The 144,179-nt window shown below is 41.9% G+C and overlaps 5 protein-coding genes across 11 annotated transcripts in view; 3 read left to right on the top strand and 2 right to left on the bottom strand.

Annotated features, from left to right (window-relative positions):
* Positions 1 to 35,534: 35,534 nt before the first annotated feature.
* Positions 35,535 to 49,590, top strand: LOC115782462 (malate dehydrogenase, cytoplasmic-like). Of its 2 annotated transcripts, none has more exons than XM_030732643.1 (9): positions 35,535 to 35,820; positions 41,441 to 41,539; positions 42,796 to 42,892; positions 46,919 to 47,094; positions 47,993 to 48,115; positions 48,264 to 48,440; positions 48,522 to 48,635; positions 48,806 to 48,895; positions 49,147 to 49,590. In XM_030732643.1, the coding sequence occupies exons 1-9, from the start codon at positions 35,767 to 35,769 to the stop codon at positions 49,267 to 49,269; spliced, it is 1,053 nt and encodes a 350-aa protein (XP_030588503.1). In that variant the 5' UTR covers positions 35,535 to 35,766; the 3' UTR covers positions 49,270 to 49,590. The 2 variants fall into 2 exon arrangements, with proteins under 2 accessions (XP_030588503.1, XP_030588507.1); XM_030732647.1 differs by lacking the exon at positions 35,535 to 35,820 and adding an exon at positions 40,392 to 40,544.
* Positions 49,591 to 51,560: 1,970 nt separating this feature from the next.
* Positions 51,561 to 66,219, top strand: LOC115782927 (UTP--glucose-1-phosphate uridylyltransferase-like). 4 transcript variants are annotated; one of them, XM_030733489.1, is made up of 10 exons: positions 51,561 to 51,713; positions 54,810 to 54,925; positions 56,350 to 56,457; positions 60,353 to 60,538; positions 60,621 to 60,754; positions 62,427 to 62,724; positions 62,812 to 63,009; positions 64,612 to 64,854; positions 65,212 to 65,316; positions 65,840 to 66,219. In XM_030733489.1, exons 2-10 carry the CDS (start codon positions 54,827 to 54,829, stop codon positions 65,945 to 65,947), a joined length of 1,479 nt encoding a protein of 492 aa, XP_030589349.1. In that variant the 5' UTR covers positions 51,561 to 51,713; positions 54,810 to 54,826; the 3' UTR covers positions 65,948 to 66,219. The 4 variants fall into 4 exon arrangements, with proteins under 4 accessions (XP_030589349.1, XP_030589340.1, XP_030589323.1 ...); XM_030733480.1 differs by having other exon boundaries at positions 51,565 to 51,756; XM_030733463.1 differs by lacking the exon at positions 51,561 to 51,713 and adding an exon at positions 52,538 to 52,583.
* Positions 66,220 to 68,051: 1,832 nt separating this feature from the next.
* vps54 (VPS54 subunit of GARP complex) lies at positions 68,052 to 91,561 on the bottom strand. 3 transcript variants are annotated; one of them, XM_030739386.1, is made up of 23 exons: positions 91,423 to 91,561; positions 88,641 to 88,815; positions 87,867 to 88,108; positions 83,558 to 83,642; positions 83,225 to 83,259; positions 82,186 to 82,317; positions 79,477 to 79,862; positions 79,174 to 79,300; positions 78,500 to 78,607; positions 78,314 to 78,369; positions 78,058 to 78,154; positions 77,545 to 77,873; positions 74,910 to 75,039; positions 74,633 to 74,814; positions 74,279 to 74,391; positions 73,538 to 73,601; positions 73,249 to 73,354; positions 73,060 to 73,147; positions 72,797 to 72,918; positions 72,412 to 72,492; positions 70,365 to 70,472; positions 70,187 to 70,281; positions 68,052 to 69,709 (listed from the first exon to the last, which is right to left on the bottom strand). In XM_030739386.1, exons 2-23 carry the CDS (start codon positions 88,783 to 88,785, stop codon positions 69,604 to 69,606), a joined length of 2,937 nt encoding a protein of 978 aa, XP_030595246.1. In that variant the 5' UTR covers positions 88,786 to 88,815; positions 91,423 to 91,561; the 3' UTR covers positions 68,052 to 69,603. The 3 variants fall into 3 exon arrangements, with proteins under 3 accessions (XP_030595246.1, XP_030595255.1, XP_030595237.1); XM_030739395.1 differs by lacking the exon at positions 91,423 to 91,561 and adding an exon at positions 90,871 to 91,146; XM_030739377.1 differs by lacking the exon at positions 91,423 to 91,561 and adding an exon at positions 90,875 to 91,146.
* A 524-nt stretch (positions 91,562 to 92,085) lies between these two features.
* LOC115781729 (E3 ubiquitin-protein ligase pellino homolog 1-like) lies at positions 92,086 to 114,585 on the bottom strand. Its single transcript, XM_030731564.1, has 7 exons — positions 114,383 to 114,585; positions 104,569 to 104,725; positions 99,566 to 99,695; positions 97,997 to 98,098; positions 94,200 to 94,397; positions 93,922 to 94,110; positions 92,086 to 93,788 (listed from the first exon to the last, which is right to left on the bottom strand). Exons 2-7 carry the CDS (start codon positions 104,652 to 104,654, stop codon positions 93,210 to 93,212), a joined length of 1,284 nt encoding a protein of 427 aa, XP_030587424.1. The 5' UTR covers positions 104,655 to 104,725; positions 114,383 to 114,585; the 3' UTR covers positions 92,086 to 93,209.
* Positions 114,586 to 138,067: 23,482 nt separating this feature from the next.
* Positions 138,068 to 144,179, top strand: part of LOC115785638 (equilibrative nucleoside transporter 2-like) — an 8,841-nt gene continuing 2,729 nt past the window's right edge. The window contains exons 1-10 of the mRNA XM_030737411.1: positions 138,068 to 138,213; positions 141,420 to 141,472; positions 141,551 to 141,632; positions 141,836 to 141,984; positions 142,205 to 142,344; positions 142,558 to 142,692; positions 143,091 to 143,188; positions 143,445 to 143,514; positions 143,618 to 143,709; positions 143,903 to 144,011. Coding sequence (XP_030593271.1) covers positions 141,441 to 141,472; positions 141,551 to 141,632; positions 141,836 to 141,984; positions 142,205 to 142,344; positions 142,558 to 142,692; positions 143,091 to 143,188; positions 143,445 to 143,514; positions 143,618 to 143,709; positions 143,903 to 144,011 — 907 coding nt within the window. The 5' untranslated portion in view covers positions 138,068 to 138,213; positions 141,420 to 141,440. The remainder of the gene's footprint in view (positions 138,214 to 141,419; positions 141,473 to 141,550; positions 141,633 to 141,835; positions 141,985 to 142,204; positions 142,345 to 142,557; positions 142,693 to 143,090; positions 143,189 to 143,444; positions 143,515 to 143,617; positions 143,710 to 143,902; positions 144,012 to 144,179) is intronic.

Genomic DNA, 144,179 nt, shown 5'->3' with positions numbered 1-144,179 from the left:
ATCTAGAAGGTCCGGGTTTGATTCCACTTTGGCCCTGACCTCTCTCTCTCTCTGTGTGGAGTTGCATGCTCTCCCTGTGTCTGCATGGGTTTCCTCCCACAGTCCAAAGACATGCAGTTACTGGGGTTCGGTTAATTAGTCACTTTAAATTGGCCAAAGGTGTGAATGGTTGTCTGTCTCTCTGTGTTAGACCTGTACAGGGTGTACCCTGCTTCTCACCCTATGTCATCTGGGATAGGCTCCAGCCCCCCCGCAAACAGGATAAGTGGAAGAGAATGGATGGATGGAAGGAGTCTTGTAGCAACAAGGATGTTACTTAAAAGAAAAAAGAATCTCAGTTGTACTGATGCATTTCTCCCACAGCAAGTTAAGGCAGCAGGACACTCCTCTCTCTCTCTCTCTCTTTTTTTTTTTTCCATTTTGCCCCTTCTCTGTCTCACTGAGCTCAGGGAGACCCTTCTTCTTTCCAGTGTTTCTGTCTTTATCTCGTCCTCTGTCTGGAGCAGCATCATGGTGTTCCCAATATTGCCGTGCTGTCTCTGCTCCACCTGGACTCATTGCTTTAAAAAGACAACACAACACTCACCAATGATTGACCCTTTTTAGCAGTATGAGCCTAATTTGAGAAAAAAAAAGTTCAAAGAACTCTTAAATTATCACCATCTCATCAAAATATGTAAAAGAAATTAAAGAAAATCCCAACTATACAATACAAAGTCCACCCTGTCATGTGGGGTTTGGTGACAGGGTGGACAATGACAGGGTGGACATTTTTGGATGAATTTAGTATCTAAGAAGCACACGGTGGACCATCAGCTACCAAAGTTATTGGTTATTGAAGGAGACCACATGCTGTTTTCAAAATATATTTAAACTTTCTGAAAACTTTTCTATTAATCAGCTTTTCCTCTGACAGGGAGGACATGTTAAGGTTGACCACACCTAACTACCAACATAATTACATGAAAATAAGGAAATATAAGTGTAGCTGCTCACTGTAGCTGCCGCAGTTGTTTCAACCTCCTTGAAGAAAGACAGATTCAGGGTGTTGATGTTACTGATGTCATTAGTTGGTCTCTTAAAGGGGCAATTACTCAATGATGACAGGGTGGACAGTAGTTTTAGGGACGTGCACAAAATGTTAAATAAAATAATAAGAATAGAGACAAAAAAAAATCAAAATGGTTTGTTTTACACAAGAATTTGGTAAGAGTAATAGGAACATTTAAAAAGTATTTTCATTTTGTGCCATTTAATACCTTATTACACTGCTTGAAAGGAGCAGACCAGCGTGTGGGACATAGCAAAAACAGACCAAAGAAAATGGTATAAAATTAGTGAAATTCATTTTAAGAAACTTGTTCTTGTACTGATGTGTGTGTCAGTGTATCCACAGTTATAATAATACCTAAAATTTTCATTATTTTGAAACATGTTAACAATAATTTATTGATTCTGATGAGGACACCAAAAGGTACTTTATACTGATATTGACCCACTCCCTTCATTTTCACTCCTCTTCTGTAGCTCTAGATAGATGCTGAAGTACCACGACCACAACTTATGGACATCTGCACTCAGTCCGGCCACTGTTAGCCCCGAGTACAGAGCTATAAATGATACAGGAATTATCTGGTTTTGCCTCTTTCATGTCTTTGTATATGATGAAGCCTGGGGATGGATACACCAATATGATTGTCCCCTGCCAGCACACATAGGTGGGCCCCATATGGGATAAGGAAGGGAAAACATTATCTATTAAACACGGACAAATTCAATTTTAATATTCTTCAACCTCTTATATTATACACCATACAGACTGAGTAAACTATCACTGACAAATGCCAAAGGTGTAAGATGTCTGTTGGGATGTTCTCCATTTGCTTTGGAGTTTTGCATTCACAATAAATATATCTAAAACAAAAAGGTGGATTCTTAGCAAAGAAAGAAGCAGTAAACTCTGGAGCAGCTCTCGGTCACTGTCTTAGTTAAGGCACTGCAGGGAGCTGAGGAACACATTTGGCTGTGTACGGTTTCAAATGCAGTGATAGACGAATAAAGATCAGGAGTTATCTTCAGAACAAAGTTCACCTCATCCTTTACCTGTTTTCAACTATACATAACTATAACTATAACTGACCCAAAGCTGAATAACTGGCAGGAAGACAGCTGAGCTGATGTTCAGTGACCACGTGTCACACATGGTGTTTCATAGGTTCACAGGCTGAACAGATGCAATAAATGTCATTAAATATGTGCATATGATTCAGTTACCGGGGTCCCCACAAACACATCAGACCTGACAGGTGTGTGTATGACCGCACCTCATTAAATCACTAAAAGCAGGAAGTGCTTGGCAGACTGTGCATGTTTTATAGTCATGTTTTATTGTTCTCAACAAATCCAACATGTACAGTGATGTGAAAAAGTATTTGCCCCCTTCCTGATTTCTTTTCTTTTAATCATATGTATCACAGTCACATGTTTCATTAGCAAAATGAGCCAAGAGCAAAAACCACTGGTTCCTAACTTTACAACAGGCATTAGTGCTGCGATAACACACATTTATTTAATGAGGCGGCCTGTTTCATATTCAGGTGCTGGTTTTCATCACGTGCTGTGTTTCACTGACTAAGTCCTTCAGACTGACTCGGTCACTGAAGTCGATGGTCATCCATTAGAGTTTACCTGTCAGTACCTGCAGAAACAGTACCTGCAGGAACAGTACCTGCACAAACAGTACCTGCACAAACAGTACCTGCACAAACAGTACCTGCAGGAACAGTACCTGCAGAAACAGTACCTGCAGGAACAGTACCTGCACAAACAGTACCTGCAGAAACAGTACCTGCAGAAACAGTACTTGCAGGAACAGTACCTGCACGGCAGTGTCCATTGGTCAGTAAGAGCTGTTGTTGCTAGGCAACATGAGCATCTGACAATACTGTTCTATGTAGGCGGGGCTTGTTGCAAGTTTTAAAACAAAATGTTCAGTAGAACTCTGATGTCATCACATCGCTTAGTTTCAGCATTTTTAAACAAGACAGACAACACAACACTGCAGACAGCAGACAACACAGCAGACAACAGACAACACAGCAGACAACAGAAAACACAGCAGACAACAGACAACAGACAACACAGCAGACAACAGACAACACAGCAGCCAACAGACAACACAGCAGACAGCAGCCAACACCGCAGCCAGCAGCCAACAGACAACACAGCAGACAACAGACAACACAGCAGACACCAGACAACACAGCAGCCAACAGACAACACAGCAGACAACAGACAACACAGCAGAAAAGACATCTCAGCATCTCAAATAAAACAGAAATTATCACAGTGAAAGCACAACAACAAAATACTGGAAGAACACAGCTTCGACTGTGAACACCTGAAAGGTAGCTTCATTTCCTCTTTTACAAATTTCTTCCTTTGATTAAAACTTTTCTCAGTTGATTTGGCCCAATTCTCACAGCACAAAAGTGATTTTCACCACTCTTAATGCAGTTCTCCAAACAGTTAAAGCATTTTTCATAACTACAACAACATGGCGTCAACTACTATATAGTCCATAAAGCCATGCTACATACATTCAGCAGCCACTTTATTAGGTACACTTGTTTGTTCGCTCGACCTCAAAAAAAGTTTGAGCTCATTTGATTGAAACACTAACACAATGCTGGACAGTATTCAGGGAAATGAGAGCTGGAGAGTTGTGAGTGACAAAAGTGTGAGAATTGCTCCAAATCGATTGAGAAGAAACTGTAACAGCACTTTAAAAAAAAAAGAGATTTTCATGGGAGGCTAATAATTCTGTCCTGATCTGTTGCTTCATTTCTTGGTGGAAAAGCCACAATGAACAGGTCAAACTCCAGAGCAGGACTGGTGAGCACCTCGCCCTTCACAACCGTCTCAGAGCTCATCGCGCTGCGCGAGGCCTTTAAGTCCCTGCAGGTGGAAAACTACAAGCTCAAAGAAGATGTGCAACGAGTTCAACATCAACTTAAAGAGGAAGAAAAAGGGAAAATGGAGGCAAAGATGGAAGTAGAGAACATAAAGAAGGAGCTGAGAGCAGTAAAGAAAGAATTAGAAGAAGAAAGAAAAGGAAAAGAGCATGTGGAGAAGGATGCAGAAGATCTCAAAAAGAAACTACAGGAAGTGGAAGAAGCTCTAGAGGAGGAAGTCAAAGGAAGACTGGAGGCTAAAAATGAAAATGGGAAAATAAAGAAGGACTTGTTAATATTATTGAAGGCACTGGAAGAGGAGGTAAGGGAGGTGCAAAAAACAAAACATGACTGTGAAAATGCAAAGGAGGAAGTGGACACTGTTAATAAAGAACTGTTAGAGGTGAAGAACACATTAGAAAAAGAGAGAAGAGAAGAGAGTGGGCAGAGTACGAAACCAAAAGTGTGAAGCAGAAGCTACAGGAAGTGGAAGAAGCCCTAGAAGAGGAAGTCAAAGGAAGACTGGAGGCTGAAAATGAAAATGGGAAATAAAGGAGGACTTGTTACAATTATTCAAAGCATTTGAAGAGGAGGAAAGGGAGCAGGCAGAGGACGATACCAAAACTGAGAAGCAGAAACTGCGGGAAGTGCAGCGTGTGCTCCAAGAAGAAATGAAAGAAAAGCTGATGGCCAAAAAAGACTCAGAAGACCTAAAAAATGAATTATTGGCCACAAAACAGAAACTAGAGGAGGAAAAAATAGAAGTTTTTATAAATACAAACATGCCCGAGACTGAAATGACAGCAAAAGACTGTAAAACAGCTCTCAAACAGCTGAAACTAGAACACAAAGCAGCCAAGAAGAATTTGAAAGTGAAAGCAAAAGAGGCCAAAAAGAAACTGAAAGGAAAAGTGAAAGAGGCCGAGCAGCAGCTGCTGAACACAATGAAAGAGCTGAAGAAGCAGAAGAATCCACCTAAGACATGAAGTCCACTTCCTCTTTCTCCTCCTTCCCTCTGTCCCTCACCCCCCCCTCCTCATCCCTTCCCTTCTGTCTCCTCCTTCCTCTGTCTCCTCATCCCCCCTCCTCATCCTTCCCTCTGTCTCCTCTCCCTCTGTCTCCTCACCCCCCCTCCTCATCCTTCCCCTCTGTCTCCTCATCCCCCCCTCTCCTCATCCTTCCCTCTGTCTCCTATCCCCCCCCCTCCTCATCCTGCCCTCTGTCTCCTCACCCCCCCCCCCTCTCCTCATCCTTCCCTCTGTCTCCTCATCCCACCCTCTCCTCATCCTTCCCTCTGTCTCCTCATCCCCCCCCTCCTCATCCTTCCCTCTGTCTCCTCACCCCCCCCCTCTCCTCATCCTTCCCTCTGTCTCCTCCTTCCCTCTGTCTCCTCACCCCCCCCTCTCCTCATTCCTTCCCTCTGTCTCCTCATCCCCCCCCCTCATCCTTCCTCTGTCTCCTCCTTCCCTCTGTCTACTCATCCCCCCCCCTCTCCTCATCCTTCCCTCTGTCCTCCTCCTTCCCTCTGTCTCCTCACCCCCCCCCTCATCCTTCCCTCTGTCTCCTCCTTCCCTCTGTCTCCTCATCCCCCCCCCTCCTCATCCTTCCCTCTGTCTCCTCACCCCCCTCTCTCCTCATCCTTCCCTCTGTCTCCTCCTTCCCTCTGTCTCCTCAATCCCCCCCTCCTCATCCTTCCCTCTGTCTCCTCCTTCCCTTTGTCTCCTCCTTCCCTCTGTCTCCTCACCCCCCCCCTCCTCATCCTTCCCTCTGTCTCATCCTTCCCTCTGTCTCCTCCTTCCCTCTGTCTCCTCACCCCCCCTCCTCATCCTTCCTCTATCTGCCTCCTCCCCTCTGTCTCCTCATCCCCCCCCCTCCTCATCCTTCCCTCTGTCTCCTCATCCCCCCTTCCTCCCACCACGCCTTTCTCTTTAACACCCCTAACCTTCCATTTTTCCTCCCTCCCTTTCCCTCTATCTTTCCCATCTCCTTTTTGACTTGTTTCAAGTTATATTTCCTCCCATTTTTTAGTTATTAAGTTTCCTTTTTTAGTGATTGAGTTTCCTAAATGTTAGTTGTTAAGTTTCCTATTTTTAGTGATTCAGTTTCCTAATGTTAGTTAAGTTTCTTATTTTTTAGTTGTTAAGTTTCTTATTTTTTAGTTGTTAAGTTTCCTTTTTTAGTTGTTAATGTGATTGAACTGTGTTGTGTTTTGATGTCTTCATATAATAATGAATACAAAGTAAACAAAAGAGGTTTCTGTCAGTATGTTCAACAGGACGAGAGGAAGCACTAACTCATGTTTTTGTGTGTATGTCCTCATGGCTCCATTAATGGGGTACAACTCATTTTGTTCACAGTTGTGTATCACAGAAGTTACTATGAAGTGTCCCCACAAAAACTTTTGAATTGCATTTTTTCACACAAACATCATTTAATTCTTCTGCTTCATTTTCAAACACATTCATCATAAACCACCTCAGATAGTAAAGAGACTCGGGACCGGATCCATCCTGATGTATCACAGACTCTGTAATGGATCTGCAAACTGGGTCCGGATCAGAGTCCATTCGCACAGCGGGATGAATCCAGAATGGATCAGATTTATGGATCAGGATCGCTCCTTGTACTTTGCTGCACAGCTGGTTATAAGCTAACGTTATGGCAGCTAACGTTAGGCTCGAGTGTCCTAAAAAGCCGCTTTCTCTCCGATACAGTTTGATTAAATCATCACTTTGTGTTACACGACAGGTCAGTTGGAAAAACAACAGATTTGTGTTCACTCAAAGTTTTTGTTTTATAAAGAAATCTTTATTTCACATCATTTCATTCAGGAGTAAGAATAAAACTCCCCACTCCACAGAGTAGGTCCGGGGACAATTTCACTGCAGCCAATCAAAGCATACGAGGTGAATAAACCCCTTCAATGATCTTTAACTCTAATTAGCATCACACTAAATCTCCAAAAACAATTCTCCACGGCAAGAGCAGCTAGAGGCTCACAGGTGTGCTGCAGGGAGACAAATTTACACTATTAAAGGTTTTATTAAAAAGACATTTAAAAACAGTTTTTACTGATACACACTAAAATACCTGTACCATCGATCTGCCCCTCTATTGACTGCCAGCTTCCTCTACTACTGCCTCTACACAGATCTGAAATTAGGTCATCTATAAATACACAATTTCACAAAAACTTCTGTAAGAAATAAAACTTGAACCTTCAGATATTCATGCCCAGGATTATGCCGCTCACATGGAGTGAGGTGTGCACCCGCCTCACTCCAATGGCCTGAGCCCACTCGTAAAACTGTTTCTACGTGCAGTTGATTGTATATTTACCCCTGGAAGCACTAATTAAAGGCACAACCCCCCCTTTTTCCTTCAGTACCAACTGCCACATTCATATGAGTTTATTCTCCAAGTGTCGCAGGTCAGTGATGGTGGATCTTCTTCACCACTAACAGCAGCAGAAACACCAGGGCTCACTGACAGAGAGGTCAGGATGTCCTCAGCAGCTCACCTCAGTATCACTGACACTGCTCAGCAGAGCTTCACTCACTTGTATTGAACTCGTTTCCAAAGTTTTCCAGCTTCCTCCAGAGTAACACCTGGAAGCTTCTCACCGGCTCACTGACAGCTGAGTTACTGACAGCAGCACTGACTACACACACATTTAAAGGAGCTTGTTGCAGCCCATCAGTGTGATGTTCACTGAACAATGACTTCATAAAGGAAATGGTCATAAACTGTGGCAAAAGCTTCATCTTAAACATTTGAACTTCAGCAACAGTTGAAGACATTCAGACATCAGTTTTAGGCAATTAAGCTCAAAATCATTATTTACACGAACCAAACTAAGGAAACCAGTCAGACTGTCTTAAATTCAAGTTTGGAGTTATGAAACATCCTCATAACTCCAAACACAAAAAGAGTGCAAATGTGCGGGAACCACTGAGAACTGTGTTTGACTCACCGAGTAAGCTTCTGTTTGCATCTCATAAAAGAAAGAGGTAACTATTACAACACTCCAGAATAACATGGAGCTGGGATAGGCTCCATCCTATCAGCGGATGGATGGATGGATGGATGGATGGATGGATGGATGGATGGATGGATGGATGGATGGATGGATGGATGGATGGATGGATGGATGGATGGAAAAGTAATGCATCCTAAAAGAAAATAATATTCAACTTCAGCCCTCAGCATTAACAATGGTTAGGCTCAGGTGACAGTGGAGTATTATGAGTGGGGCCCCTTCAAGGCTTGTCCAGCCCTGCTCTAGCTGCAGCATTTTGGATCAGCTGAAGGCTTTTCAGGGAGCTTTTAGGACAGCCTGATAATAACGAATTACAATAGTCCAGCATAGAAGTAATAAATGCATGAATTAGTTTTTCAGCATCACTCTGAGAAAGGATGTTTCTCATTTTGAAAATATTGCGCAAATGCAAAAAAGCGGTCCTACATATTTGTTTAATATGTGCATTGAAGGACAAAAATGACTCCAAGATTTCTCACAGTGTCACTGGAGGCCAAAGTAATGCCATCCAGATCAATCAATCAATCAGTTTTATTAAGTCTAAAATGACCCCTTTCAGGGTATGAGAGTACAGTTAACAAATGTTTTAACCTTTAACCTCTCTTCTTCCTCTCTCCTCCTCCTTCTTCCATCTTTCTCCATCTCTGAGTGAACTTCTCTCTCTTTTCTCTCCCTGGAAACACAGCAGCTGTTCTTTAAGCTAGCAGACACACTGTGTGACAAACTGCACACAAACAGTTTTTGTGTTTGCTGATATTTGAAATTACCTGCAACACGTTACTTGGGTCAATATCACCAGAAAGTGCATTTGGGACTTCGTAAATCGCCCCCAAAAAAGTTTCAATTTCCCAACTAATTTCATATCCATTGTATCAAGTTGACCTTTGGCTGTTGTAAATAAATGTTGGTCAGGCTCCCACACTTTGTATGAATTTACTGCAAGCAGGTAAACAATGAGCTCATTATAAAATATGTCCACCCTGTCATGGACAAAGTCAAATGAAAATAAATACATTTTCATAACAATGTGATTACAGTGGCTTGCAAAAGTATTCACACCCCTTGAACTTTTCCATATTTTGTCACATTACAACCACAATCATAAATATTTTTCACTGGAATTTAATGTGAAAGACCAACACAAAGCGGTATACAATTGTGAACCACCTTTTGCTGCAATTACAGCTGCAAGTCTTTTAGGGTATGTCTCCACCAGCTTTGCACATCTAGTGACTGACATTTTTGCCCAGTCACAATTAAGATCTATAATAGGATCTAAGGTGGCAAAAGGAAGTGTAGGACAAATTGCTTCTCTGGGAGTCCCTTCCTAAGTTCTTCATTGTATTGTACACAAACTCTCTGCATTTTTGTCTTAAGTTGTGTGACTTTTTGCTTGAGTCCAGTTGCCATTTGACTAACATAATCTTGCAGAGGGCAGCACGGTGGCGTGGCGGTTAGCACTGCTGCCTCACCGTTAGAATGACATCTAGAAGGTCCGGGTTTGATTCCACTTTGGCCCTGACCTCTCTCTCTCTCTGTGTGGAGTTTGCATGCTCTCCCTGTGTCTGCATGGGTTTCCTCCCACAGTCCAAAGACATGCAGTTACTGGGGTTGGGTTAATTAGTCACTTAAATTGGCCAAAGTGTGAATGGTTGTCTGTCTCTCTGTGTTAGACCTGTACAGGGTGTACCCTGCTTCTCACCCTATGTCATCTGGGATAGGCTCCAGCCCCCCCGCAAACAGGATAAGTGGAAGAGAATGGATGGATGGAAGGAATCTTGTAGCAACAAGGATGTTACTTAAAAGAAAAAAGAATCTCAGTTGTACTGATTCATTTCTCCCACAGCAAGTTAAGGCAGCAGGACACTCCTCTCTCTCTCTCTTTTTTTTTTTTTCCATTTTGCCCCCTTCTCTGTCTCACTGAGCTCAGGGAGACCCTTCTTCTTTCCAGTGTTTCTGTCTTTATCTCGTCCTCTGTCTGGAGCAGCATCATGGTGTTCCCAATATTGCCGTGCTGTCTCTGCTCCACCTGGACTCATTGCTTTAAAAGACAACACAACACTCACCAATGATTGACCCTTTTTAGCAGTATGAGCCTAATTTGAGAAAAAAAAGTTCAAAGAACTCTTAAATTATCACCATCTCATCAAAATATGTAAAAGAAATTAAAGAAAATCCCAACTATACAATACAAAGTCCACCCTGTCATGTGGGGTTTGGTGACAGGGTGGACAATGACAGGGTGGACATTTTGGATGAATTTAGTATCTAAGAAGCACACGGTGGACCATCAGCTACCAAAGTTATTGGTTATTGAAGGAGACCACATGCTGTTTTCAAATATATTTAAACTTTCTGAAAACTTTTCTATTAATCAGCTTTTCCTCTGACAGGGAGGACATGTTAAGGTTGACCACACCTAACTACCAACATAATTACATGGAAAATAAGGAAATATAAGTGTAGCTGCTCACTGTAGCTGCCGCAGTTGTTTCAACCTCCTTGAGGAAAGACAGATTCAGGGTGTTGATGTTACTGATTTCATTAGTTGGTCTCTTAAAGGGGCAATTACTCAATGATGACAGGGTGGACAGTAGTTTTAGGGACGTGCACAAAATGTTAAATAAAATGATAAGAATAGAGACAAAAAAAAATCAAAATGGTTTGTTTTACCCAAGAATTTGGTAAGAGTAATAAGAACATTTAAAAAGTATTTTCATTTTGTGCCATTTAATACCTTATTACACTGCTTGAAAGGAGCAGACCAGCGTGTGGGACATAGCAAAAACAGACCAAAGAAAATGGTATAAAATTAGTGAAATTCATTTTAAGAAACTTGTTCTTGGACTGATGTGTGTGTCAGTGTATCCACAGTTATAATAATACCTAAAATTTTCATTATTTTGAAACATGTTAACAATAATTTATTGATTCTGATGAGGACACCAAAAGGTACTTTATACTGATATTGACCCACTCCCTTCATTTTCACTCCTCTTCTGTAGCTCTAGATAGATGCTGAAGTACCACGACCACAACTTATGGACATCTGCACTCAGTCCGGCCACTGTTAGCCCCGAGTACAGAGCTATACATGATACAGGAATTATCTGGTTTTGCCTCTTTCATGTCTTTTTATATGATAAAGCCTGGGGATGGATACACCAATATGATTGTCCCCTGCCAGCACACATAGGTGGGCCCCATATGGGATAAGGAAGGGAAAACATTATCTATTAAACACGGACAAATTCAATTAATATTCTTCAACCTCTTATATTATACACCATACAGACTGAGTAAACTATCACTGACAAATGCCAAAGGTGTAAGATGTCTGTTGGGGATGTTCTCCATTTGCTTTGGAGTTTTGCATTCACAATAAATATATCTAAAACAAAAAGGTGGATTCTTAGCAAAGAAAGAAGCAGTAAACTCTGGAGCAGCTCTCGATCACTGTCTTAGTTAAGGCACTGCAGGGAGCTGAGGAACACATTTGGCTGTGTACGGTTCAAATGCAGTGATAGACGAATAAAGATCAGGAGTTATCTTCAGAACAAAGTTCACCTCATCCTTTACCTGTTTTCAACTATAACATAACTATAACTATAACTGACCCAAAGCTGAATAACTGGCAGGAAGACAGCTGAGCTGATGTTCAATGACACGTGTCACACATGGTGTTTCATAGGTTCACGGGCTGAACAGATGCAATAAGTGTCATTAAATATGTGCATATGATTCAGTTACCGGGGTCCCCACAAACACATCAGACCTTACAGGTGTGTGTATGACCGCACCTCATTAAATCACTAAAAGCAGGAAGTGCTTGGCAGACTGTGCATGTTTTATAGTCATGTTTTATTGTTCTCAACAAATCCAACATGTACAGTGATGTGAAAAAGTATTTGCCCCCTTCCTGATTTCTTTTCTTTTAATCATATGTATCACAGTCACATGTTTCATTAGCAAAATAAGCCAAGAGCAAAAACCACTGGTTCCTAACTTTACAACAGGCATTAGTGCTGTGATAACACACATTTATTTAATGAGGCGGCCTGTTTCATATTCAGGTGCTGGTTTTAATCACGTGCTGTGTTTCACTGACTAAGTCCTTCAGACTGACTTGGTCACTGAAGTCGATGGTCATCCATTAAGAGTTTACCTGTCAGTACCTGCAGAAACAGTACCTGCAGAAACAGTACCTGCAGGAACAGTACCTGCACAAACAGTACCTGCAGGAACAGTACCTGCAGAAACAGTACTTGCAGGAACAGTACCTGCAGGAACAGTACCTGCAGAAACAGTACCTGCAGGAACAGTACCTGCAGAAACAGTACTTGCAGGAACAGTACCTGCAGGAACAGTACCTGCAGAAACAGTACTTGCAGGAACAGTACCTGCAGAAACAGTACTTGCAGGAACAGTACCTGCACAAACAGTACCTGCAGAACAGTACCTGCACAAACACAATACCTGCAGAAACAGTACTTGCAGGAACAGTACCTGCACGGCAGTGTCCATTGGTCAGTAAGAGCTGTTGTTGCTAGGCAACATGAGCATCTGACAATACTGTTCTATGTAGGCGGGGCTTGTTGCAAGTTTTAAAACAAAATGTTCAGTAGAACTCTGATGTCATCACATCGCTTAGTTTCAGCATTTTTAAACAAGACAGACAACACAACACAGCAGACAGCAGACAACACAGCAGCACAGCAGACAACACAGCAGCCAGCAGACAACACAGCAGACAACAGACAACACAGCAGACAACAGATAACACAGCAGCCAGCAGCCAACAGACAACAAGCAGAAAAGACATCTCAGCATCTCAAATAAAACAGAAATTATCACAGTGAAAGCACAACAACAAAATACTGGAAGAACACAGCTTCGACTGTGAACACCTGAAAGGTAGCTTCATTTCCTCTTTTACAAATTTCTTCCTTTGATTAAAACTTTTCTCAGTTGATTTGGCCCAATTCTCACAGCACAAAAGTGATTTTCACCACTCTTAATGCAGTTCTCCAAACAGTTAAAGCATTTTTCATAACTACAACAACATGGCGTCAACTACTATATAGTCCATAAAGCCATGCTACATACATTCAGCAGCCACTTTATTAGGTACACTTGTTTGTTCGCTCGACCTCAAAAAAAGTTTGAGCTCATTTGATTGAAACACTAACACAATGCTGGACAGTATTCAGGGAAATGAGAGCTGGAGAGTTGTGAGTGACAAAAGTGTGAGAATTGCTCCAAATCGATTGAGAAGGAACTGTAACAGCACTTTAAAAAAAAAGAGATTTTCATGGGAGGCTAATAATTCTGTCCTGATCTGTTGCTTCATTTCTTGGTGGAAAAGCCACAATGAACAGGTCAAACTCCAGAGCAGGACTGGTGAGCACCTCGCCCTTCACAACCGTCTCAGAGCTCATCGCGCTGCGCGAGGCCTTTAAGTCCCTGCAGGTGGAAAACTACAAGCTCAAAGAAGATGTGCAACGAGTTCAACATCAACTTAAAGAGGAAGAAAAAGGGAAAATGGAGGCAAAGATGGAAGTAGAGAACATAAAGAAGGAGCTGAGAGCAGTAAAGAAAGAATTAGAAGAAGAAAGAAAAGGAAAAGAGCATGTGGAGAAGGATGCAGAAGATCTCAAAAAGAAACTACAGGAAGTGGAAGAAGCTCTAGAGGAGGAAGTCAAAGGAAGACTGGAGGCTAAAAATGAAAATGGGAAAATAAAGAAGGACTTGTTAATATTATTGAAGGCACTGGAAGAGGAGGTAAGGGAGGTGCAAAAACAAACATGACTGTGAAAATGCAAAGGAGGAAGTGGACATTGTTAATAAAGAACTGTTAGAGGTGAAGAACACATTAGAAAAAGAGAGAAGAGAAAGAGAGTGGGCAGAGTACGAAACCAAAAGTGTGAAGCAGAAGCTACAGGAAGTGGAAGAAGCCCTAGAAGAGGAAGTCAAAGGAAGACTGGAGGCTGAAAATGAAAATGGGAAAATAAAGGAGGACTTGTTACAATTATTCAAAGCATTTGAAGAGGAGGAAAGGGAGCGGGCAGAGGACGACACCAAAACTGAGAAGCAGAAACTGCGGGAAGTGCAGCGTGTGCTCCAAGAAGAAATGAAAGAAAAGCTGATGGCCAAAAAAGACTCAGAAGATCTAAAAAATGAATTATTGGCCACAAAACAAAAACTAGAGGAGGAAAAAATAGAAGTTTTTATAAATACAAACATGCCGGAGACTGAAATGACAGCAAAAGACTGTAAAACAGCTCTCAAACAGCTGAAACTAGAACACAAAGCAGCCAAGAAGAATTTGAAAGTGAAAGCAAAAGAGGCCAAAAAGAAACTGAAAGGAAAAGTGAAAGAGGCCGAGCAGCAGCTGCTGAACACAATGAAAGAGCTGAAGAAGCAGAAGAAATCCACTAAGACATGAAGTCCACTTCCTCCTTCTCCTCCTTCCCTCTGTCTCCTCACCCCCCCCCTCCTCATCCTTCCCTCTGTCTCCTCCTTGCCTCTGTCTCCTCATCCCCCCCTCCTCATCCTTCCCTCTATCTCCGCACCCCCCTCTCCTCATCCTTCCCTCTGTCTCCTCATCCCCCCTCTCCTCATCCTTCCCTCTGTCTCCTCATCCCCCCCTCTCCTCATCCTTCCCTCTGTCTCCTCATCCCCCCCTCTCCTCATCCTTCCCTCTGTCTCCTCTTCCCTCTGTCTCCTCATCCTCCCCCCCTCCTCATCCTTTCCTCTGTCTCCTCCTTCCCTCTGTCTCCTCATTCCCCCCCTCTCCTCATCCTTCCCTCTGTCTCCTCCTTCCCTCTGTCTCCTCTATCCCTCTGTCTCCTCACCCCCCTCTCCTCATCCTTCCCTCTGTCTCCTCCTCCTCTGTCTCCTCCTCCCTCTGTCTCTCCTTCCCTCTGTCTCCTCATCCTTCCCTCTGTCTCCTCCTCCCCTCTGTCTCCTCATCCCCCCCCTCTCCTCATCCTTCCCTCTGTCTCCTCCCCCCCCCTCCCACCACGCCTTTCTCTTTAACACCCCTAACCTTCCATTTTTCCTCCCTCCCTTTCCCTCTATCTTTCCCATCTCCTTTTTGACTTGTTTCAAGTTATATTTCCTCCCATTTTTTAGTTATTAAGTTTCCTTTTTTAGTGATTGAGTTTCCTAAATGTTAGTTGTTAAGTTTCCTTTTTTTTAGTGATTCAGTTTCCTAAATGTTAGTTAAGTTTCTTATTTTTTAGTTATTAAGTTTCCTTTTTTAGTGATTGAGTTTCCTAAATGTTAGTTGTTAAGTTTCCTTTTTTTTAGTGGTTGAGTTTCCTAAATGTTAGTTAAGTTTCTTATTTTTTAGTTATTAAGTTTCCTTTTTTAGTGATTGAGTTTCCTAAATGTTAGTTGTTAAGTTTCCTTTTTTTTAGTGATTCAGTTTCCTAAATGTTAGTTAAGTTTCTTATTTTTTAGTTGTTAAGTTTCCTTTTTTAGTTGTTAAATGTGATTGAACTGTGTTGTGTTTTGATGTCTTCATATAATAAATGAATACAAAGTAAACAAAAGAGGTTTCTGTCAGTATGTACAACAGGACGAGAGGAAGCACTAACTCATGTGTTTGTGTGTATGTCCTCATGGCTCCATTAATGGTGTACAACTCATTTTGTTCACAGTTGTGTATCACAGAAGTTACTATGAAGTGTCCCCACAAAAACTTTTGAAATTGCATTTTTTCACATAAACATCATTTAATTCTTCTGCTTCATTTTCAAACACATTCATCATAAACCACCTCAGATAGTAAAGAGACTCGGGACCGGATCCATCCTGATGTATCACAGACTCTGTAATGGATCTGCAAACTGGGTTCGGATCGGAGTCCATTCGCACAGCGGGATGAATCCAGAATGGATCAGATTTATGGATCAGGATCGCTCCTTGTACTTTGCTGCACAGCTGGTTATAAGCTAACGTTATGGCAGCTAACGTTAGGCTCGAGTGTCCTAAAAACCCGCTTTCTCTCCGATACAGTTTGATTAAATCATCACTTTGTGTTACACGACAGGTCAGTTGGAAAAACAACAGATTTGTGTTCACTGAAAGTTTTTGTTTTATAAAGAAATCTTTATTTCACATCATTTCATTCAGGAGTAAGAATAAAACTCCCCACTCCACAGAGTAGGTCCGGGGACAATTTCACTGCAGCCAATCAAAGCATACGAGGTGAATAAACCCCTTCAATGATCTTTAACTCTAATTAGCATCACACTAAATCTCCAAAAACAATTCTCCACGGCAAGAGCAGCTAGAGGCTCACAGGTGTGCTGCAGGGAGACAAATTTACACTATTAAAGGTTTTATTAAAAAGACATTTAAAAACAGTTTTACTGATACACACTAAAATACCTGGTACCTCGATCTGCCCCTCTATTGACTGCCAGCTTCCTCTACTACTGCCTCTACACAGATCTGAAATTAGGTCATCTATAAATACACAATTTCACAAAAACTTCTGTAAGAAATAAAACTTGAAACCTTCAGATATTCATGCCCAGGATTATGCCGCTCACATGGAGTGAGGTGTGCACCCGCCTCACTCCAATGGCCTGATCCCACTCGTAAAACTGTTTCTACGTGCAGTTGATTGTATATTTACCCCTGGAAGCACTAATTAAAGGCACAACCCCCCCTTTTTCCTTCAGTACCAACTGCCACATTCATATGAGTTTATTCTCCAAGTGTCGCAGGTCAGTGATGGTGGATCTTCTTCACCGCTAACAGCAGCAGAAACACCAGGGCTCACTGACAGAGAGGTCAGGATGTCCTCAGCAGCTCACCTCAGTATCACTGACACTGCTCAGCAGAGCTTCACTCACTTGTATTGAACTCCTTTTCCAAAGTTTTCCAGCCTCCTCCAGAGTAACACCTGGAAGCTTCTCACCGGCTCACTGACAGCTGAGTTACTGACAGCAGCACTGACTACACACAACATTTAAAGGAGCTTGTTGCAGCCCATCAGTGTGATGTTCACTGAACAATGACTTCATAAAGGAAATGGTCATAAACTGTGGCAAAAGCTTCATCTTAAACATTTGAACTTCAGCAACAGTTGAAGACATTCAGACATCAGTTTTAGGCAATTAAGCTCAAAATCATTATTTACACGAACCAAACTAAGAAAACCAGTCAGACTGTCTTAAATTCAAGTTTGGAGTTATGAAACATCCTCATAACTCCAAACACAAAAAGAGTGCAAATGTGCGGGAACCACTGAGAACTGTGTTTGACTCACCGAGTAAGCTTCTGTTTGTGTGACACCTACAAGTGTAAGCGTCACAATTGTAATTTGCTTAGAAGTTATTTGTGGAAAGGCCAATGCTAATGGTAGTATTATGTTGAATTTGAGGAGATGTAATTGTGTAGTTTCGCCACTAGGGGGAAATAGCGCGGGTGGTATTCGGTGCTGTGGGGCTTCCGGGCTTCAGACGAGGAAGAGCCTGCAGACCGAACGCAACTGATGTCTCCCGTCTCTATTTCTTTCTGTGTGAAACAGGTTAGTAATCTGAGTTATTTCACCTCAGTACATGTTTACAGAGAGGCGATTGTGTTTAGATGCTCGTGATGTTGTGTAATGTTGTAAGTTGTGTGTTCGAACATAGAAAAGAAATATAAACTGTTTTCCGTCGACCGACGGGAGAGCAGCCATCTTATCGGTGGGTAATGGTACGAAATGGTGAGGCTTTACAATGTGTGTTTCATTTCGTTATGGATGTTGCTCCGAGATATACCTCTTAAATGCAAAGTATTGTTGTTGACTGTGTTTTTATATGATGATGTATTCTGTTTCTTTTGAGATTTTGATATAGATGTGTTTTAGTTGGAAAATATGGGTTTTCATATGTTTAGTTAGAAAGAAGTGTCAGCAAAAAAAAGGTAATAATAAGCAGGTAAATAGTGATGATATTATTACATGATAGGTTTTTGCAGCAGGATAGCTGTAGCATTTCGCTGTAGTAGCAGCGCACAAAAGAGACCCTGAATTATGGGGCAGTTATTTTGTATATTATATACAGTGGAGCAAAAGATGTGAGTTTGTTTCAATATTGTAGTTTGTGTTTAGAGATATGTTAGATGATATTGTGAATGAGAAGGATGATTTAACGTTTTGTAAATAAAGAGACGAGGAAGAGCCTGCAGACCGAACGCAACTGATGTCTCCCGTCTCTATTTCTTTCTGTGTGAAACAGACCCCACCAGAGGTCTGTAACATAATTTTGGTGGCCCGTACGGGGATCGGCATGCTACAAAGATGGATGCTGATCCTTTAATCAACAAACCCGCAGCAGACATCGCAGGCGTGCTGGAGTGGTGGATGTGCAACTGAGGCAGCTGTGGGACCAGAGAAAGGAGGGGACCCCTGCTGGAGGAGTGACGTGTTACCGGTTGAGCTGACTACGCTGTGGAGAGTGCTGCCAAGGGACAAGATGGAGGACAAGGAGCGAAAAGAGTTGACATGGAAGATCAAAAAGAGTCTTCATGAGCTGACAGCAGAGGAACTCTTTCAGATTGCAGAGGACATCACACGGCTGTCGGACTTGGACCCTGTGAGCTACAGACTTGGTGATGAGGAAAGTTGTTTTGATTATATTTGTGCATACCTTCATTGTAAAACACTCTTGGGTTTAGAAGATGCAGGAGTTTCACACCTACTGTCTTTAAGTGATGCTATTGTTCAGCTTATAGCGAATCGTACTTGTGAAGGAGGTGCCCCTGTGGTGTCAGAGGAAGAGGGTGTTGTCTTTAGCCCGGCACTCGTGCATCCTCAAGCTACAATGTTCCATGAGTCTGTTGACCCACAAATAAATGAATATGATGAGTTGAAAGCTAGCTATGAAGCACTTGGTAAAAAACTAGCAGAGTTAAACCCAACACCAGCAGTACAGTACACACCTGTTCTGCCTGCTCCACAGATACCGCCACTTAGAAGTGCAAATGCAGCTAGCAGCCATGCAGTGAGAGATGTTAGACACCAGAGACCTGAGCAGGTGGTTTCTTTGAGGGATCTGCCATTTCTGCAACGCAGAGAGTTTAAGGTGCATGGGGGCCAGGTGGGAGACACTACATCTGACATCACCTACCACGGACTATGTAAACAAATGGAAGAGGGATTGAAAGCGAACCATACAGAGGGTGAGATCATCCAGGGCGTGCTTCGTATCATTAAACCTGGACAGTTTAAGGATATGTTAGTCAGTAAAGATGACTTGAGCCTTGGGGAACTTAAAAGTTTATTATGTTCACACCTCAGTGAGAAAAGTGGGAGTGAGTTATTTCAGGAACTACTGAGTACCAAACAACATGACCACGAGACTCCCCAGCAGTTCCTTTATAGGATGATTGGGTTGAAGCAGAAAGTCATGTTTGCTTCCAAACAGGATAACATGGATGTTGTGTATGAGACACGGACAATTCAAAACGTGTTCCTACGCACCATTCATCAAGGTCTCCTTCCGAAATATGGTGACCTGCGCAACGAACTTAAGCCGCTGCTCTCAGATTATAGTGTGTCAGATGAGACACTGATAAGACAGGTAAATAAGGTGTCGAGTGAGGAGAGTGAGAGGCAGCGGAGACTGGGGCATGTTGCTCGGCAAAAGGTAACACATGCCCACACTGCTCAGCTGGAACCGGCTGATGATGCGGGTAAAATGAAGAGTAGGAATAAAGTAGTTGATGAATTGAGTGCAAAGATAGACGCGCTGACTAAAGTGGTGGAGTCTCTCACGTCGAGGCAGACTTGTGAACCAACGTGTCAGTGTGCGCACTCAAAACCAAAACCCAGGCAAAGCACAAAGCAGTATGGCTGTCCCAATTGTATTCAAAAGGGGGCAAGCACATGTAATCATTGTTTTGTCTGTGGGGAGGCGGGTCACAGAGCAATTGGTTGTCTCCAGCAAGGCCAGCCAAAACACTCTGGTTTGTCCCCTGCTGGTGCACCGTCCTCCAGCAGCCGTGGGCAGCCCAACCCCGAACCACCCCACCAGAGCCCGAAGGAGTTTGCTCATGTGAGAAGCAGTCAAGCAACCCCCCAACTCAAAACTAAAGAGACTGAGGGGAGTGAGAGAGTGGCACAGTTGGTGGGCAAGAAGTGTAAAATTAAGTGCTACATCCACAGCTACGCAGTGGACTGTGTGCTAGACACTGGTGCACAAGTGAGTCTTCTAGATAGCCAGTGGGTGAAGACTTACCTCCCTGACCACAAGCTACGACCACTGACTGAGCTCATCGGTGACAAGGCCTTCAGTGTGTTGGGTGTTAATGGCCAGCCATTGCCCTATGATGGATGGCTGGGGGTGATGGTGAGTCTACCAGAGAATAGCAACCCGGACCTGACTATTCAAGTGCCCTTCTTGGTGAGCAGCGTGCCATTGGATTGTCCCCTGATTGGGTTCAATGTGATTGAGCAGCTGGTCCTGGGGCCGGACGTGAGTGCGAACCTCATGCCGACCTTAGTGAGCCTCCTGCGGAGCGCAATGAACCTCCAGAATGACAAAGCCACAGCACTGGTCAATTTCATCCAGACCAAGCTTACCAGAGATAGTAGAAGCAGTCAAAGTGTACTCACAGTAGGACTGCATGATGTAGTTATCCCAGCTGGCCAGGTCAAGTACGTTAAATGTAAGGTCCCTTCTGCACTTGACATTTCCAATCCCCTCCTGCTCTTTGAACCAACTGAGAGCAACCCACAGTTGCAACAGCTGGATGTAGGCAACAGTCTCCTAACAGTTTATGAAGCAAAAGTCCCGTATATTAGGGTCCCCATTGGGAATCACACCAAGCATGATGTGACGCTCACCAGTCGGGTCGCTCTTGGGACTGTTGAATCGATTGCCGGGATTGTACAAACCGACTTACCAACCACCAGTTTGCCAAAGGCACCCTTGGGGGTTGGTCACCTTGAATCCACAAGTGTTCCGAAGGGCAATGGGAGTAAAGTTGCAGAGGAATGGGATCCGCCTGTTGACATTAGCCATCTAACAGGGGATGAACAGAGAGTAGTGAAGCAAATGCTGAGGGAGGAGTCTGGGGCATTTGCACGGGATGAGAATGACATGGGGTGCATTCCTAGCTTGGAAATGACAATAACCCTGAGGGAAACAACCCCAATTCAGAAATCGTATACGTCCATCCCGAAACCCCTTTACAAGGAGGTTAAGGAGTATATTGAGGACCTCCTGGCAAAGGGATGGATCGTTAAGTCCAGATCTCCTTATTCTGCACCCATCGTGTGTGTGCGGAAAAGGGATGGATCCCTTCGACTTTGTATAGATTACCGCCTCTTGAACCAGCGCACGGTGCCCGACCGGCACCCCTTACCGCGAATTCAGGATCTCATTGACACTTTGGGGGGTTATAGTTGGTTCTCTGTGCTAGATCAGGGGAAGGCGTACCACCAGGGCTTCATAGCCGAGGGATCACGCCACCTGACTGCCTTCATCACCCCCTGGGGTCTCTATGAGTGGGTGCGGATCCCCTTTGGGCTGACCAACGCACCCGCGGCATTTCAGCGGAGTATGGAAGAAATGCTGGCTCCCTTACGGGATGAGTGCTGTATTCCATACCTGGATGACATCCTGTGTTATGCGAAGACTTTTGAGGACCACGTGGAAGGACTGAGAAAAGTCCTAAGAGCCTTGCAGGCACATGGAGTTAAACTCCGACCTGCAAAATGCGACCTGTTCAAGAGAGAAGTAAGGTATGTGGGACGTTTGGTCTCAGCTGAGGGGGTGCGAATTGATCCAAAAGACCTCGAGGCCGTGTATGCCTTGAAAGATAGGACACCAGCGACAGTTGGGGATGTAAGAAGGGTTACTGGCTTCTTGAGCTATTATCGTTCTTACATCCAAGATTTTTCAAGGATAGCGAAACCTCTCTATGAGCTCTTGCAAGCCCAGAAAAGAACAGAGGGACAAAAGGGAAAGGGTGCACAATTACCCTCAAAGACTCCAGTTGAGTGGACCGTGAAACATCAGGAGGCTCTGTGTAAGCTGATTGACAGGTTGACAGCTCCTCCTGTCCTCGCTTATCCGGATTTTGAGCTCCCTTTCGTGCTTCACACGGATGCCTCCAATGACGGACTTGGAGCCGTCCTTTATCAGAGACAGGGTGGGAAGCTCAGAGTGATAGGGTATGGTTCAAGAACGCTAACACCCGCGGAAAGAAACTATCGACTCCACTCAGGCAAACTCGAGTTTCTCGCTCTCAAGTGGGCCGTTTGCGAGAAATTCAGGGATTATCTCTATTACGCCCCGCACTTCACCATCTACACAGACAATAATCCCTTAACATATGTCATGAGCACTGCCAAATTGAACGCGGTTAGTTTCCGGTGGGTGGGGGAACTGTCTGACTTTAGATTTGACATCAAATATCGACCTGGAAGAGTCAATGTCGATGCAGATACACTGTCGAGAAACCCTCTTGATATCGAAAGATATATTGGGGAGTGTACGAACGGGCTCCCGAGGGAAGCGGTTGCTGCTACCTGGGAAGGCTGTGGAGCAGGCGAGCGGGGGGATGTAGCCTGGATCGCTGCTCTGACGCTAGCACAGCACAGCCAGGGCGAACCAGGCATCCAAGAGGTGGGTCCGCCCATCGAGTTAGCTGAACTAATCCAAGCTCAAAGATCAGATCCCATAATCGGTGTCATTTTGGGAATGAAAGAGTCAAGTCAAGTACTCACCCCTGAAATGAAGGAGAAGGTGAGAGGTCCCGTTAGAAAAATGATGCATGAGTGGACAAGACTGAGTATAGAGAATGGCATCCTGTACCGCAGAGCGAAAGAGAAGCATCAGCTAGTCTTGCCAACAAGTTTCAGATCGGTTGTCCTCAAACATCTACATGATGATGTGGGGCATGTCGGAGTTGAGAGAGTTCTCAGTTTGGTGAGACCTCGGTTCTATTGGCCATATATGAAGCGAGACATCGAAGCTTATGTCACCCGGCAGTGCCCATGCATCAAGCAAAAGAAGCCGGTGGCACGCATCCGAGCTCCCATGGCCAGCATCGTCACAAGCTCACCCATGGAATTGGTCTCGATTGACTACCTGCATTTAGAACCGAGTAGGGGTGGATACCAGTACATCTTAGTTGTGGTAGACCACTTCACTAGGTATGCTCAGGCTTATCCGACTCGCAACAAGAGTGGCAAAACTGCCGCTGAAAGGATCTTTAATGACTATATTTTGAGGTTTGGCTATCCCTTGAAGCTACATCATGACCAAGGGCGGGAGTTCGAAAATGAACTGTTCCGAGCTCTGCAGCAGCTGGGCAAGGTAGGACACTCCCGCACGACCCCGTACCACCCCCAGGGCAACCCAGCTGAACGTTTCAATCGCACCATCTTGCAGATGCTGCGGACCCTGGGGGACGAACAGAAGGAAAGGTGGAAGGATTACCTTCCACAGATGGTACATGCATATAATTGCACACGCCATGAGGCGACTGGCTACTCACCTTTCTTCCTGCTGTTTGGTCGGCATCCGCGGCTGCCAGTAGATCTCCTATTCCAACTGGAGACTGGAGAAGAGCCACAGACAGCAAGGAACTACGTGAAACAATGGAAGGAACGGATGACTGAAGCTTACCGGATCGCATCTGGAAACAGTCAAAAGTCAAGTGCTCGTGGGAAGAAGTACTATGACCGACATGTGAGGGGAATTGTGCTACAACCCGGAGATCGGGTACTGGTACGGAACTTGACTGAACGAGGTGGTCCGGGGAAGTTGCGGTCCTATTGGGAAAACACCATCTATGTGGTGAAGCAGCAGATTGGAGAAAGCCCAGTCTATAGGGTGGCTTCAGAGATGGATGGAAAGAAGGAGCGTGTGTTGCATCGCAACGTATTACATCTTGTCAATGAGCTCTCCAGGGACTTACCAGCCACAAACCAAGGAAGTAAGCCCCCAGGGGTCAAAAGAAAAGAATCTAAACCAACTCGACAAGAGACAAAGGCGCAACGAGACGACGAGTCAAGTTCGGATGAGGATGGGGGTTCCATTTATTATGGACTAGGATACGATCTGAGAGGTGGACATGGAGACAGTGCTGTGGATACCTTTGACTCTACTAATGTACCCTCAAGATGTGTAGTCCCGGCTGAGTCGGATCCAGATGTCAGCGAAGGGATGCCGCTGGACGCAGAGGGGACGCCACTGGAGGAACGCATGGTAATAGAAGAACAGGGGGGATCAATCGACACGGAAGCGGCCCTCACAGAAGACAGAGGGGGGGTTGAACTGTTGCCTGAAAAGCAAATGCAGTCTGCATATAACCTGACCCCTCCAGCTGAGGTACCAGGGTTGAGAAGGTCAACGAGAGAAAGGCGACCAGCTGCACGGTTCACCTATGAAACACTTGGCCAGCCTTCTCTCCAGTTGCATTCGTCAGTTAGTTTCGCAGATGTACATGAATCGCCAAACACATCAGCTTCTAGTATGCCACTGTATCACTCAGTACCTTATTTCCTTTGGACACCACAGTCCATTCCATCATCTCATGGTATACAGAGATATATCCTCCCAGTATACTATAAAGAGTTCATTTACTGATGTTAGCAAGAGGGGAGGCACAAAGTGATCTGAATATTTTGAGTAAATGTTATATGTTAAAGTTTAAGAGGTCAAATGTCAGGAGCCATTTTCATTTTGTTGGGGAGTGTGTGACACCTACAAGTGTAAGCGTCACAATTGTAATTTGCTTAGAAGTTATTTGTGGAAAGGCCAATGCTAATGGTAGTATTATGTTGAATTTGAGGAGATGTAATTGTGTAGTTTCGCCACTAGGGGGAAATAGCGCGGGTGGTATTCGGTGCTGTGGGGCTTCCGGGCTTCAGACGAGGAAGAGCCTGCAGACCGAACGCAACTGATGTCTCCCGTCTCTATTTCTTTCTGTGTGAAACAGGTTAGTAATCTGAGTTATTTCACCTCAGTACATGTTTACAGAGAGGCGATTGTGTTTAGATGCTCGTGATGTTGTGTAATGTTGTAAGTTGTGTGTTCGAACATAGAAAAGAAATATAAACTGTTTTCCGTCGACCGACGGGAGAGCAGCCATCTTATCGGTGGGTAATGGTACGAAATGGTGAGGCTTTACAATGTGTGTTTCATTTCGTTATGGATGTTGCTCCGAGATATACCTCTTAAATGCAAAGTATTGTTGTTGACTGTGTTTTTATATGATGATGTATTCTGTTTCTTTTGAGATTTTGATATAGATGTGTTTTAGTTGGAAAATATGGGTTTTCATATGTTTAGTTAGAAAGAAGTGTCAGCAAAAAAAAAGGTAATAATAAGCAGGTAAATAGTGATGATATTATTACATGATAGGTTTTTGCAGCAGGATAGCTGTAGCATTTCGCTGTAGTAGCAGCGCACAAAAGAGACCCTGAATTATGGGGCAGTTATTTTGTATATTATATACAGTGGAGCAAAAGATGTGAGTTTGTTTCAATATTGTAGTTTGTGTTTAGAGATATGTTAGATGATATTGTGAATGAGAAGGATGATTTAACGTTTTGTAAATAAAGAGACGAGGAAGAGCCTGCAGACCGAACGCAACTGATGTCTCCCGTCTCTATTTCTTTCTGTGTGAAACAGACCCCACCAGAGGTCTGTAACATTTGCATCTCATAAAAGAAAGAGGTAACTATTACAACACTCCAGAATAACATAGAGCTGGGATAGGCTCCATCCTATCAGCAGATGGATGGATGGATGGATGGATGGATGGATGGATGGATGGATGGATGGATGGATGGATGGATGGATGGAAAAGTAATGCATCCTAAAAGAAAATAATATTCAACTTCAGCCCTCAGCATTAACAATGGTTAGGCTCAGGTGACAGTGGAGTATTATGAGTGGGGCCCCTTCAAGGCTTGTCCAGCCCTGCTCTAGCTGCAGCATTTTGGATCAGCTGAAGGCTTTTCAGGGAGCTTTTAGGACAGCCTGATAATAACGAATTACAATAGTCCAGCATAGAAGTAATAAATGCATGAATTAGTTTTTCAGCATCACTCTTTGGGACTTCGTAAATTGCCCCCAAAAAAGTTTCAATTTCCCAACTAATTTCATATCCATTGTATCAAGTTGACCTTTGGCTGTTGTAAATAAATGTTGGTCAAGCTCCCCCACTTTGTATGAATTTACTGCAAGCAGGTAAACAATGAGCTCATTGTAAAATATGTCCACCCTGTCATGGACAAAGTCAAATGAAAATAAATACATTTTCATAACAATGTGATTACAGTGGCTTGCAAAAGTATTCACACCCCTTGAACTTTTCCATATTTTGTCACATTACAACCACAATCATAAATATTTTTCACTGGAATTTAATGTGAAAGACCAACACAAAGCGGTATACAATTGTGAACCACCTTTTGCTGCAATTACAGCTGCAAGTCTTTTAGGGTATGTCTCCACCAGCTTTGCACATCTAGTGACTGACATTTTTGTCCAGTCACAATTAAGATCTATAATAGGATCTAAGGTGGCAAAAGGAAGTGTATGACAAATTGCTTCTCTGGGAGTCCCTTCCTAAGTTCTTCATTGTATTGTACACAAACTCTCTGCATTTTTGTCTTAAGTTGTGTGACTTTTTGCTTGAGTCCAGTTGCCATTTGACTAACATAATCTTGCAGAGGGCAGCACGGTGGCGTGGCGGTTAGCACTGCTGCCTCACCGTTAGAATGACATCTAGAAGGTCCGGGTTTGATTCCACTTTGGCCCTGACCTCTCTCTCTCTCTGTGTGGAGTTTGCATGCTCTCCCTGTGTCTGCATGGGTTTCCTCCCACAGTCCAAAGACATGCAGTTACTGGGGTTCGGTTAATTAGTCACTTTAAATTGGCCAAAGGTGTGAATGGTTGTCTGTCTCTCTGTGTTAGACCTGTACAGGGTGTACCCTGCTTCTCACCCTATGTCATCTGGGATAGGCTCCAGCCCCCCCGCAAACAGGATAAGTGGAAGAGAATGGATGGATGGAAGGAATCTTGTAGCAACAAGGATGTTACTTAAAAGAAAAAAGAATCTCAGTTGTACTGATGCATTTCTCCCACAGCAAGTTAAGGCAGCAGGACACTCCTCTCTCTCTCTCTCTCTTTTTTTTTTTTCCATTTTGCCCCCTTCTCTGTCTCACTGAGCTCAGGGAGACCCTTCTTCTTTCCAGTGTTTCTGTCTTTATCTCGTCCTCTGTCTGGAGCAGCATCATGGTGTTCCCAATATTGCCGTGCTGTCTCTGCTCCACCTGGACTCATTGCTTTAAAAAGACAACACAACACTCACCAATGATTGACCCTTTTTAGCAGTATGAGCCTAATTTGAGAAAAAAAAGTTCAAAGAACTCTTAAATTATCACCATCTCATCAAAATATGTAAAAGAAATTAAAGAAAATCCCAACTATACAATACAAAGTCCACCCTGTCATGTGGGGTTTGGCGACAGGGTGGACAATGACAGGGTGGACATTTTTGGATGAATTTAGTATCTAAGAAGCACACGGTGGACCATCAGCTACCAAAGTTATTGGTTATTGAAGGAGACCAGATGCTGTTTTCAAAATATATTTAAACTTTCTGAAAACTTTTTCTATTAATCAGCTTTTCCTCTGACAGGGAGGACATGTTAAGGTTGACCACACCTAACTACAACATAATTACATGAAAATAAGGAAATATAAGTGTAGCTGCTCACTGTAGCTGCCACAGTTGTTTCAACCTCCTTGAAGAAAGACAGATTCAGGGTGTTGATGTTACTGATTTCATTAGTTGGTCTCTTAAAGGGGCAATTACTCAATGATGACAGGGTGGACAGTAGTTTTAGGGACGTGCACAAAATGTTAAATAAAATAATAAGAATAGAGACAAAAAAAATCAAAATGGTTTGTTTTACCCAAGAATTTGGTAAGAGTAATAAGAACATTTAAAAAGTATTTTCATTTTGTGCCATTTAATACCTTATTACACTGCTTGAAAGGAGCAGACCAGCGTGTGGGACATAGCAAAAACAGACCAAAGAAAATGGTATAAAATTAGTGAAATTCATTTTAAGAAACTTGTTCTTGTACTGATGTGTGTGTCAGTGTATCCACAGTTATAATAATACCTAAAATGTTCATTATTTTGAAACATGTTAACAATAATTTATTGATTCTGATGAGGACACCAAAAGGTACTTTATACTGATATTGACCCACTCCCTTCATTTTCACTCCTCTTCTGTAGCTCTAGATAGATGCTGAAGTACCACGACCACAACTTATGGACATCTGCACTCAGTCCGGCCACTGTTAGCCCCGAGTACAGAGCTATAAATGATACAGGAATTATCTGGTTTTGCCTCTTTCATGTCTTTTTATATGATGAAGCCTGGGGATGGATACACCAATATGATTGTCCCCTGCCAGCACACATAGGTGGGCCCCATATGGGATAAGGAAGGGAAAACATTATCTATTAAACACGGACAAATTCAATTAAATATTCTTCAACCTCTTATATTATACACCATACAGACTGAGTAAACTATCACTGACAAATGCCAAAGGTGTAAGATGTCTGTTGGGGATGTTCTCCATTTGCTTTGGAGTTTTGCATTCACAATAAATATATCTAAAACAAAAAGGTGGATTCTTAGCAAAGAAAGAAGCAGTAAACTCTGGAGCAGCTCTCGATCACTGTCTTAGTTAAGGCACTGCAGGGAGCTGAGGAACACATTTGGCTGTGTACGGTTCAAATGCAGTGATAGACGGATAAAGATCAGGAGTTATCTTCAGAACAAAGTTCACCTCATCCTTTACCTGTTTTCAACTATAACATAACTATAACTATAACTGACCCAAAGCTGAATAACTGGCAGGAAGACAGCTGAGCTGATGTTCAGTGACACGTGTCACACATGGTGTTTCATAGGTTCACAGGCTGAACAGATGCAATAAATGTCATTAAATATGTGCATATGATTCAGTTACCGGGGTCCCCACAAACACATCAGACCTGACAGGTGTGTGTGTGACAGGGTTTCATTGTGTTCAGAAACGGTTTTCTGGAAGCGACGTTCCACAGTGGGTAACAGAGCTCAGCAGGAGATTTTAGAGTTTAAACAGCCACAATCACCTAAGATGTCACAACATAGCACCATGCAGCCATCATCAACAACAGGCCCCTGTTTCTAAATAAGGAAGAGGATGAGAAGAGGTTAAACCTTTGATGAAATAAGCTATATTTTCAATAAACATCTGTTTTATTTATCCTCTGGGCCCTAGGGTATAATTGGCCTTTACTTTAGCAGGCTTTTTGGTGAGCATTTGTAATTATTGTAGGGTCTTTACCTCGCAATATAAAGAGGCAACTGTTTGTTGTGATTTGGTGCTATATAAATAAAACTGAATTGAATTTTTCATGACTACACAACACACTAACTACACACTATCTACACACTCCAAACATGTTAAATCTCTCACATTTCAAATCTTGATATTGTTATCACTGCCTCACTACATTCACCTGTTGTTCTGCAATCATTTTTCCACCAACGGGAAACGGGATGTCATGTTTTTGTTGTGTAGGACAATGAATTGCGTGAGAAAAGAAAAGTCACACAGAAGCAAAGACAGGCTGTTCTGTTACTCCTGATATTGTATCCATCAGTCTATTATGAGATACACAGTTCAGGGAATTTAAGGCTGTCAGCTACAATGTTAACCTCTACTTTGTATAATAAAAGCTCAGTGTAAATGCTGTATTTGGAGCATTTGCATTGCAGATCCTCTGTATATAATTTGTTTCCTCATTAGCGAGAAATTGAAATTTCCTAATCCTTTGAAGCTCAGACATGATCCTGTATTTTTTTGTAGTAAATTCCCCAATAGTGTGGTTTTTGGTTTGGTTCAGATTTTTTGCTCGTAAGCACTTACTGTCCAGTTTTTACTGTTTCTTCTATTCTTTGAAATGTGAGGAGGTGGGACTTAATGAAGACTCACAAAAGCCCAGAAACAGTGGCCATAGGTGGCTCTGCACCTGTTGACAGATACCAGTATTATTTGTATTACAGTAAATGTTCTAATTTCTTTAGGTTTCTCTGTTTTAAAAGCAATTTTAGTGACATACCTGCAGTGATACTATTAGCTAGCAGTCAGTGAACTAACATTTAACAAGCTAACACAGCCACTTAACTAAGTTAGCTGACTGAGTTCACTGTGGCAGCTGAGATGTAGATGTTAGATAAGTCAAGTTAACCTTTATTCAGTAATGTGCACATGTAGAGAAATGGCTGAACCTTTTGGGGGGAATATATTGCTCCACATGTCTGCTCAATTAAAGAGAACGATGGAAGCAGTTTAGAATTATTGTTCAGGCAAATATGTTTAAGCAGCCTTTTGAAAGTAGGAATTCTTGTTTTGGCTCTCCTGACACTAGCCTGGAAAGACTTTGATCCCTGGTTAGAAGAGAATCACCATGAGGATCTCATTTACTTTGAAGGAAACTCTGCAAGCAGTCCGCAACCTGTGTGATAAAGTATCACAGCCCAGATTTGTGAAAACTCCCAGGCAAGATGCCAGCTCATTTTGAGTTCCTCAACTACCTCAATTCAATTCAATTCAATTCAATTCAATTCAATTCAATTCAATTCAATTCAATTTTATTTATATAGCGCCAAATCACAACAAAAAAATCTCTGATATTACCCAGAAACCAAATATGCTACCCAGCACTGCACAGTTTTCATTACAGCAAAGGTGCTGGCAGGTCAGACCTTTAAGTATTCCTTACATTTGTGTGGAGGAACACATCACTGTATGGAGAAGAGCCATAACTATAAACACAGTTCAATTCATTTTGAACTAAGTGGTTTTGTTGTGTTGTACTTTTGCTCTTTCTCCAGCATAGGTGTAGCCTTCTCCTTGGTGTTGTCGTAGGCAACGCTGTCTCAGGATCTGGCCGATTTGGTAGATGGAGCACAGTTGGCTGAAGTGCTTCGTAGCAACATCTGTGCTGCAGATGTTCAATAAGCATCAACAGCTGTACAGTGTCTTACACTTACACACTTAGTAGAAACAAGAATGACAATATTATGGTCATAGTCCATCACAGGGTTAGAGTGCACATTCAGTACTGACATGTTTCAGTGTGTGTGCATGTGTGTACATGAGTATATCTGAAAGAGTGTCAGAGTGGGAGATAGTGGAAAGGGGTTGATTATAACCAGGGGCATGATGCTCACAGCTGTTTGAAGCATAGGTAGCACTTAGGACTCTAGAGCCTTCTTTGAAGTCAAAGATGTCCTGGTAGCCTCAGCCTAAATTTATGGGTAAAATACTAACATTGACATTATTATTGACATTTTTTTATTGACATTATTGATTGTATTGTGTGTATGTTTTTAAACAATGTGTGGGTCTTAACCGAAACAAATTCCTATCGACTTGTTGAGATGGCAATAATTTATTGAATCTTGAATTGAATCTTATCTGTGTGACAGAAAATTCACCACTGATCCATCCACATTCAGAAATTAAATAAAGTTTTCAGTACAGTGTGGCACTGACTTATGTAATCCTTGCAACCTACTCTTTGAAGATGAGCTTGGAAACATTAGGAACAGTTCCATCTATGATCCTGACTGATTGATCTGTTCTGCCAAAGTCCTCAGGTCTGAAATGCTCACTGTAGATCAGGGCTCTTCAACTCCAGGCCTCGAGAGCCCCTGTCCTGCAGGTTTTAGATGTGCCCCTGATCCAATACATCGGAATCAAATGGCTGAATTACCTCCTCAGTATGCAGTCAAGTTCTCCAGAGTCCTGCTAATGACTTCTATATTTGACTCAGGTGTGTTGAAGCAGAGACACATCTAAAACCTGCAGGACAGGGGCTCTCAAGGCCTGGAGTTGAAGAGCCCTGCTGTAGAGCGTAGACGACGAGCCCTTCTGAGAGCTACCTCCCACTGCTTCCCCACCTTCATCTCTGTGACACCTAAGTTGCATCAAAAAAGCTATCTAAGCACCAAACAACAATCAGAGTAGTTAGTTTGGGGCGGTGTAGTTAATTGAGATTGACTTCTTCATTGTTTCTTTTTCATTCTGCTTTCAAAATGTTACAATAGAAAACAACTCCACGCAGCACAAGAGTGATGAGTGTGCTTATGTTTGCCACATCCAACACGACAGTGACGTACGATTCAGCGCTCAATGTGGCATCTCCATATTAGCGGGAAATTTTGGCTTCACTTTGGTACAATGGGAGGAATTTTAGCCATGTCGTCCATCTTTTATATAGTCACTGGTGATAACATTCACTCTCACTGGTAGCTGCTTTGTTCTGTACTTGCATTTTGCTTGAATATTTCCAGTTTTTTAAACCTTATATTTACTTGTGTCATGGTTTAAGCATAAAGTCAGTACATTGCTAAAGACTGCTAATTATTGTCATATCGCACTGTGCGGCAGGAGCAGGCAGACCCCAAAATGCAGGCAGACCCCAAAATGCAGGCAGACTCACAGGCTGAATTTAACTGAAAAGGTGTTTATTGAGCATAAAGAAAAGGTCAGGGCTATACTGGGACGGACGGGTGCCAGAAGTAAATGCGTGAAAATAAACACAGGGATACACACAGCAGCTGGAGTCATAGACAACAACACAACAAAGAACAGAAGAAAACTGAGGGCTTAAATACACATTAGGTAACCAGGGCAAGAAGAAACACCAGGGCACAGCAGGTGAAGCAAATGAAACTAATAATGGAGGAAGCAAAACTAAACACAAAACACAGGGAACACAAGACTGTCAAAATAAAACAGGAAGTGACTAAAAAGGGACACGCAGACTTGACACGGGGAACTGGCACACAGACACTGGACAGAGACGCAGACCTGACACAGGGAAACACAAGGGACTAGAAATAAACAGGACTACAAAAGAGAACTAATAAACATAAGAAATAACTGAAACACAATCAAGATCCTTTTTCCAAACGTTCACTTCTGAACTTTTTATGCTTCAACTCCAGTCTGGTGAGCTTGCAGTGGATCACTGGCTATGTTTGGTGACACAGTGATTCCTGTGGAAAGACTGATGATGTCTGACTGATGTGGACCTAGAGGGTTTACCTCTTTTCTCCAAAAGTTCTCCAAAGGCATTGACATCTGTCCTGTCCTTCTCTAGCCTTGGCTTCTGTAGATCATGAAGTCTCACACTTTCTGTGGGCTTATAGTGTGCCATGCCTTAGATACTGACTTCTGTTTTCTGAAGTGAGATAGTATCTGGTCACTGCTCCAATTTTCAAACCTTTGGTTCCTCCAGCTGTCTGAGTATCTTTGTTTACAGTCTGTTCAATTTGTCTGGTCTACTGGAATTATTCCAAAGGGACTGTTCCTTCCCAGCTGGACAGAAAACCCATCCTCTGCAAAGAACATCAGGATGATCAATATTGAGGCAAGACATTTGAGCATAGTAGTATGGTAGGTATCTGGCATAGTTCAGTTTATCATAGGCAAAGCATGGCTCTGAATGCTGCAAGATACATGTGCTACAGGGTGGCTGTAATTCAGGAGGTAGAGCAGTTCACCTACTGATCGAAAGGTTGGTGGTTTGAGTCCTGGCTGCACTGGGCTGTGTGCCAAAGTAATCCTTGGGCAAGATACTGAACCCCAAGTTGCTCTCTGGCATTGTGTGAATGTTAGACTTAGCTTAGTTACACATGAATGGATGGTGTGAATGGGTAAATGTAAACGTGTTGTATTAGCTCAGAGTAGAAAAGCGCTATATAAGAACTAGTCCATTTACCACTGTCCCTCTCTTGATGCTTGAATAAGACTGAGCAAAATCACAACTGTGTCCATGTAAGACATCCAGAAGGCTGAGAGGGGACCATTGTCTTCACTGAGGTAGTTGAGGAACTCAAAATGAGCTGGCATCTTGCCTGGGAGTTTCCACAAATCTGGGCTGTGATACTTTATCACACAGGTTGCGGACTGCTTGCAGAGTTTCCTTCAAAGTAAATGAGATCCTCACGGTGAGTCGCTTCTAACCAGGGATCAAAGTCTTTCCAGGCTAGTGTCAGGAGAGCCTCATAGAGCAGTTTGTGGAGCCTTATTGCTCAGTTATACCTGTGACCATCAAAAACCCCTGTTTATTGTTTATTGTTGCCAAATTGAAACCACTGTTTCCGTCCGTGGTCTCCTCTGGATCTGAGGTCGGTCTATGGGCGCACGCACGCACGCACGCACGCACACACACACACACACACACACACACACACACACACACAAAGCTTTGCTTAAACTCAAGCATCTTCCGGTGTTGTGCCAAATAGTGATCGTCTGCCAAAAAGTGATTGCCAGAAAATGATTGCCCATATTTAAACTGTTGTAAATGACTTGCTGACCTATAATCTGTGAAAAATATGTCAAACATTTCTCTGGTGAATGATATCAAGTCATTTTGAGTGAGAAACAACAATTCTGTCGCAAGGTAGAAGCTGCAATCAGTTTTTGGCAGCGACTTTTATATATTCTTTGTTTATCAGGGTAAAAACTGTGATTGGTCAGATTTTAAAGAGAAATGTGGCCAAGAAGGCAGCAGAAATCGGAACAAATATAACATTACACTCTATATTTTAAATGACCAAAGAGGACTGGATTTATTATAATGTATGTGCAATAATGCAGAGTTATAAACATATTTGAGGCAATTTCTTCATTTTATATTTAAGCCCTTCATAAATCCTATTGACTACACTCTATTCACCAATATAAGCAAAGACATTACACATAAAAGCACATAGAAACATCTAATATCACTTTATGGCAACCGATCACTTTTTGGCACAACACCGGAACGGACTGTGTCTGTGCAGAGACGAGGATTAGAGCAGGAATCAAACAGCAACTGAATCATGAAACTGGAGCCTGAGTAGTGCACCTTGCAGCTTCTGCACTCTTAGATAGTCTGCCCCTGATGAGCTTGAATCTGCGGCAGGTGCAATGATTTGGTGAAACACGCCCACAAACACGCAGATACAGAGCAGGGAGGGAAGCGAGAAAAACAAAGAAAACCTCAAAACAGTTTAAAGAGGGATTTGAACAGTCTCCTTTTGCCGTGAGTTTTTCTGTCTTTGAATCGAGCCCTCTCTGAGTGTCTTTGCACATCTCTGCATCGGTACCTGCAATCCTGGTCCTTGCTTTCCTTAAAAGAAAGTTAGTGTTGATTCCGCAGCAGTCCTCATGTGACCTGAAAAACATAAATTTTGGGTTGGTATCACGGTAGCAGCCATGATATCCCATTCCCCTGCAGTGACGTCACCTACTTTTACTTAAATATTCTCAAAAGGAAACCACTGCTGCGTTACAGTATTACAATTAATTTACACCTGTGGTCACAGAGGAAAAGGTTTAGCGGTTCGGTCAGAGGCTATTTGCGTCCTCAAAATCTTATTAAGGGACTAGACTGACTGCAGCAATCGTGGGTCTTTGTGTGTCTGTGTGTTTGTATAGGTAGCGGAGGTGTGACCGGGGTGTACGAGAAACAAGAGACGTGAAAGCCACTGCACCGCGGGTACAGTCGCTTTTGGTGCCGCGGTCGTGTCCTCGCCTGTCTTACTCTCCTTTGTAGGTGTCTGTCTGTCTCTCATTTTCTCTCTTTCTGCCGTTATCGTGTTGAGTTGAGGCGCCATTTCTGCTTCAGAGGACGTCTTTTGCTAGTTGAAGACAACTAAACACCAGCGGGATCATGTTAACACTGCTGACTTCCATGTATCTGGTGATGCGGGCCATCTCATCGCGGGTGAGTGGAAAGCAGCACACTCGTATGTTAGTTTGACCACCTTGGGGACGGAGCTGACAGCGCGTCCTTGAATGCATCATTGTAGCCAAATTTGGGAGCTAAACTTGACCGTTACAAACGGCCAGTATTCACTTTACCTTTCAAACTAATTAATAATGATACATGTCTGAGTTAGGCAGGTGTATTTCATCATATTATTCTAACTGCTGCAGTGAACTGACGGTTAACTTGGCGAGTAAAACAGCCCAGTGTTGTTTCCTCTGCGTTTTGCGTTTGACTTCAGGTATGAAAATGACCGTCGGACCCCCTACGCCACATTCATGTGCCTAACGACGCTGTCATTAATTCAGCAAGCGCCGTCTCCTTTCTACTTAGCAGCTTTGGCAAAGATCCCACGGTAAAGCTAAACTAGCAAACACAACAGCTGCCCCGGTTCTTCAAAATAAAATCAGTGAATTTAAAAAGTTTATCCCAGTGCTGTTTATTTGTTTTTAATTCTAGCATGAACATACAACCTAGGCCTTGTTCAAAAATTCTAAATATATTATGATTTTATTAAAATAAAAACTAGGATAAAATATTATTTAAGTAAAAGTAAACAATTATTAAATAGGTATAACTTTTAGAGCATTATTATTACTGATATTTTGTAGATTCAAAAATATCAATTAAGATTTAATGCCTTAATGCTCAAAACATTTGCTCTGCACAAAAAAACCTAAATTGAACAAACTTAAATAAAAGTAATGAAAGACATCCATCTATTTTCTAAACTGCTTATACAGTAACGGGTCATGGGATGGACATCCCAGCTGGCATCGGCTGAGAGCCTAGGTACAGCCTAGGGCAAAAGCAAATTCTAACATCTATTTATACAACTGCTATACTAAACACACCACCAAATAAATATATAAGAAACTCAAAAACCATGCTTAAAACTATTTAAAGATATGTCCGGTGTTAAAGTGAAATATAAATGTTTTGTTTGATCCTGAAGTCATCATGCCCACACGTTATAATAAAGCGGCACAGTTTGTGCTTTTATTTTGAAGGCTGTATGGCAGGGCGGTTGCTGCCGCTGCTTTGCTGCAGCAGGCCACGCTGCAGATTATCAGCACCGCGGTCAGTTCCTGCCTAGCTACCAGCAGCACTGAACTATTTTAGCTCCGGGAAGTTTAACTGAGCCCGCACAGATCCAACATGGCTGCTACTGCCCTTGATAGGCTGAGCTGAGCGATGGGCAGTCTGATTTGGACTGAAAACCTCCCCTTGCTGGAACTGAGGCCCGTTCTTTCTCACAGAATAGACCCTGCATTCCTTCATTTCTCTCCCTTCAGCTATCAGTTGCTTAACAAAGCCAAAACTATGTGAACAACTGAGTATTATTGTGTGATGACTTAACATGGTATAATGTGGCACCTTGACTCTCCTGTTAAGCCTTTCTGCATGGTGGTGTAAATAATGAAGTATTTCATCAGTTTAAGTGGAAGGGTTATGATCCAAATTCTTCTTTTTTCAGATAGGATCATTGCAGTCCCTGATTATGATTGACACTCATTTAAAGCCAAAAACATCCTCTTTAAACACACCTTATGTTTCATTACAGCATTACATCAGTATAACTGTGGTAAAATGATTTAAAAATGTCACATTTTGCTGTAAATTTTGATTTGCTTTGTGGGTTAAACTTGGGTAGGTGATGGGAGAGGATGGATAGAATAGAGAGGGAAGATTAAAAAGAAACCATTCTGTAATAGTTAATAGTTACAGTGGAAAGAGGAATGACTTACAACAAAAAGGGGAATTGTAACTTGAAGTCCTTTTATTTCCTCCCATGTGAAATGCATTCTAACCACTCAGCTATCAGGTGGCTTCAACCTCCTGACTCTTGTTTGCAACCTTGGTGATGCCAGACCATTGACCTGCACTGCTCTATAAACATCAGCAGATTAGACAGCTCAGCTCAGTGCAAATTTGCCCCCTGCTAGGCTGACGGGCAACTTAACAAGCTAGCAGCTGAACACATTAACTTCCTGTAGTGCAAGAAGTGAACTCAACCACAAGTGACTGTTCACATTTGACCCTGATTTGGAAACAATCAGAAGAATCCAGACATCGCTGTGAAAGGATCTCACTTTTTCTACCTTATGGACCGCGCAGCAGGGACGTTGTTTTTGGATAAATATGTTGCTGGTTAGGGTTTAAAATGAAGCCTTTAGTGCTTTAAATGCTATAAGTGGGTTACCAGTCGACTGAAACAAAAATCTCTGGTAAAGACTTTTGGCAAATAAAACAGTCTACACATTCCAGATGTTTTTATGAGCATTCCTGGGAGATGGGTGGAAGACGTTGCATTGGTTCCATGTGTTCCTCAGGAGGATTTTCTTGTTGGATTAGTTATTCTTGAGGGGGTTCAAGGTTCTTGGGAAAGGATTAAACAAATGGTTACCTAAATTTGTGTCATTAAGTCCTTTTCGAATGCTGAAATAATGCAGAGCATTCATGTCAAATACAGTCTGTAGGAAAAGGGGTGCAATTCTGCTGCTAGCCATGAAGGTCAGCTTTCAGAAAATGCCTCTGACTTACAATCAGAATGAGAAAAACTGTATTTGTCCCATATTTAATAAATTCTTTTTGTTACACCAGTTGATATTATTATTATTAATAATAATAACAATAATAATAATAATGAGTAAAATATTAATTTAAGTGATTATACCCATCCATTTTCTCAACTGCTTGTCTATTTCTGAGCCTGAGAAAATTAGAAAATACAGACTTCCCAATCACCCTGCAACAGCCCCATTTGTTTATGTTTGTTTACCTGAATTTTTTTTTTTGCAATAGAATAAAATTTAATTTAATTTAAAAATCCAAGTCTTTACAGTTAACAAATTACAATTTGTTGGGGGGGGGGGGTTCTGCTCACTTCATTAGATCCCCCAAGTTCCGTTGATGAACCTTAAGAAGTCTAAACTGCAACGTGTTACAAATTCTTACACTTCAGAGTTCAAAAAAGGGAAAAGCCGTTTCCCTTTAATCTATGAACTCTTAAATTGCATGTCTTCATGTCTGAAGTGCATGCTGAAATTACAGAAAGGATCCACAAGATGTTTGAGGCATATCCAGAGCTACTTGAATGGATGTCAAGGATCCTAAAGCAATGTTTCATGAAAAAGGTTCACTAACTGCAGATTCCAGAGATTCCAGATTCTGTACATTCAGAATTCATCCTTCCACTTCTATCAGCATGACACGAATGTCCCTCATTAAATACTAGTGGTCCATTCCATTGGCTGCCATACATGCCGTCCCATAACATTACCAACAATGTTTGACAAATGATGTGAAATGCATCAGCTCATGAGCTATTCATGTCCTCCTACATAATTTTGTCTTCCCATCATTCAAGTTTATCTCAGTTTCATATAAGATAAAATTGGGACACCTTGAATCAGTCTTAGGTCTGCTTTGTTTCATTTCAGTTCAGTTCAATTTAATATTATTTATAAAGCACCAAATCACAACAAACAGTTGCCTCAAGGCACTTTATATCGTAAGGCAATGACCCTACAATAACTACAGAGAAAACCCAAGAGTCAAAATAACCCCCTATGAGCAAGCACTTAGCAACAGTGAGAAGCAAAAACTCCCCTTTAACAGGAAGAAACCTCCAGCAGAACCAGGCTCAGGGAGGGGCAGTCATCTGCTTCGACTGGTTGGGGATGAGGCGAGAGAGACAGGACCAAAGACGCACTGTGGAAGAGAGCCAGAGATTAATAATGATGCACTTTCTTTTCATTCAAAGAAACACTCAGTGCATCATGGGAAACACCCCCCTCCCAGCAGCCTAGGCCTATAGCAGCATAACTAAGGGAAGGTTCAGGGTCACCTGATCCAGCCCTAACTTTAAGCTTTATCAAAAAGGAAAGTTTTAAGCCTAATCTTAAAAATAGAGAGGGTGTCTGTCTCCTGAATCCAAGCTGGGAGCTGGTTCCACAGAAGAGGGGCCTGAAAGCTGAAGGCTCTGCCTCCCATTCTACTCTTAAGTATCCTAGGAACCACAAGTAAGCCAGCAGTCTGAGAGCAAAGTGCTCTGTTGGGGTGATATGATACTATGAGGTCTTTAAGATAAGATGGGGCCTGATTATTCAAGACCTTATATGTGAGAAGAAGGATTTTCAATTCTATTCTAGATTTAACAGGGAGTCAGTGAAGAGAAGCCATTATGGGCTTCCCCCTGTTTCCAATGCTATGTTTTTGTGTTAGAATTTTAGCTCTTCATTTTACTTATTCTTAAAAGCTCTATAGAGAGAGCCTTCTTTTGAGTATAAGTACTGCCGCACTTTCGTTTCGTTTTGCAAAACAAATAGTGTAGTTCCGCTGCCGACCACAAGATGTCGACAACATATAGCTCTGTTTAAAAAAAAAAAAAAAAAAAGATGCTTTTCAGAAAATCATCCACTATATTCGGCACAGTGGGGCGCGGTTTCACCAGAGTGATGCATTATGGGAGAATGGGTTCTTTTCTGAACGGTCAGTTGTGTCTAAACCTCTGTATCAATATTGCAAAAGGACTACAAGTCCCGCGGTGCGTGCGAAGAGTCGGTTCACCGCCTGACTTTACAACGCAAGGATAGAGGTGACCCTTCCGCGCAGTCTGACTCTGAGTGGGGGGAATAAGCATCGCAGAACAGGCGCATCTTCATTCGCTAGCAAAAATGGTAAGCTGGAACATTTCCTCCTCGCTGTCTGATATTCAGTACGCAACGTAGACGTCGAATATCAGAGCACCGTTTCTCTCTTTTTTTTTTAAAAAGGGTGTGCTAAATAATCCACTAATGTTTGACATTGATTAGAGGGCGGCAGCGTCATTATTTCATCTCAACTTATGCTGATGGTGTTCTCAGTTTTTGTTCGAGGTTACTGTGAAGATTGCGTGCTTCTAGACCCAAGGGCAAACCTGGCATACGCAGTCTGTGGCGTAGGTACACCACAGAGGAAGGCGACGTGTTATTGAAAATAAGGAAAATGTAATGTAGCATCAGACAGGGCGGATTGGTGCAACTCTGTATTGTTAGTGCGCTGTACATTCATACCTCCATTTTAATAGGAGCGCGAAGCGGTGGCGTGGCATCGACGCGGAACTGATCGGCCTGCAGTTCGTACTCTGTGATTTAAAATGCACAGCAACCCTAATGGTATCCCCTTTGCGTTGACTGAGTACAGAGTACAGAGTTGTGTTACACAAGCATCAAAGATGAAGGATGTTTATTTGCTCCTTGATGAATTTCATTCACGCACAGTTAGGCGGGGACATCATGCGCTCACAGAAGAGTCCAAAACTAAAATGAATATGTAAGAGTAGGTCTTCAGGATCGTTCTGCTTACTGATTTCCGTAAAGGACTGTGGTGTTAAATTCCCTTCATGCAGAAGAATGAGGTTAAGCCACTGTTGAGCCATGGGAATCACTATCCTTAATGTAAGGATTTCATCTATTGTATATGTGCTTTCCAACGAGAAAGGAAAGTCAGAGGCAACAATGACAGTTACTGCTGCTTCATTTCCTCCCTCAGTTGTTTAACTAGGTCAGTGATACTCCTGTTTGTGTCCACACAGGCTGAACCAATCCGCGTTGTGGTGACCGGCGCTGCTGGCCAGATTGCCTACTCCCTGCTGTACAGCATCGCCAAGGGAGATGTGTTCGGGAAGGACCAGGTAAGACTCATCCCGAGCTTTGATTACATAACGCTTAGCAGCAGCAGCAGAGTCCCCTTCTCCCGGTTCCTGATCTCTGCACAGATGCTTTGTGTGGGAATGTTACGTAATGGAATCACCATGAATAATGAACAGGCCTTAATTCTGTGAGGCATATTGGAGTTCTGTGATGGAGTGGGGGAAGAGGGAATTGTAACTGCTAAATTAAAGGAAAGAAAATGTAAGGTTTTTAGATCCAAATCTGACCAAAGTTTCCACATAAGAGGTCAGCATGAACAAACGATCCCTGTGGGCAAAAGCTTCGATCGAAAAGAACAGTGTGGGAATGCTTCCACAGGATCCCTGCTGGAGGTTTGGAAGAACACGTTTCAGGAATAACAGGTTCTACTTTGATGGTGTAAAGCTTCAGAAACCCGATTCCATGGCGGTGTTGCACTTTAAAACGTGACCTTTATGAGTCACTCACTGTTGGAGGTGACACCAAGAACTTCACTGTCCGTGTCTGAGGCGTGGAAAGAGGAGCTGATCTGTGCCAAGTCCTTTCAGTTTCAGTCTGTATTAACTGTTACATGCAGCATCACAGTTCTTGTACATGCTCAAACATGCTGCACTGAGTGTTTTGTGCACATTTGCCCAACGCCTATAAATTCAGCTCTGCAAAAGTTCAGAAAAGCAATTTTATTATCAGCCTCTGTGGCATTAAGTTTGCTAAGATACAACATCAGCTCAGGGATTCTGGATGAATTACTGATCTGACCTAGTGAAGATCGTATTTTTCCTGGTGAAATGCCAGAGTTAGCCCATATTGATCCCCAGTATGGAACTATTTTGTGAATGCCCTGCTGATGTCAATCATAGGTGTCCCTAAATTGCCTGTTTGGCCGGATCAGTTTCAATAAATAAAACTGGCTTTGTTTAGGCTTGCATTAGCTGCCTAGCATTGTCACTAGCAAAATCCTGTTTTAAGCCACATCAGTGTTTTTCTGTTGTCCTTATGTGGAGGCTGCGCTGTGGTGTGCTGGTGTTGCTCACTGACGATGGGAGCAGAAGGCATAAGCATAAATTTCCTGTTTCCCTCAGAAATCAGTCAGCAGGCTGTTGGAGGAAACTGACAGAGAGGAACGTTTAATTAAAAAAAAAAAAGAAAAAGTCATTTTTGCAGTCAAGTGTTTAAAAGTTTGAAAGATAAACATAAACTTGCATGATGCACATTGAAGGCCGTGCCTGTAATTGTCTCCATTTTGCCTCCTCATCAGCCAATCGTCCTGATCCTCCTGGACATCCCCCCCATGCTGCCGGTGCTGGACGGAGTCGTCATGGAGCTGCAGGACTGCGCCCTCCCCCTGCTGAAGGGTGAGCCCACAGTGTGTGTCTGTAAATCAGATCCAAACTAACCTTCATTACAGAAATGACTGCCTGTTAGTTTTCTGTGTCGTGTGTCACAGTTTTGACTTTTGCCACAGTTCTGTTGTGGAAAGGACGTTTTACATTCAGTTGCTCTTTATTCTTCCACGTGGTTAGATCGTGTAAATTTCACTCCTTTTAACCCTCCAGAGTCTGAGGTAGAGCTGAGCTCTGTGTAGAATTGGTTATCAGAGGGTTCTGGAGGGGATTTATGGGGGAAACACAAACCAAAACAACAATAAACGAGGACAGTGGCAGGAAGCGTGGCATCACTGATCCTACATAATCATGTTTTTTGGCCCCATCACTGCTCAACCCTACCTTAGGAACATCTAGTTTGGTGCATCTTATTTTTCAGGCTGATTGATCCAAATCCAGATCTAGATGTTTGTAGCTCATTTTCAGCTCAGTGGACAGACGGTGGGAAAATCTGTGATAGTAAAAACTACAACTGCCAGCTGTAATTGACTGAAACACTTTGCTTCCATCTGGAATGCAGTAGTGTGTGTGTGTGTGTGTGTGTGTATATAATTTGTGCTTCTCTGTACAGCAGCCTCCTCTGTGTACTGCTCTGCTCTTTGGAGGAGTGTCTAGAATAAGGCTTCTGGTTGGCTGTTGGTTCAGACACCACAGCAGCTAATCAGAGCAGTGGTGGGACAACAATGAATAGATTAGAGATGAACCCCGACTGAAGTCCAGTCTGAATGCAGCCAGCTTACATCTAACATCAGAAGTCTTATCTGCAGGATTAGCCAAAGCTGCAGAAATTTTTCTAGAAGATGGACTTAGTCACTCAGTAGTCTGAGATAAAGAAAAGAAAAACTATGATTGTTATGATATAGTAGGCATGCGGCTTATCTGTACGCCATGTATCTTTGAGAGGCCAGTGTCCTGTAACATGCGTCAAAGTAGTGGAAATCCAAATCACCATTTCTAGTCAGGACTTTAAAAAAATGAAAGAAAACAGTTAAAAACAGCCTGTAAAGATCTGTGAGTTAGGCCTTTAGTCTTGAGTTGAAGTGACAGGCTTTGTCAAGTCAAGTCAAGTCAAGTTTATTTATAAAGCACATTTAAAACAACGACGTTGACCAAAGTGCTGTACAAGATCTGTAACCCCAAGGACTATACTAAATAAAAATAAAAATATATAAATAAATAAATAAAATAATAAAATAAAAATAAATAAATAAAAAAAAACATTAAGAACAATAAATAACATAAGAAAATTAAAAATTAAAACGTTTAAAACAAGTACCATAAAATACCATAAAACAATCATCTAAAAGGAGGTAGCACTGCAGCCAAATGCCAAGGAAAAGAAATGTGTTTTTAATAGAGATTTAAATGTGTGTATCGTCTGAGCTGTGCGGATATGGAGAGGTAGATCGTTCCATAGCTTGGGTGCTGCTGCTGCAAAAGCTCGATCACCTCTCTGTTTTAGTCTGGTTTTAGGCCTCTGTAAGAGCAGCTGGTTCGATGACCTCAGAGCTCTTACAGGGGTGTGACAGTGAAGCAGCTCAGACAGATACAAAGGTGCCAGTCCGTTTAAGGCTTTAAAAGTAAGCAATAAAATCTTAAAATCGATTCTAAAACGGACAGGGAGCCAGTGAAGGGATGACAGGACTGGGGTAATGTGTTCATGCTTTTTTAAACCGGTTAAAAGACGAGCTGCCGCATTCTGGACTACCTGCAGGCGGCGCACAGATGATTGATCTATGCCAAAGTACAGAGAATTACAGTAGTCCAGGCGGGAAGTAATAAAAGCATGAATAACTTTTTCCAGGTCCTGCTGCGGGAGATAAGGTTTTACCTTGGCAATGACTCTGAGTTGGTAAAAACTGATTTTGGTAACAGCACTTACTTGCTTCTCCATTTTAAAACTACTGTCTAAAATGACACCCAGATTTTTCACAGCATCACGACAGTGAGGAGCCAAATGACTCGGAGTGCCAGAGGAGTAGCTTGAGGGGTCAAATTTACCAAAGCATATGACCTCGGTTTTGCTTTCATTAAGATTTAGGAAATTGTTTCTCATCCAGGACTTGATGTCACTTAGACAGTTCAGCAGGGGTTCCCATGGATCTCTGCTGTTCAGTTTGATGGGCATATACACCTGGATGTCGTCAGCAAAACAGTGGAAACAAATATTATGTTTCCTAAAAATCGACCCTAGAGGCAACATATACAATGAGAAAAGAATTGGGCCCAGAATGGACCCCTGAGGCACTCCACAAGAAAGCTTTGCTGTGGTAGAAAAACAGTTTCCTAGATGGACAGAGAAACTTCTATCAGTAAGATAAGATCTGAACCAAGTCAGAACCGTGCCTTTAATGCCAATTTCATGTTCTAGGTGGGACAGAAGGATCTCGTGGTCCACAGTGTCAAAGGCAGCTGACAGATCTAGAAGTACTAAAACTGCAGGACTACCAGAGTCCACAGTTAAAAGCAGATCGTTAAAAACTCTTAAAAGAGCCGTCTCTGTGCTGTGACGCATTCTAAAACCTGACTGAAACTTTTCCCACATTCCATGTTCACTTAAAAATGCTTGAAGTTGCTTAAAAACAACTTTTTCAAGAACCTTGGATAAAAATGGTAATTTAGAAATTGGTCTGTAATTTGAAAGAACATCAGGGTCAAGGTTCTTCTTCTTGATTAGAGGCTGTACAACTGCATGTTTAAAGGCAGCTGGAACACAACCAGATGCAAGCGCACTGTTAATCAGAGCGAGGATAGTTGGTCCCACTGAATCAAAAGCCTCTTTAAAAAGGCGAGACGGAACACAGTCTGTGGGAGAGCTTACAGGTCTCATATTTTGAATCACCTCCTTTAGTGTGGAGAGTGTGACAGGCTCAAACTGCTCAAAGACAGCTCTGCTGGGAGGAGGTGCAGATGAGTCTGTTTCAGCCTGAGGTGATGAAGGCCTGAGGGCAGAAATTTTTTCCACAAAAAATTTCTTAAAGTTTTCGCACAGTGCAGGACAGACCTTCGCTTGGTTCACATTACAGCGAGGATCAGCGAGTGAATTAAAAACACTAAAAAGAAAATGAGGCCTGTGACTGTTACTTGAAACAATGTTAGAGAAATAAGCAGACTTTGCATATTTTACTGCTTTCTGGTATTTCAATAAACAGTTACGCAGGATCTCTAAGGAGATCCTGCGTAACTGTTTAACAATGATTAAATGGTATGACATTTAATCATTGTCATAACTAATGATTAAATGCAGAGCGGGGTATAAATACACAGTGAAAGACGTGAATGAAAGAAACATCATGGGAGCCCCCCAGCAGCCTAGGCCTATCACAGCATAACTAAGGGAGGGTTCAGGGTCACCTGATCCAGCCCTAACTGTAAGCTTTATCAAAAAGGACAGTTTTAAGCCTAATCTTAAAAATACTATTTACTATGAGGTCTTTAAGATAAGATGGGGCCTGATTATGTAAGACCTTATATATGAGGAGAAGAATTTTAAATTCAATTCTGGATTTAACAGGGAGCCAATGAAGAGAAGCCGATATGGGAGAAATCTGCTCTCTCTTTCTAGTCCCTGTCAGTACTGTCAGTCCCTGTCAGTCCCTGTCAGTAGCTGTCAGTAGCTGTCAGTCCCTGTCAGTAGCTGCAGCATTTTGAATCAGCTGAAGGCTTTTCAGGGAGCTATTGGTCATGTTGCCAAAATGAAGTGAACATCTCCCCAAAATTCAGAGTCAAGGTGATAAGGGTGAAATTATGTTAAATGATGGGGAATAAGTCTGAAATATGTAAACACCATGATTAGGCTGATAAAGTTATGCATACAGAGAGTACAGCGCGGCTGATCAGTGCCAGTGTATTACCTGCAGGTGTCAGATAAACATGTCTTTTCCAGTTTCACTTTGATCAGAATTATAGAATTGGCCTATTGGTTTATTGGTTGTTGGGGTGTGCACATGAAAACAAAAAGTTGTCCCTGTTAGCTAATGTGCCCCCCCCCAACAGAGGTCATCCCCACTGACAAGGTGGAAGTGGCTTTCAAGGACATCGATGCCGCCATCTTGGTGGGCTCAATGCCCAGGAAGGAGGGCATGGAGAGGAAGGACCTCCTCAAGGCCAATGTGGCCATCTTCAAGACGCAAGGAGCTGCCCTGGACAAGTACGCCAAGAAGACCGTCAAGGTGACTCCTTAGCTTTCAGTGTATTCATTCATTATATGTATTCATTCATATTTACTTTCATTTCAGTCACGTGTTTGCTGAAGAGGGTTGTTTATGGGCTTTTGGGAATATTGCTTCCAGATATTTGGTGAAAAATCTGTGACTAAAATAAGCCAGCTGCTGATGATGAACACAGGAAGTGAAAGTGCTTATCCCGAAGAAATGTTTCCTATGTCAGAGCCACATGTTTGTCGTACAGCAGCTTCATGTTGCTGCAAAAGCTCAAATGTAGAAATGAATGCTAGGCCTCAAAGTTTCAGGATTAAAGGTTCGAAGTGTTCTTTGTTTAACTTGTAGTATGTACTCTAATCTTATAACATTCAGTGAGGTTGGGGGCTAGGTGACCCAAGTGCTCTGTGTGAGGCCCAGTACAAGTGTGATGTAAGAGGTTGAGGCCATTCTGAGGTCAAAGGTCAAGGCTTCACATGCAGATAATCTCTGGAGAACAGAAAGCAGCCTTCTGTCAGACAGTGCGGCGCCTTACATGGTTCTCTGCAACTAGAAAAACATTTGTCATGTTTCCTGTTCAAAAGGACAGAAGAACAGCTGCATTCACACCTTTGTGTCCGCAGAGCTAAACAGAAATACTTTTAACAGCAGCAGACTCGAGTCAGTACCAACGCACATCCAGAGCACTCGTGTCTGTCTTTACTGTACATGGTAGTATTCATTCTTACTCCATCAGAGTTTAACAACGTTTTAACAAATGCGTAATGTGCGTTTTCAGGACCAAGCAGAGTTGCCTTTGAGCCTCTTCAGACTGACCCTGTGGGTGTGAGAAGGGCTCTGTGTTGTCATTTGTTCATTTGCTGTGGAAATCGTGCTGTGGATCTGATGGAGATGTTTTTCATCCTGTCAGGTTTTGGTGGTTGGAAACCCAGCAAACACCAACTGCCTGATCGCTTCCAAGTCCGCTCCGTCCATCCCCAAAGAGAACTTCTCCTGCCTGACCCGACTGGACCACAACAGAGCCTGCTCCCAGGTACGCCTGAGAACCCTCCTTTGCATAACATAGGACGACCTCCTCACATCTCCAACAGCAGTTTAATAACTTTTTCTTTTGTTTTTTACTTGTACTGATAAAATTGATTTTAAAGAATTACTGTTTACTGCTGTTTTCTCTCCTACAGGTGGCCATACGTTGCGGCGTGTCCTCTGACCAAGTGAAGAACGTCATCATCTGGGGCAACCACTCCTCCACCCAGTACCCTGATGTGCACCACACCAAGGTCAACCTCCACGGGACTGAGACGGACGGTTACCAAGCTGTGAAGGACGACGCCTGGCTCAGAGGAGACTTCATCTCTGTGAGTCGTGAACTCCTCGCCCAACAGTACCAAACAGACAGAAACTCAGTTCTAACGTGAACCCTTCTCTTCATTCTGCAGACGGTGCAGCAGCGCGGCGCCGCTGTCATCAAGGCCAGGAAGCTGTCCAGCGCCATGTCTGCCGCCAAGGCCATCTGTGACCACATGAGGGACATCTGGTTTGGCACCAAGGAGGTCAGTGTGAACACAGAGAGTATTCCTCCTCAGGCCTGGGAGTATTGTGAAAAGTGTCATATTTAAGTATATTTTTAACATAAGTATTATTTCTAAACCTCCTCAATATGACACAGCACTGCCTGCTGTGTCATTGATGCACTCTGATTTACGCTGTTCCCTGTCCTCAGGGTGAATTTATCTCCATGGGTGTGTATGCTGCTGGAAACTCCTACAGCATTCCAGAGGACCTCATCTACTCTTTCCCGGTCCAGATCAAGGTGTGTAAATGCTGTCCTTTAAAATGAGTCCACAGTGAGTGAGGAGGCACTGCGTCTTAGAAATCTATTCAGGTTCTTGTGTTGGACAGTTGTATGTGATAAATACTGAGATCAGTCTCAGCTTTATTCTCATTCAGACTTTCAGAAATAATGTGAACAGAATATAATTTCTGAGGTCTCGCTGCATGAGGTAGGTCAAAGATTGAATTAAACTAAATAAAACCCCCGACTCTTCCCTCTCTGATCCACAGAACAAAACCTGGAAAATTGTCGATGGCCTCTCCATCAACGACTTCTCCCGAGCCAAGATGGATGCCACAGCAGCAGAGCTGGTGGAGGAGCGAGACACCGCCCTGGATTTCCTGTCCCAGTGACTGCCACCTCCTGGTGTCCAACAGCAGCACTTAGTTCCCCCGAAAGCCCGCCGCTCTCGGCTGTGAGACTCCACCATAATAACCATCCAAGCCGGTGCCTGTGTGTCACCTCTGTGTGTGTTTGTGTCAGTGAGTGAGTGAGTGTGTGTCACTAGGCCACTTAAGGTTTTCAGAAAACCTGTTTAATGGCCACAACCTGGCCTCCTACATCTGCAAGACACGGAGAACGTCTCTGGTGGTGGGTGACACACAGTAGCTGTCCAGAAACTGTAACGGAACATGTCGTCACCAATAAAACAAGAAGTCGACAGACCAAATTCAGACCTGTCCTGTGCTTTTTTTAATGCAGTGCATAAAATAGTCCCACACACAGGTTTAAAGGCTGAGGCTACACCGTTTATAACTATGGCAACAATGTGCTGTCAATGCAGTCTGAAAGGAAAACTAATGCAGCAAAGCAGTCGGAGCTTTTTTTTAAGTCTTATTTTAAAGTATTATGGGTATCTTATGTTTTACCGATCAATACTGCAAAGCAACTTAAACGGAGTAATTCAGAATATAAAGTATTGTGAAAATATGTGCAATAAGCCACAAATTAAACTCAGTAAAAGGCTGTGGCAATTGGCATATTAAGAAATACACCATATTCCCAAAAGTATTCACTCACCCATCCAAATCATTGAGTTCAGCTATATAAACCTGTGGCATGAAGACTGCTTCTGCAAACATCTGTGAAAGAATGGGTCGCTCTCAGAGCTCAGTGAATTCCAGCGTGGTACCGTGATAGGATGCCACCTGTGCAACAAGTCCAGTTGTGAAATTTCCTCATTACTAAATATTCCACAGTCAGCTGAGGGTCATAGTGCACAGAGGTCACCAACTTTCTGCAGAGTCAGTCACTACAGACCTCCAACCTCCATGTGGCCTTCAGATTAGCTCAAGAACAGCACATAGAGAGCTTCATGGAACGGGTTTCCATGGCCGAGCAGCTGCATCCAAGCCTTACATCACCAAGCACTGCCAAGTTTGGGGGCGGGGGTTATGGTGTGGGGGTGTTTTTCAGGAGTTGGGCTCGGCCCCTTAGTTCCAGTGAAAGGAACTCTTAATGTTTCTGCATACCAAGAAATTTTGGACAATTTCATGCTCCCAACTTTTTGGGAGCAGTTTGGGGATGACCCCTTCCTGCTCCAACATGACTGCACACCAGTGCACAAAGCAGCTCCATAAAGACATGGATGAGTGAGTTTGGTGTGGAAGAACTTGACTGGCCTGCACAGAGTCCTGACCTCAACCTGATAGAACACCTTTGGGATGAATTAGAGTGGAGACTGTGAGCCAGGACTTCTCATCCAACATCAGTGTCTGACCTCACAAATGTGCTTCTGGAAGAATGGTCAAAAATTCCCATAAACACTCCTAAAGCTTGTGGAAAGCCTTCCCAGAAGAGTTGAAGCTGTTACACTGAACATATACGTGACACTGTTCTAACAGTGTGTCATGATAAGGTCAAGACTGCACAGTGTGGTGTTTTCTGCCACTCTGAAAACCTCAGAAGGCTGAACAAAACTCAGCCTGTACAGAGAGGATTTTGAAAACAGGTGAGTGATTTTATTAGGGTTTGTTTGTACCTTTACTGCATGATTTCTATCCTGTCCTCCTCTTGCAGTAAATGACTTTAACCACACGAGGGCGCATCAATCTGAACATAAATAGTTACCTGAGGACCTTTGGTGTGCGCTCCATGTTCAGTTATCCATTTATATGTATTTAACTAATCCCATTTAATACTCAGGGTCTGCCTATTCGTAATGAAAATAACAGGTAACTATAGCGTATCCTCTGTATTACCAATGTTTTGTACAGAAGATTGTTGTATTCTGAAGTTTAGATAAGTTTGTTTTTGTTTTTTGAAACAAATGGATCCAAAATTTATACAATACTAATAAAACCAGTGTGTGTGGAATGACGAGATAAATGTAGTGAAAGCTGCACACGGGGTAAATTGGCAAATGCTTTTCCTTTTCCTTTTAAAAACTTGTCTTATTTCATTTTATTTTTTAAATTAAACTCTAGTCTGCTCTTCTGCTTCTCTGTAGAGTCGTAGTTACGGGACGTGAATCTGTTTTAGAAAATGGATTCAGAGCTGATGCTCCGAGACTGTTCGAGGTGGGCAGGGCAGGCTGTCGGCTTCCTCTGATTGACAGGCTTCTTTAGCCAATCACCACTTGACTGTAAATATTGACCCGTTACGTCACTTAACTTCCTGTCTGTAATGGACTCGCTGTGCGGGGAGAAGGCTGAGGCTGTTGTCAGCTAAACGCCCAAAGCAGGAGGATGATATTACATCGACTTTACACCTTTTAACACGATTTTTTTTTAAATTAAAATTCCCCGGGTCTGAGCCCTTCTTTGTCCCGGTCTGAGATTGTCCGTGTTGCCCTCGGGTGTGTTTTTAAGGCTTTTCCGTTACTTTGACAGTGTGGTCACGTGAGTAAGAGCTTCTAAGACCTGTGGCTGTTTGTGCACGAAAAGTTGGTCACAGCAAGTGTTTGGAGCTTTGCAGAAATGTGGATGAAAATTCAAAAGCACTTAAACATGTAACCGCTGGCATGAAACTGCTTGTGTGCGTCTGTGTGCTACACAAAATCACCGGTCACTTCACACACCCACTAGCCCACTAGCTGTTTCAAGTGAATTTTAAACGGAAAAAAAACTTGAACTCAGACTGTTCCCGTTTTATTTGTGGTGCACTGAAGGCCCCTTCAGAGGTTCCCTTACCGTATTTAAAAAGAATTGGACAGGCTTAACTTTTGCACACGAGTGGAATCTTCACATTTGACCTTTACACACCAGTGGAAATATGGGGGCAAAGGTCACCATTAAAGCCCCTTTTTAGGGGCTATTTTTAAGCTCCAAACCACTGATAACCTATAGAGGCAGTTACATGGATTACAGCCTCTGACCTCATGTAAAATGTCTGCATATATTTTAATTGGTTAATTAATTCCTCTGTTTATTCATCCATCCATATATTTTATATTACATTATTATTTATGAACAGGGAAGCTAATTTAGAAGTGCCTTAAACATGCAGTACTATGCAAAAGTCTTGAGCCACCATTTATTTCTTCACATTTTGCCAGGAAGATGGGAGCTGGTGCAGCGATTTACTGAAATGTGCAAACTTGGAACCAGAAACAGAGTTTGTACATTTCTGATGACCTTGTTTGAGCTCATTGTCTTGCTAAAAACATGAAACTGTTTCCAGTCAGATGTCTTCCAGATGGTTCTGCATCGTGGATCACAATCTAATGGTACTTTTCTGCACTCATACTTCCATAAATTTTGCCTCGGCCATGTTTCACAGATGGCTATAAACATTCTCCTGGCCTCCATATTCAGGACAGTTTGAACTCCAACAGACCTGTTAACACAGATTTAGCGTTTCCTTTCTTTAAGAATGGCTTCCTGACAGCCACTCTTCCTCTGAGACCATTTCTGATGAGTCTTCAGCGAACAGTAGATGATCAGCTGATGTATCGCTCAGGTCTTTGCTGTATTTTTTTTGTGCCTGTTTCTAAAGAATTGACTTTCATATCCTGTTTGTTTGTTTTTTATTTTTGGTCTGCCGCTTCTTCTTTTGTCCTCAACTTCTTCAGTTTCAGGACACACTGCACACCATATAAAAAGTTTGTGGCTAATGGCGCTTTACTACCATGTTGGTTTTATGCCTGTCAGTCTTATCTTTTGCTTTTTTCATAGATTCAACTAAAGAAAAGGGGACAAATAATGCCAGTGACAGAGTACCTAAAGACACAGTTTAAAATTGGCTCTTTGCTACATTGTATAGACTGTCTGAATTTTGAATATGCAACTGAAAACAAAATAAGCACTGGTTCACAACACTGTCATTTAACACTTGAGTCAGTCATACGGTGTTAGTGGCTTAACAAGCAAAAAAAAAATCCCTCTGAAAATGGTCTGAAAAAGTAACCCATGTCCAAAGAAGAGCTTCAGAAAGCCTGAAGTACTTTAAATCAGGAAAGTTTGGCTCTTTGGAAGCAAATGTTAAAGAAATGAAGTGCTGCTCAAACCCTTTACACAGTGCTGTAGAGTAAAATGTATATAGTTTATAGTTTTGGACCTGCTGTGTAACTGATGTACTGTGTGAGCATTCCTGACCCTCGGTCTGTCATCCTGATCCACTTCCAGGCTTTAAGGACCTTATTAACTAATGGATAATGTCACACTGGCTACGTCTGTTTGTTTTATATGCAGTTAACAGTAAAAACACACATTTCACATCTTTTATTATAATGAGAGTCCTGAAGGGCATCACATTCTCACATTTAATAAGCTGGAACCATTCAGATCTGTATTTTGTTTGTATTTCAGAGGTCCAGAAATTTAGCCAAGCTAAAGCGTACAGGAGTGTGTGAGATGCAGGTTGTGGTGTTTAGTGGGCAGGATAGTGACAGCACCACCTTACACATATTTCCATACACTCACACACTGCTGTACACCCCCTGGCAGCATGTGATTGGTGGGCGTGGTCAGGGGCAGGCCTTGAATTGAGCTTGGGGTCAGAGCAGCAGCCCTGCGAGCGTCCTCTGAGCTGAGGATCAGGAGGATGCATGTTGGTTTCTGACTCTGGGCTTTTCTTTGGGACCATTTTTCACTGTTTTAACTCACGCATGGACTCACTGTGAGCTGACACAGCTGCCACCAAACACTGCCGGCTGTTTCCTTCCTGTTGATCTTGTCTCCACTGTTTCTCGTTGTTTAAGCAGACTCTGGTAAAATGTCTCTGACTGTAGCTGGTAAGTTTACACTTTGAAGGTTGTGACAGGATGGGGCTTTTTCAGCGTCTGTTCTCTTTGCTGTTAGTGTCCATAGATGTTCTGGTTTGTGCTTAAATTCCTTGCCACCCAGATTAGATTAAGCTCCTCATACATGGCATCTGAAGGCTCCCCCGCATCCTCAGATGTCCCGGAAAGAGAGTCAGACTTCAGCTCTGCCACAAACTTTCACTTGGTTGTGAGCAGCTGATAAGAAGGGACCTTGTACTGCCTTCATAAGGAGCCTCTGATTGTTTTGCAGTGCACTGACTTTTTCATGTCGCAGACTTTGATTTAAGATCATCAGTAAATATACCGTCGTCCACCCAAAGTGTATGTGCTTGTGTCAAAACTTAGCATGACTTAAAATGTGATGTACTGAGAATAAAATGCAGGAGTTTAATTCAAGAATTGGTTTTCCTGTGACCTTCAAAGGTTTCATTTTTAAAAATCCGCATTTTTTATTATAGTAGACGGCAGAGAAATTAGCTAAAGGAATATTAAAAGTCTGAAAGTCGCATAGGTGTTCTACACGAGTGTTTAATTTGCACAGAAGAAAGCAGTAAAGAATAAAGGAGAGGTTTGGCTTGGATTGCACGGAGCTGTTCTTGAAACCATCAACAGTGACTTTAAGCTTTGGGCAGCACATTTATGGCTGCTCAGAAAACTGAAACTAAATGAAGTGAATGTGTGTGCTTACAGATCTGACTCGGAGAGCGATGACAGAGTTCGAGGAGAAGCTCCGTCAGCAGCATGAGGATTCGATGCACCGCGAGCTGGAGGCGCTGCTCGTCACAACCAATAAAGTCGAAGCAGAGGTGGGAACAACCGGCGCTCTGCTGCACCCTGCAAACATCCCCAGAGATGCTCTGAAAGTCTGAAAAGTTCTCTCAATTATCATAGGACAGGAATTTATGGAATTCACAGAAAAAAATTAAGCTAAGAGGAAAAATGCTATTTCTGTCATATAAAGGATGACAGGCCCATGACCTTTACTGTGTGTGAACCAGTCATGTTTGCTGGCTGTTCGAGAACAGCTCCTGAACTCCAGCAGGGAGAGCGTGGCTGGTTTCTCTGTTTGCTCCAAGCTTGTCGTTAACGCCTCTGAAATAATCTGCTTCTTCTAAAGGCCAGTGACAGACCGCTCACACCACAGCTGATGCTCGTACTGCAGCTTTTTGTTGAACTCATAATTTTCTGATTCATTGCTGTAGTTCTGGGGACACAGTGAGTAACAGGTGTCATGGTCTCATTGCTCTGTTACATATGCAGAGCAAATATTTGTACATTATTGTGTACAGAGAGTCCGTCAGGCCATCTGCACGTAGACTTTGTTGGGAGAACTTTGGCCTGATGGCAGAACTGGAGGTGAACAACCCAGAGGTTCTGTAAGCATCATACACTGGCTTCGGCAAAGAGGGGATGAAGACAGCATATAAACCAGTTTTGATGACTGAGTGCTGATTTATGAAGCAAGCTCATGACTAAAGGGAGAACAGGGAAAACACTTTTCCACACATGAACTCTGGACAGTTTCAGGGTGATGGGAAAGTTCACGGCCGCGTCTGTGGTGGTTTCTCATTTATCATTCCTGTGCTGGTTTAAAGTTTTTAGTCATTAGTGAAGTATCTGTATTCATCCAGGTTATGAAGGCTTCATCTGCTACAGTTACACGAGAGGTTGAAATTCTACAGAGGCGTTCCCTTGGACATCTTCTGCACTGCTTTATCACAGTGTGACGTGAGCTGTACAGTAGTGCAGTTTTGTGGGCCACGTGAAATGGCATTAAGATCACAGTTATGGATGATCCACTGCTCCCAAATAAATCCAGCTGTGAGATGATTTTAAATATTAAAGAACATTGCGTGTCTTCATTAAGAGCAGTGTTGGGATAGATCTCGGCTCTGTGGTTTTTAATGAGATTTGTTCATGTTTTCATTGGTGCATAAGGTCAGAAAATACCGACCCACCCAAACTTTTTGAAATAAATTAAAAAAAAACAAAACACAGTACCAGTCAAAAAATTCGGTCCCTCCTCTGGCAGTGAAGCAGAACAGAATATCATTTTAGGCATGCAAAAAAACCCCGCACACGTTTTCCTTCCCAAAAATATTACCATAAAATAAAACGTATTCTCAGCTGTATTATTTAATTCAGGCATTACAGTTTGAAAAACATCTCTCTAAATATATCCAAAATATTGATGTTTAACATCACTGAGTTTTGGCTCTTTCTGTTTCAGATCTCCAGAAAAGATTTTGAGGGTTTCAAGAAGCTCTTCCACAGATTCCTGCAGGTCAAAGGTCCTTCAGTTGACTGGCCCAAGATCAGCCGGCCGCCGGAGGAGTCGGTGAGCGCCATGTGCTGCGTTTCTGCTCACACTGTTCTTAATAGAGCTCCAGGTTTCATGTTGCAACTTCAACCACCATTAAGACAGAAAAAAGACAGTAATTAGAATTCTTCAAATATTCTAAAGATTTAGTTAAATCAGAAAAGTACATCATCATTCTTCAGAGCTGCAGTTGTGTTGAAATCCAGTGTGTGCGTTTGCTGTACAGCGGTGCACTTTCAGACTTCCTCTGAAAGGCAGACTCACTCAGTTCACAGTCCATTTTTAGGCTAACGGTGGACGGAGACGCCGACTCATCTGTGAGGTTTCTCAAGGTTTGTCTTGCTCTGTGTGTGGCCTTGATGCAGAGATGTGAGTCTGCTGCCACAGTGGCCCGTCCCGCCTGCTCCTGCAGACCTTCATTAGAACCTGCAGCCAGCAGGGAGACGGGTTTCATGGGTGGAAAACACCAGCTGTGCTTTAATTCCAAACACCACCTAGTTTTTCTTCTTTTTTTTTTTTATTCATGTGGTTATTTTATTTTCAGCTGAATTATGTTCAAAGAAATCAGTAGACAGATCACTCGTCTTTATAAATTATGTTTTTAAAGATGCTGACACAGGTCCAGAGGTCTTTAGGCTGCTTGTATTCATGTCATCGATGGTACTGCAGGTCTCTGCAGGCTTGTGTGTCACTGTGCTGTAATATCTGAGCGACTCAGAGCAAACTGTGTCTGAACTTTCATGAAGTGTGTCTGCATCATAACATCAGGCTAGAAGAAGCAGGTAGCCTTAGATGCAGTATCACCCCTTCAGTCACCTGTGTACACTTTACAGTCTACAGTTATGTATCACCAATATTCATTTTCTGACATCTCTTACCTAAAAAGATTATGTTGGCTGAAGATTAATTTCTTTTTTTTCCACCAAATTTCCTGTGCTGTGACTGAAGGAGATAATGAAGGTGGTCTCTGTAAATGTAAAACACTGCATTTATTGTAATCTGGAGTGGTTACGATCTGCCTTTCATTTACTCACAAGCAAACTTACTAAGAGTTGTCCTGATACTGCGGCTGTGGCTCAGGTGGTCGAGCGGCTCACCTACCAATCAGAGTCGGTGGATCGATTCCCTCCATGTGTCAAAGTATCCTCGGGCAAGATACTGAACCCTGAGTTGCCCCTGGTGTGTGTGTGTGTGTGTGTGTGTGTAAATGTTAGATAAAAGCAGTGTATGAATGTGAAAGTCTGTCTCAGCTGTTCGTGTGTTTGGCTCTTAGTGAAATTTCAAATTCCAAACTGATCCTGAAGACCAGAATTTGGGGCATTCCCAAAGGGAACTTCCACATCTAGACAGGAGAACTAAGCAGTCATGTGATTAATAACTGACTTTCATTACCTCCAGAGCCTCAGCAGTCACACAGTATCATTTTAATACACACATTTCTGATACAGGTTCAAGGTTTCCAATAGAGTCTTTATGCTAAGCTTAGCGTGCACTCAGCCTGACTCTCTGCTACAACAGGCTGGAGCAGCACCATACTTCAAAAACAAGCTAATGCAACCAGATCTGAGGACAGAGAACGCTCAGGCCAAAGCCAACTATTTATCAGCATAGTGACATTTCATGGATACACGCTCAGTCCCTCTCTACAGCGTTCCCAAAAATACCAGCCAAGTGAAGGTTAGGACTAAGAATAGCCTGACTGCTGCAGCATTTCAAAGTCCTGTTTGACTGGGGAGACACCGACTCTGGACACTGCTGAGCACCAGAACTTCTTCCACCCACACTTCACCTCTGACCTTAGACAGCCTGTCCCTCAAAACACCACTGATGTCACGAGGGCAATTCAAAGAAAATGAAACTCTATATTCTACGAGTGTACTTGGCTGCTCCTTTTTTATATGCAACTTTATTTAACAGAAGATAGCGTGCAGTGTTTCCGCAGACGACCCCCTATCAGCAAGCACTTGGAAACAGCGGGACGGAAAAACTCCATTTTTTACTTAAACAGGAAGAAACATCCGGCAGAACCAGGCTCAGGGAGGGGCAGCCATCTGCCCTGACCGGGTGAGGGGAGGGAAACAGGACAAAAGACACGCTGTGGAAGAGAGACAGAGATTAATAATAACTAATGATTAAATGCAGAGTGAAAAGAGGTGAATGAAAAGAATCACTCAGTGCATCATGGGAACCCCCCAGCAGCCTAGACCTATAGCAGCATAACTAAGGGGTGGTTCAGCGTCACCTGATCCAGCCTAACTATAAGCTTCATCATAAAGGAAAGTTTTAAGCCTAATCTTAAAAATAGAGAGGGTGTCTGTCTCCTGAATCCAAGCTGGGAGCTGGTTCCACAGAAGAGGGGCCTGAAAGCTGAAGGCTCTGCCTCCCATAGTATCCTAGGAACTCTGAAAGGCTTTGTGTTGGAAAACTATCCAGTCTGTGCAAAACTGGGCCTCCAAGGTCATGCTATGGATTCTCTTCAATAAATCATGTTAAAAGGCTGCAGAGGTGTGACGCTCAGAACTTCATACCTCATGTGAGAAAACATAAAGTGTGACTTTCTTTATATCTAACAGGGGCTCCACATTCACTGTTGCTCTGTTGTTGGTTGGTTGTTATAGAAGCACAGTCAAAAATACTGCGTAGTGTGACCATAAATACACGTGTCCTCTGTGTGTGTCACGCTGCTTTCATGTGCTGCTGGAGAGGCTGGAAAAGTCAGAGGGCTGTATGTTCCAAAAGTAACTCTGCTCATTCAGGTTACAGGAGGTTGTCTCTGTGGGAGGAAAGCTATTGTGACATGGAAACACCAACATCCAAGGAAAAACTTCAAAATAGAATACCTACCCATAACTGTACACTACGGCTTCACTCCTGTCTGAATCTGAACACAGGTTAAAGGGGAAGAAATCGAGGAAATTTAAATAAAATAAAGGGGCACCTCTTAGGGTTTAAATGTAACATATATTTGTATCACAGAGGCAGCTCTGTGTAAAAATACATGATGATATTCTCTCTCATATATATACTGTTACAAACATGGTTCAAATAATGAGGTGGAGACCGTCAGAGAGGTCGAGTCCAAAAGGGAAAATATGAAAATGAGCAGAATAGATTCTCGATAAAATTAAGCAAGAAGGAATATTCAGAGAGTAAACTACAATCAAATAAAGGGAGAGTATGTTTTGCTGCATACATGTAATATTTGAATATGTGCATGTAAAAAGGAAGATATGAAACATTAATAAATAATAAAAAGTGTGTGGGTTGTATTGCCGCTGTGCTACTGAGAGAAACATTAACTCAATGAACAGCAGCTTTGGAGTGAACAAACTTTATTAATATTCAGGTCGCTTTGAAAGGAAACGAGGTTTCCTGAATACAGCGCAGACTCTTACACAGTGTGACTGTTGGCTGAAGTGCAGCCCTGACAGGCCTCACTGTGTACAGTGTAAACGTACTCAGCTCTTAGCTGTGTTAAGTCTGCCTCTCTGTGCAGTCAGGCTGGAACCTGCTTTTATTATTGAAAACGTCCCGATGGCTGACCTTGTCTACCTGCAGCATTAATGTTCATCTCAGTCCTTTTCTGCCTTTAAATATGCACATTTATTCACATAACTTAACAATGGCTACTTACATTTTTGTGGCTTCTTTGAAGTTATTTTTTGTTAAGTTTTTTTTTTTAGTTAATATGCAGTTTTAAATTGTTTTTCAGAAAAAAAGGATTGTGCTCTTCTTAACTCCCATCCTACTAAAATCATGAAGCTCATTTGTGGGTTTGTTTTCATGTTGTGGTCGTTGCTACTTTATCTGCACAAATTAGACAGATATGACCAAACTGAAAGGTTCTAATGAGGGTTTGGTCACCAGAGTAAACATGGCCTCATTGTCCCATCAATTTGGTGTCTTTGCTCAGATCCAGCCATACGACAGGATCAAGGCGAAGGGGCTCCCGGACAACATCACCGTCAGTCTCAACAAGCTCGCTGTGGTCAAACTGAACGGTGGTCTGGGAACCAGCATGGGCTGTAAGGGCCCCAAGAGCCTGATCAGTGTCCGCAACGAGAACACCTTCCTGGACTTGACCGTGCAGCAGATCGAGGTACAAACGCAGAAAAACAAACCTCTGAGGACCGGGATGAGCGCCGGATCCTGTTTTCACCTCTGTCTGTTTGTATTCTCAGCATCTGAACAAAACCTTCAATGCTGACGTGCCGCTTGTACTCATGAACTCCTTCAACACTGACGAGGATACAAAGAAGATCCTGCAGAAGTACAAACACCACCGAGTGAACATCCACACCTTCAACCAGAGCAGGTGCAACACACACACACACACACACACACACAGAATCACACTGTCATGTGTTAATTAGACCTTCAGACTGTGTTCTGTATAGTATAAAATAATTCGAACAGCGCTTAGGCAGCAGTCTCAGTGATTTGGACCTCGGCTGTGGTCACACATGTCAAAGATTGTTTGTGTCCACAGCAGGAAAACTGTGTTCGGTGAAAGAAGCTGTTCATTATTTTTTTGTTAATGGACACTTCTGGAATTTTTGGACCTGGAAGTGAAATAGGCCATCCTTAAGGAATCCATTAAAGAGAAAAAACATACACTTGTGAGCTTAGGAATACCAAAGGTCCAGAAGTCCAAGGCAGACAGTAGTGGTGGATGATCACAGGATCTTTTCAGTGGATCCATTCAGAACATCCAGCCAGGCTGCCTTGAAGAGAAGACTTCATGAGAGAAAACACAGAGGATTCATTACAAGGTACAATCCAGTCATCTGACTCGAGCAGAACGGCCAGATTAGGCTTAAACTAAAACCTAAAACTTCTTTCTTTGGAGTCGGAGATTAAACTGAGACCACCAGAAAGATGGTAAGAAACACGTATGCTGTGATGCATCAGCACTTAGGTTACTAATGTTTATGATGTGAAAGAAGCCTCCAGATGAATTCTGAATTATACCATACGGTCTAAAGACTTGTTTTTACATTTTCTAAGACCGCCCAGCCTTCATTTGTGTTTGCGCACAAAGAGACTTCTAAATTTGTTTCTAAATACAGATTCAAGTATGAGAAGAAACACTGAGACTTCCAACAAGGCAGCTCAGTGTGGGCCGTATTTACTTTTAAGGGAACAGTTTGTATTCTGTACACATTCATTTAGTTTTCTTTGTTCTTTGTACGTTAAGACGTTTGTAGTGCAGTGAAATTGGATCAGAGCAGCATGACACACGTTTACTTTGACATGTAAGAGCAGGTAATGATAACAGCCTTGATTTGTAAATAACTTGAGCTCATTATATTTCACAAATTTCCCCTCTGTGGGACAATAAAGGCTGTTTCTTCTTCTTCTTCTTCTTATATAATATTAATCTGCAGCATCTTTCTAACTAACTCGGCAGCTCATTCTTTCTGTTGACACTTTGTTCAAAGAACACATTTTGGGATCAGTGTTGAAAGAAAGGCAGATGTGAAATGTAGAACTGAGGTCAGAGGTCAAATGTGATATTTGGATGCAAGCTATAACGTGACACTTAGAATCCTCACATACCAGCATCATTTCCTAAATGTTGCCAATGTAAAGCATCGTAAAGGCATCAGAATTATAAGCAGAGTTTTAAAGATAAAAGACATTTGATGAAAGTTTGACCTTTAAGAGGTCAGAGGTCCAAAGTAGCCTGATATTTAGAATCCACATATATCATTCCCTGAATGCCTAGCTCTCTCTCACTCTCTCTCTCTCTCTCTCTCTCTCTCTCTCTCTATATATATATATATATATATACTTTGACCTTCAGATTAATCTATTGACTTGAAGGAGAGGTCAGAGGTCAAATGTGACGTGATATTTTAAATCTTGATATGGTACCGTGTGAATTAGTTTTGCCCATCATCCGATTTTCTTTCACTTTTACTTGGAAGACATAGCCGTTCAGTTCTTTATGAATCTAAATGGGGGACCTTTTATTTTCCTCACAGGTATCCGAGGATCAACAAGGAGTCCCTCTTGCCGATTGCTAAGAGCATGGGGACCAGCGGCGAAAATTCTGAGGCCTGGTACCCACCAGGTCACGGAGACATCTATGCCAGCTTCCACAACTCGGGGCTGCTGGACAAACTGATCGCTGAAGGGAAAGAGTACATCTTTGTGTCCAACATTGACAACCTGGGAGCCACCGTTGACCTGTTCATCCTCAACCACCTGATGAGCCAGCCGGCCGACAAACGCTGCGAGTTCATCATGGAAGTCACTGACAAGACCAGAGCAGACGTCAAGGTGAGTGCAGTTTCCCCCTCGCAGTGATCTGGTGCAGGTTAAAGGAAGCGTGGCTCAGCTTGTGCAGCCGGTCTCCCCTCTGTCCAGGGTGGCACTCTGATCCGGTACGAGGACCATCTCAGGCTGCTGGAGATCGCACAGGTCCCTAAGGCCCACGTTGATGAGTTTAAGTCTGTTACCAAGTTCAAGATCTTCAACACCAACAATCTGTGGATCTCTCTGCCAGCCATCAAGAGGCTGCAAGAGAAGAACTCCATGGACCTGGAGATCATCGTCAACCCAAAGGTAACAAACACTTTCTGCTGAAACACACCGTGTTTTTTTTTTAACTCGTGAAGCCTTTGAGCCGCCATGGTCCAAAAAGCCAAGAGTGACGCTTTTCAAGAGCTTTGGAGCTGCCACTGCAAAATCATCACCAACCTCAATCATGGAGCAAAGGAATCCAGCACAGGACTTTCGCACAGCTGGAAATCAAAGGGCCTGAGATCGGTCACACTGTAATTCCTCTTTTCATGGATAACTTTGAATTGAATTGTAACAATTTTAAGACACGTGATGATATTTCACAAAATTCAAAATACACAACAATTAAAAAAAACACCTGCCTTTTGACAAAGCAACAACTTAAAGTAACTTGATGAATACAGCTGCAGGCAGCAGTGAGGGGGCCAATCAGCAAAACGCGACACTTGTTAGGAAACAAGTTGTGAGAATAGCAAGGAAGAGCTGTTAAGACCTGCTAGCAGGTCGCATTGTTAAACACTCTTTTGTTATATGTCTGTGTAGATTCTCAGTCATCCAGGTCATAGTAGTCTCTGGAGCTTGGTGAAACCAAACAGCCTCTTCACAAATGAATGGCACAACATAGAAGAGCCACCTCGACAGGACAAGATTCAGCAGTACATCTGCATCTGAAGGTCAAAGGTCACTCTTTTGAGGATGCCAATGTTCACATTTTGGACAGGGAAAACAGATGGTTTGAAAGAGGAGTGAAAGAAGCCATCTATGTCCACTGTGAACAACCATCATTGAACAGAGGAGGTGGATTACGTCACCAACTTTCCCCCGCTTACAGTGCTGTCCTGAGCTCCCTTCCCAGACGTCTCAACCCCCATTCACCTGGGCACATGTGTTCACGCACATGATCAATAGAGGGTCATAACCACCTCCAGGGGACTACGCCCACAGGGGTTTAAATACCTGGGTCTCTCCACCATTTGGTTGAGAACTGAAGAAGCCTTTCGGATGAGAGGTGAAACGTCTTCAAGAAACAAAAAGAAGTCCAGTCGCCTTTTTCAAGCTCCAGAGACTACTCTTTTGTTAATTACAGCTCCCCCCCAAAGGTGTGAGGACACCAAATTACTTGTGCGTCCTCGGGGAGGGGTCCAAAAAGTTAGGTCTTGAAGCTTGTTTCCTTTTTGGCGAATTTGCCATCAAATTTGATTATGGCGGCTCAGTTAGTTCAGTCAGCATCAAAAGTTATCAGGCTTGGGACCACTGATGGTATTAGCAGGCACACAGATTTCACTGTAAACCCAAACACTTGAGCTGTTATTGGCACATTTTTACTAATTAGTAACCACTAAAGGTCAAGTGTCACCAAAATGATTGTGCTTCCTTCTGAAGCGGTCCCAAGTCTACGTAGTCCCAAGTTTGGTTTTGGCATTGAACTCGGCTACATCCGAGGATTACAACAGTACCTCGCTTTCCAAAATTGGGCCACAAGTTGCGGTCGCAAATGCAAATCCAGCTTTGCCCCAGTGGTGGCACTACAGTGCTCAAGGTAGTGGCACATAACTTGGTGTTTTTGTTCATTTTGAAAGGAGTATTTGATAGGCCCATTTGATAATGGGCCTGTTAGGACTTTAAAGCTTCTCCTCTCTGCAGACCCTGGATGGTGGGCTGAATGTCATCCAGCTGGAAACAGCTGTGGGTGCCGCCATCAAAAGCTTTAACAATGCCATGGGTGTGAACGTGCCCCGTAGCCGGTTCCTGCCCGTGAAGACGACCTCTGACTTGTTGCTGGTGATGTCCAACCTGTACAGCCTGGATGCCGGTTCTCTCACCATGAGCAAGAAGAGAGAGTTCCCCACCACGCCACATGTCAAATTGGGCAGCTCCTTCACAAAGGTCAGCCGCCACCTGAACGTCGCTGACACACGCACGCACGCAACATTATAGAGTGTGAAGATGCATGTCATTCCACTCAGTCCAAACCTGCCAGCTTCTGTGCTTTATCATTGGCTGAAATAAGGAACTGACAGGTTTAATCACTTTATATTTCCAATGTAAAATAACTACAAGTTAACTAAAGAGAAAAATAAATCCTCCAGAAAGGGGAAGATAATGATTTCAACAAAACATCCTAATCTGCCAGACCTGCTGTTAAGAAAGTAGGAGCGTGCTGCATGGAGTGTGTTTTTCATTGCAATAAAAGCAAAGCTGCAGTTTATGATGTCTGTGTTTTTTTTGTTTTTTGCTCCACAGGTTCAGGAGTTTCTGGCAAGGTTTGAAAGCATCCCTGACATGTTGGAGCTCGATCACCTCACCGTGTCTGGAGATGTCACCTTCGGAAAGAACGTGTCTCTAAAGGTAGGCAAGTATTAGAGACGCAAACATCTTTACATTCATTATGATTCTTCTGTTTTCTGTTTGAATGATTCTGCAGCTTCTGCAAACATCAGCCAGTCCGGTTTTATTAGAACAGGCCAACGATGAAGCGCTCTCACTGTAGGCCGCAGTTCCAGACGCTTCACAATTCTTCTACTTTTGTCATCTTCTCTGGGATACACCTGCATGCACTGTGTGCACCCAGCTTTCCCACTGAGGGTATGAGAAAGCTGTCAAACTAATGCAGAGCGAGCACAGACTGAGAGTGTATTCATTCCCAGTTCATCAGAAAATCGGCTCTTTTAGGGACTGACGCTGCAGTTTCTGGAAAGAGATGATCCTGTTGAGGAATTTCCTCAGCACTGTGGGATCCATACATACCATTCACATGCACTGAATATAGGACTGAAATAACCTTTATGAACATGTTTAATTAACACTTAGAACATGAGATTTCTGTAAAGATGTCAGTTTATCTTCACTCTTTAATCCTTTTCTTCACCAGGGCACCGTCATCATCATAGCCAATCATGGAGACCGGATCGATATTCCTGCTGGAGCCATGCTGGAGAACAAGATTGTTTCAGGAAATCTGCGGATCCTCGACCACTGAGGCCTTCTGGGAAAAAGATGCACACAATCATACAAAACCATTTGCACCTTGAAGAGACTTAAGAGATCTGTTCTTCAGCTCACTGATGAACAGCAGGGTTGTTAAAGACAGTTATTTCAGTGCAGTCAACCTGAAAGGGTCAAAGGTCAACCTTGTCCTGCTTCCTCCTGTACCGTGCATAAGAAATTTGCTGTTACTGCCGACATTTACTGTAAAGTTGGGCTCACTGGGGTCATCTTTTTCTCATGTCAATAAAACCAAAGTGCAGTGCAGCTCAGAGCCTCCTGTGATTTGTAGGAAAGCTTTGACGGTTTATTCCAGGCTGAAAGAGCAGATTAAGAAAAAGAGCCCAGAAGAACCTGCAGCAGCATGTTTGTGGGTCAGCGAGGTGATGTTTCACTTAGTTGTGATCTGTTTATTTTTGTATACAAGATGATAAAATAAATAAAATTCTGTGAATGGACCTAGAAAATTTGAAATCATCATCAGATTTGGCTGGCCTCATGTTCTTGTATAACTCTGCACTGTTTTCAGTGCAGTTGATATTTTTAATCACTGCAAGTGCAATGTCCCTGTAATCCTGTGCCTGTGCAGTGGATGCTGCACAGGCAGTGAAAAATGCTGCTCCTGGTCTTGCCCCTCACCTGACACTCAGCCTTTGGAGTAAAAAGCTGTTTGGTTGTAGCTGGAGACTCGTCGCTACCAACTATCCTCAACACAAAATTCGTGTCAGTTTGAAACAGAAATCCTCTGAGCACCCTGATGAAACCACAGAGCATACAACGTTAAGTGGTCAGAAGAGGAATTAACTCAGTTCCCTTCAATTTTATTTATATAGCGCCAAATCACAACAAAGTCACCCTAAATGCACTTTATATTGTAATGTGAAGACCCTACAATAATAAAGAGAAAACCAACAATCAAAACGACCCCTATGAGCAGCACTTGGCGGACAGTGGGAAAGGAAAAAACTCCCTTTAACAGGAAGAAACCTCCAGCAGAACCAGGCTCAGGGAGGGAAGAAATCTGCCTCGACCGGTTGGACTGAGGGAGAGAGAGAGAGGGGAGAAGACTAAAAATAGAAGCCAAGTTTAAATCAAGTTAGGTTTTTTTTATTTTTATTTGTTAAGGAGCCTTAGGGCAGGTGCTGTAAAATTGGGGCTATATAAATATTGAATTGAATTTGAAAATCATAATACATTTTGTTACTCTTAAATCGTGGCTGTCAGATTTTGAGACAGCTCTGTTGATGAACACAACTCAGAGGCAGATGAGCCTGTTTTTGTGGTAAAAGTGGGAGGACCAGTACATCAAAGTATAAAACATATTTTCCAGTTCCCACTAGGGTGGCACTCTAATGATTCCAACTAGTGGCTATGAACGTGTTCAGGGTGGGACTCTTATCAAACCACTGAGGTTTGGTGCAAATTGGACAATGTGGCTTTTATTTACATCAATTTTTAATGCTTCATGGTGATATATCGAAATTCACCACGCTGCCACGATCACGCCCTTCAACAAAAACTCACCCATTTCACAATTTAGGTTCACCCAGGCCTGCAGTTTACACCGAATAATATGAGGGTGATCCCATGAAATCCCTAGGACTTGTTTCAAAAAGTATAAAGGGCTTGTGGAAATAGCAAAAATTGCCCTAATTAATTAAAAATGGCAGACTTTCTGTTGGGTGCAAGGCATCGCTCCATGAGGATTTTTTTTGGTCCAAACTTCATACATTTTGGAAGGGTTATGTATGCCACTATCAAAATACATATGTACAACCAGACTTGATCCATGCAAAATTTGAGTTTCTGAGCATGTTACAACACAACAGAACCCCTCCAAAGGCCAAAGAAATGCAAGTTTCTTAAACACCTAATGCGTTTTGTGAGGCAACGCGCAGGAAGTGGAGCATCAAAAACTATCCAGCTATATTAATTGTGGATCAATACCTTCATCAGGAGGCCTTTATCAGGGCTTTCTCATACCAGTAAGGGTTTAACAGCTGCTTTTTTGCTGGAAAGAGCAGCAGTGAAGCTCAGCTATGACATCAGCGCTGCCACAGAGCTCTGAAGCTGACAACAGATGAAACAGACTGAGAACATGTCGCTCCATCATCCTGTTTTATTCACAGCAGGTTTGAAGGAAACAAAATCATTTGGACTCATACACACATGCTCATCCAAACCCAAAAAACACACTCGCGCTCTCAAACACACACACACACACACACACACACAGGGATGGTAGGCACGCTGTAGTGGAGAGCTCAGATGTGTCGTCTCTGATAGTCGATCCAAAGTAGGCACTTCTGAAGCCGACAGTGATGATTGTTAATGCTTCCGTTCTCTGGTGAGTCTGACACCGACAGCTGCAGTCACTTCACGTTAATCCAACTGTGCTTGTCACCATTATGTACATCACATATGTCTGTGGGAGTTAAGAATGACTGTGGCTGCACGTGCTAATCATTTCAGGATGACAAATTACTGCATCTCATTGCTTTCATAACAAAGACGATTAGAAACAATTGGAAACAGACAGCTGACAAAGGCTGTCAAAACCAACCAGGAGAGGGAGAGTAGTATTTGGGAGTGAAAAGGTTTGCAACAGCCTGTAGTGTTCTCACATGTTCTTACATGCTTTGCTTTGTGGGGCTGGACCTGAACTTCAGTTAGGAAGAGAAAATCTGGGGAGGGGGCTTCGTGAATATGCAAACCTATAAAGCATCATTCAGAATTCCTTCTTATCCTGTAAAATTATGAGATTTTCGTGTTCCATCCTGTCATTTCAGCCTTAAAGGCTCATGCATGATTAAGAGATAGAAAAAGTTACCCGCGATATTCATGCTTCATATTCTGCAAACTCCTCTGCACAATTTACAACAAACATTTAAGAACCTCATCTGTTGATCATCACAGTGACTGGGATCTGACTCAGTTGAAGAGAAATGCATGACTAAGCTGTTTTAAGGGGGAAGTTCAATCTTTTTACTTTGGAGACAACAGGATGTGAACCTTTTCATTCTGCATTCTGAGGTTGCATCCCTCTCTCCGCTCATGCTCAACTGAAACATTACTATTATTTTTTGGAGTATAAAAATTTAAGTGAATAAAACCCAAGCAGCTGATCACAGAGTTTTGGGAAAGTGTTGACATGGAGCAGGAACCCTGTTTCTTTAGTGCAGAAAGAAGGAAAACGTCTCCCTGACATCTAAATCTTCACCTGTCCAGGTATTCAGGAAGGTGTTTACTGAGCTTTCAGTGATGATAAAAATTCCTTCAGCTTCAACAACTGCTGGAGGACAAAGCCTGACAGCGTACAGAAGTGTTTCAAGGAGAGAGGAAAATAAATTACCCACACATTTCTTCCCCATTAGCCACAGCCTGCTTTCCCACTAAAACAGTAATAATTTACTAGTATTTTCTTTTGAATTGCACACAGTGAGATGAAGTGGTAGCAGTTTTTAACCAGACTCTGTGTGTTTCTTGATAAAGTCTTTGAAGCACTGGTATGCTGCTTTTCTTCTCCCAGTTTTGCATTTTTTGGTCCCTCTGGGCCTCCTCCAGCCTCAGCCGGCCCACCATTGGCCCCGAGGTCGGGCTCCATTAATCACGGGGTAAGGTCAGTTCTGGACATCCAGACTCCGTCCCCCATCACCTCTTCTGCTCCCAGACCTCAGCCATGTTCAGGTCCAGTCTCTCGAGGCTCTTCAGCCCTTGGATGTTCTCCGTGTAGAACGCCACGTCTACCACCACCAGCCTGCAAACAAGAGCCCCAGTTTTAAAAATGCTAAAGACACAAAAGATCAGGAACAGTTTGGACCTGAGAGACGAACACAAAGCACTTTTTAAATAACACAGCAATGAAACAAAAGCTTAAGTATAAGTGCCAGTTAAGGCTGCGTGCAATGTTACACACTCAACAAGAAGCACTCAGGGTGCAAGCCTCCGCCGAAGCTGCTCCCTCTGGGCAGTATTTACTTGTAAGAGAACTGTAATGTACTTTGTGTGTATTAATTTCTTTGTTCTTTTTAAACATACTTTAAGAAGGCTTTCTTATTTGTCCTGTTGAAACTCATGTCATATTTGAAAGTATGCGTGTCTCCACCTGACATTTTCAATAAAATGTGACCAACAGCAGACAGCAGAACGACATGTCCAACTGTGCTTAAAAAGAGGTGAACTAGGAACATATTCTAATTAAGGGTTTGTTTGCGGGGGTGTGCTGTACTCTTACCCATGCTGTGGTCCTCCGTCGTTAATGACCCCAAGTCGAGCCAGCTGCCTCTTTAGGTGCATTTTGAAACTGGCATTGATCCTCAGAAACAACATCTGTGCATGAAAACACATCTCTGAAGCCTCGGATCAACAAACTGTGACAGATAAAAGGTGGACAAATGGAAAGCGAGTCTCACCTGCGTCTGCTCTTCAGGTAAAAGGTCATAAATGGCTTCGTGCATCTTTGCCATCTGCTTACAGATGTTTCTGAAGCAGGTTGAGGGCATCGGCGCCTTCACTTCATACTGAGGACCACAAAAAACCACACAGCTGAGGTCATGTGATTCTGTGCACATTTGAAACACGGATGGATTAAGTGGGAACAATTTAAGATACACAGAGCTGAAACATTTTGAGATGAAGTACAGCAGCAGTAAGTCTGAGTCGCTGCAAAAGCAGCACAGTGTGAGGAAGAACAAACTCTGAACATGTGTTTGGGCACGTGAGGACACCAAAGGCGACCCGGTCTGAGCTGACAGGAAGCTGCTGCAGCACACAGACAGAAGTGACCATGACTCGTCCTGTACACCGTGATGTGGATGTTAGTTTTACATGTGCCATTATGGGCGCCTGCACTGGTCCTCTCTGGGCACTGCATCTTTCTCCTGCTGTCCAAAGATATGCATGTTAGGTCAACCCTTTCATGCATAGTGGTCACTACAGTGGACGGCTGTTCACAGCTGTTCTCTTGTACATGCCTGTGTTTTGTTGTTATAGTAGCGTATCAGTCAACACAGTGGATGCTTGTGATCATCCCATACACTGCTACTGATTGGCCAGTCACGGGGAGTTGCTTTTTAAAATTTTTTATTTGATATTTGAACGTAATTAACAGGATTAGTGAATATTAGCAGTAGTGACAGTCGATCTGAGGATGCAATATCATTTTCTTTTACTGGTGTGTTGAATACACATTTCTCTGGTTGAAAAGTCAAATGCATGGTGTCCAGCTGAGTGGACATATTTGTAACTCCATGAAAAATAGGTTCATAAACAAAATTTTAATTGCTTGTTTTTTCTTGCCTAAAGAGAAATAAAAACATTCAGAAAAAAAAAAAAAAAAATCTTGACTAAGGTTCTCATAATTCATGCATGAAAGAGCTACATGGTCTGTGTGTTTTGACCGAGTGAAAGAAAAGCCCCGTGTCTGGAGCGTACCCCACCTCCCGCCCTGTGACAGCTGGGATAGAATTACCCCGCGACCATGAACCAGACTAGCAGATAAGAGGGTGGATGAATATGTAACATAAATTAATGGAGGTGGGTAGTCCTATATGCTCACTATGCAAGTTGTAAAAGCAAACAGCAGCTTCGAAAAGGCACCAACAGTTGATGGTAAACAGACTGATTCTTCTACAGAGCTTTTCTACTTACACAACATGCCTCATTCACACACATTCAAACAGGCACTTCTTTCAACGGCTGAGTGTTTTCTAACATTCACACACATTTATGCATCAGAGAGCAACTCGGGGTTCAGTATCTTGCCCAAGGACACTTTGGCACATAGACTGGAACAGCCATGGATCGAACCCTGGCTGCTGCAGTCTACCTCTACCTCCAATTGGTAGGTGACCTGCTCTACCTCCTGAGCTACAGCCACAGCATGTATTCAAACGTGCATGTACCAAATGAAACTAGCGCTGGTGATCTATGTGGAGAGGAGACAGTACGTGCAGGATAATATATGATAAGCATACACAACCTTATAAAATTACCACATTATCTAGTCTCCCAGTCAAAGTTTAGTTACTGAAATGCATATTATATATATATATATATATATATATATATATATATATATATATATATATATATATATAAACAAATACTCTTCTAGTTTTATTGAACACTTCAGAGTTAGAATACTGGACTAATGAAACTGACTATGGATTCAATATTGAATTTAAAATGTTGAGTAGGCAGCATTATGGGTAAAATGGATGTATGGCAGTATAATTAGTAGTTGTAAATGTTAATATTTACTTATGATTCTATTAAGACTAGACACATAATAATCTATTATTACATTTAGTATCAGGAAAAAAGGATTAACACAGTGGCTAATGGTTTTCATTTTATTTTAATAACTTTAAATTTGAAGTGCAAATAAAGGTCACTGTGATGAATGCATGAAGTTTAAACCCATTCATGAAATGTTATAAATCTCTGTGCTGATCTTACCTTTGACAGAACCTTCTCAAACAGACTGTCCATGATAGCCACCAGCTTAGCAGAGATCTCTGCTATGTGATCATTGTAGTCCTGCAGCACAACAAGCAGCCACAGCAACACAATTTACACAAGCTGGGAATCTTTGGATATTTAAGTTTTCCAAAAAAAAAAAAGAAAAAAAAAAGTGTGTTTGTAAATTTCTTGATTTTGAAGCATCGGAGGAACACAGATCTAACAGATATTCCCACAGCACACCAATGAAACAGTTTCTTTAACCTTTGTTAAACCATAAGCCCACTGAAATTAAAATCTCGTTTTCAAGACACGGCCGAGGGGGTGCATTTAAAGCCCCCCCCGTATGTAGAGTCTGACTTGAAGACGTGCTGTGTGTTACCTTGGTGATGTGGTCAAAGTGTCTGAGGACGCTGAACTGTTTGGGCTGTAGTTTGGTCTCGAAATGAGCTCTGATGATGGGAATGTAGTGAACCACCAGCTGCAGACAGCGTGAAGCTAATGCTACAAAACACACAGTCAACAGGAAAATCAGCATTTTTCTCTTCACAGGAGCAGAACCACTAAAACTTCCTCCACATACTGAAAAAAAAAAAAAAAAACCAGGTCTACTTCTAACTGCTGAGTGCAGCGGCTCTTACATACCGAGGTTTTTGGTGGTGATGGTCTTGAGGCCAACGACCTGCAGAGCTCCGGCTCCCAGAACCAGCTGGCAGCTCCGAGAGTTGAAGTGCTGCAAAAAGACAAAGCGAGAAAATTCCCTTAACCGCACCACTGCAAACCTACGGCTAGCAGGCTGACTCGTGTGATGTGAGTGCTGTTGGGGTTTCTGACCTTGAAGAGGTCTGACAGACGTGTCAGCATGTCAGTGGCAATGGATGGGATGTCGTTGACACACTGACAGTATTCCAGAAAGATCCGGATGAGCAGCAGAACCGTCCTGAAGAAACACAAAGGCAACTTTGAAAATCCTTTACAAGCAAATGTTCACTGCTCACTGTTAACGTTTTCTAACTAGTCTAACTTTAATGACAGCTGCTGTCATTAAAGACATCAGAATAATGTTTAAAATGATTAAATGTGTGATCTGTGTACCTGTCACTTCACCAGTGTTTACACCTACCCAACAACTGCGTATTTCTGCCCATTGATGAGCAGAAACTCTGTGGGTTTCCTGTCATCTGGACCTGCAGCGAGAAGCTAAATGTTACAGCTGAACTCTTCTCATTAACAAAGAACAAAGCTGTTTGTTGTCCACTTGTTGTGGATCAGGTGACCCTGAACCACCCTTTAGTCCATCACTGGAAATCCCCAAGTAGTCTGAGCCAATAACAGCACAACTGAGCATTTCTCCCATACTCCCTCTTTGCATGCTGAGCTCAGTTCTGCTCAATATTAATAGGATCTCTTTATAGCCCTTCACAACAGTCCCAGTTTCTTATGTGGCCTCTTGGGAAAATCAAGTGCCCCCCCACCCCCACCTGGTCGTAGCAGATGGTTGCCAGCCTGGTTCTGCCAGAGGGAGTTCTTCCATGCCACTGTTGCCAAGTGCTGCTCATAGGAGACTGTCTGAATGTTGGGGTTTTCTCTCTAATGTTCTCTAATAAAAAGGGTCTGTATGCTAAAATATAAAGTGCCTAATAAATCAAGCTTTACTCTCTGAAACTGAGATGCCCATTTTGTTATTTTGAGTTTGGTGGGATAGGAAAGTGGTGTAGGATACAGTTTCAGGCAGAGTCACACTATGTAAGGCGTGTGTCGATAACTTGACTCTGTAAGTATGTAACATACATATTTCAATTATACAAGAGCCATGCTAACAAATAAATGGAGCAGAGGGTTTGGGGAAGGTGGAGTCTGGTACCTGGGGTTTTGCGCTCTGGTAGGGATATTCTTCCATCAGCAATGGAGTTCACCAGATTCTGGAATTCAGCAGGAACCTCTGCCTGCTTCCAGCGTTCATTATCCAGCAGCAGGCTGCAGGTGCACAAATCAACAACAAACGTCAGCATGAGGACACAAGAACCCACCTACACCACTGTATTACAGAAGTAACGCAATTTGGCTTTTGGGAAGAATATGGTCCAATTACACTCAAATACAACCAAGAAATGAAACACGCATATGAAATTTGTTATCATATTCAAATATTATCATATTCATCATTTTCAAAGGCAAACCTGAAAACACCGGTGCACATACATAAACTGCAGGTTACCTGAGTTTGGTCTTGCGTTCCTCATGGAAGCGGTGGACAAAGCGGTTGGCCTGGCTCTGCAGCGCCCCCCTCAGGGAAACACTTCGCCTGCCGCACAGCTCCTCTGTGTCCCTGGCGAATCCCTCCACCGCCTGTGACAGACAAACAAACTCCGCAGAGCTCAGACGCTCCAGAGATCCGTCCTGTTAATAGTGAACACAAGCAGACACTTTGACTACATTTTGAGGTTTATCTTTTTACACTGAAAAGATGAAAGAAAGACTCCCGTACGTGATACCTTGGCTCTGGCTGTCAGGACTTTCACACAGCGGTCATGGCTGATGTCTGAAGCAGTGTACATCAGCTCCTGGATGCTACTTATCACAAGGTTCAGCTCAAAGTCAGCAGGCATCATGTTCTCACTGGGCCTGAACACAAACACACTCGCTGTTAACAGGAAGGAGAACAGCTTCATCTTCACCACAGTATTCTAAAAAATAGAAGTTTCATAGCTATAATCCCTCTCAGTCACTCACTTATGCATAAGTCATTTTGGTACTTTATCTTGTGCTACTCATTTCTCAACTAGGATGTTCAAATTCACACCACAGGTGGATCCTGTTCAGCAGTACAAGAGTCCACAGTTCAGTGAATTTCAGTTCAGTTCATTTGCATATATGAAACAGTTATTTCTGGATCAAAACTAAACTCACTTTTTTTTTATTCCTTGTGAACAATAACAAAAAAAAAAAAAAAAAACTTTCAATGAACATAAGAGCCACATTTGACTAGAAAACAAATGAAAATTGAGTAAAAACTTTGGATTAATTGATCAGTGTCTACTCTACACGTCACCTGAGAGGTCCGTTATTGTTTCACTACAAAACCTCAATCCTCAGAAAAACAGCTGACAAAATAATCCTCTTCAAATGAGACTCATTAATTTTGTTCTCATGATTATCTACAGACCATCTTATTATGACCTCATGCTCATTTACTCCCAGTATTGTCGCAGTAACTGATTTTCTGCAGATCAGACCTGAGACCCTGCCGTCTACGGACAGCTGACAGGAGCTGGCTAATCAACAACAGCAGTTATGCTTCTTGTTGTTAGGCTCAAATGTCCTTAAAAAAAAAAAAAAACCTGTCGACCTGTACAGGTGTACCCTGCCTCTTGCCCTATGACAGGCTCCAGATCCCCCCACAACCCTGAAAAGGATGAGTGTAAAATATGGATGGAAGGATGAAAGAAAAAAAAAATGAATCACACTTTCTTCTGATAAAACAGTTTGATTACATTCTCACATCATTTGAGAGTTTATCTGCCAAGTCCACCTCGAAGAAAGCGTCAGCAGCCGGGCTAACAGCGGCTAACAGCAGCGTTACCGACAGAAGTCCTCAACAGCTCACCTCAGTATCACCTCAGTAACGCTGTCAGACAGAAGTGAGCTTTCTCTGACTCATCCACTTGTTTCGAACTCTTTTAATAAAGTTTTACAGCCTGCTCCAGAGCAAACAGACGTGGACACTTCATGAGGTAAACTGTGATCTGAGTCTGCACTCACTGGATAAACACTGGCCAGAGCGTTTGAGGGGACTTGGGAGTAAAAACATAAAATATTTAATTAATACATATCCAGTTTTTTTTTTTTTTTAAATTCCAGATTGATTGCTAAGTGTTTACTATTAAAATATGTCAAAATACAGTATGTACAAAAAAGTTTTTATTCACAAACAGCAGTAGCAGTGGCCGTTATGGGGGCACAGAGAGAACTCAGATTAATTTAGATCTATTTTTTACATTTTTGGTGCAATAACCGTGTGATTTGTTCACAGTTCAGTGAACCAAACCATGGCTTCGATACCACAGTTGCCAGTTAATCGTTACACCTCCACTGTACAAACTAGGCCCATCAAACACTGTTCACTTGTTCACCGACTTTACTATAACAGCACTTTGACCTGTTGCCAGTGATTTTCAGGCCAGTATAATTTGGCATACCTCCTCCTTTTATCCCTATTTTATCCCAGCCACTATTACACCAAGACCATTTCTGATGAGACTAACAACAGATGCATCAACTGAAGAGCCAGATGATATCTCAGCTCCTTCTGTCAGGATTTGCTGTCTTCTTTTCCTGTTTCTGACGGACGTGACTTTCAAACACTGGCCATCTACTGCTGATACATTTTAGGCCTGTCACTACTTCTTTTGTCCTTCACTTCTCTAGTTTCCCTCACACACTGCACACCATGCTTCATGTTTTTGGCTAATAGCTCTTTGGGAATCAGCTTACTGATGCAAAAATAACATTTTATGCTCATCAAACTGTGTTTGGCATTTTTTGTAGATTCAACAAGAGCAAATTATGTGTTTTTATGACAGGCTCCTAGTAACAAAGTGCCTAAAGATCCAATTTAAAACTGGATCCTTGCTAAGCTGTCTGTTATGCATAGCCACAACACTGGTTCATCCCTTAAGTTAGGTCCCTTTTTATGCTTGAACAGTTCATAGGTCAGTGTTATATAGCTTAACAAACAATAACCCTTTCTCTGTTAAGGTGCAAGGGCTGGATGAAATGAGTAAAAAAGCAGCCAGTGACTAAAGAAAAAGACCTTCTAAAAGCCTGAAGAACTACTGCTCAAGACCACTTTAAAAGTATTACATGAAAGTCTGGCTCCGTGGACGCAAAATAGAAATGAGGGGTGGCTCAAGACTTTTGCATAATACTGTAAGATTGCAGTTACTGCAGTTTTTAATAAAAAGATCAGTTGAATCACAAAAAAGGAAAATGCAACAGCAACTGGTGTCATCGAAACAGATGTTAACTACCCAGTATGCCAAAAGCATCCATCAGTGTCTATGGTGGAATGAGACTGCAATAAGAAGAGGAGGAACATTAAGAAAAAGGAAAAAAGCTTCAGTGACATACATGAAGCTCTGCTCTCTGCTGGCAGACATTTCTGTGTTCCCAGGGTCACTACTTGCAGTCTCCACCTGGCCCTGCTGGCTCCTGAAGCCTGCTGCAGAGCTCTGGTCCTGGGCTGCCAGCGCTGCCTGCTGCTGGGCCTCGTTCAAAGCATCAGTGATGAACAGACCTTCATGGGTGAGGTAGGCCAGCTCAGCCTCCCCCTGCAGGAGCGATGGGACCTGAGAAGCCTCTGGGCCAGATCGCTCTGAACACGAGTCATTCAGGAGTTGGTTCTTCTGGTTTGAGTCAAGAACCTCCAGAACCACATTTCTGATCACATTCATGGTGGCCTGGCAGGAGGGGAATAACAGGCGCAGTTAAATTCAGTTTGTTGAATTTACACAGGAAGAATATTTGAATGTGTAAATTCAGTTTGTTGAATTTACACAGGAAGAATATTTGAATGTCTGTGATATGTGAAGTCTAACAGACTAAAAATAGGAGCTCTGATCCAGAAACAGAGTTTTGACTAACCTTGATTCTTTGCAGAAAGAAAAGGAAGTTCTCAAAGACATTTTTCAGCAGCTCAAACCACTGAGGGAACGTCATCAGACGCATCTGATCAGCTAGCCTTCAGAAACACAAATACACACAGATACAGCCAGTTTGCATACGGTTAAACTTGGACTATGTATGCCTTCCTTTTATAATATTTCTGCCTTGTTTAATAGTCAATGTGCTTATTAAACAAGATGACCTAACAGAGCCAAAGGTATTAATTGCAACTTACTTAACGATGACTTCGGTATCAATTTCTTCAATCTGCACAACACTATCTGCCACACACTGCAAACACAAACAGGTTTCCATTACATAACAACTCACTGTTGGATCACTGATACTTACTGCAGTCCTCTGAAACAAACAAAGACTGGACTTGTTTTAGACTGTGCTGAAGCAGAGTCAGGAGCCATACCTGAGAGACGATTGCTTTGGCGGCTATGATCATCTCATCGCTGTAAATGTCCAGAAAGTCCAGCTTCCGCTGCCGCAGCAGACCGAACACCAGCGACTCCAGACGCTCCTAAAATGCAAACAAAGAAAATACTGAGCTCTGAAACACGGAGCTAACATTACATGTGTGAAAGTTAATCTTCCAGGCAGCAGGTTTTTAGATAAAAGGGATTCAGTCGTGCACAAAACAGATTCATTAAATATGAGTCTAAAGAATATGAGTGAGGGGAGAGCTGCACAGCTGCAGCTACAGCATAAATAACAGTTTTTATCAGGCTATAATATTGACTTGCCACCACCATTTTCATTACTTTAAATCAGATTCTACAGTTTGTTTGATGCAACAGAAACTAAAAGCAAAAGCAGATTTAAAATGATGAAGAAATCATCAATAATAAGCATCACGTCTCTTCATCTGAGACATGTTTACAGGATGCAAACCCACTGAACGGTTACAGGAACATTTCAAAGTTGCAGTTTTTTTGTGTGTAGATATAGTATACATATATATTTATCATGTAAACAGATAAGCGATTTCATCACATATTCCAAATAACACGACTCATGTTAGTGTTCACGTAAACATGGACATTTTGAAACCATTACACCCTTCGCGTTCAAGGTGATTGTTCAGACCTTCTCCAGGACCTGTGGCTCATCTCTCAGGCTTCGGTTCAGGTCACTGCGGGTGTACATGCTGAAATCCTCCACCATCATCTTATCGATCAGCTTCTCTAGCTCGCACAGCTGGGAGCCCAGATGTCTGAGAGACACACAGACACAGGCAGATGGTCACTTTGTGGTGCTTCACCTGTCATGTGTTTCACTGAGCTTTAAAGGGTTTTAACATCTTTGTGGATCTGTATAATAGGATACAGCTGCTCTATTGGCTGCTTGTGGGGCATAAATTTCAGACATCATAAATAAACACGCTCTCACCTGAAGCTATGTATTCCCTGCAGCTCTTGCTGGAGTACCTCCTTGGTGGTGGCGATGAGTTCCAGCGCTCCAACAAACTCAGAGGTGGAGAGCAGCAGCTGCACAGTGGGCTGCGTCTGATGCACCGCAGCCATCAGCTTGAGCTTGTTGTGCAGCTTCACGCAGTTGTTGCGAGTCAGAGCGGTGCGGAGAGCCTGGAGAGGCCCCTGGCACATGACCCGGTCCATGGCGACCGTGCGGCCCCGCAGGACAGCCACGGCCTGCTGCGTCTCCTGCAGCTGGTCCTGCAGCTCATGCTGCGAGGACATGGCGTGGAAAAAAGCTTCGGAACGCAGCGAGATCTGTCGAGCAATGCTCACCTCCACCACATCCAGGTAGTGACTGAGCTGGAGGAAAAGGAGCTTATGTGAGTAATTCCTGCACACAAAGATCGTTGGTTTAACTGCTCTACACAAATGACTTACAAGTACAACAGCGCAAATTAACACAAATTAATTTACTTGGTTTTTTTCCAAGTTAAAAAAAAACAACTGTTTGATTAGAATCACATTAAAGACAGCGGCAAAATGATTGGCTGTAAGCAGTTAATTAAATAATCAGCAGCTACGATAACTGGCCACTGTTTTGGAATAATCACTGAAGAAATACCAAACATTTCCTTATGGCAAGTTCTGTGTTTAAATCAAATAACAGTCCAAAAATCCAACAAATATCCTAATTATCGAGCCATCCATTTTCTTAAATGGTAAAAAGACTGCTTTTTATTTAACCTCCTGAGACCCTGCATCCACATATGGGGACATTACATTTTGGCTTTGCTGCAACTTATACTTCATTGTGCTCAATAGTGTTTTATACTAGTCATGTTGTTTTTGTTGTGTTATGCTATAAAATAATCCCAGTGTCCACATCTGAGGACATTTTTTTTTTTTCCATAAAAGTATGTAACAACCATGTAACAAAATACAACTTCCTGTTCAAAGAGGCAGCTTAGTTTATATAAATAGACCCTTTTACTGTTTGTAAACAATGATGACGTAGGTAGCCATGCGCATGCATATTGGAAACAGAAGTACGGCGGAGTTCAATAGCATTTCAATCTACGAGAACGAAAGATCGTGAAAACTACCTGCAAAAATTAATTTTGACCACCAGCAACCGACTCCGATCCCTGTGGTACGTTAGCAAGTGGCCCAGTATCCGTGGGCAGATATATACATATATTTAGTGGAGAAACCCAGCGTATACACTGGAGAGAAGTTGCAGCACATATAAGTCACTGGATGGTTACAATTATGTTTGCAGCCGTGTACCGAACATCAAATATCATGACACAGACTCTGAGTTTTGTGTCTTGAAGGCAGAAGTTCTTCCAAGTCAAAGAAAAGGAAACAGGAGCGTTGTGTATGAGGCTCGGGCCACTGTAAACAAGTCAGAGAACTACGTCCTCACAGCAAACTGTACCTGCATGGCAGCGTGAGTACTTCGTAAAATTGCTTTTCTAGCTTGTTAAGAGTTTTCCGGCTGCAGATATTGATTTACAATGAAAACATATATATAATATATAATATATATATTATATATATATAAATATAATATAATATATATATATATAATATATATATATAATATATCTATATAAATCTATATATATATATCATCATATATCTATCTCTCTCTCTACTCCTATCTTCATATAACTATCTCTATACTCTCTACTCTCTTCTCATATCTCTCCTCTCTCTCTCTTCTCTCTCTCTCTCTCCTCTCTCTCTCCTCCTCTATCTCTCTCTCTCTCTCTATCTCTCTCTCCTTCTCTCTCTCTCTCTCTTTCCTCTCTCCTCTCTCTCTCCTCTCTCTCTATCTCTCTCTCTCTCTCTCTCTCTCTCTCTCTCTCGTCTCTCTCTCTCTCACTCTCTTCGCTCTCTCTCTCTATCTCTCTCTCTCTCTCTCTCTCTCTCTCTCTCTCCTCTCTCTCTCTATCTCCTCTCTCCTCTCTCTCTCTCTCTCTCTCTTCTGCCTCTCGCTCTCTATCTCTCCTCTACTCTCTCTCTCTCTCTCTCTCTCTCTCTCTCTCTCTCTCTTCTCTCTCTCTCTCTATCTCTATCCTCTCTCTATCTCTCTCTCTCTCATCTCTCATCTCTCGCTCTCTCTCTCTCATCCTCTCTCTCATCCTCTCTCTCTCTCATTCTCTCTCTCTCTCTCTCTCTCTCTCTCTCTCTCTCTCTCTCTCTCTCTCTCCTCGCTCTCTCTCTCTCTCTCTCTCTCTCCTCCTCTCTCTCTCTCTCTCTCTCTACTCTCTCTCATCTCCTCTCTCTCTCTATCCTCTCTCTCTCTATCTCTCTTCCCCCTGTTCCGTCCCACTGTGCGACTCGCTCACCATTCATATGGAGTCTGCTCAGACTTTTGACTGGCACTGCATTTTGTAATCTATAGTGTGATTAAATGATTAATTTAAAAATCAGGACTCTGAGTCCAGCGATGCCTCACCTGTAAATAGCCACACTACATTTAAAAGCCAAACAGCCTGCCAGCTGATACTGTTTACGTTAGATACCTGACATCCCGGTATAAACAACGGCTTGATCAAAGCACAGAGAGAGCTAGAGAAGGATTTCATTTCCTCACTGGGCCTCTACGTACTGTACGTGTTTCACTTTCACCTACATGCCCTCTCTGGGTGAGCTGCATGTGTTGATGAAAATTTACCTTTTCCTGGAGCAGTTTGGAGGAAGCTACATCTCTGCTGCTCTTCCCGCCGGCGCTGTTAAAGTGTGACCAGGGAAGAACCATGTTGAAGGTAGCTGGGTCCTCAAGAGCAAAGTCAGGCTTCATGAAAATCTGCAAATATAAAACAGTGAGACACCAGAACAGCGAGGTCACTGTGGAGACATCCTGTTGCAGCAGCAGTTTCACTGACACGTCTAAGCTAGTAAATTAGACACTAGGTTACAGTTAACCTGTATTAGGACAAAGACGCTGGAAAATAATGGCCGAGTTTTCACTTGAAGCTAAAACTGAAAAGGTCAAATCAATTCTACGGATCATGTTCAAACTGCAGCTCATTGTTTTATAACAACTTGCACACTTTTAAAATTAACTTGTCAGTGTTCTGTTAACCACAAAACCCTCACTTCAAGTCACTGTAACAAGCTTCTGAAGTAGGTTTGGGTTGCAGTCATGTTCTTTTTTCCCTCCAGTCTTTTTTTTGTCATGTAAAGTACAACAGCCTCCCACCCACTGCAGCTGGGCTGATAGCTTATCACCTGATTGCAGCTAGATGCAGAGGTGCCACAATGAAAAGGGCCCTTTCTGCCTCAACAGTCATAACACACTAATACATTCAATCCATCCTAAACCAGCTGTGCTGCTAACATGTTATATTTATTTTTATTGCATGCTTAATTTGATCTATTTTTGGTATTTTGACATCCAATGTGAGCAGCAAAGTAAAAATTTCATTGTACAGAGAAACAATGTTTCTTCACTGTGCATATGACAATAAAGCTTTGAAACTTGAAATGTTTAGGGTGTTTTTTAATGATTATCAAGTTATCTTTACTACGTGCATTTTTATTGGATTGACTGATCCCATGTTAAAAACAACCTGAACTGCAGGGCAGCCCTACTAAACTATTGCACCTGACTTTTACTACTGCGTGTGAGAGCACTGATGAAGTTAAAGGAAACTTAAAAGGTGAATCAAAAAGAACAAAATTTAATTTATACTCCATGTTCACACAGTTACCTTTGGGACTTGCTCCAGCTCAGCTCTGGATTTATCTGGAATAAGCAACAAAAGCACTAAATCAGTCAACGGTCATTATTCAGGTAGTTGTGTTTGAGTCAGAATATCCTTTTGTACAAACACAGAACAGTGAATTTGCAGCTTCTTGTGTACCAGGGGTTCCTAACAACTGTCAACCATTGTGCATCAGTTTTAAAAATGTGTATTTGTTAGTGGCAACATGGTCAAATGTGGCAGTGTACTGTATACATGTACTGCACCCTCTAAATTTGCATCTCAAGTCAATGCAGGCGAGAAGAGGGAGTCCTGCATCAGCTAGTTAATAATTCATACCGTGGTTGGTGGTGACACTGGACACAGCGTCCACATCGTCTTTGTTAGGACAGATCATCTTGCAGCGTTCATGGATTCGTTCCCTCTAAAACAGAAAATTATAAAATACAAAAAAATAAATAAAAATTTTGTTTGTGTTTTTTTCTTTTTTTTTCTCTTTTCTTTTTTTTCCCCTCACTCCTTTTCCTACCCTTTCCTTTCTGCCTGTCAGGCCTGGTGTAAATAAATAAAATAAAATAAAAATACAAACATTAACAAGAGTAGCCTATAGGAAAACTTACAGAGCTATTCTTGGAAAAGCAAATATGTTTGGTACACCAGAGCATTTGGATCATATTCCGATTGCGAAAACTGCCAGACATGACAGGCTTAAAAAAATAAAAATAAAAATAAAAAATAAATAAATAAAAATTTGGTCAAAAAAAAAAAAAAAGTCTCCTGCCCTCTCTCTATGAAGCTGACATGATCACTGTACAGCAGAAAAAAAAATGCTTGAGTGAGTCACAGAAATTAGGTTTAGCCTGATGGTTGCATAAAATAAAAAAGACAAGTTAACAAAGGTCACAGCTGCGGCTCACATGAGAACAATAAAGCTTCATCATCATGAAACCAGAAAGAGGAAATGAAAACAAAGCTACAGTAACATTTCTGAAAACTAGACAAGACTTACAAGAACAGAAACACACCACCTAAACAAAGTCAGAAGAAAATAAAGAGGTTGCACCTCACTCTAACCACACTCCGTGAAGTTCAAGACTTCTATTCACAGCTACTTCAAACTGAAGTAATAAAAACTAAATTAGGAAAAAAAAGCTGCCATAAGAACAAATTTCTGATTAAGCAGCTGTTCATGAACTAACACACTGGTGATACAATTTATAATGATCATAACATGATGCATTGCAAGTGGAGATGCAGCAGAAAGACTGAAGATACACAAATCTTCATGAACATCAACATGAAAAAAAACCCCTGACTGGTTATAACACTGATCATCTCCTTACAAAACCAGTAATTTTATGGGAACCCTTGTGTCCTGACATTAACTGCTTCTACAAAAGTTTAAAAAACTTTCATATACGCTCCCTTCCAAAGCCTCACTCACTGACATCACTAAACTTTTGATTCTTCTTCTGTGGTGCTTTTCCAGGCTTTCACTGCAGCCTCTATCAGTTAATACTTGTTTTGAGGTGTTAACTCTCTTCAATCTTCTCCAGTTTAAGTCTGCAGATTAACTAGGCCAGTCTAAAACCTTCCACTTCCTGCCCCTGATGAACTCCTAGTTTTGGGTCATGATCTTGCTGCATGATGAAGGATCTTCCAATCAGTTTGGTTGCATCTTTCTTTAAACTGACTGCTAAAATATTTCTGTAGACGTCTGAGTTCATCGTACTGCTGCCATCATGGTGACATCATCAATGATTAATGAGCCCGTCCCAGAAGAAGCCATGCAAACCCAAACCATGACATCACCTCCACTGTGTTTCACATATGAGCTCGTATGTTTGGGATCATGAGCAGATCCTTTCTCCAAACTTCAGTCTTTCCATCACCTTGGTAATGATTCATCTTTGTCTCATCAGTCCATAAAACTTTGTCCCAGAATTCCTGAGGCTGCTCTCTGAACTTCTTGGTAAATTCCAGCCTGGCCTTCCTCTTCCTCTTCTTGCTAATTAGTGGTTTGGATCTTCTGGTGAAGCTTCTGTGCTTCAGTCCATGAAGTCTTCTGTGAACAGTAGATTGTGGTCCCTTCACTCCTGCCCTCTGGAGGTTGTTGCTGATGTCACTAACAGCTGTTTTAGGCTCTTTACAGCAGTTACAATGTTTCTGTCATCAGCTGCTGCAGTCTACCTGTTCCACATCTGTTACTCAGAACAGCAGTGACGACTTTCTCCTTCAGGACGTTCCAAACATTTGTACTGGTTATGGCTGATGTTTGTGTAATGGCTCTGATTGATTTTCCATCTTCTGTCAGCTTCACAGCTGCTTGTTTCCACCCACAGACAGCTCTCTGGTTTCATGCTGGTTACTCCTCTAACTATAACTGCAGTCTGCACAGGCAGAACCCAAATCTGAATCTGATCACAGACATTTAGTGCTATTTATTGTTTGAATAATCAATGTAACAGGACACACCTGTCAGCCACATGTAAGAAAAATGGGTAGATTCAGACCAAAGGTCCCATATTCTGACCTGTGTGTCAAATCCAGATTTAAATACCTGGAAATAAAAGCTGAGAAGTTGATCTTTTGTCTCAAATGTTTTCAGTCTACAGCAACAATAAAGGGATCGGCCTCACTATTCCAATACTTTTGGAGGGAAGTGTATAATAAGCTTAGAGCAACATTTATATGATCTTATTTATGCTGATATGAGTGATTCAACATTCCAAGTGATGTTTGGAGTGGATGTTTTGCAAATTTCCCCAATCCAAACTTGCCTATTTGCACTTGCACAGCATTGGTGCTTTGTGGCAGTCAGAATATAAGACATGATACACAAACAGAGCGCAATTTACACTTCCCAGTCATATGTATGTATAAAGGTCTACAAACTTGCAAAAAAACACTCTTGTAAATCCTGAAGTAATCCAGTGGCAGCTCTCGTCACCCACCACAGGTACAGAGTCTCAGATTCAGACAGCTGATTGGTGATAATTTGGGTCTGAACAAAACTGACCCCCTCTGACAAAATCTAAGCAACCTATAACCCTTAAGCAAGCTAAGGGCTGTGCCATATCAGTATAAATTTTTACATGATATAAAAGTGTCATGTCACAATATCACTGCTATAGCAATGCCATGCGTTTACGTTCACTAGTGTGTGAAACATTAAATTATTTTTAGAATATCTGCTGATAGTCCTAAAGCCTCAGCTGCATTTCAAGACACGTCTTCATCTAGAAACATGACAGGAGGGCGTTTACAGCCAGTACAGAAAACTGATACACATCAGTGTGTTTGTACTATATTAGGATTAAAACTAGAACATTTTTAAATGTGAATCTTTTGAGTTGCGAGAGATCTTTGTAAACTCTGTGAATCATTAAGGATGGAACTTTATTTAGTGCCAACGTACAGCTGGTGTCTCAGATACAAACACACATTCCTCACCAGGGCTGGGTCAATAACACACATCGTGACAATCTCAACAAGCCGTTTTTACTCATTTCACTTCCATGATACTTTAACTACAGCTGTCAGCCTACCCACATTTGCCTTGGTTATGAGTTAAGTTCTGCAAATCAAAACCTACTTTACTAGCAAACACAAAATTGCTATCAGTCAGCATGTGTTTACCATCTCTGTTAATGTCCACGTCTATACACAGATGCACTTGTTATAATCCCTCCTAGCTAGAAGCTGTTAGTTTGAACCAATGTAACGTAACTGTGAGGAACAAGAAGGAAAACAAACATCAGCTGAATGCTGGAGTAACACAAGCATTCTGACAAGTAACCATGACAAACAGTGTGTCTGTACAGGAAAAGAAAAGAAAAAAATCAGAAGTGAAAGAATCACATATCTAACCTACAGACTCAGACACAGCTGCCCATCACAACACTTTTGGCACCAATACTTCTGTTGCTATTTAATTTAGCAAAATGCTCTGATAGAAATTGCCTCCAGTATTTAAGCTGTTTGAACAGGAATATCACAGGTTAACTGTAATAAAAGCTATCAGCATAATAATGACTGTGGTGGATAGTCATCTAGCAGCAGAGCCAAAACACACTTCTATTTAACAGCACAGGATTTAAGCTTAAAATCAATTTAACCCCAGAGATGAAGCCATTTGAAGATCTAAACACAGACAGAAATGCCAAAACCTTTCCAATAACCCAAACTTTTTTCAGCTAATTTGGACAAGCTCTTAGCTAGCAGCTGCATTTCAAGACTTCTATTTTACTTGGAAAGAAAGAAAGAAAGAAAGTGTAGGAGGTCAAACTGCCTCAACCAGATTCCTGACACACCCACAACAAGGGAAGTGCAGGAAAAGCTGAGCATAAACAGTTTTCTCAACAGCTAAAATATCCTAAGAGCATCTTTAACACTGCTGCCACTGAGGACTGAGCTACAGTGATACTGGCTTCTCAACCAATCAGAAATCCTCTTAATGTTGTGGCCGGGGTGGATCAGCGGATGAGCGGGCGACCACGTATGCTGTGTGGCAGTGCAGGCAGCCCGGCCAGTGGCCATTTACTGTGTCTTCCCTCATCTCTCCCTACACTGCACAGCACAGAAGAACACCACAAAGAGCAAAAAAATAAATAATGAAATCATCTCAGTATTTCAATGTAGGTGTTACCTGAGCCATTTCCTGCAGGTAGGGCCCAAAGTGCTCCTTTGTGATGTTGGGGAGGCAGAACGAGGGCATTACCTCCGTCTCGGTGAAATCCAGCCCCCATGTTTTAGTGAAAAAGTCAGATTCCCTTTTCGCGAGGCGAGGGTCATTCAGTGCGGCTGGGAGGTTGACCTTTGAGCTGTACACCGTCCACCGGTCATGCTCCGCCACCACAGATGGTCCATTACACAGGCCTCGCCCCTCACCTGCAGGACCACATGGAAAATAAAATCAGTTCTTTCATCTTCAGCTCTGATTTTCCATCAAAGGAACTGAAGAACTCAGAATTTTAAAGTGTGGCCTGACATGGTTTCTTTCTTTTGTTTCCTAAACTTAAATTTCAGCTCTGCTCAGGTGGTCAAGCCAAGTAAGTTACAGGTCTGCTGGGAAATGCAACAAATAGCAGCATCACGAGCACAGCAATTGATGATGCGGGAGATATTTAGATAAAAAATGCAAAATGGTGTAAAATCATATTACATCACTGTTTATATTGTCATCTGAACCACAACTTACAATGATGACCTTAAGGATTTTTACAGGTTCAGCTTTTTCACAACTTATTTGCCTTGAATAGACTAGTTCACTGTCTAACTGTAAAACACGTGTGTGTGTGTGTGTGTGTGTGTGTGTGTGTGTGTGTGTGTGTGTGTGTGTGTGTGTGTGTGTATTGGTTGGTTTCCATGGCTTAAAAATTATGTCTGCACATAATACATTGAAGACAGTCATTCTTCCTAACAGTAGGTTCCTTGGGGCAGACATCAGGCAGGGAGCAGATAGTCCGGCAGCGAGGTGGGGAAAGATCCTGCTCCTTATGATAGACCCCATCTCGGCCTCCACTGCTGGGACGAGGCACTGGGGAGGAGCTGTGGCTGGAGGCCATGGCATTGGGACGTGCCTTCCAGGAGGCTAGCTGGAGATACAGATGCAAAGAGAGCCAGCATTAGATGGGGAAACTGTAAAAATCACTACCAGCTACTGAAGCAGCTATGCATTCATCTCTCTTAATAATGCAACCTTGACCGATTAATGGATTATTAAAATAATTATTAGCTGCAGCCCTAATCAGCGAGACCATGTGTTGTCATTCCTGCAATGTGTTGAAGCACAAAATATATTTAAAAAGGTGAGAAGCATTTCATATCTGATAGTCTGCTGATAGCCTGACACTGGTTCTACCTGTGCTGTCCACCTTTGGTCCACCTTACAGTTGTCATGAAAGGGGAAACTCTCCATAGAGTCAACATTTTGTGTACCAAGCTGTAAAGTGCTTTTTAATGCTGTAGAAACAGACATTTTAACATGACTAATACGACTCTCTGATGGTTACACACCCTTGCTGAGGATGTGAAGCAATGATGTGCTGTTGTGCCGACAGTTATCAATCAGTAATCTGACTGCTCAGACTGTGGAGTTGTAAGACCCTCTGCTGCTAATCCCATCACACAACCGAGAGGATTAGATATAATACCTGCACGCTCCCTATTACTACTAGCACTGTTTTTAGCTCCTTCATATTGCTTTCACATTAAAAATAACTTGTTTTACATGTTTAGCTGCTTCTTGATGCTTTGAAAACGTCAGACTTGTCACAGATTCAAGCTCTCACAACCATTCTGGATCCTTGCCGGCCTATTTTCTACCACCTACTGGGACCTCTATGAGCTAAAAATAGGAACAATTGTCCAATTTATATTTTTGGAGATGTGCTGCTTTGGAGGATTACGTGCCCTAAATAACAGTAAGATGGGGACTGGTAAAGACTAAAATTAGAAATGTTTGAGTTTATTTATGCAAAGTAAGTCGGGTAACAACCCTAACCTATCCAGAGACAGAGAAACAACAACAGTATTCACCTGCCCAGTGCTTCACCACTAACATGCTTTTTGTTTTGTACAGATGCACACATAATACATATCAAACAAAACTGAATCCCAACCTCAAAAAAAAAAAAAAAAAAAGAAAAAAGGAGCTTTTAACACCAAGCATGTCTTCCTCTGTTTTATCTTCATTCCCCACCAGTACAGGTGGCTTACAGAAAACAGGAGCAATGACTGCACAGAGATAATCTAAGATCATGAAACCTCTGTTATAATTCTCTGTAGACATATTGCTGCTGGTCCCTAAAGGTGAGTGAGGTTTACTAAGTTCAAAGAAAAAGGAATTTACTACCAGTTCAAGCTCGATTATTCAGGAATTACTCTGTACCCTCAAGTACGGACAAAATATTAGGAATATTTGTTATGATCTCACTAATGAATCAAAGTGAGTTCAATAAAAGCGAAAGCAGAATACCAAGAGGAGCCGTTGTACTGGACTGGATTCTACTTATAATCTAATCACCCTGAATGACTTTCGTTGGTTTCAGACATCATTTACTGCAAAGATCTTCATCCTTAAAGCTGAAATGAACCCTGTTTGTACTGTAAAATCAGCAGCCTTAATGGTTCTTGATAGTAATACCTCAACTGTCACCATCAATAAATTACACCATAAATGTACTCGCTGAATAAAGTATCACGTGATGAATTTTGCGCTGAGAAAAGCAGCTATCACTTTGGCTTATTTAATGTTTGATATTAAATGTTACTGCTTTCAACTGTCATCACTGATGTACCTCCCCTCAGGACAGGTAGTAGTCAGAGAAGCTAGGCAGCTAGTTTCAGCTTACAGTGCATGCATTGCCTGTTAGCATTACAACCGCCCTGACAGCCAAGTCAACACCTAACGGCAACAAAAAACACACAAAACTACTTGCACTTTTGCTGTCAGGGGCTGGTGTGCCGCTGAATATCCGCGGCCTTTGCTACATGCTAGAGCTAATGCTACAGACAATGTTGTCAGCGGCGGTTACACGTAGACTAGCCAGTGCTAGCAAAGTTAGCCGGACACGGCTACCCAACAGGCGACACAAAAACACGAAACAAAGCAAGGGAGGGCAGGAGACTGAGAGGCTTCAGCCGCTTACCTACCTGTCGTGTAAAACACCGCGGCCGGTGTCTCTCTTCGTCATAATCACAATAACACTAGGGGAACCGGGGAGTAAACAGCAGGACTCACAGCAGCACGTAACACCGGTACACGGACCATCATGCACTGCTAAGAGGAGGAACGTCAGCGTCGGGTTCTTTTTTGCCTTATTGCAAGTTTCAGTCCGGAAAGCTCGCTGCTGCCCCCTGCCAACTACTGCTGAACATACTTGAGGACAGTGGACACTCACCGGCCACGTTCTTAGGTACACCTGTTAAACTACCTGTTGACACGACAACACAATTATCTAATCAGCCAATCATATAAAAGTAACTCGGTGCATTTAGATGAACTGCTGAAATTCAAATTGAACATCAGAATGGGCAAGAAAGGTGATTTAAGTGACTTTGAACGTTATCATAGTTGATGGTGCCAGGCGGGCTGGTCTGGGTATTTCAGAAATTACTGAGATACTGCAGTTTTCCCACACAACAGTAACTCAAATAACTACTGGTTACAAACAAGGTATGCAACGAGCAACATGTCAAACCTTGGAGCTGATGGGCTACAGCAACAGAAGACCACACGGGGTTCCTCTCCTGTCAACTAAGAACAGGAAACTCAGATTACAGTTCATACCAAACCTGGACAACAAAAGACCAGTCTAATGACCCTTGATTTCTACTGCGACATCCAGCTGGTCAGAATTCGGCGTAAATAACGTGAAAGCATGGATCCATCCTGCCTGTATGAACGGTTCAGGGTCTTGGGTGTGGTGTAATGATGTGTGGCTTTTTCTTGGCACACTTTGGGCCCCGTTTACACCCTCAAACACCTCCGTCTCCTTTCTTTGATGTGTTCATGGTGTGAAAATTGTGTTCGCTGTTTCAGCAGCCAGCGCCACAAAAGAGGAGCGAGGGCAAGCTGAGGTGTTCCTGCTCAATATTAAGTTACATCAAGCAAGACATGAATTCAAGCTGATGATGCTGATTAGATGTACGTAACCTTATAGTGCCTAGAGGTTCTAAATCAGTCACACAGGTTATATCAGTTAAATTCACTTGGCTAAATCCACAAAGACCAGCAAATCTCAGATCACAGCCTGCACACAAAGACCCTCTAATGGCACAACACAAATTCTTCTCCCCATGTTGCACCTGGAAATTAAATTTTACACAAGCCTGGCTGTATATGTACAATGAACACAATCAAATATCAGCCATGTTTTTATTGTTTGCTAGTGGTACAAAAACAGTGTGTAGCGTTCCTGAACAGCCAGGACAGTGACAAATTGAAAAGAAAAAAAAAAAAAGACTGGAGACAAAATATAATCAAGACTTGGTCCACAAGAACTGAGTGGGAGTGGATAAGTGAACTTGTCGGCACGATGCTTTCAGACCAACATTCCTCTCCATGAATGTTTTGTCTGTTGATGCTGTTAATTGCTTGCACAAAGAGTAAAAAAAAAACAAAAAAAACATTAATATTTCCCAAACCTTATCAGAAACAGAGCTAAAGCTTACAGAATGGTACAAGAGGTCCAACAGTCTTTAAAATAGAAACAAAACATTTGATTAAGAAAATATGAAGCACGTGATAAGTTTAAAGCAACAGGTTTAGCCTCATTGTGGTGCTGGAGGCTCAATACAGCACAGCTGAGCCATCTGGGTCGTGAAGGAAACTGTTATAAAAAGGTGTTTATTGCTTATAATTTTAAAAAGGATCGCTGATTTGAAGGAATTCATCTCTATAGTTGAAAAACATATAAAGGTCTAGATGTTTAAAGTCACAGGACAGCAGCTTAAAAAGTTTCTCAGATATGTTTTTTGTTATGCTTGACTTAAAAGCTTGCATTCGAAAGAAGAGGTAAGTTGATTTTGGAGTAAATCCAAAATTATTCTTTAAGCTAACAAAACAAAAGAAAAAGTTCCAAAGCAACATTTGGGACACAATTCTCATCAAGATCACATTTCCAGCTCCTTAAGGCAGCATGAGACAATCAGCTAGGTGCAGGGAGGTGCAGCGTAATGTTGCTGGTGTTAAATTCTGCACTGATTCACAGGACAACATTACATAAGAGGTACAAGAATAAATTAAGTGCAAGGCAGTCAAAGATCATCACAGCATTTCCAGATAGCTGTGTCCAAGGAAGAACTTTCACCTCTTTGGGGGACAACACTGCCTGAACCATATCACCATTAAAAAGGTAAGAGTCCAACCAATAAATGCACTTTTAAATCAGACAAAATTAAGTTAAATTAAGTTATCAGAAATTCCCAATATGGCTGCATCCCTCACTTGTTCATTAAGGTTTCAGACAAAGAGTCAGAGTGATTCCTAGTCCAGTGGACTTTGGAAGATGAGTTTGATACAGCTGCTCTCTCCGCTCAGCGGCTGGATGCAGAACGGGCAGGCGGCGTGGAAGGCATGTGTGCCGTGCGGCAGCAGGATCTGACTCCAGTACGAGGTTGTCTTCTCTGAACATACGTGACCACAGGGGACAAAGGCATGGGTGGGGGACTCCGCATCTACGTAGAAGCCCGGCTCGCAGCCGAGCCACAGCGGCACATAGGGCCCCCTCGCACGGCACATGGGGCACTCTCTCTCCTGACACTCTGCTTCAACCTCGGGGTCCCGGCGCCCTCCCCAGGCGTGGTAGCCGTGCACGTGACCACAGCGAAGGTACGCCCACGGCTGCTTCTTGTCCAGGACGTCCTTGCGACGCAGGCTGGGGAAGGCCAGTGTGTTGAAGCCCACGGGACACTGTGGCCGCCCGGCATTCAGCTCCTGACGCAGGGCCTCCAGGTGCTTGACTGTGGGGGTGAGTGCCAGTCCCTCAGCTGTCCGCCACAGCAGGGTGGCCCCGCACAGGTCAATAAGAGACCCGTCCACCAGCTCGTTGGACTCAGATTCCACCTGAACAAAACACATACAGGTCATGCACAGTACATCAATGTAGTCCAATAAAAAGGAAATGAGGAAATACAGCTGGGATTAATGACCTGAGGCTTGCACATGCTGTGTGTGTGTGTGTATACACGGTGCCCACCATTGTCCCCCTCTGCTGAGCTGATCTGGTCTCCCGCAGTGTAAAAACATTTCCACAAACTGAGATTTCCCTCCATTGACCAGGTTTGGAGTCTTGGCAGAAGCCCTGGCGAGGATGCATCACAAGAACGCCATTTGTGGTCAGTGCATCCATCTGACCATCCTGCATCCTCCACTTTGCTGCCTTCTCCTATAAAGAGGTCAAATGTATTTTTAGCACATCCAAACTTAGAAATGTTAATGCATATTCACAGGTAATGACCAGTTTGAGCAGCCTACTCCAAGGAAGATGTTTCTGGAAGTGTCAAAGCCTGCAGCATAAATCCGGGCAGAGTAAGGTGGGTTTCTTTGGCAGATGATGCGGCAGGCAAAGCGGGAGATCGTACTCTGAAGTGCCTGACTATCAGCTTGGTTCTGACCTCCAGGCACAATGTCAGTTACAACAAAGTCAATGGGACCCTCTGTAGAACGGCCAATCTGTAATTACACAGAAACAAATGCCCGTGTTTAGATCTTTCAGTGGTAAGATAAGCCCCCTAGTGTCCAAACACAAACAGTACAAGGAAAGAAAATGGCTCTAACAGAGACCATAAAAAAGAAAAATGATATGAAGAATTTTAACATCACTCCTATGCTCATTTAGACCTCAAAAATAACTCCAACATAAACACATCACCACCCATGTAATGCAGTTATAGCCTCGTGGTTACGTTGTGGTACTGTGTCACTCTGAGTAAAGGGTTTGTAAGGTCCAAGTACAGAGAGTGTACTTGCAAATCAGTGCAGAAAGACAATGGCATAATTGTTCAGCACTACAACAGATCTCATTGAAAAGTTAATCTCTAAGTGCCCTGCAGCCAATCAGGGAAAACTCAAATTTAAATTAAATATCATTATTATGAATTCATAATAAATTGAATCTGCCTCACTATAGTTTAGATTATTTTATTGTACTTGGAATGATTTTTAATGACAGTTTTGTTTAAAATGTCTCCTTTAAAAAAAAATAAAAGCTATACACCTGTTTTTATTTGCAAAAATTGCAATATTAGAATGAGGAAACAAACAAATCTTTAAATAAAAATGAATCTGTCTCTTTAGAAAGAAAAAATTCTTTGTCTTTGTAAACAAATGCGAGAAAAAGTGCAGGAGTTTTCCTGAGATCAGATTTTTATTGCAGCATTAATTTCTATCTTTAATTTTCAAGCCAGGTTATGATGCAGAAATGTAAGAATGTTTAGTTTTTGAGGGCTCAGTCTCGAGCGTTGAGCTGACAGAATGCGTCTGCATGTACTGAACATTCTTTCAGAAGGCGCACTTGTGGCAGGGATACAAAGAAATTTTCTTGCCACATTTGCCAGAACAGGCATTTCTTCAGCATGCATTTTCCACCAAGCCAGAGGGTCAGCATCAGTGCCTATGGTAGGAAGAGACATGTTTATCTTTACTTCAGACATCACTTTTTCATGGATATTTTCATTTCCTGAGATTGCCTTGTTATGCCAGGATGAAGTTATTCGCTGTAGCAGCCCAGACAGACCTTTCCCTTTCCTCTTAGTAACACTAGTGGTGGTGGTGGTGCTGCTGCTGCCATCTCCTCCCTCTTCGCTCTTCTCCTCCTCTTCTTCTTGAGGCTGTTTTTGGCATGCTGCTGCAGTGGTTACGGCTTCTTCAACGCATGCCTCAACTATGTCATCCGGGTTTGTAGAGAAGCTTCCCTTAAACCGGGCATCCACAAAGCAGGATAAGGCCAGGCCAGGGCATCAGTGAGCTCATAGAAGGGTTGAAGAAGCTCTTAAGGGCATCGTATCCTTGGCAATAAAATATGCTACAGCAAGATTCAATTCTTTTGCTTTGTTTAGATGAGGGATCTAACTTAATTCCCTTTGCAAATGACTGTGACTGTTGGCTGAGCTGGAACAGGAAGTGGCTGCACAGCTAGCTTGGCCATAAAGCATTCACAGAACAACAACAACAACAAGAGTAACAATCCATCCATCCATCCATCCATCCATCCATTCGCTTCCGCTTATCCTGGTCAGGGTCGCAGGGGGGCTGGAGCCTATCCCAGCTGTCATAGGGCGAGAGGCGGGGTACACCCTGAACAGGTCGCCAGCCTGTTGCAGGGCCAACACAGAGACAAACAACCTTTCACACGCACATTCATGCTCTCATTCACACCTATGGGCAATTTAGTGTAGCCAATTAACCTAACCCCAGTAAGTGCATGTCTTTGGAATGTGGGAGGAAACCGGAGTACCCGGAGGAAACCCACGCAAGCACGGGGAGAACATGCAAACTCCACACAGAGAGAGGGAGAGGCCTGGGCCAAGGTGGAATCGAACCCAGGCCTTCCAGATGTTATTCTAACTGTGAGGCAGCAGTGCTAACCACTGCGCCACCGTGAGTAACAATAATAAATAATAATGAAAACAAATAAAATGTTGTGTGTGTTTATATATGTACACACACACACTTTATATGTACTCTTAGAATTAAACATCCTCCATTTAAAATGTACAGTAAAATTATGTATCACCATAAAAACATTTAATATCTGGGAAACTGAGCCTGGGTCAGTGTCTGACCAACTACTGTTGACTGCTTTATAACACACGTTGTACTGCTAAGCTAGTGGGAAATAACCAGATACTGCAGATTATTTCTGACATGATCCTCATAATACAGATTTCACTCTTAAGGCTTTCAGGCCGAGCTTGATTTTAAGGGATGAAAAATACAGGCCAATGTTTTTAAAATGAACGCACGTAAATATATCATCTTTCACATTAAGTCCGGTGTTGTGCCATGAAGTGATTTCTGATGTGTTTATGTGCTTATATGTATAATATCTTTGCCTATATTGGTGAATAGAGTGTAGTCAATAGGATTTATGAAGGGCTTATATATAAAATGAAAAATGACCTGTTTTTCAAGTATGTTTATGACTCTGCATTATTGCACCTACATTATAATACATGAGCTTGGGAATGCCTTGGGGCCCCTCCGGATGAGCTGGTGGAGGTGGTTGGGGAGAGGGAAGCCTGGGCTTCTCTGCTTAGGCTTCTGCCCCCACGACCCAACCCCGGATAAGCGGAAGAAAATGGATATTATAAGAAATCCAGTCCTCTTTGGTTACTTAAAATATCTTTATATTATATTTGTTGTGATTTCTGCTGCTCTCTTGGCCAGATTTCTCTTAAAGACATTTTTAACAATCACAATTTTTATCCCGATAAAAAAAGAATATATAAAAGTCATTGCCAAAAACTGACTGCAGCTTCTACCTTGTGACAGAAATGTTGTTTCTTGCTCAAAGTGACGAGAGATATGTTTGACATATTTTCCACAGATTATAGATCAGCACGTCATTTACAACTGTTTAAATACAGGCAATCTTTTTCTGGCAAATACCAGAAATCACTTTTTTGGCACAACACCGGAAAGGCCCTCCACGTGGACATGCGCATCCAGCACAGCACATGCTTCACAGCCACAGGCACCGGCATGTCCACAGTTCAGATGACTCAGCGCTTTTGCTGGTGGTTAGCGTGTGGACCGAGCATGAGGAAACAGACGGGGTTTTTGTTAGAGAGACAGGTATTAACGAGATACCTATTTTAATCTGCACGGAGGGATGGTGGTGTAGCAGATTTGAGAACAAGTTTGAAGTATTCCCTCCTTTAGCAGCCACTTTTCTTCCACACTGTTTGCCGGTAATAAGCCCACAGTATGATAACCGTGCATTTTAATACTATGGTATACCGTGAAACCGGTTACCGCTGCAACACTATATGTAGCAAACTGCCCAACTCCAGTTGCTAGATTTGCAAGAATCAATTAAATTATGAGTAATACTCACAATCTAGCACAGAAATTCAGACCCAGAACATACAAAGAAAAAAATGAACATAGTTTGCTGCATGAAAACTGTGATGTGGGAAGATATTAAACACACAATAATAAAAAAAAAACAGAAGCTAATATTATGAAGCCAAGCAATACTACCGAAAATGAAAACAATAACAAAAGGTTTAATTTTCATGTATGGTGTATGTTTTTCCAAGGCTACACACCTGGAACATGTCTGTGTTGCTGTCATGGGTGTACTCCACCACCACTGTCTGTGCCCGAGAGAGAGTGTATGAAATGCTGTGCTGCTCCTTGTTGCTGATGGCCTGTTACAAGCAAGAAGAAGCTCTGTTACAATGTGTTTAAGGCATGAAAAACGAGTTTCTTATACAATAATGGACGTATGTTACTGATGATGCAGTAAAGTTATGACAGAAAGTGTATTTGGAAACTGGCAACAAATTCAAGATATCCCCTCATATTGTAGTTAAATACTGTTTGGATTGTGTTCCATTTATAGCTGCATACACTATATTCCCAAAAGTATTCACTCATCCATCCAAATCATTGAATCAAGGGGTTCCAGTCCCTTCCATGACCACAGGAGTATAAACCAAACACCTAGGCATGCAGACTGCTTCTAAAGACATTTGTGAAAGAATGGGTCACTCTCTGGAGCTCAGTGAATTCCAGTGTGGTACTGTGGTAGGAAGCAACTCAGCCATGAACTGGTAGGCCACGTAAAATAACAAGAGCAGAGTCAGCTAATGCTGAGGGTCATAGTGCGCAGAGGTCACCAACTTTCTGCAGAGTCAATCACTACAGACTTCAAACTTCACGTGGCCTTCAGATTAGCTCAAGAACAGTGTGCAGAGAGCTTCATGGAATAGGTTTCCCTGGCCGAGCAGCTGCATCCAAGCCTTACATCACCGAACACAATGCAAAGCGTCAGACGCAGTGGAGTAAAACACACCACTACTGGACTCTAGAGCAGTGGAGACGTGCTCTCTGGAGTGATGAATCACACTTCTCCATCTGGCAATCTGATGGATGAGTCTGGGTTTGATGGTTGCCAGGGGAACGGTACCTGTCTGACTGCACTGTGCCAAGTGTAAAGTTTGGTGGAGGGGGGGATTATGGTGTGGGGGTGTTTTGGGCTCAGCCCCTTAGTTCCAGTGAGAGGAGCTCTTAATGTTTCAGCACACCAAGACATTTTGGACAATTTAATCTTCCCAACTTGGTGGGAACAGTTTGGGGACGGCCCCTTCCTGTTCCAACATGACTGCGCACCAGTGCACAAAGCAGCTCCATAAAGACATGGATGAGTGAGTTTGGTGTGGAAGAACTTGACTGGCCTGCACTCAACCTGATAAAACACCTTTGGGATGAATTAGAGCGGAGACTGTGAGCCAGGCCTTCTCATCCAACATCAGTGTCTGACCTCACAAACGTGCTTCTGGAAGAATGGTCAAAAATTCCCATAAACACTCCTAAAGCTTGTGGAAAGCCTTCCCAGAAAAGCTGAACCTGTTACAGCTGCAAAGGGTGGGGGGACATACTAAACCCTGTGGATTAAGGATGGAGTGTCACTCAGGCTCATATGTGTGAAGGCAGACAAGTGAATACTTTTGTCATCATAGTCCATGAGAAAGAACTGATTTAAAGCATTAAAGATATGGGAGCGAACATGCTTTCCATGCATACTGCAGATGCCTCACACTCAGTCATGTTTACGGCAGAATACACCAGAGATGCTCCTAGGTGTAAATGTGCCACTTGTGTTGAGCTCTCACCTTGGCAGCTTGAGGTGTGCATGACATGTGGACAGTGCTGGGTTTCACACCGTTGGCCTTGTTTCTGCGACACAGAGCAAAGCGACTTTTCCGCCTCCCCTTGTCTCCACTGGGTAGAGACCCATTACACCTGAACACAAAGGATAAGAAATGTTGGAAAAACTCCTAGAGGTTAACAGGATATCTGCAGCTCAGCACTGGACCAGCAGCATGTCAATGTTTGTTGTGTTATAATGTACAGAGTTTAATATAATAATAAGCAATGTTAACCTTATTTTCACCTGCAGTGCAAAAGGCATTTTGATTTTAGGATGCAGTTATTGTTACACTATGCAACTCCTTAAATCTGCCAAAGACAACAGCAAACTAGAAAATGGTCTCCCGCCAGACCCTGAAAAGGATAAGCAGAAGAGAATGGATGGGTGGTCTCCCGACAGCATTATATTAGGACCCTATTCCAGGAAGCATGTTCAACAAGCGGAGTTTAAAAATTCTCAAGCTGATTGTCTCTTCAGTCTGAGTTAGCGAGAGTGAGAAACTTTTAGCCAACTTGAATTTCCAGTTTCACTGAAACTGGAATTCTAGTTTTACATTTGCTGTGATAGGGATAGGGTGAGATAGAAGCAGATCTACTGTGGCAACTGCTAAAGGGAGCAGCTGAAAAACAGGGAGATTCAGCTGTAACCTGACAGGGACAAAACGCAGGTAACAGAAACTTAAGACGGAATAAATGAACTGAGTGACTGAAAATCTGGAGAAACATGAGTTTACTGATGGATCCACGCTCAAGTCCGTTTTTCATTAAATGAAACTTTTTTCTGCATTTTAGGACCATTTTGTTGTTTGTATAATTAGTAAAATGTAATCTACTGATGGACTGTAACAATCTTACTTTAAAGTAAATATTTCTGCCATTTCTGGATCAGGAGGCTTGAGACTGATTTAGGTGATTTTCAATGGAAACTGAGTTTTGGACACTGTACCTTTCAAAATGTTGTTTGACATAATTTCATGGAAACACAGAACTGACTTCAGTTCATTTTAAGTCTTAAAATCATTTCAGCCTCACCTTCATTCAAACGTTCACATCATCTCCAGGATCCCAACCACGACAGACATTTTTCTTTCAGTGTGGTCTATTACAATATGATGAATGATTGATTGTTGATCAGTTCTGTCCACTGATCATTTTTATTGATTGCTACAGTAACATGCAATAGATGTTCGCAGTGCAAGGAAACTGACTGACAGCTGGATTACTGTCCACAGGGTCAGAAAGATGGAGACTACAGATTTATTATAAATCTGTGACGTAATCACCATCTCCGTCCTCATATACTGACAAGTGAATGACTGTAAAAGCGCTTAGTTCACCGGGTCTGTTACCCCAGTAACTGATGCAGAGATGAAGCTAACTCGCTTTCTGGGGAAAAAAAAAAAAAAAAAGTTTCCCTCCACTCAGGGTTAACAGAGTTGTTAGACAGGCCCCAGGTCTGCATGCACTAGAAAAACAAACAGAACCAAACTTCTCTGAACTTCCTGGAACTTGCACAATGAGCAGCCATTCTTTACTGTGTCTTAAGCGTTTGTTTTTGTTACAAGTTTAGTATTTCAAGCAAGCAACATGCAAAACAAAAAGCCAAGAGTTTTTCCTCTCCCTTAAAAAAAGAGGAACAGTAATTTTATGTATTTATACAGATAATACAACCTCTTTTTTCCACTTTATAACACTTGAAGCAGAATGATCTAATACGTTCATTTAGGTTCCATATAATAGACAAACAGTTGCAGCCTTCCTCACACTGATCAGCAACAAAGGTGTGGAGTCTGTCACCACAAGCACAGCAGACACCATAATGTCCTTGTTTTTTTTGCATTACCTCAGAGGCCTTACAGTTATGTTACTGGTTTTCTCACTACCCAACAACTTAAACATGGTGTTCTAATTGATGTCATTGTTTGTATTGTTCTAATCTTTATTTAATAAAAACATCTTAATTTTTTGTCATTTCTTTCCTCCGTGGTACCAAATGGATACAGTAGTATTTTCTAGTAATGTGACAACCCTAGGAGCCATACCTTCAGTTTCTTCTGCTTCTGTTCTATGTCTACCAAACACACCAAGGTTGTGTCTCTGTAGTGCGGGTATAAAGACACACAGGGACTTCTAAACATTTCTTCCACAGCTTTCACTGCAGGCAGGAAGGCTTTTCAGGAGGGAGCAAGGAGCAACACCGCTTTCAGTCCAGAATCAAAAAGTAGGATGCTGTGGTTACAAGAGTTACGAGTTATCCCACTGGGCCATATTTATCCCACCATAAATATCAGTGTATTAAATATAACTTTTTAAAAAATATAAATTACAATAAACATCATGGGGACCATTGTTGTTGTCCTGACAGCTCAGTGTTATGGGAACTCTAATAGGTCAGTTTGGCTGAAGTTATCTTCAGAGCCAGGCTGCTGCCAGCCACAGGTCAAGTAAACACGAGTTCAGTTAAGACAGCCATTCTTTCAGTGGATAAATCAAACTTCCTGCATTTGAGATAAAGTAACACCCGCCTTCTTTCTTAGACAAACACCACCCCAGCTCCACTGTGGCTCCACTCTATGAACCATACAACATGATGTGTTTTCATAAACTACACGGCTCTTTCTAATTAAACATTATGACTAGTGTAATTGCCAGTTGCAGGGCAACCCAGACTGTTTAATTCCACATGTGGTCACAATAATGCAAAAGCAAACAAAAAGGCTGAAACCAGAGTAACCACCACCTTCCTGACGCCCCCCGACCTGAACCACAGGCTCGCTCTTGAGTCCACACTGAATGGCCTTCAGTCAGGAAGTCAGCAGCATTTAACGGCTGTGGTTGACTTTCCTAACACACTGAACTGGATTTAGGCTTTAGTTACGCAACACCCAAACAAAGATGAGTGAACTGAATTTCACACGCTACATGAATATTTTATAAGGCGTGTTAAAATAAAGGGATTTATTTAAACAAACCCAAGTTTAGACAATTTTTTATTGGGCAGGTGGGGTGGAGCTTAAATACTTCAAGGAACACAAACAAAGACTGTGAGGGCCTTTTAGACCAACAACAGCACAATGGCAACACTACGGCCACCTTTTACTGCGGCTAAACAATTCAATACAAGCCAGGAAGTGCAGTGTAACAGCTGGTTGAATGTTACGACTACATTTAAGTTATCAAACTCAAACATGGTTTGCCATCAACAATATGTGCACAACACCCAGCTGTTTCATCACATGATTCAGAATTACAGTGGGCATTTTACCAATTAAAGGTGATTTTAAAGGCAGACATTTAGCATCATACTTTTCTCTTGTTGAATGAAAAATAGGTTTTGTAGATAAACATGATTGCGCTTGTGAATCAAAAATAGAACTGCAACATTTCAACTAATATTCAGCCTTTTTTCCACTGTAGGTTACACTAAGGTTGGGAAATCAGATTTCCATTTATAGGGCCAGAGTCTCTAGTCCCAATTTAGGAATTTCCCAGAAACGTGTTTGGGTCAGTGATGGGCTTGGTGATGGTGATGGGTACAGGGCACCCAGCTGCCTATGAGTGCCCACCCTGCTTCCTCTAGGCTTCCTCTGGATGTAGATCAACTGAGGAAGTCCAAAGTCCCCCATTTCCCCAAGTAGTTAACAGAGAAGTCTTCATGAAGTCAATCATGATATTTGTGACAATGTAGAAAAAAACACTGAACAACATTTTTTCAGTGATTGCAGGTTGAAGGCAGTCACCTTTGTTTATTAGTGCAAACCAAATAAAGGACATTTTCCATCCTCCTTTTTCCTCCAAGGAGTTATTGCCATTGATGAAGACTAGCATTCATACCTACGGCCAAATTAAAAATCACAGATTAACCTAACATGCTTGTCTTTGGATTGTGGGAGGCAGCTAGAGCACCTGAAGAGAACCTACACAGGCACAGGGAGAATATGCAGACTACACACAGGAAGGCCACAGATGGCTGGTGGATTCAGGACCTTCTTGCTGTTAGGCACTGCACTGTGCTGCCATAGTGACTGTATACATTTTTCATTTTAGTTAATATTAAAGTTACCTCTCGATTATGTATTTTCAACTTCCTTTTACTGCATCTACTGTAAGGACAGATTATAGTAAAGACATAAAAACCTAGGAAGCTTTTACTCTGTGGGCTGAGAACGAGTCTGCCTCTGTGCGTGTTTTAACGATGTTCCCCTTACAGGAAACAAATTGCAGCTGTTGATTCCTGTAATGTGTGGTGTTCTTCTGTCTGTACAAATCCTCATACAGTTGCTACATATTACAAATTAATGTTCTAAATATTTGTTTTATCAGTTTTTTTGTTTGGGCAATGTAGCACTGTTGCCTCACAGGAAGATTATCCTGGACTTGAATCCACCATCTGGCCTTGGCCTTTCTGTGTGGCATTCACACGTTCTCCTGGTGTCTGTAGGTACTCCCGCTTCCACCCACAGTAAAAAGATATGCAGTTAGTGGGATTAGGTTGATTGGTGATTCTAAATTAACATAGGTGTGAATGGTTGTCCGTCCCTCTGTGTTAGCCCTGTGACAGGCTGGCTGCCTGTTCAGGGTGTACCCACCTCTCACCCTATGGCAGCTGGGATAGGATCAGGCTCAACTGAATCACCCAGTTATAAAATTTTGAGACAATGAAGCCAAAGCACACTTCATTGTGTTTTCACTATGGTCAATTTCATGTCCCTATGTTGAGATGATGTTCATTTTTTCTCCTTCCTGGAAGGCAGAAAATGGATCTGATGGTTTCCTTTACAGTCAACTGTTTTAAATGGCTAAAAAAAAAAAAAAAGAAAGAAAAGAAAAAGAAAGAGCGAGAGAGTGAGAGCGAGAGAGAGAGAGAGAGAGAGAGAGAGAAAAGCACCAGTTTGGTCTGGTCAAGTTCCACCTTGCTGACTTCTGAATTTATATAAAGCTGCATGCAAGCTCATGAACCTCTTACCCCAGAACAATGAGCTCTCCATATTTGACTGGTCCTTTGGTGGACGCAGGGGAAGTGGAGATGTTTTCCTGACCCAGCGAAAACATCTGTGCAGCTTTCTGAAGGTCGAAGGGTACCGTCAGAGCTTCTCCATGGCCACAGGCACACAGTACACTACCTGCAGACACAATCAGAACAAGGTTTATAACACTGCATATTAGAATTAGCTTCACAAAGGCTTCAACACAACTATTCATTGCTACAATACACCCAGTGTCTTTGCACTGGGAGCAACAGTGGCAGACAATGTATGTATTCAAATACAGTGAGCAGGGTTGTTAGGTGTAAAGCAGGGGCCATTTGTAACTGAAGGCTGACTCACATAGAAAGCCATCAATAGATAGGGGCTATAGTAACAGGCTAAGAAGGACCAGTTCAGCATGACCAATGAACAACACAATTTTTACTAGTCCAAGAGTATTGGCCACCTATTGCTACCCATAACAGTATTTCCTATAGACACATTTCAAGTTCACCAAAGAACAGGGATGTATACTGAAACAGTGCTAAGGAAACTAATTATTGCTACATAAAAGCCATTTCTAAGACGTTGATCTTTCATACTCCATATCCAGTATTGATCTGTCTCTGCATTTAATTCTTTTTTACAAAAAAGTAACAATAAGAATACAGTTAAAATACCAGAGTGATAAGCAGTACTGCAGTACTGTTAAAAGCTTAATGCCCATCCCTACCCTTACGGGAAGCAAACTCTCACTAACAAATGTATTTTTTACTCTTCCAGTCAAAATTTTCCAGTTAAACCCTGATCTTTTGGCTGCGGAGAGCTCTAACATTTCTGTAAACTTCAGCAATGTTTACATTACAAAGGCCGCAGAGCACTGGCTAACCTTTTTAAATATAATCATTATTCCAGGATCGCCTGAAGGTGTTTTATAGCAGGTTTCCTCTTAATACCACAGATAAAAATCATGACAAGTCTGAGTGACAGGAAACAAGCAGTATCAAGATAGGCTACTTGGTAAAAAATGTGCCAAAACTGTTAGGATGTGGCATTTAGCTGCTAGATGAAGATATGCTGCTGATGATAAGCGCTATTCTGTGTTAGCGCATGATGAAAAGCTGAGCTGCTTCTTTCTTCCCGGCAAGCCTTGCAATTTAGCACATGCTTCACCCAGAAGCCTTTCATGTGTTTTCTATAATACTGAAGCTTTACAAGGTTTCCCCCCACCACCACCAAGGTGGCTCATGAACTTTAGAACAAAACAGTTTTACTGTCAACTTGCACATTTTCACCTCCTTCTCCCACACAGAAAAAAAAATGCTCATTTCATACTGTTAGGCAACTTAAACATACTGCATAAATAACAGGACTGTATCAATTATGAAGTTCTGGGCCAATACCAGTGTTTAAAAGTAACAATTTAGCCAATGCACACACTCCAAACTGATATTTTTACTTTTTACCCAGCCCACTGAGGGGGGCAAGCTTGAACAGGTGAGGTAAGATTGAAATAAACATTGACTAATCAACTAAATAAAAAAAACAATTGACAGATTAGCCGACTAACAAAATAATCTTAAATTACAGCCCTATACTTAAGTCTGCTCGGAGTCCACTGAAGGACGCATGAATAATTGGTGTAATCTACTGCAGTATAGCGACAATTTGCATGTTCACACCAGCGTCTCCTTGGAGATTTACGTTCATCCTTTGATTAAAAATTTCTGATCCTCAAACTATTATTACACCTGCTGCTTTCAGTCTGACATGAAATTTACAAAGTCTGTGTAACAGTGGCGGCTGCAGTAAGATCCACAGCATGTGACTCACATCATCTTATTAAATTTCGTAGTAAACTACAGTGACACCCTTCACCATCATGTCATTTTCCAAGTGAGCCTTCTTAGAATAACCAGATCTCCTCACTGTAGGAACATTTCTTAACTTTACACATTAAAGGCAAATGCATTGATGAACCTGCTACCTGCCCTTACTTGCCATGAACAGCTGGTTAACTCTGAGCGTATCACTGTTGAGACGTCTGATCAAAGGCACTTTGAATTACCGTAATTACGCATATGACCATAATTGATAATTACCAAGCTGGATACATTTACCCAACATAAATTCTTTTCAGGCCATGAAAGATATTAATCAGATGGCGTATTTCAACTTCAGTGGGTCCGTTTTGATTTTAATTGTTATTTAAATCTAAGCCAGTGCTGTCAAATCCTGGCATAATTTCTAAAATATTCTACACAATTACAAATAACCCTTGTAGCACTTTTAAAATTCTATAAAAGTGTACTTCAGCACTACTAAAAAGTACCACCGGCCACCTCTAAAGGACTTTGCTGGGTAGCTTGAGGGGTGATCTGGTTTCAGTGGGTGGGGGATTTTACAACTCATGAATCATAAAAGCAGATGTACCCATGACCATCCAAAGCTCTCCAAAATGGCCAGAGATTATTTCAACGGACATGAATACAGCCAGTGAACTGCAGGGGCACAGAGACCTTTTCACTATCTGTAACTCGACACCAGATAAGGAGGCTGACTTCTAAAGTGACTTCACTCCTCCACAACAACCGCTCTCTTGTGCATCTCTTTGCTCTCGTGACAGCAACGTAGAGTCTGACACTGAGGTCGGTCAGATGTTGCTTTGTTCACACCGCAACTCAAAGCTGATTGCATCCCCGCCCTGCTGACTCATATCTCTCGCTTTCTAATCAGCCTCAGCAACACACAGCAAAAATGGAGTCACAGCTCAACCTAGTTTTGGATAGCCTTTGTCAGCATGGCCATGATGACAATTCAGCCACGATATTTGATGGAAACACTGTTATTTGAACCTTTATCGGCACAGGCCTCTTGAGAGTGTGCAAGAGAGAAATGAGTGTACCATAATTAGCGAACTTAAGTGGATGGGTATCAGTTGGATACCTGAAGGCAACCACTTTGTCTGTAGCTTTCTTAACCTTTAGTCTTTAGTCAAGTAACTCGTTGGATCTGTTAACATTAACAGTACACCAATAACAAACATCACATAGCTTAACTGTTGTAGCCTGTTTATGGAAATCATGTTTTTAAAAAAAAAACAAAAACAACAAAAAAAAAAAAACTTGAATGCTGAGGCCCGAGCAAGTCGGCAATGAAGGCAGGCTGTTTACAACAATCACAGTAGTACAAGGTCCAGCTGTTATTGTTATTAATGACAAAATGTTTACAGCAATTAAAGATACACTATATTGCCAAAAGTATTCACCAAGATTTGAATTCGAGATTTGAACACCGAGATTTTTAGAACATGTATTTATGGTGTGAATTTGAACATAATAGATCACATCATTCGAGTTCTGGCCAACGTTAAAGTTTCTGTGGAACAGACGCCGCCCACGTCAAGGCAACACCTCAACTCTTTCTTCGAAACAGCCGAGCTAACAGCAATAATAATTAAAACCTGTCATGAAACCTGTTAAGAAATGGGCTGACTGTAATTAATGGATGCGTTTTTTCTTGCTTTTTAACAGTATGAATACTCCAGGCTGCATTGTATGCGGTCAGACTGAGGATGAAGTCACTTGATGCAGCAAATAGTTTTCTGTTGAAATCAGAAAAAAAAAAGAAACAAACTAGAGAAAAGATGGTAGAACTGAAACTTTCTGCCTTTTTTATTTTTACCTCACCCAAAGATGAGTGCAGAGGTTATATTTTTATTCCTAAAAAGGGCAAGGCCACCAAAAATATTAAAAAAGCATATTATCCCTTTCTCTCTTCACTGGCAAAACTTTAAAATTCATCTCTCAGTGAATTTTGAATCTATTGTCATGAAATTAGGTACTCGCTTATAAACAATTACTGTTGATAATTCATTGTTGTTTTCTATTTAACCCTACATAAAAATGACACACATACAATTCACATCAAATTTTTTGTAGGATGCTATTAGTGTACATAAACTTAATATATCCAAACTATATATATTCCATTATCTGTTTATGTGGATCTCATTTTTTCAATAAAAATATAAATACATATTTTACAGTTTTTAACGGCCAATAAAATACATTTCTAATGTTTGTGATCTAGTAATTTTCTGATCAAGTACGGTAACATTGGGTAGTGCCTATTGCAGTGTTTATACATGCGTGTGCTCTCTTGTAATAAATAGAAGTGGTGGTATCAAAAACATCCATAACTAATTTGTTAAATAAAAACACAGGAATCCTGGCACTCTGCATAGAAGCAGCAGGTAAGCAATCTGTTGAAACCGGGGTGAAACTAGGGCTGGGCGGTATGACAAAATTTTTATATCAAAATTGTTTGTTTTTTTTAAAGATATTAATGCATAAAAGATAAAAATGCAGTGAAACTGTTAAGTCCTTTTGGAGAACATGCCTTGAATGGATGTCTGACTTAACTGTACTCGTTTTGCAGATTTAACTGTGGGTGTGGAGCAGTGACGTGCGGTGAGGGTCGTGACTGGTGAGGCACTGACGTCATCACATCAGATTTACAAACATATAGCTTATTCACCATTTGATTGGCAACAGTTGTTTTGTTTAACATTAACATAGTCTGAAGCAAACCTTTTAGCTCCGGTGTTGGTCTTCCTTTAATTATTATCTTCTGCTTCGATTGAAAGTCCAGTTTAGAAAATTCTTTCAGTTGAGTTATGTAATCTTCCATGTTGAACATAAGGCCAAGCAACAGGAAAAACTAACTGGCCTTGCTAAACTGTTTATGGTAGCTTGCCGCCGAGGAGTCGTAGAGTCCCTGGGATCACCAGCGCCCCCTACCATGAGGCACGAGAACTGCGTGCCTCACCTAGTGTCTCTTCGCAGCAGTTTCATGATCGCTCAACACAAGAATGCATTACACACATACAGTTGTTAATGAAAAAAAACAACAAAAAAAAACTGTGCATTATATACACCAGCTAAAATATAGAAATTTAGTTCATATAGTAAAAGTGTTAGAACATTTTAATAGCCACATGCAAAGGGAAAGTAATCCGGTCTCACTGCATAGCATGCCAGCACAGTTAGTAGTCATTGGCAATGACTATACTGAGCCGCACCCCGGATTGCGCAATCCGTGGTGCGGCTCGCCGGGCTGGTGCCTCACCGTTCGTCTCTTAGTATTTGACCGGCAAATGCAAAAATTCAGCGATTTTGAAAAAACTAATCTAAAAATGGTGTAGTTAAATGGAAAAGAACTTTAAAATACAAATCACTGAATGAATATAACCATTTAATCTATTTTTTAATTTTATATTTCCACGATGACAGGTGAGGCCGTGCCTCACCTGCCTCCCCTGACTGCACGTCACTGGTGTGGAGGAATCAGATCTTAGCTTAAGACATTCCTGATACTCCAAGCATGTTTTCAGCTTACAACTTTCACCGGCAGCTATTCTGGCCTGTAAACTCTTGTGTGCACATTCAAGCAAGCACACCTGTTGTGTTGTGCCATAGTGAAGTGTGTCCCTACTAGTGCTATATAAGAAACAGTCCATTTACTATTCAAGAATATATGCATGTGAAGGCAGACAAGCAAATACTTTTGGCAATATTCTATATGTGAAATGTAACATACTTACAGAAACACTTAAGGCCAACCAAGTGGGAATCAACATGAGACTCAATAGTTTTATAAAGCTGGGAAAGCAAAGTCTAAACAAATAAATATTTTGAATAATAGACATTTTCTGAATTGATAATTATTAGCTTGATCCTGCTATAATTTATTTCACTAAGTTGAAAACAACCAAACAACAACAAAAAAACACACACACAAAAAAGAGGAAAAATGCATTCATATTATTCACCTAATTTATCTGGACTAGTTTCATTTCACCACGGTGTGGCAGTCTATTGTATACTGTTGGTTTGTCCTTTCACTGCTGTCACTGTGAGCGTACCTCCTCATGCGTCCCTTGACAGTATTATTAGCATGCATTGCATGCATTTTCATTGTTATGCAGAAGATATCCAGCTTTATCTATCCATGAAGCCAGATGACACACATCAATTAGTTAAACTGCAGGATTGTCTTAAAGACACTAAGGCCTGGATGACCTCTAAGTTCCTGCTTCTAAATTCAGATAAAACTGAAGTTCTTGTACTCGGCCCCACAAACCAGATACTTACTCTGGATGGCATTACTTTGGCCTCCAGTAACACTGTGAGAAATCTTGGAGTCATTTTTGATCAGGATATGTCCTTCAATGCACATATTAAACAAATATGTAGGACCGCTTTTTTGCATTTTCACAATATTTCTAAAATTAGAAACATCCTTTCTCAGAGTGATGCTGAAAAGCTAATTCATGCATTTATTACTTCTAGGGTGGACTATTGTAATTCATTATTATCAGGCTGTCCTAAAAGCTCCCTGAAAAGCCTTCAGCTGATCCAAAATGCTGCAGCTAGAGTACTGACAGGGACTAGAAAGAGAGAGCAGATTTCTCCCATATTGGCTTCTCTTCATTGGCTCCCTGTTAAATCTAGAATAGAATTTAAAATCCTTCTCCTCACCTACAAGGTCTTGAATAATCAGGCCCCATCTTATCTCAAAGACCTCATAGTACCGTATCACCCAAATAGTGCACTTCGCTCTCAGACTGCTGGCTTACTTGTGGTTCCTAGGATACTTCAGTGTAGAATGGGAGGCAGAGTCTTCAACTTTCAGGCCCCTCTTCTGTGGAACCAGCTTCCAGCTTGGATTTGGGAAATAGACACCCTCTCTATTTTAAGATTAGGCTTAAAACTTTCCTTTTTGATCAAGCCTATAGTTAGGGCTGGATCAGGAGGCCCTGAACCATCCCTTAGTTATGTTGCAACAGGCCTAGGCTGCTGGGGGGTTCCCATGATGCACTAAGCGCTTCTTTTCATTCAACTCTTTTTTACTCTGTTTATACTCCACTCTGCATTTAATCATTAGTTATTATTAATCTCTGGCTCTCTTCCACAGCACGTCTTTTGTCCTGTCTCTCTCTCCCCTCAGCCCCAACCAGTTGTAGCAGATTTCTGCCCCTCCCTGAGCCTGGTTCTGCTGGAGGTTTCTTCCTGTTAAAAGGGGGTCGTTTTGACTGTTGGGTTTTCTCTGTATCATTGTAGGGTATTTACCTTACAACATAAAGTGCCTTGAGGGAACTGTTTGTTGTGATTTGGTGCTTTACAAATAAAGTTGAATAACATGCAGAGTGAAGCCAACAAAAGAGAGGTGAAGTGAAATATTACTATCACAGAAGACAACACGTCAGGTTTAGTGTTTAGAATCAGGATCAGACCAACATCTGATCCATATATCAGATGGGTGCATTCTTACAGTATGGTACTAAAGCCTACAGTTTTTTTTAATTAGCCTTTGTTCTACAAATACATCTTTCCAATAATTTTCTAATAATGATTGGATGAAGATGAGGTACACTGATTTAGTGCACAGTCACACTGATGAAGCCCTGAGGGTCCTCCACAATGCCCCCAATAAGTCCAAGTTGCCTTGTGTTTATATGAATTATATGCTTTCAGCAGACACACCTCCACCATGGTAGATTTGGATAGCTCTTTTTCTCCCTGAATAAATTTAATCATTATTTAAAAACTGCATTTTGTATTTACTCAGGTGATCCCTGTATAATATTAAAATTTGTTTGATAATCTGAAACATTTGTGACAAAATTGTAAAAAATTAAGAAAAAATAAGAAAAGAGGCAAGTACTTTTTCACAGCAGTGTACACGGGGCTGTTAGTAACTGTTTTCTTGTTATTCACGACGAAAGAAAAGAAAGAGGCCGACAAAGACGACGGAATAGCATGACATCAACTTGTACCTCCATCTAACCACTATGTTGTTTCACTACTGTGAACTATGAAAGTGCCAGTCCACAAAACTACGGAATATTCACTGGAATACTAAATGATAATGATGGAGTCATTTAGCCAAGCCAAAATGCCAGCACAGGATACAACTATTATTGAATTTAAGAAAATCACAAAGTGCAGGGAGCTATTGTGGTTGTGGAAGTAAATGTCCCATTAATTTTTCCAGTTAGATGACTCAGTTGGAGCATTTCTATAACTTGGATGTACATGATGAAACTCTTGAATAAATCACCAGCACTTGAAATTTATAACTGTGTTAGAAAATATCTGTTTCCTTGGCAAAAAGTTGAAGCTATACATAGATCCAAGTTGCAATTCAGAGAGCAACAACCAACCAGTGAGGTTTGCAACTACTGATAAGTCCAAGTTACAAAATGAAGGTCTTCTGAAGCTAAAAGGCAACACCAGCCAAGGGTACTACAGTAGTTAGAACTACCAGTGTGTTGAAATAAGCATTACACACAGTTCATTTTGTTTCACATGTGAAACTCATAGGTATCTAGTTGGCAGAATTTATTTATTTTAACTCCAATGTTGGCTCTTTACCAAACCACACTTATCCAGCTTACCAAATCAGACCATCCACCCTCTGGTGATTCTACAGGGTGGCGTAGAAAGAGGAAATGCCTCATAGTCCACGTCCACACACACACACACACACACACACACGCACGCACACACGCACGCACGCACGCACGCACGCACACACACACACACACACACACACACACACACACACACACACACACACACCACAGCAGAGGTGTCTGCAGAACACGAGTGGGCATGTTCTGCAGATATTTAAGAGGGGCGTGAAAAAGCGGGGAAGTCCAAAAACAGTCGACATTTTCCCAAATCTCTTAACTCCAGTGGTATAAACTCACAGAACAACATTTCACCCGTCAGTGCTACAATTCATCGCTTCAATGACAGTCCAGTCTGGTCACTACTATGCTGCTACATTGAGAATGTCATCATTTACTTAAACACACCCTCTGGTGCAGCTCTCATTGAGTACACCCAACTTTATGGGTTTTAGGTCAACGTTTTCGTTTGGCCTGACACATCTATAGGCTTTTGATATGATTGGACAGCTGGACAAAAAGGGCAAAGTTTCAAGTTTTAAATGGGGAACAAAAGCAGCGTCTGTGGAGACAGATGCTCTGGTAGGATGGTGAATGCTAATCAGCTGGGACAAAGGAGGCCAGCTGGGCTACAGGACCGGACAGAGCACCATCAGGGAGGCAGCCCTGTTTGGAAGACACTAAATATACACACAACAATTAAATTATAATTACCTGATATAAATAACTTAAAATTCTGAATTCAGTGAGCTGAAGAATATAGTAGTGTTGTATCGAGTACAAAATTATATTTATTGCAACTATTGCGGACAAATCAGAACGACACACTATAAAGAAAGGCAGATCCGGTAGGAAAGTCTTCAAATACTTCAGAGACAAGATAAAGCATTACAAATCACTAGGAAAACGATATGATGCTGAAGGGTGTCACTGTAGTTTACTACGAAATTTAATAACACCAAATACGCCAAAAAAAATATATATATATATCAATAAAACTTGATTTACGCTCACCAAAACTCACAGGTTTAGCATTAAACCTCATAACATTATTGTTATTGTGTTTGGGACCTTTTGTGAAAACAAAACAAACAAACGCTTGGTTATTTAAACCCTTGTTTGGCTTTTGCCTATAACGTCATTACGGTAACTGTTAGCCAGTTAGCATTTTTCGGTCGTGAAACTTAAGTTTAAAAAGAAAAAAAAAAAAGGCAGCAAATTTGTAAGCTCATTAGCTTGTTATTTAGCATAACGTTAATCATGACTGAGGGGATATAGTCAGCGTTAGTGGCGTTAACAATAAAGAAAAGAAACTACTTCTTAAACAATTAACTCACCAAAAAGTTACTGTTCGTCTTAAAGCAGCTTCATGTCCCGGATATCTTTGTTCCGGGAACAAACGCTGTTAGCCGTCTTAAACCAGAAAAATGTGTTACTTGGCTGTCTACCAGTAACAGAGCGAGTTTTCGTCGACATAGATCCTAAAAACCAAACTGTGCGAACCCTGGCTCCTCCGTTTCCAAACACAACTGCGCTTCTTGGCGATAAAGGGTGCTGACTTCCGGTTCATATTTCAAAGTAAAACTACATTTCAAAGGCAGTTGTGAATAATTGGCTAACATTTGGGAATTATATTAAACCTGTCGTTGATAAGTTAAAATGAAGACTTGTTTCAAGCTAAAGTAAATGCTAGTAGTTTGTTTTTTGCTGATTTCAAGATCCTCTTCTGGCATATTTCAAGACAAAAAAAACCCCAAAAACATAAACTTCCATTTCTGTAAAGTGAGTCTAAAACACCCAGCTGCAAAGTGACTCAAAAAATTAAAGGAACACTTTTTAATCAGAATAAAGGATCAGGTCAGTTAGAGGGGCAACAATGAGACAACCCTCAAAACAGCAATGTTTTTACAGGTGGAAGCCACTGACATTTTTTCCTTCCTCATCTTTTCTGGCTGGTCCAGATCTGAGAGGAGATCCCCCAGGACTCCATCTATCGTCTCATTAGGAGTCGCGACACTGCCAGAGTTAAAGGGAAAAGCATGTGGAGATCATTAAAAACTACTGAAGACCATTTTGGGTTGTTGCAATGGTTGCCTTTTAATTCAATCCTCTCTAGGTTTATAATTTTCATTTCCATCAAATGATGTGTCATCCTATTGTTCCTAACACAGTGGCCAGTCCATATCAGTGTAAATTCCAGCATGATTTTTTTTTTGTCCCATTGAGATCTGATGTGTTTTCAAGATGTTTTTGTTTTTTTCTTTTTTTCTTTTTTGAGCTGTATATATGGCAAACCAGCAATACTGGTGGCTGTTGGGGTGGCTGTAGCTCAGGAGGTAGAGCAGATCACTTACTGATCAGAAGGTCGGTGGTTTGATTCCTGGCTACACCAGGCTGCATGCCAGTGTATCCTTGGGCAAGATACTTAACCCCAAGTTGCTGTCCGACATAAACGTTGGTGTGTGAATGTTAGACAATTAAAGCACTTAGCTTAGTTAATCATGGAAGTGCTTGTGTGAATGGGGTAAATGTAAATGTGTTGTATACGCACTTTGAGTGCTCAGACAGAGTAGAAAAGCGCTATATAAGAACTAGTCCATTTACTGCAGATGGCAAAAACATTCTATTGCTGTGTTATATCAAAAATAAAAAATTATACATACAAAGATGAAAGATAAAAAAAAAATTATGAAGATAGAAAAATGTAAACCAAAGCACAGAAAATAGCACAAACTCATAAAACATCCTGAGCATCATCTGCAGATATTAGGGCTTTGGCCGTTATTGTAGAGGTCCTCCATGTTCGTATTGAAGTCCAGTTTACTGTCAGGGATTTGGAATCATCCACTCTCCACACAGACCTGTGGATGGAAACAGGGAAACATCCCAGCTGCCGCAGGGCAAGAGATGCCGTTTCCACTGGATGGTTCTCCTGCAAATGAGGCCTTAGGGTGCAAACTATTTCCTAAACAGTTGTTACAGTAACAGTCATGTCAGACATTAGGAGCTGTAGTGTACTGCTATAATCACTCATTACGTAGACTAAACACTGAACTGCAGGAGATTCAGTTGAATGTTTAGTGCAGGAAGATTAAATTCTGATTTAACAGTTCAGCCTGAATTTTACAGTATATCCAAGAGGCTCAACTCATTTATTTTTCTCTCAAAGGCCAAAGCTCAGCTTCATGATCTTCATCCTCATCTTCTTCTTTTTCACCTGCTTCATTTTAAAGAACTCACAGATGATTGTGATAACACTGTTTTTTCTATTGTAGACTACTTTTATTTACTGTATTTGTGTGAGACCCTCTAGGGATAAGTGGTGAAATTACAAGTAAAGTGGTTATTAAGAAAATTGAATTAGAGAAAGGGTAAATAAAACTACATTATTATTTGATACCTTAAAATAAGTTTGCATTGTACTGATTCAAACAAAGGCAAATTTAAAGAAGACAGATCATGGACATAAATAAAATTAGATCAGTGGTTCTCACCCATGGTGGGGTTAAAGTCACAGGATGTCCAACAACCTGAAGTTAATAGTATGTTGGGTTATCATGTCCCACCACAACAGTTTCGGTGCTCCTTGGCTTTGAATCTCCAAGTTATACGTCATTAAATCAGCCCTTCGACATATGGGTTCATTTCTTTATTTGTCACCAGTCTGCAGTAAAACTCCCTTTAGTAAAAATAATTTATTTTCTTTTCTTTTTTTTATTTTTCATTATTTTGGTGCTGCCCACCAAAATAATGGTGGGCAGCATGGTGGCGTGGTGGTTAGCACTGCTGCCTCACAGTTAGAATGACATCTATAAGGCCTGGGTTTGATTCCACCTTGGCCCAGGCCTCTCACTGAGTGGAGTTTGCATGTTCTCCCCGTGTCTGCGTGGGTTTCCTCCCACAGTCCAAAGACACGCAGTTACTGGGGTTAGGTTAAGTGGTCACTCTAAATTGCCCATAGGTGTGAATGGTTGTCTGTCCCTCTGCGTTAGCCCTGTGACAGGATGGCGATCTGTACTGAGTGTACCCTGCCTCTCACCCTATGACAGCTAGGATAGGCTCCACCCCACCCCCGCAACCCCAAACAGGAAAGAAGAGAATGGATGGATGGAAAAATAATAATGGTGCATTTGAGAATATTGCATGTTTTATATATATATATATATATATATATATATATATATATATATATATATATATATATATATATATATATATATATATATATATATATATATAAACATGGGGTGCATGTCTTTAATATTGCAAAAGTGGGCCTAATTTCAATGCTGTCTTCATCCGTAATAATACACAATTATTTTTAAGCTGGATTTAATTGTAATCATAAATAACTACTCACCTGAATCTGCAAGGTTAGCTGCCAAAATAAACAGTAACATCAAGTGAAAGTCTCAGCATGTGATTAGATTAGACTGTAACTCTGAAAAATCTGAAGCTGTGCCATAAAAACCATCAGTGGAACACATTTCATTAGTTCTGCACCCATACAAGATCCAGTTTCATACAGTTTCATTTAACTAAGAGTGTTCCATAGAATCTTCACTAGTGAAGTAAAATATTAACTTGCATAATTTTAAACCGTCTTATAGAGGGGACCTACAGCAAAACCTACCTCTTGGATTTTGTGGGGTCTTTTCTCATATGGGAAATTGTTTGGATCTGAAAGCCTATTAAAGTCTAATGTCAGGGCCAGGGTCACTAATAATAATAATATGGCTATTGTAGAGGAAAAATGTGCCATTTTTTATGAGCACATTTTTGGTTATACATATGTTTTATGTATAACCAAATAATTGGCCAAAACCAGCACATTTCTCATCACGTTAAGAGCTTAATTAAAGTTAAATGACCACAACTGGCCATCAGAATTAGACTGGAATTAAAATCTTTTAGGGTCGTATGAAAAATGTAATGCAATGTTGTACATCAGTACAGAACGTTCTGGCGCACTCACACTGATAAAATAGATGAGAAATAGCTTCACTGTATAACTTGCAGAAAGAACAAAATAGTTCATATCAGGCTTATACCTCTCCAATGTCTTTTTTTACTTTCTTTGTATTTTGTAGTATTTTTAAAGAAACTTGCTTAACTTTATTGCTAAAGCAGATTTTCCCTCCATGCAGCCAAATTTGGTTCCAGTGAATTTCTCCACATAAAGAAGACCAATAGGAGCTTCCAGAGGGCAGAGCTGGTTGTCTTTATCACTTTATTGGAACGTCTCTTTTTGGTGACATCATCATCAGTCAGTATGCTGCTGTTAAGTGGATCACTAATTTGAATGTTAATGAAGCATCAAACACCTCTGCAGACTGAGTTTGGATTAAACGTCACCATATGTGAGGAGATTTCCATCAGCACTGCAGAGCTGTTTAACCAGCACAATGTTGTCCACCCAATTTTTATAATAAAGTGATTTATTCTTGTAAAGCATATTTCCATTATTCCATAACATAATTTCTCTGAGAGAAATTATGCTCGTATATAAACTTCCATGCCAGAAGAGTTTGCTTATGAAAACTAGACAACTTTAATACCACAGATAATCACAGGATATTAATCTTTTACAGCATGCTTACAATGGTTTTGGTTCAATGAGTACTGTTAACATTGAAAACATATTTCTGTAATATATCTTTACTAACACAGGGGTGGCTTAGTAAAGGGCATCAATGGAGGGTTAGTCCTAATGCTACTACAGGAATCTAATTTATTTAACATTCTGGAGAAATTAATGGGCCACTGATCTTTGGCTGTTGCACGGCTCCCTCTGCTGGGGCAGCCACTCTCAAAGATACATTCAAAGGAAAGATTTTAGAATCAAAAAGCATAAAGTGGCCTTTTCCTGTTATTGAAGTGACAGGATATGAGTTTATATTGGGTAACATGGTTATAATGGTCTCTCAGAGAACACTTTTTGAAATTTTATTTAGAAAAACTCAGTAACTCCTTGTCTGTGTAGATTCTCAGTCATCCAGGTCATAGAAAACTCTGGAGCTTGAAAAAGGCGACTGGACTTCTTTTTGTTTCTTTTTGCTTCTTTTTGTTTCTCTCCACCATTTGGTTGAGAACTGAAGAAGCCTTTCGGATGAGAGGTGAAACGTCTTCAAGAAACAAAAAGAAGTCCAGTCGCCTTTTTCAAGCTCCAGAGACTACTATGACCTGGATGACTGAGAATCTACACAGACATATTGCCTTGCACTTTGGGAGGAACACCCTTCAATTGGTGCGGGAGTATGAAAGGGACTCAAGAAAGCTAGCGGACTACAGGAACCACCTTCGTTTCAACTTGAGATGCAGACAGTCCAGACTGGTTCCCAAGAGTTTGCACCTTGGGTCCACAGTAAAAGGACATAGAGCTGACCAAATTCTATGGAGAGCACAGAACCACCTTTTGAGTGAAAGGATAAGACAGGTCCATTTCACCATAGATGCACTCCAGAACAAAATCCACCAGACTCAGCAGAAACTCTCATCACTCTTACCTCACACCATCGCAGAAGAAGTTTCTACATTTGTGGACAAAGCCCAGCTCGCACAACACATCAAAGGCAAGGAAAGACAACTACGTAAATTTCAAACTCTGCAAACCAAGGCATACCATTCATCTGTTAACAAACAGGACGACACGATAAGCAATGGAAACCAAGGAAAGTGGGTGAAGAACCTATCAGACAGGGTCCTCACCAAACCAGAAGAAAATGTGCTAGCCAAAGGACTCAACTTTGCCATAGCCCCACAACAGCTTCCTATAGTAGACCTCATCACAGCAACAGAAACCGCTATAAGAAATAACAAACTTTCTCATCCTGTAGCAGAACAGATCAGGATGAAAGTTTCAGCCACTCTCGCCAGTGCAAGACTTCCTCCATCCAACCTCACCATTCAGGAGAAGAAGGCCATCACAGCCCTAAGCAAGGATCAAAACATCACCATACTGCCAGCCGACAAGGGGAGGTGCACGGTTGTGCTGAATTCATCGGATTACCACAACAAAATTACTACACTCCTCAGTGACAACAATACTTATGAGGTCTTGAGACGTGATCCCACAAGCAACTACAAGAAAAAAGTTGTTTGCTGCCTGCAACAACTTGAAAAGGAAAAAGCCATTGACCGCCCCACTTACTACCGCCTGTACCCTGGAGAAGCCACTCCATGCATTTATGGACTCCCAAAGATCCACAAAGAAGGAGTCCCACTTCGACCCATTATCAGCAGTATAAACTCGGTCACCTACAACATTTCCAAACACCTCGCCACCATCTTATCACCGCTTGTTGGCATCACACCCCACCACATTGAAAACTCTACAGATTTTACTAACAAGGTCCAGAATCTTGTACTGGATCCAGATGAAACCATGGTGTCCTTTGATGTGGTTTCACTTTTCACTTGCATACCCACAACTGAGGCAGTGGAGACCGTCAGAAGACGACTACAGGAAGACGATTCCTTACTGAACAGAACCAGCCTCACCCCAGATCAGATTTGTGCACTTTTAGATCTCTGCCTTACCACAACATATTTTAAATACAATGATGGATTCTACAGACAGAAGCATGGATGTGCCATGGGCTCCCCAGTGTCTCCCATTGTAGCCAACCTTTACATGGAGGAAGTGGAAAGTAAAGCTCTTGGTTCTTTCAAAGGGATGGCACCTAGCCACTGGTACAGATATGTAGATGACACCTGGGTCAAAATCAAAACCCATGAAGTAGAAGCCTTCACTCGTCACATCAACTCAGTGGATAAATACATACGTTTTACCAGGGAGGACACCAGAGATAACAAGTTACCATTCCTGGACTGTGCGGTGCTTATCGAGGAAGATGGAAGCCTCAACATTGAAGTTTACCGGAAGCCCACACACACAGACCAGTATCTCCTCTTTGACTCCCACCACCCCTGGAACACAAACTTGGGGTGATCAGGACCCTACAACACCGTGCGGAAAGTGTTCCCTCTAAGGCAGAAGGGAAGCATAAGGAACACACACACATTAAGAAAGCCCTCAAAACATGCGGTTACCCCAACTGGGCCTTCATCAAATCAGCTAAGATGCACAGGAATGAAGGCCAAACACAAACTACAGAGAATAGGAAGGACAAGAGGAACAACATTGTCATCCCATATGTGTCGGGCTTGTCAGAGAAACTCAGAAGAATTTTCTCCAAGCATGACATCTCAGTATACTTCAAACCAAGTCACACCCTAAGACAAAAACTGGTTCATCCCAAGGACAAACCCGCCAAACACAAGATCAGCGATGTAGTGTATGCTGTTCAGTGCAGTGAAGAGTGCTCGGACCTCTACATTGGTGAAACCAAACAGCCTCTTCACAAACGAATGGCACAACATAGAAGAGCCACCTCGACAGGACAAGATTCAGCAGTACATCTGCATCTGAAGGAAAAAGGGCACTCTTTTGAGGATGCCAATGTTCACATTTTGGACAGGGAAAACAGATGGTTTGAAAGAGGAGTGAAAGAAGCCATCTATGTCCACTGTGAACAACCATCATTGAACAGAGGAGGTGGATTACGTCACCAACTTTCCCCCGCTTACAGTGCTGTCCTGAGCTCCCTTCCCAGACGTCTCAACCCCCATTCACACCTTTGTTCCAGTGACCTCAATAGGCCACAGGAAACAATGGAGCGGAGTCCTAAATTGGTTTCAACTGAAACCACTGATTAAATATGACCCACGCCCCCTTCACACCTGGGCACATGTGTTCACGCACATGATCAATAGAGGGTCATAACCACCTCCAGGGGACTACGCCCACAGGGGTTTAAATACCTGGGTCTCTCCACCATTTGGTTGAGAACTGAAGAAGCCTTTCGGATGAGAGGTGAAACGTCTTCAAGAAACAAAAAGAAGTCCAGTCGCCTTTTTCAAGCTCCAGAGTCAGTAACTCCTTGTTTGTAAAATCTTAGCAAAGTTGATTTTAGGGGTGACTTCAGTGCGGTTTGGTTTAACATCACCGACCGCAGTCCCTCAAAAACAGATCATTCAGAAAATAAAATAATCAGCTTCTGTAGCAGGATGAAGCTTTTAAACACGTGGAGACATGAACATGTAGCAGACAGGCAGTTTTGGCTGATTTCAGGAGAGCCTACAAATAATGTAAATGAGATAGACCATGAAATTATGAAGCTGAGATTAAATGTTAGTAACTGTAGCAGTAGAAGGAATGTAGGCTATTGGATGTTTAATAACTCAGTTCATAAAAGTAAACAGCTGATATCAGATACTAATAATGGAATATGGCCTCAATAAGTGATGAACATGGGAAATACTGGAAATTTCTAAAGTTTGAAATGAGAAAAATAGCCTTGCATGTGGCAAAAAATATACCAATGAAAAAGATTGGGAATAGAAAAAATAATTAATGGCATTTCTGCCCTAAATTTACATCATAATGCAGATGATGAAGGCCATAATGTCACATTAGAAAAATTACAGCAGGAGATGAAATTTGTGCAGAAAGGGTGAGAGGACGCTCTGTGTGCTCTCAGAGGACGATGAAGAGAACAGCAGATACTGAGTCACATGGAAAATACCAAATTATTTGGCCATTCCCCTGACAAAGTGGCCCTATGGAAGTACAACTATCTGTCTTCCTCTGGCTGATATTTGACAGGCTGGAAGTAAACAGTTGTTTCCACTGCCTGTTAGCACACTACTGATTGCCATGAATTTAGCATATGTTAGCCTAATGCTAACACTTACTGTAGCCTATACCGTTTCATTTATCTAACACTGCCATCATTTTTAATAATAATAATGAACTGAAATAGAGAACTGATATGACTTTGATGTTTGACGGTAAACAATGAGCTCTTTGTGTGACACTGAAGGATTTCCAGGTAGATTTAAAAACATTTAAATTTAAAAACATACTTTGGTAAAGATATTATACTCAGAGAACATGATGTATCATTATTTTTCATCAATCCCAGTTACTCCAGTAATGAATAATATGTCATTTTTAGTATTTTAGTAATGTGCCACACAGGAGGAAGTGTTTTATTTAACACATTCTCAGAGCAAATAATGGACCATAACACCAGTGAGGAAGCTCACAGGTTGATTGCAGTAGTGAAGATTTATGATCAGCAGTTTATTTTACTCTGTGTGCACGGATACAACAATAGACCAAAAAAACAAGGAGATGATGGTGAATTTAGGTCTTGCTGGTCAAAGAGTGGAAAATTAAATATGCAACACAAAATGTGATAAAGGCTAAATATGACTTTAACATCGTTCCTAATTCCTGGTTAGCTCGATCACCAAGGAGAGCTCAGCACCCAGTGTATGATGTTAACAGTGAGTTACAATATGCCAGCAAATGATGCAGATTATTGGAGGATTCTCAACCCCACTTCCTTGAAATACAGATTGGTGAAGCCATCATGTAGTAATCAATTTTTCAGATATTAAGCAAGTATGTTAATGCAAGTATATCCTGTCTAAAGCTAAAAGAACATCAAAAAGGATATAACCAGGGGTGAAAGTAGTTTCAAATTCTTGCCGGTACTATGACAAAAACCATATATATATATATATATGCATTCTGGCTCTGTCCACCTATATATATATATATATATGCCCTGATGACCCTGAGCGGCAAGGCTTTAAATCATGGGAGGCAGACTTTGTTTTTATACCCCATTTTCCATTTTATTTCTCAAGCTCAATTTAGACAATTAAACTCCATTGCCCTGTGAAGCAGGTGTGACCTTTCCAGCAACCCAACCAAGTACAAAAGAGAGAAGCGTGCAACCATTAAAAGACAAAACCCCTTTATACCCAGCTGCTGATGAGCCACACCTTGCTCCACAACTTGCAGGAGTACCACACATTTTAACAACAACAATAAAATACACAAACAGTCAAACAACAACATTTACAATTAAAAACCATCACCCCACCATCTCCATAACCCAATATCTACAATAAAACCAAATACCCCTACAAAACACCTAAAAATATACCTAAAAAATCCCAAACAACTCCCCCACCCAATTTCCTCCCTGGTCTCTCCCGGAACCTTTAAATAGTGTTCAGACCCCCCGGGGGACACATTTGCCTGAACACACCCTGGAAGGACAAAGAAGAAACAGGTGAGTGATTGCTACACCACAAACCCACTTGCACTATATCTGCATAAATTAAACACACACACACTTTTCTTAACCACAGCTCAATTATATTTGTGGCTAACACTAATTCTTTATTTTACAGCATCTGCCTGCTACACACCGAGTAACTGCTCACGTGCCTGGAAGACAGAACCATACCAATTATTAAAGTACTTAATAAAGAATCAATAAATATTTAAGAGTCCTTATTTTTGAGTGTATGTCAAAAAGTGCTAAGTGCCAGTAAAGTGCAAATGTGTCCCAACATTTACTACCCAAAACCATACAAATATAAACAAGTAACGAAAAACCTCTTCGTTACAGCGTCACATAGCGCTTTCAGGTGGTTTCGGTACGGCCAGTTACATGATTGGTCGAATGAGGTGTCAATCAAAATGGGAGGATCTAGCCTGCCATATAAAATGCACTACATACGTGACCGGTTAACAGGCTAAATGTAGTGGGGAAAGTTTTAAAGGCTAACCGGTGATGAAGGCCTCGAGCTCCGAGGGATAGCGATGGGTAAAACGAGGCTTTGTGAAACACTGAAGCGTTCGAAGCATTTGTGCCGGAAGCTTTGGAACAATCTGAAACCCATCTGCACAGTGACACCTGCTGGCCAATTTTGCTATCGTCACATCTTGTTCAATGAAACAATGACACATGCATGTCCTGCACAAGTCCAAACAAAGCTACTGATTATACCTGACTGTCAATAATTATGATCTGGAGGAACGAGGAGACTCTTAAAAAGACAGCGAGCTGTGACTACTTTCGCTCTGTTAGCATTTGTGAGCCGGTTAGTTTTTTTTATTTTTTTTATTAAATCACTAACACACAAACCAATTTATAAAATAAAAAATACTGAGAAAAAATGCTATATTTATTGTGATAACCACACACAGCTGTCTTTGGGTTTAGGTGGCTTCATTTTTGCCAGTCTTGGGGAAAAACTGAAAAGGTCAGATGTGTTTGGTTGGCTTTAAGCTTTCTGTGCCATCAGGTTTGTTCTACACACAGTGAAACAAAACTAGAAGCTGGCGTGGCATTAGGCTTTATGTTCTATTAACTGAAAAATAAATGTTTAATTTTAGAAAAAACTGAATATTTTCCTTTTTTTAAAAAAAAAAAAAAATGCTGACATTTTCACATCTTCACACTGACCAGTACCTTTATGAATCTGAGGAAACATGCCATCCTCCACTGAGAGACCTCTGAAACATGAAGAAACTTTCCTTATCTGGGACCTATACTTGTGTGGACGTCATATCTGTGTCATGGCCCTGATGGTTGACTCTGTCTGAGGCTTTGAACCTGCAGCCTTTGTCCTACTGTTTATGGGACATTTACACCAGAAACCTCAGTGGGAATAAAAAAGGGAAAAAAAAAATAATTTGTCTCGAGAATTAAAAAAACAGATCACTTAGACGTGGGTTTTCTTGATTTAAAAAAATGTTTTTAGTAGGAATCCTCCTGCTGTGCAGTTTGCAGGTCACAGGTTGCAGCGTCAGCTTATGGACGGGTTTCATGGCATTCAGGCCCGTCCAGTCAAGTCACTGTGTCCCCTGAAGCTGAATCCTACTGATACGCTTCAACTCAAAGTTACACAAATTCATACAGTTTGTTAATGAAAAACTTAAACAGCCACGTCACCGGTAAATAATTGCAGTGCGAGCTCAGTTTAATGATTCGGTTTAGCGCTTCTGCAGCGATCGTGTTGACCAACATGAGTGAGGAGCACACTGAGCGGAGGGTGGATGCGGGTCAGACTGGGGGAAGTTCCCCTGATGTTCATTCATTCGTTTTTGGACCGAAAGAAAATGTTACTCCTGTTTGTGAATGGATCGCCTACTTCGTTCTTCACCGTCCACAGTAACAATAATCAGTTATACGCAGAGGTGGGAAGTAATGAAATACAAGTACTTCGTTACTGTACTTAAGTAGATTTTTCAGGTATCTGTACTTTACTTGAGTATTTATTTTTCTGAGTACTTTTTACTTTTACTCCCTACATTTTTACACAAGTATCGGTACTTTCTACTTCTTACATTTTCAAAACAGACTCGTTACTTTTTGTGGTGGCACTTTCTTTCTTTGGTTTCTAAAAAAATACCCCTTAGAGCTGCAGACACAGTAATTTCTTTACACGCACGACATGACAGGCTCTTTACGTTTAGGTGTCTTTACTTAGAAAATCAAAGGGTTACAAAATCACTTCAAGCATGGTAAGAAAGCTATATGGGGGAGGTATTTGCAAGTCCATCTGCGCCAGAATAGATCCGCAAGATATTGTACTTGCCTCCAACACTTTCTTGCGTATAGATCATCCTGGTTGAAGATTCCTGGTGGCAGGCTAGGCTGGTTCTTCATCAACAACAGGTGGTTGGGGGTCAGAGGATCTAAGTCGTGTGGATCATCTGACATGCTGGTTATGGGTTGGCCATTTATTATGCTCTCAACCTCACAAAGAAGTGTTTGAAGGCTGTCGTCAGTGAGGGTCTGTTCCTTAAGCAGAGCGCTGAGAATCCTACGAACTGAACGGATCTGCCGCTCCCAAATCCCTCCTTGATGTGATGCCGCTGGACTATTGAAAATCCACTTGATGCCTTTCTTTTGCATCGTTTTCTCTATTTCTGATTGGTTCAGGTTTTCCAGTGCCTCTCTCAATTCCTTCTCGGCACCAACAAAATTGGTGCCATTTTCAGATCACATTATGGAGACCTGTCCTCTTCTACTTATAAAGCGACGAAGGACATTGATACAGGCACTTGTGTCCAGACTGTCAGCCACCTCAATGTGCACTGCTCGGATGGTGAGGCAGGTGAACATCACACCATACCTTCTGACAGTGCACCGGCCCCGTTTCACTTCAAATGGGCCGAAATAATCAATTGCAACATTGGTGAACGGTGGCTTGTCCATTATAAGACGATCTTCTGGCAGAGGTGCCATTTTCTGTTCACCAACTCGTCCTTGTAGTCTTCTGCAGACCGTGCATTTGGATATGAGCTTCCTGATGGCGGAGGTTGCTTGTGGTATCCAAAACTTCTCTCTCAACTGCGATAATGTAGTTGCGCCCACAGTGACCGATCTTCTCATGGATGTCACTCAGGATGAGAAATGCAACTCTTGAATGTTTAGACAGTATCGCAGGATGTTTTGTGTCTGCTGGCATGGAAGATTTAGCTAGCCGTCCTCCTACCCTTAGGATGCCATCTTTCAACATGGGATCGAGTCTGCAGCTGGCTGCTCTTCTTGACAGACTTATTACTGCGCATTAATCTCCTCAAGAAAGCATTGGGATTGGCTATGCTGGATGATTTCTGTTTCTGCCGTTGTCAGCTGTTCCAAGTTAAGCGCTTTCTTTTCCATGGTACTTCTGTGCCTTTCCATGCTTTGCTGCACAAGCAGCTTTTGTCTCACTGGATCCTTTTCCGTTTGACTGATCTCACTTTGAAGCTCTTTCCTTTTGTTTTTCAGGTTGATCAATAGTTCTTTAACTTTCATAATCCATGCAGTCGCCCTCTTCAGTCGGTTCCAACTGTCGTAGTAATCAAGTAACTTGTTCAAACAATCCAGCTTTTCTTCAGTTGTGTTGGTGTTTACTGTGACACTTTTCACCTCTAGGTCATTCTGCATGCTCTGATTCAGGTTGTCTGGTCTCTTTGGCCATTCACTCTCTGGCTGTGAAAGGAATTCTGGGCCATTTATCCAGTCTTTATCTTCCATTAATTTTTTGGCTTTCATGCCCCTGGTTGCTTTGTCAGCCGGGTTCTGCGACGTTCTGATGTACCTCCACTGAGATGGTTTAGTGGCCTCTCGTATGAGTGTGATTCTATTTGCCACGAAGGTCTTGTAATGGGCAGTCTCACTATTGATGTACTTCAGAACCGTCGTGCTGTCAGTCCAGAAGATTGACTGCTGAAGTGGGATCTACATTTCCTCAACAACTGCTGTAGTCAACTCTAGCCTTGGCACGGTGATCTGCTTGAGTGGGGACACTCTAGACTTCCCCATCACTAGGGAACAATGGATTCTGCCTTGGTCATTCACCAGAACGAGGTAAGATGCTGTGCCATAGGCAACCTTGCTCGCATCAGAAAAATGGTGTAACCTGGCAACCACTGTGGTTCAAAAGGCCTGAGGTTTGACACATCTTCTGATGCTGAAACCTGAGAGGAGAGTGAGCTCTTCCAACCACTTACTCCACTGTCCTGCTCGTGAGTCCTCGATCTCTTCATCCCATCCCAGCTTTTCTTTACACAGGTCCCTCATGAGAAGCTTAGCGGGGCATATCAATGGTGCCAGGAAGCCAAGGGTGTCGTATGTGGAATTTACAACAGAAAGAACACCTCTTCTAGTCTTGGGCTTGTCCTGTGGCTTGATGCTGTACGTGAACACATCATCCTCTGTACACCATTGTACACTGAGAGCTCGTTCTGTGGGCAGGGCGTCCTGTGTTGAGTCGAGGTCTCTCAACTCAGTGGCTCGGAGTTCTGTAGGAATGGAAGACAAGACTCTCCTGCTGTTGCTGACCCATTTGGTGAGGGCAAAGCCTCCTACAGCGCACAATTCTCGAAGGTTCCTCACCAAGATGACTGCTTCCTCCTCCGTCGCCACCGATTTAAGGCAGTTGTCTACATAAAAATTATGCAGAACTGTTTTCATGGCGTCTGGGGCTGCGATGCCTCTTCGATCTTCTGCTGTTCTTCATAACGCATAGAATGCAACGCTAGGGGAAGACGTCGCTCCAAAAAGATGTACCATCATCCTGTACTCTTTTATAGGTGCGTTAAGATCACCAGCTGGCCACCACAGAAATCCTAACAGGTCAGCGTCTGTCTCAGGAGCTCTCACCTGATAAAACATGGACTCTATGTCCGCCATCACAGCTATTGGTTCTTCTTGAAACCTCAATAAGGCACCAATGAGCGTGTTGGTGAGGTCAGGTCCCTGCATCAACTGACCATTGAGCAACATGCCCTGGAAGCTATCATTGCAATCGAAAACAACCCGTATTTTCTTTTTCTTTGGGTGGTATACCCCATGGTGCGGGACATACCAAACCCTGTTGTCGTCGCGGGCGAGCTGATCTTGAGGAACTTCCATGGCGTAGCCTTTTCCCAGGATACTCTCCATAAACCCTTTGTAGTCCTCTAGAAACTCTTGGTTCCTTGTCAGCTTTCTTCTAAGGCCAGCAGCTCGCTGTTCGGCCACACAGCGGTTGTTGGGCATTTTCACACCCTTGTCTCTCAGTGGGAGCCCCACACTGTAGTGTCCATCTGTGAACTTGGTTGTGCTTTGCACTGATTCCATGAACAATTTGTCCTCTTGTGACATTTCCTCCTTATCGTCATATAGATGCTCCGGAAAATCTGTGTTATATTGCTGTATAAGTAGCTGTTCCACTTCCTCAACTGCAATTCGGTTAACACTGTAAGGAGCTGTCTTGCCTCTGACAAGCGGGTTTTCATTTGTCACTGGACCATACACCATCCAGCCAAGAACCGTCTTTACAGCATAGGGTCCTTCTTCCTGGCCGTTAATTACATGCCAGGGCTCCATTGCTTTGGAGTTGTCGGTGCCAATGAGAAGGCCTACACTTGCATCGATACAGGGTAGATTCACCTCATTCAGGTAGGACCACTTCTGCAGATGTTGCTGACTGGGGATGTTTCCTCTCTGCACAGGGATGTTGCTGTAAGTGAAAACTTTGGGTAGCCCCAAGTACTCTTCTCCATCAAGACTACACACCTCAAGGTCTGTGAGCAGGTAGCTGTTGATCAACTTTCATTCCTCTGCTACATTTTGACCCATTGTACACAAGAAGATCTGATTTGGGTTTCCCTTCTCATTCAGCCTCTTTCTAAGGTCCTCCGTACAGAACGTGGCTGTACTCCCGGGGTCCATAAATGCATAGGTCTCTATGGATCTTTCACTGCTGAGGGACTTCACCTTCACAGGAACCATGGGTAGTAGACAGTCTGCTTCTCCGGCCCCAGTGTAGCCACACACCTCTTCTTTGACAGGACTTGAAGTCACAGACATCTCTTCATTCTGAGTATTACCCTGTTCTGGTACAGAAGTTGCATTCTTAGCTTCTTCGTTCTGATGAAGAATGTGGAGAAGGTGTTTTTGTGAGCACTGTTTGCATACGGTCTTCTTCTTACAGTTCTGGCTAATATGACCTTATCTCAAACACCCGAAACACAGTCCCTTTGACTTTAAAAAGTCAATACGTTCCTGATTCGTCTTCTCTTTGATCTTGTTACAAGTTTCCAAGGTGTGGTTTCCTTGACAATATAGACATGGAGTTTCAAAAGAAGTTCCTGTCTTGGATGAGCTCGCTTGCCTTGGTGTTGCAGTTGCACTTTTCTTTTCCACCGCCACATTGGTTGCGAAGCTTGCTCCTTTTGCTCCACTCTTGACCACTTTCCAATTTCCTTGCCTTTTCCTGCTGGTGGTGGGTTTTTGCCTTGGAGGTCCCCAAAGAGTGGATCCGTGGCTACTTTAGACTGTCAGTCAATGAAGGCGACAAGGTCAGCAAATCTTGCTCTGAGCCCTCTTTTCTCCTTGATTTTAAATGCTTCATTGCGCCAACTTTCTCGCATCTTATAAGGCAGTTTGGATACCACCATCCTCATATTTGTAGGATTATCCATTTCCTCCATCAATTCGACATCTTGCATCGTGTTGCAACAACCAGATAGGAATAAAGCATAGGTCTTAAGTGCTTTTCCGTCTTCAGTCTTGATTGGCGGCCACTTTAAAGCTTTATCGATGTAAGTGCTTGCAATCACCAACCCATCGCCATAATGTTTCTTTAAGAGTTCTTTTGCTTCTTTGAACCCCTTGTGTGATGGCATGTGCTCGCAGCTTCGTACAAGCTCCTGCGGTTCTCCTGCAGTAAACTGTTGTACAACTTGTCTTGTTCACTGTCCGTCTTCTGTTCAATGGCTTGTTCGAAAGCTCTAATGAAAGATCTATAGGTAAGTGGATCACCCTTGAACACTGCCACCTCTTTCTCAGGAAGCTGAGTGTATCGCTGCCGCTTAACAATCATCTCTGTAATTGCGTTTTGGTTTTCCATTACTTTCAGAAGGCCACTCATGCTTCCATCCTGCTGTTGCACTGCAGTATTTACTGCCGCAACCTGACGTCTTGCATCTTGCAATGGCCTGAGTGATGCCTGGCTTCTGTAAGAAGGCCTGCTCCGGGAGAGAGGGACGGGGCTTTCCTCATTCTTTATTCTTGCACCACCTGCTGGCTGCGATTGCATGTCGCTGCTCATGCCATCCTCTGATTCCTCATACTGTTTCAGTATTCTGACTGTCGCTCTTTTTTCTGCAATAGCCGCATCTAGTTCCAACTTCTCTTTAGCTGCTTTGATACGCACTTCTTCCATTTCTAACTCTTGTTTCTTTTCCAGAATAGCAGCACGTTCTACTAAACCAGAGAGCTTGACTTCTTCAATAGCATGAACTGATGCACGAGACGACGTGACAGTTGAGCGTCCAGCGTGTGAGCCTGTCCTGCTTACTAGCTTATTGGACTTACGGCTCACTTGTGACACACTATCATCAGGGTCTATCTCTTCTTCAGCTTGTTTTTCTTCATTTGTTTGTTGTAAACTCAATATCTCCTGCTCCATCCATTTTTCAGTTTCTTCAGTAAACTGTCTCATAATGATCATTTTTGGCTCAAACAGTTGTTAATATCTGCCTCTTTCTCATCTTCAGGTAAAAGATCTCCTAATTGTTCAGTGATGTCAATAAAATCTTGGAGAACTGGATTCTTCCTGCATTATCTCTTTCACTGTTGGCAAATTATCAGCTAATGTGATTAAACTGGTAGCTTCCCTCCTTAGAGTTGTGAGTCGAGCTAGAAATCCTCTCCTGTGGCTAAGTAGCCTATGCAGTTTGTCCTCAATTTCCTTCTCAGTTAACTTGACTGGTTGTTTGGCGGCTATTCCTTCAGTGCTAACTGTTTCCACATCACCTTCCGCCATATTTTGTTTCTCAATAAAGCTGTGCACAAACTGTGTGCATATGAATCAAAAGTATTCCACTAACACTTTTCTTCCTCCAATAAATGCTTTATAATTTCAAAACACACTGAGCTTTCAGTAATTTTCGGTTTCAGGCTTCAATGAACAAGTTAGCAAGGATCTGCAAGTCACTGAGTAGCTTAATAGCATTCACTTCTTGGCTCAAACTGCAAGTCATTCAGTAGCTAACTAGCGTTAGCTTCTTGGCTTAGCTTAGCTTCAAACTAGCACAGTTTGTGGCTTCCTTCCATCTAGCAAACGAGTCTTTAATAGCAATTCGTCCTTTCAAACTTCCAGTGACTCCTTTTTCATATGTTAATTCAGAAGGCTTACCACCTCGTTTGCTTTGAGTAAATCCTTTCCAGAATGTTGCTTCAATCTGACACACCGTTCAGAAGTGTTAACTGGTGGTTGGCTCCTGATTAGGATCCAAAAGGTTCGGTATTCAGTCACTCTTGGTCATCCGTGAGCAGTTTTCTTACTAAATGTGGTAGCACTTTCTTTCTTTGGTTTCTAAAAAATACCCTTTAGAGCTGCAGACACAGTAATTTCTTTACACGCATGACATGACAGGCACTTTACGTTTAGTTGTCTTTACTTAGAAAATCAAAGGGTTACAAAATCACTTCAAGCATGGCGCACGGTAAGAAAGCTATTTGCTCCCGTGCCTTGCGCAGCTCTGACTAAACTGGTGCTGCACGTTCTCAGTTACGTCACTCTAAGGGAGCGTCATCAAACATTTTTTATATCAATAATCATTTTCTTGAAATTATGAACTACACAATGACATGAATCAAGAATGGAACAAAATATAAATTACAACTATAAATTGTACATATAGTTTGCACATCCTATCTTTTCTGCTTTATGGCTCCTACACTTTTTAACACATCAGAGAGAAGTTTGCATTTCCAGTCAGTGCGCCGTCAAACAACAAATGATCTGAGCCTAAACGGAGGAATAATAACATATAAAAGACAATCGTACTGGCGTATCTTCCATCACCAGGGCTTATCAGGTACAAAGGGATTAAATATGCAAACCCATATAATTAATGTATCATTTATAGTGCTATAATCAGGGGTTACAGCGGGCCGGACCGAGTCCGTAAGTTGTGCTCACAGGACATAAGCAGCTTATCTAGCGCTACTGAAGAGGAGCGAGCATAAAGGGAGTAACGTGTGGCAGATAATTTTAAGTGCAATGTTTCTGAATGCTCAACAAATATCAGCAAACACACAAAGTGTGTGCAGTTTGTCATACAGTGTGTCTGCTAGCTAAAAGAAGAGCTGCTGTATTTACAGGGAGAGCAAAGAGAGAGAAGTTCACTCAGAGATGGCGAAAGAGGACAGAAGAGGAAGAAGAGAGGTTAGATTTAAAGGTAAGGAGTGCCAAACAAACTGAAGTATGCTGACTTTGTGTTATTCAAAAATTATATGAAAATACTGCAGTTTAGTGCAGGATAAACAGGTCACCTTGTTGTACTGTATTTACAGTAAAGCTCTGTGTTGGTGCACAGAGGCTGTGTTCATGGTCAGAGTTACAGGTTACATCAGTGCAGCAGATATGAGTTTGAATCAAAGCTGCTGATGCTGAGATTCATTCACTGAATCCAACATTTCTACAGCCTGTATGCTGTCAGTGTAGGGGATGGAGATCAGCTCAGATAGCTGTGAAATGCTGGGTTACATCTTTGTGAGTTCACTTCATCCACACAGAGCAGTAAACCTCAGAGCAGCAGGTCAGCTGATCACAGCCTGCGCACCAACATCATTTACTGCAGCTCACAATACAAAGCTGTGATTCTTCTTCCTATGCAGAGCCACTACAGCTGATCTTAGGGTTCCTCCACCTTCTGAATCCCACTGTAACCCCTGAGTATCCTCATGTTTGTGTTTAAGTGGAGGCACAGTCACCCTCTACTATGGAGGACACAGAGAACAGAGCTGTGTTTAAATTCCCTTTCACAGTTTGTGTCCTCCATAACAGATTCAAGCTGAGTGCATTCATTAGAATTAAAATTTAGATTGGAATAACGTTTCTATTCTCATGCATTATTTTATATTATTACAATAATATATAATGAGGTTCGGTTAGTTTTACACAAAAATAGCAGGTAGAAACGTCCTCCAAAGAACTACTTTTACTTTCTTACTTTGAGTAAATTTCAGAGCCTGTACTTTTTAAATTTTACTTAAGTAAAGAACTTGAACCAGTACTTCGACTTTTACCAATGTATTTTTTAACACAAGTACTCGTACTTCTACTTAAGTACAGAATGTCAGTACTTTTGCCACCTCTGGTTATACGTGCGTGTCCGCTTCTAATAAATAAAAGCATTGGTATCAAAAACATTAATTCAACAATTACAAGGCCTGGCCCAAAAGGACAGGTTCATTAAAAGAAGAAAAAACAAATAAATCCTGGCGCCTCGGCTGCCTAGATAGAGCACGAGTACGGCAGGCCGTTTTAACATAAAATCCATTTGTCTGACTATCCGTAATTACATTTCACATATCTAAAACTGCATTTTGACTATCCAGAATGGTAATTTAAGATATCCACAATTACATTCTTACTAGTAAGAATAATAATTCAAGATATCTTCAATTACATTTTGACGAGTACAAGTACAATATTAAAGTCCCCTCCTAACAGTAACTTAGCATTTGGAAATTTGGATAAACAGCTTAGCAGTATATCCTCTATAGATGCAATAAGATTGTTATTTTCCTGTCTTGAATTGAACCCATATATGTTGCATATTATGTATATTTGGTCGTTACATTGTATGGTTTGGCAAATGAAATGACCAGCAGGGTCACACTTAGTACATAAAACATCCCCATTAAACCTGTTCTTTAATGTAGTGACGCCCGCTGAATGCTCTGTGCCATGAGAAAGCCAAATGGAGTTACCCCCTGTGATTTCCAGTAGTTGGTATCATTTGGCACAGAGTGTGATTCTTGTAGATAGACAAGGTCTGATCTGAACTGCTTGGCAAAAAGAAATAAAGCTTTGCACTTAACATTGTTACGCAAACCCCTAGCATTAAGAGATATTAGAGATAGACTTAACAGAATTAAACAATAGTAAACAAAGAGAAAACATGAAGTAAACCTTAAGTAGTTTTAGTGTGCAACGTTGAGATCAGCACCAATATTCTATATTACACTAAACAGGAAAAGTGCAACAGTAACTCAGTAAAACTTTTTTATTTTCCTTTTGAGTTCCTTAAATTTAGAATAAAGCCTTAAACAATTAAATATGTATATAGAGCCCCCCCCCCCCCCCCTTTAGAAAACACAGCTCTATTAGGGATAGAATAAACAGTGTTAACGACTTCTAATCCCCCCTTGTTATTATTATTTCTTTATTTTTTATTTCTTTATTTTTTTTTAAAGAAAATGGTGGTTAACTATACTCCAGGCAGACGAACCTAAGAACAAAATGAGCCTGAGAAAATTGGTTAAACAGCTGCCATACTTCTTTAGGATAAATAGTTTCTCTTCACCAGTATGGCTGTATCTCTGAGCCGTTGATAAAACCTCTCCCCCCAACGAAGTAGGCCGTCTTCCCTTCCTCTTTCTTTCCTAATCTCGGGCCACAGTTTTTGTCTGTGCTCCCTTTCTTCCATGGTCAGGTCCTCCGTGAAGCGCAGACCTCTTGACTGTAGAAAGGCACTGTTCTTCGCTGCTTTCCACAGCTCCTCCCTGTGCCGCCGGGACACAAACCTGATGATAACACAACGAGGCCTCGGGTTGTCATGGCGCCTTTTCCCCAGCCGATGAGCTACATCTATGGCGTCGAGAAGTTTCTCTTTCTCAGATGGAAGCACCTGTTGACATATACTGATGACTTCCGCACGTACATTTTCCTTTTCGTCCTCTGGAAGTCCCTGCAGCCTCAGGTTCCACCGCCTGCCATAGCTTTCCAGGTCAGCGATGCGTATAAAGCATTTCAAAGCTGACGCCTCATTCTTCTCCACTCGTTTTTCAATTAGAGTCATTTTTTCGTTCATCACTTTTAACTCAGTGCGAATGGTGTCTACCAAGCTCTTGAACGCGTCGCTTCTGGAATTGATCAGGTTTGATAACGTGCGGACAGCATTGTCCGAGCCAAAGACGTCTGTGTCATGGGATTTGAGTAGAGTGGGTTTCTTGGCAGCAGGAGGCTTACTTGGGGTGATCGGCAGCGGCGGGAAGTCCTCTTCATTCGGCGGAAGCACCGAGCAGTCCGTGCTGCCATTATAGTTGTGGTCGTTAGCTGCGATGCTAGCTTGATTTTGTTTCTCACCGCGTCTCACCGTGTCACTTTTTCTGGCTGTCTTGGGCATTTTTAAGGCTCCAAAGGTTGTCAGACTTAGTTCAAGCAGGAGTATATTTAGAATAAACTTTGCTTACAAAGGTGGAAAGTTTATATTAAGGTTTGGTGCTGAGAGCTACGTGTTATCACGCTGCCATCTTGGCCCCGCCACACATTCCGCCAAAATGCTCCGTAATTCAAGATATCTCAAACGTCATTCTGACTACGCAGAATGTTAAAAGCCGTCTAATTCAAGATATCTGTAATTCATTTTGAGATATCTTAAAAGGCATTTGGACTAGTCAAAATTACAGTTCTAGATATCTTTAATTTAGTTTTGCCTACACTGTTAAAAAAGTGACTGTAGAATTTACAGTAAACTACTGGCAGCAGGGTTGCCAGCCAGTTACTGTAATTTTTACAGTAACCTTACTGTAATTTAATTACAGTTTACTGTAATTTTATTACAATTTGGCTGTAATTTATTTACAATTTTACTGTAATTCTCTTAGTTTTACTGTAATTTTATTACGTTACTGTAATTCTATTAGTTTTACTGTAATTTTTTTTTACAATTTTACTGTACTGTAATTTCATTACAATTTTACTGTGATTTTATCACAATTTTACAGTAATTTTATTACATGGTTACTGTTACTTCATTTTTTTCTTGTGATAGAATTACAGTAAAAGTTTCATTTTACAGTAGTGTAAGAGGCACCCTAAATTGTGATTTCAACAGGAATTGAACTCTGCATACTTTGTCTAGCTGTTAAAAGTTAAAATGTCAACTTGCAACGTAATTTACCAAACTCTCAATAAATGTTAGCAATTTTCTTTAAACCCTGATTAGCGACTAAAAATAGACCTCTCACTAAAAATAGAGCCCCTCGGTACTGAAGGGGGGGTTCGCCATCAAACGATCGCTAGTGCTAATAGCAAACTGTGGTTATAGCAGCCGTCCTGGTGGCTACAGCTGAAGTAAAGACTGACATTCTCTGCACAACACGCACGCGTGCACACACACACACAGCACAGAGCAGTGGGGGCGTGGAAAAACTTGTCAGCGATGATCCACTCGCGTAAGGGTCGTTTTTTCCAAATGATGGAAATCCGCCACAGCGACAGAGTCCTTTAATGTCGCTAATGTGGATGAAATGCTCCGCATGGAGACACCTGAGCTGCAGAGTTAAAAACATTGAAGCAACAAATTTGTGTCGAGGATTTTTATTAATCGAACTATTTGAGTTATTCGTTGCAGCCCTAAAATTTATATTCAGTTTTCAATTTGTGTATCAAAATACATTGTAGGTTGTTATCTACCTTTTCATGTTGGGACTTTTTTTTTTTTGTTGTTAAATTAGAAGCCTGAAATTGTTATTTGATCTTCATTTTTCCTCCGCCTGCACGTCATTACACACGTCATTACACAGTCGTGCAGGCGGATACACGTCATTTCACAGTCACCTCCTGTGGGAGGTGTAATCAGTGACCGCGGCTAAGCGAGGCTTTTGTGCGGTCACTGATTACACCTCCCACAGGAGGTGACTGTGAAATGACACGCAGGCGGAGGGAAACTCAAACTGGCGGCAAGTTCAGTTTTCATTCATTCAGCTGAATCCGGGCGACGAGCTACTTTGAGTCTCAGGTGAGCTGACACTGTGCTGCTTTGTTTTCATTATCATGCTTAAACAGTGTTTCGCATGTTTATTATGTTTCTATCACATAGTGTTAGCTCAAATGTATTCTTTGCTTTTTGCATAACATGCGCGCGCGCAGACGCCGATCTTTACGGACCCAGCATATATTTTTACATATATTATATATCTCTATATAAAAAATCACAGCCAAAAGGTGATTGTAGCTTCGACTCTCCTCACAAGGTAGACCTGGCCGTACCATGTGACTGATTTGGGAAATGTTTCGCGGGTTTAGTGTGCTTGAAATGTAAACTAACAGCGAATGATCGCTGCCGACGCACCTGTTACCTGCCCTTAGTTGCAGTCAGTGTTGCCAGATTTCGCGACAGAAACAAGCAACAAGCTCTATGAAAACAAGCCCAAAAGAAGCCCAGCTGGCAATCCACAACATTGTGTAAAACTGAGGCCGCTTTTGAACAGTATATCTCTATAACAGTATAGCTCACTTCTTTGTTTGGTCTCATTGTGTGTTGGAGCAGTCAAACCCATGGTTCTTAGCCTCATAGAACAGAAGGGTGCAGTTTTTGTGTGTGTGTGCTTCTCTGTATCAGCATGTTGAACTAAATCAGCATGGTGAGCACATATTTCACACTTGCAAAATCTGGGGAATGCCTTTGGTACGTCTCCCATTAGGACCGCAGCTACTTTCAGAGGTGTATGCTGATACAATTTTATTTTTTTTTTTTTGGGGGGGGGGGGGGGGTGCAGGAGGAGGGGAGGTGAAGGAGCACAGGGGTGCCTAATCAGCGCCGTTCCTCTGTTACTGATCATTTCATATGCACAGCTGTTAAATACAGAAAATGCCGACTAGCGAAATAATTTCGTCACATCGTTTTGGCGCAGCCCTCTTGTGTGGCGCCCTTATGCACTGCATATAGTGCATACCCACTTTTAGCGCCACTGTCATCTGAGCTCGGATCCATTCTGTAAGTGTGCTCTCTTTCTCACACTCTTTATTATATTTTTCTCTATATTTTCCCCACTTACTGGAGCTCATTCTTGCGCTGCCTCCTCACTCTGGGCTGTTATGAGTGTTTGTTTGGGTGTACGCCCGGTCAACTTGTGCAGGAGCGATAAACAGGAAACGGGGGCTTGTAAGGGACAAACTACCTACCACTCGTCTTTTGCTTTAATATAGAGCGCCGAGAGATATTCAAGGAGTTTCACTTGGAAAGAAAGTCAAGCCCAAATAAGCAACTCCACGTTCAAAAACAAGCCCAAAAAACCGCAACCCGCGACTCACGAGATTTACAAGCGACTCTCGAAAAAAACAAGCCCAAAGTCGCTTATAATAAGCGGACTTGGCAACACTGCTTGCAGTGAACGGTTAAGACGGCTGAGATGTCTGATCAAACGCACTGTGAATTACCGTAATCACGCGATCGTTTGTCCTATCGGAAAAAATCAAACGGCTTCCGTAAGCTGAGAAATTGCGCTTCATACCCAACATAGGGTTATTACGGTAATGGTAACGGTAAAAGTCCGCGAATGGCGGTGGTTTTGAACTCGGCGCCGGCGGGCCCGAGGTAAACAAAGGGAAAGGAGAAGCGAAACTATGGCAGGCCGTTTTAACATAAAATCAGTTTGTCTGACTATCCGTAATTACATTTCAGATCTCTAAAACTGCATTTTGACTAGACAAAACTACATTTTGACTATCCAGAATGGTAATTTAAGATATCCGCAATTACATTCTGACTAGTAAGAATAATAATTCAAGATATCTTCAATTACATTTTGAAGATTCAAAATTCCTTTCAAGATATCTCAAATTACGTCACCGGATTTGTCATTTGACAGGTCACACATCCGTAATTACAATTTAAGATATCTAAAAAGTAATTATGACTAGTCAAAATTACCTTTTAGATATCTGAATTTAACGATTGCGTGAAGGCCCCCTTGTGCTGTACTGAGCTTTCCAAACAATTGCCTGTGTAGAATTTCAGGTGGCCGTTGTGGACAAAATTGTAATAAAATGCAACAATACAGAAAGAGCTCCTCAGTATGGGATATCGTGTACTTAAAGACTGCTTCAGAAATCTGCACAGAATCTCTGATTTTATGGCAGGCCGTTTTAACAAACTGCCTTATAATAATTCCGCCAAAAGGCTCCGTAATTCAAGATATCTGAAACGTCATTCTGATTAGTCAGAACGTTAATTTAAGATATCTTAAATAGAAAAGCCGTCTAATTCAAGATATCTGTAATTCATTTTGAGATATCTGAAAAGGCATTTTGACTAGTCAAAATTACAGTTCTAGATATCTCTAATTTAGTTTTGCCTAATCATTATTTGCTTTCAGGATATCTAGAATTTAATTTGCACTAGTCAAAACTATTTATCACCTATCTAAAAATACATTTAAGATATCTTGAAATATGGTGTAATTTAAGATATCTTTAATTAGAATTAATAGGTATTTTGTCTAGTCAAAACATAATTAGAGATATCTCAATTTACTAATACGTCTAGTTATAAATCAATTTCAGATATCTGGAATGTAAGTGTGGTGAATCGGATTTTATGTTAAAACGGCCTGCCATAATTCTCCAAATACTAAGGAAAGGAGCTTCAATGCTTCCTTTATTGCTGCCTTTAGCAGAGGATACACTGGAGCTTGGATTGTCTCTAAACCACAGGGTTAGGGCTCAGAGCTGGGGTTTTCACTGATGAGAGCAGTTTTTCCTTTGATTGGTGAGTCGGCACAGGCGGATTTAAAAATACTGGGAATGATTTTCAGGTCAGTGTGCAGCTCTGTGCCCTCAAACAGACCTATGAACATGAAAACTGTCAATGCACTAGAGTCTGAAAACTCTTTTATATTGACTAACTGTCAACTTTAACTGTCAAACTTAAGTCAACGTCATACTTAATAATGGTGATGAATTTTTACATTTTGTAAAGTCTTTTCCTTGAAGGAGACTTGCAGAAGCCAAATCAAAGGGCAGGAAGACCGATAAAGGAATGGTGCAGAGAATCTGCTTGATTTTTAAAACACTGTGTGGACTAAAGGCTTCATTTCTGATGTGCGACTGGTAAATTCCCGTAGTTACAGTGAGCGGAGGACGTATTCAATCAGCACATGTGCTGGAAACGCATCATTTGAGATGTTGTTATTATTATTAAGAATCGTGTGTTGACATCCGCAGAGACGTCACAGAACCAGCAGGATGTGGAATGAAAAGAATGCACCCACCGATCGGTGAGTCTGATGTCCTGACATACGCGCACATATAAAGGAATCTTCCTGCTTTAACCCACTTGTGTTTTGGTTTCACAGCGGTCAGGCCGTGGCCCTCATTATCTTTGTGCTCGGGCTGGGAACGCTGCTTCCCTGGAACTTTTTCATCACGGCCTCTCAGGTTTCATCTTTATCATCTTTATCACAATTTCATGGCAACAAAGTCTTTGTCTCTAAAAGTTACACACCTACATACATACATTTATTTATTGAGTAAGTAAAGGGGCTCAAATGGCTCATGTTCTTTGTTGTTTTTTTTTTTAATACTATCACAGCATGTACAGTATGCTATTGCACACTAAATGATTCTTCTTCTTCTTTAAGTATTTCAATGGACGCCTCACAGAGAACATCATCTCAAATGGCACGTCAGGCACTTCACCCAAAAACTACAACTATGACAGCTGGATGGCTTTGCTCTCCCAGCTGCCCCTGCTGCTGTTCACCCTGCTCAACTCCTTCCTGCATCAGTGGTGAGTGCTCAAAGGTTCAACTTTAAGGTTTGAGCCACAATAACAAAAGGCAGAGCTGAGCTTTGTCACAGCGTGCCATTAAGACTTCTGCAACTTTAAGTTAGTTTTAACCTGGTGAACCCTCGCATACAGACCATAATTACACAGGAGCCGGTTTAACTGAAAAATAAAGACCGTCTCCACTGTTGGCTGATGGTAATGGAGCCGTGTCTCTCTGCAGGGTGAGGGAGCGCATCCGCGTGCCCTTCAGCCTCGTCGGCATCTTCTTCCTCTTCTCTCTCACTGCTGCTCTGGTCCAGGTGCCCATGGAGCCGGACAACTTCTTTTCCGTTACTATGGCAACCATCTGGTTCATTAACAGTAAGTTTACTCAGATGATTCACGTGATCACTCTGATATTCTCCATGCCAACATGTTTTTGTATCTGATTCACAAACGTTCCATTTGGCAAATCACAGCCTGGAGCATTAAATTCAACATTCACCAAGTTTTACCATTGTTTACATTCACTAGCATGAAACACTTACACAGAGTCCTAATCACAATGTAACTAATGTGTTTGTGCATGCACAGTGTTCAGTGCAGTGCTGCAGGGCAGTCTGTTTGGGATGGTCGGCCTGTTTCCTTCTCGCTACAGCACTTTGTTCATGAGCGGTCAGGGCCTGGCTGGAATCTTTGCTGCCGTCGCCATGCTCGTCTCTATTTTAGGTAAGTACTGATCCTCCTAAAAGCACCTGTGCTGACAACAACTGTGTTAAAATGTTTTGGACCTTTAGTTCGATCCTGAGTGGAAATATTAGACAGAAATCTCCTATTATAAGCTGTTTTTTACATGGATACATTAGCATTAACTGATTATATCTTACCAGTCTAGAATAAACTTTCCAGTTCAGCATCCCAGCAGTTTAATTCATGCCTTTACTCTCCACGAGCTGTCGACAGCGATGGACTTCCACTCTGATGTTTACTCTTGTTTTGTGCTTTTCCTTATCTTTTTTTTTTTTTTTATTTGTAACCGGTTGTGGTTACAGCCCTATTTTCATAAATAGATGTATTTATGACCTATAGTGGAGTGTGGGGGTGTAAAGGAAGCTGTTTGCCTGCAGGTAAACCAGATGAAAGCTCAGCTGCGTTGGGATACTTCATCACACCATGTGTGGCCACTCTGGGGACTCTTCTATGCTACCTGCTGCTGCCACACCTGGTGAGAAGGCTTCACACACAAAATCAATTTCACAAAAGGCCATAAAAACAATCGCAGTGAAATAAATCTTCATACTCTGGGAAGCCTGATTTTTAGCTTACGTCATATGTAAACTAAAAAATAGGAACAAAGTAACTTTGTTTAAAAGGATGAGTTATGTATTTATTCATCTAAAACACTGAATAAAAATGTCTTTGATGCATATGCATCACCTCAGTGGACGAACGCTGACACATTACAATCTGACTCCCTGCAGGAATTTGCTGATTTCTATCTGAACAGACGTCAGTCTGATATAGTGGAGAAGGAGCTCCTTGGCAGCACAGGTTGGTTCTTATAATTTTATTCAGAATTATGTATATTTTGCTGACCTAAGTTCAGTGTCAGTGAGGGTTTCAACTGATCCTTTTTTCTTCTTTTCTTTTAAAGAAAAAAATAAAAAAGACCTCGAGGCCAACGGGAGGATTGATAAGCTCGAGGAGAGCGTGGAGCGTTCCTCGGTCCTGGCTGTCTTTAAGAAGGTGAACATTAGCTTTCTTTTGTTGGTGTTTGGTTTTTCAAACAGCTGATAATCTTTTGCTAACCTTAGAGAAGCAACATTCTCTTTGGCTCTGGGCATTTCTGGAGTTTGTCTTCATGCATTAGGCTCTGCTATAATCTTACCAAACAGCTTGTTGTTGGGATCACTGACTAACACCTTCCTGTGTTTCTCAGATCTGGCTGATGGCTCTGTGTGTGACGTGTGTCTTTGCCGTCACCCTGTCAGTGTTTCCTGTCATCACTGTGCGTGTTAAGACCGTCTACGGGAACTACCCTGACTGGGGTGAGACACCATTGTAATATTGTAAGACAGGCTGCAAAGGGCTCTGACTGGACATGTGACATACACATTTTACTGCTCCAGATCAGGTTATATGTTCAGCACAAGTCACCATGATGATCCAACCGGGCTAAAAGAGAGTGGCACAGAAAACTTTAGGTCAACATACTT

This window comes from Archocentrus centrarchus, chromosome 1 (assembly GCF_007364275.1).
Source record: "Archocentrus centrarchus isolate MPI-CPG fArcCen1 chromosome 1, fArcCen1, whole genome shotgun sequence".
Classification (NCBI taxonomy): domain Eukaryota; kingdom Metazoa; phylum Chordata; class Actinopteri; order Cichliformes; family Cichlidae; genus Archocentrus; species Archocentrus centrarchus.
Note: the sequence above shows the minus strand (reverse complement) of the source record. Positions and strands in the feature narration are given on the sequence as shown.

Bases quoted from the DNA above. Each gene is read 5' to 3' on its own strand.
- vps54 (XM_030739386.1), bottom strand. From the start codon at position 88,785: ATGGCCTCCAGCCACAGCTCCTCCCCAGTGCCTCGTCCCAGCAGTGGA. The intron at 88,109-88,640 runs TTAGGAAGAATG...GTGGTCCTGCAG, and splicing joins CTGCCCCAAGGAACCTACTG to GTGAGGGGCGAGGCCTGTGT. The intron at 73,355-73,537 runs GTAGGTGTAAAC...GTGTTTCTTCAG, and splicing joins CAGAAATACGCAGTTGTTGG to GACGGTTCTGCTGCTCATCC.
- LOC115782462 (XM_030732643.1), top strand. From the start codon at position 35,767: ATGTTAACACTGCTGACTTCCATGTATCTGGTGATGCGGGCCATCTCA. The intron at 47,095-47,992 runs GTGACTCCTTAG...TCATCCTGTCAG, and splicing joins ACGCCAAGAAGACCGTCAAG to GTTTTGGTGGTTGGAAACCC. The intron at 48,441-48,521 runs GTGAGTCGTGAA...TTCATTCTGCAG, and splicing joins TCAGAGGAGACTTCATCTCT to ACGGTGCAGCAGCGCGGCGC.
- LOC115781729 (XM_030731564.1), bottom strand. From the start codon at position 104,654: ATGTTTTCGCTGGGTCAGGAAAACATCTCCACTTCCCCTGCGTCCACC. The intron at 99,696-104,568 runs GTAAGAGGTTCA...CTTTGTGTTCAG, and splicing joins GGAGAGCTCATTGTTCTGGG to GTGTAATGGGTCTCTACCCA. The intron at 94,111-94,199 runs GTAGGCTGCTCA...ACCTCTTTATAG, and splicing joins CCAGAAACATCTTCCTTGGA to GAGAAGGCAGCAAAGTGGAG.
- LOC115782927 (XM_030733463.1), top strand. From the start codon at position 52,553: ATGGTTCTGCATCGTGGATCACAATCTAATG. The intron at 56,458-60,352 runs GTGAGCGCCATG...GTCTTTGCTCAG, and splicing joins GCCGGCCGCCGGAGGAGTCG to ATCCAGCCATACGACAGGAT. The intron at 65,317-65,839 runs GTAGGCAAGTAT...TTTCTTCACCAG, and splicing joins GAAAGAACGTGTCTCTAAAG to GGCACCGTCATCATCATAGC.